This window comes from Pelodiscus sinensis, chromosome 19 (genome assembly GCF_052426305.1).
Source record: "Pelodiscus sinensis isolate ZL-2025 chromosome 19, ASM5242630v1, whole genome shotgun sequence".
Classification (NCBI taxonomy): domain Eukaryota; kingdom Metazoa; phylum Chordata; order Testudines; family Trionychidae; genus Pelodiscus; species Pelodiscus sinensis.
In genome coordinates this window covers 28,992,641-29,119,181 of record NC_143070.1, presented here as the reverse complement: position 1 = coordinate 29,119,181, position 126,541 = coordinate 28,992,641, and the positions used below count along the sequence as shown (strand labels likewise).

Below are 126,541 nucleotides of genomic sequence, written 5' to 3'. Positions count from 1 at the left end.
AGTTAATTCGAACTAAGCTAGTTCGAACTAGCGCATCTAGAACTAAAAACTAGTTCGAACTAGCGCATCTAGAACTAAAAACTAGTTCGAACTAGCGTTTTGCTAGTTCGAACTAGCGCGTCCACACTGATTGGACACAGGGGGGCATTTAAGGGCAGCTGAAACCGGTTCTGGCAGGGCATCAGGTCAGCAGTTGCTTTGTGTGGCTGCTGTCTGAGGCTATCTGAGGCTCGTGCTTAAAGGGACCCCCCCTGGACAGCCGGTTCTCAGCTTTTCCTGCTTGCTTGCCAACCTCGCCGAGGGACAGCAAAGCGTCGGTCTCTGTGCCCGTCTGTGTCGGTGCTTCCCTTCGGGGGGGACCGCCGCAGGTGGCAACATGGAGCCACGGCTCGCCCTGCACCTTCTGGTGCACGTTCTGGACTTGCTGCTGCAAGCCTGCCAGCAATGGCTCGAGGCTGCCTGGCACCACCTGGGGAACGTCAGCCCCCTGCCTCTCCGCCTGGCCGCCCTGGGGGCCGTGGAGGAGCCGCGGCGGCGCCCCGGCACCGGCGTGCCCCGCCGCATCTGGCGTCTGGACACCAGCAGCGACTGGTGGGACTGCATCGTCCTGGAGCGCTGGGACGACCGACAGTGGACCCAGAACTTTAGGATGAGGAGGGACACCTTCCTGGAGCTCTGCGAGTGGCTCGCCCCTGCCCTGCAAAGAAGGGACACTCGCATGAGGCCCGCCATCCCCCTCCAGAAGCGGGTGGCCATCGCCCTCTGGAAGCTCTCCACGCCGGACAGCTACCAATCCGTCGGGAACCAGTTCGGCGTGGGGAGATCCACTGTTGGAGCAGTGCTCATGCAGGTACGGCGCTCGTCGGCCACCGAGCCGGGGGGGAGGGGGGCTGCGAGGAGGGGATGGGCCGCCCCAGGGACAAAGGGGGGGGCGGGAGGAGGCGAAAGCGCCCCGCACCGGAGGGGTCGGGCTGTCCCGGCCGTACTACACGCCGCCAGGGGGGTTGCTTCCGGGAGTGGGGCGCGGGGCACTGCCAGGGCACGCACGCTCCCAGCCACCCGGGCGCCCCACTGATTGACGCTTTGCTGTGTCTCTCTCTGCAGGTGGTCAAGGCCATCAACCGGGTGCTGCTCCGCAGGGTGGTCCGCCTCGCCGACCCGGATGCCGTCATCCGGGGATTCGGCGCCCTTGGCTTCCCCAACTGCGGGGGGGCCATCGACGGGACGCACATCCCCATCCGTGCCCCGGAACACCAGGCGTCCCGGTACGTGAACCGCAAGGGGTACTTCTCCGTCATCCTGCAGGCCGTGTGTGACCACCGGGGACAGTTCACGGACATAAATGTGGGCTGGTCCGGCAAAGCACACGACGCACGGGTGTACCGGAACTCCTCCGTGTGCCAGCGGCTGCAGGACGGGACCTTCTTCCCCGACCGCCACATCAGGGTCGGGGACGTGGACATGCCCATTTGCCTGGTGGGGGATGCCGCCTACCCACTGCAGCCGTGGCTCATGAAGCCCTACACGGGGCACCTCAATCCCTCCCGCCAGGCCTTCAATGCCAGGCTGACCAGGGCCCGCATCGTGGTGGAGGGGGCCTTCGGGCGACTGAAAGCCCGCTTTCGATGCCTCCTCACCCGCCTGGACCTGGCCGAGCACAACATCCCTCCCGTGGTGGCGGCATGTTGTGTGCTCCACAATTTGTGTGAGCGGAAGGGGGAGGCTTTCCTGCCAGCCTGGATGGCTGAGGCTGACCGCATGGCTGGACACTACGGTCAGCCCCGCACCGCCGCTGTCCGGGAAGCCCAGCGGGGGGCCATCCGGATCCGGGAAGCCCTGCGGGAGAGCTTCCTGGTGGAGGAGGAGGAGGACTGACCTCTCCCTGCATGCCCCACCGGGGCCTTCTTCCACCCTACCCCCCCCCTTCCCCTTTCCCCTCCCTACCTACTGTCAAATAAAGACACCTGTTTTTCCAACAAAAACGTCTGTTTATTTCACAGAACTGGGGTGGGGGAGGGAGGAATGAAGGTGGGAGAAGGGAGGGGGAAACCTGGGACGAGGGAGCTGGAAGGGGAGGGGAGGGAAGGGAGGAAGGGAAAGGAAAGCTCAGGGGTGGGAGTCCGGCTGCTTCTCCCGTCTCGCCACACTGCGGGTCCGGGGGCGTCGGTGGGGAATGGTTGTGGAGGGGGGGGCAGAGAGGACAGGGGGTGTGGAGGAAGCAGGAGCGGAAGCAGGAGGAGCAGGGGGAGCAAGAGGGGGAGCAAGAGGGGGAGCAGGGGGAGCAAGAGGGGGAGCAGGGGGAGCAAGAGGAGGAGTAAGAGGGGGAGCAGGGGGAGGAGGAAATGGAAAGCGGTCCAGCAGGCTCTGGAGGTGGCCTCACAGGGCACGGCCCTGCTCCTCCAGGGCCTCCAGACTCCTCTGGCGCAGCCTGAGGTCCTCCTGGACCCAGTGGTCCTGGAGACGGAGCTGTCGGTCCAGGAACCGGAGATGCCGCCTCTGGTAGTCCTCCTGGTTCCTGGCTGTCCTGCTTGCCCGGGCGCGGGCGGCTGCTGCAGGCGGTGTGGTGCGCCCTGCAGGCCCCGGTGCTGCAGCTGTGGTGCAAGAAGACCAGCGGTCAATTACCCCAGGGGCCCAGGTGTGTGAAACCCAGCTCCCCTCTGCAAGGCCAGGGCCCCTGCAGGATCCCCAGCTGCTGCTCCGTGGTGGGCAAGGCCCAGGCGCACGGTCCCGGGGCTCCCTCTCGCCCCAGCCTCCCGTACACATAAGGGGAACACGAGGGTACTCACAGGTGGACGCCTCCCCGGCCTCTGATGATGCAGGCGAGCGGCTCTGTGGGGTGCCTCGGGGGTCCTGGGTCCTGGGAAGGCTGGCGGCAGGCTCCTGGCTCTCAGAGCCCTCCTCCTCCTCCTCCGTCTCCAGGAGCGGTCCCTCTGCCCCGGGGTCAATCACGTCCCGGGGGGCAGGGACGGCATGAGGCCCCAGGATGCGGTCCAGGGCATGGAAGTGGGGGCAGGCCTCCGGGTCAGCCCCTGGCAGGCAGGCCCGGGAGTAGGACTGCCGCAAGTCTTTAATCTTGCAGCGCACCTGCTCCCGGCTGCGCTGGTGGCCCCGGCGGCCAGGCTGGCAGCCATGCGTCCGTAGACGGCCGCGTTCCGGTGGCTAGTGCGGAGATCGTGGACATTTGAGGCTTCCCCCCAAACCTCGATGAGGTCCACGATCTCCGCACTTGACCAGGCGGGCGCCCGCCTTTTGCGCCCCTGGGCAGGCTCCCGGGAGCCGCCAGGCTGGTCGTGGGGAGCAGTGGAGGGCTGGGAGCCCTCGGATGGCTGGCTCATGGTGTGGCAGGTGCAGGCTGTGCAGGCACGGGTGCTTGCAGCCTTGCAACTGGCACAAAGTGAGTAGCCAGCCCGTGGCCCTTTAAGGGCTCCGGGGCCGGGAGGGGGGCAATAGAGTTTCCCTGGTGTTGGCCAGAGTGGCCACCAGGGAAACCTGGGAAGCCTTAGCCTCCCACTAGTTTGAACTAAAGGGCTACACAGCCCTTAGTTCGAACTAGCTAGTTCGAACTAGGCGTTAGTCCTCGTAAAATGAGGTTTACCTAGTTCGAACTAAGCGCTCCGTTAGTTCGAATTAAGTTCGAACTAACGGAGCGCTAGTGTAGCGCCTAGGAAAGTTAGTTCGAACTAACGGACGTTAGTTCGAACTAACTTTCTAGTGTAGACATACCCTCTGGAGTTATATAGCTGCCAAAACACAGGCCTTGCTGTGAGAAGGATTTGAACTGCACAGGGAAACCATATTGGATTCCTAAACCAACACATTACCCAGTCAGCCATCAGCAGAGAGCTGCTGAGAGCAGCCTCTCTCCATCCTCTTTGGACCCTCCCTTCAGGGAGTTGCAGGCTGCTCTCAAATCCCCTGTCACTCTTCTCTTCTGCAGACTGAACAAGCCCAAATCCCTCATCCTCTCCTGATAGGCCATGCGCTCCAGCCCCGCCCCCCCATCATTTTGGTTGCCCTCCGCTGGACCCTCTTCAATGAGTCTCACATCCTTTCCCTTTGCTTCCATGCCAGCAAACACAGGGGCCAGGAAGCTCCCTGGCCAGCCGCAGCTCAACCACTTCCTGCTTCATGGCCCAGGCCCTGGCGGCCCGTCGGGGTCTCTGTGTGGCCCCCAAACCTTTTTTTTGCCGTTGCCCAGGTGCAGGGAGCCAGATTCTGCAAACCTGAATTCAAAGAGCAAACCTGGCTCCCAGAGCACAAGGGGGCTATGTCTATACTGCACCCTTTTTGCGCAAGAACTATGCAAATGAGGCTGCGTGGAATAGTGCCAAGCCCCATTTGCACAATTAATGAGCACCTGTTTTTTACACAAGAGGCTTTTGCACAAAAAGGAACCATCTACATGGCTCCTTTTTGTGCAAAAACGTCTTGCACAAAAGCAGCTGCTAATTAATTATGCAGATGAATCACAGCAATATTCCATGCCATGCTTCATTTGCATATGCTTTTCCGGAAGAAGGCCACAGTGTAGCCGTAGCTCTTGTATTGACCTCTTTGTGAACGTTGCTGCCAGGTTGAGCCCAAACACAGGCAGTGAAAAACAGTCACATGATGTTTCTGGTTCCTCCCCCTAGAACCCCAAGAGAAACAAATGTAACCCCCAAGGAGATGACTTAGATTCCCGGGGCTTTGTCTGCTGGCAGCTCAGGGAGAGGCTCTGAGTTTGCCTTGGCTTCCCCTCCCTACCAGGGCCAGAGTCTGCCCGGTAACCCATGGGGAGTGAGATGCCCCTCCCAGGGGGAAGGAGAGACCATTGTGGAGGGGAGTCTGGAGCCAGCCAGGAAAAGGGGAGGACTGGCTGTGTGGGAGCTAGTAAGCCCCAGGCCTGCATGCAGGGTTCCCCCTGAGAACTAGCCTCTAGGGATCTGAAGGCAGGATCCCTCAGCTGGGTTTATGTCTCCACTGTTGATTCCCAGTTGTGGAGTTTGCTGGGAGGCTTCCCCAGCCAGGCTGAGTTGGCTCCTGCTCCCTGGGTGAGACCAGTCACCGCATGATCAGCTCAGCTCTAGCGGCGAGTTCAGGGCTGCTGCCTGCTGGGTGGGTTTGAATGCTGGGCTGGGAGGTTATAGTTTGAACTTTGGTGCAGTTGTGTGGCCTGCACCTTGAGCCCTGCACCCCTTCGCGGTGAGGGGAAATCCTGGACCAAAGCAGCCTGATTCCTGCCTGAAGAGGATCCCTGCAAGAAGAGAGCAGCCCCTTTGCAGTGACTGAGTCATCCCTCAACCTGAGGTCATCCATGGAGTGTGTGAGTGCACCAATTTTTAGTTAGTAAGTCAGGGAATTTGTTTGGGGATTTTATTACCTGCTGCATATTAAACCTGTGGAGGGATTTACTGCCTTCTCCCATGTGTGAGTCCTTTGGGCTGTACTGGACCCAGTCAGCTTCATTGCTAAACCACTGCAGAGAAGAATTTGTGGTCAAAAGTCATCAAGGGCCCCAACAAAGTACGCGTACCAACGGGACCCTGATCTTACAGTTGCTGGGCACCAGTGACCCTAAAAATAGTGTTTTACCTTGTTCTGTTATATTTGTCTCCTGTTTAATATAATTGTGTTTATTATAGTGTATGTGTTTGTGCTATTTTCTGGGAGTCTCCAACTATCTGGCAAATACATGGGTATTATCCTGGGTTAGAATTTTCCTCCCAAGCTGCCCTGGTGACCCTGCCAGGAAGGAGTGAGGGGTGTGGAGGCACCGCCAAATAAATCCATCTGAAAAAATAAAGTTGAGTGGGAGAACCCAGACCTATGCATCAAAACCTGTAAGGAGATTGGCTTTAAAGAAGGTAACCAGGTGGAGAGGGGGCGCTACATAAAGAAATCCCAAGACGAGCAACTAGGCCCTGCTTTGCTCACCCCCCTCACTCCCCTTTCCTTCTCCTGCCTGCCCAGAGCCTCTGCCGGGGGAAAACCATCCAGCTGCCAGTGTTTCTGGCTAGGAAATGGGGGGGGGGGGGGTGGTTGATGTTGCTGCTGCAGGAGAAACCCAAAACCCAGACTCTGCTCCTGTCCCTGGAGAGACTGACATGAGGTCAAGTGTCACAAGGACGATGGGAAAAGTGTTATTGGGAAATGGGACGGTGCCCCAGAAGGCACAGAGCAGCCTCATAAGGCAGCTGGACTTTCTATTTCCCGCATGAGCCCCAGAACCAGCCCTGAGTGACAGGGGCAGAGGGGGAGCAGCTCACACATGCCAAGGGGCTGGCCAGGGCAGGACATGAGCCTGCAAGGCAGCAGTGACATCACAAGGAACTTTTACAGCACCTCAGCTCATTGGTTGGGAGGCAGTGATCTCACAGAGGGGCCATGGCAACAGCCAGGTGGGACAGGCTGCAGGGCTGGGGCATCTCAGAGACCCCCATGGCCTGGCTGCCTGGAATCTCCTTTGTGAGGTTTCCCCTTGAGGGCAGAAGGGATTGAGGGTCCCAGCTGGGAGTGTCACTGTGGAGATTTCCCCTTTCCCCAGGCTGCAGTGGGAGGGGCTGGCGCAGGCAGGGTTACAGGAGGGGCTGGTGCTGAGCTGAAGCAAGAGGGAGGGCTACAAACACCCAATGAGGATGGGAGTCAAACCTTGACATGCAGAGCACAATGGATTAGCAGTCCATTGCCTTAACCACTGGACCACCTCATCTGAGCCGTAAAGACTTGTTTCAAACCACCCCAAACCAGCACTGCCGGGACCCTTTGTGCCACTCGCTGGGACACCCAGGGTAGGAAGGTTTTGGCTTTTCACAGTGTTCCCTGGGCTACTGTACAAAGCTCAGTGCTAGTAACAAACCCAGACATCCCCTGGGTGCCCAGAGAGGGGCTGGCCAGTCACAGCCTGGGTCGGGGCACTCTGCAGTGGGGAGATGCCCATGGAGCAGTTACACAGCAGCAGCACAAGGCTCAGGTGGGGCAGGGGGGAGGCCCAGCATCTGGAAGAGCGTTTCCGAGAGGAGCCTTTACTGACAGTGTCTGTCTCTGGTCTGATTTCACCATGTGGTGAGACACTGGCACCCACAGCAGCATGGCCAGGGGAGGGGCCAGATTGGGAGCCAGGTGGGACAGTTTGGAACCTGGGTACTGGAGATGCTCAGCCCTCCGGTTAACACCCCGGAGGGGGGGGAGGGACTCCCTCCAGTTCTCCTCAGCTTGGTTTCCTTTGCCCTGCAGACACTCCCTTGGGGACATTGTTAGAGGGCTGCTGCCTCCCCCCTCCCTGGTCCTCACCTCCAGCCCCCTCCTGTGGGCCTGTAACTGTTGCTGTCTTTGCTACAAAGACAAGGCCCAGGTGCAGGGAGTCAGGTCACATTCTCCTGCCTGACAGCCTTAGCCCTGGCTACTGAGAAAAGAGGCCAATGCAAAAGTCCCCCTGGCAGCGAGGGAGTCAGCACGTTGGTGGGTGGGGCAGAGAGCTGGGGACAGAGCTGGGCTCTAACTCGCTGGGTGACCTTGGCCAATGCAGTGAACCTCTCCATGTCCCTGTCTGTAGAGCAGGGACAGCAACACTCACAGGCCCCACAGGAGGGGGCTGGTTTGATGCTTCACCCCACAGCCCAGCAATGAGCCCCCAAAGTCCCCCTGTGCTCTGGGAGCCAGGTTTGCTGTGTGAATTCTGTGGGGCAGGTGAGGTCAGGCCTGGGCACTGGGATTAGTTACCAGTTTCCCTGGCCCTGGAACACTGTTGTGCTCGCAGTTGTGATGGCTGAATGGTTAAGGAGTTGGACTAAAACCCTAACAGGGTTTTTCTGTGCTGGTTCAAATCCTGCAACAAGCTACACAACTCCTGAGACCCACCCCTGTCAATCTCCTTCTGTTCCTTTCAGAGAGACACCTGTCCCTGGCTCTGCTTTTCCATAACAACTTCATATATGAGCAACTGCAGCCATTTAGATGCAAAGTCACACTGTTAGCCCCACAATCAGTATCAGAGGTGTCATAAAAATGTTTAACTTTACATCTGTCAGCATTTTGGTCTGTGTCCTCAGTGCTAAGAAAATGTCTATTTTACGAGTGACGTGTGAGCACTAGCTATTCTCCTGTAGAAACAAATGGGGAAAAGAGAGAGAGGGCCAGGTCAGCACTAGGCCAGACACCCAGCCAATGCAGAGAAGGATGATTGGTTTCAAAATCTTGGATTCTGGCAACACAGCAGTGTAGGCTTGTCAGAAGGAAGAGCACCAAGCAAATGTATCATAACTGTAGATGTAACCTATATGAAAATCTGTGACATTAAAACATGCAATCAGAGGTACGGATAAATGTGGAAAAACCCCAACATTTATACTCGCAACACATAAAGTAAGAGGAGAGTAAAGCGTGCACTTCTGTGTTTGCAGGACAGGGAATTGCTTACAGAAAGACGTCTCACGGAGGAGCTGTACGAGTGTGGAACTTTAAAAAGGATGAATGGTCCTGTAGTACCTCAGTGACTAAGAAAAGTCTATAGATAGTATCCTGAGCTTTCATGAGCACAACCCACTGCCATAGGACCACTGCTCCTCTGAGGAAGTGGGCTGTGCCCTTGAAAGCTCATGCTACTACCTATTTTTTTCTCTGTCTCTAAGGTGCTACAGTAACACTGGTTTTAATACATTGTCAGTGGGTCTGGCCCACGAAAGCCCATCATCTAATAAACCATCTTGCTAGTCTTTAAAGTGCTACATAGTCCTGCATTTTGCTTCAGCTACACCAGACTAACACAGCTACATCTCTATTACTAAAGTATCCGGGCACTTTCACATTTACAAATCTGGCCCATAGTGAGTATTTGGGATCCAAGATCTACCCAAGTGGTGACCTGTGACAAAGCCCTAAAGTGTTGGGTGGAGAAGCAAAACAGCAGCAAAACAAAGCCACCTCCATTGGAGGATGAAAGGAAAGGGAAGGAGTTTTGACACCGACCCAGGAAAGCTGTCAGCCTGGACATCACATGGGCCCAATGAGCAAAGATCTGAAGCTGCAGCACAGACGGAAGCACTGGCCCAGGGCACTGCTGAAACTGTCAGAAACAAAGTGCGGTCCATGATTTCCTGGTATTAAACACACACGCGGCTTGTTTTCTGGCAATCCCAGGGAGTTGCTATCCGTAACTGAGGGGCAGAAATAACATGGGCTGGAGGAGACTGAGAAAGGGGCTGGAGGAGACCGAGAAAGGAAAAGCCATGAGCCCCAGACAGACACAGATCGGGGCTCTGTGGGAAACGCCAAACGAGGGTCCGCGCTGCCAGTGGAAACACGCTCCAGCATTAACAGCAGCTCCTGCGCTGGGGGCCCGGAGGGGAACCCAGGACCCTGCGCTAGGGCCAAGGGGCGCTGCAGATGATGAGCCACGCGCGGACCCACCTGCTCCCTGCCGCGCTGCGAATGGGCTGCAGGTCCCCCCACGGACCCACCCGGGCAGAGAGGATCGCGTGGTGCTGGAGGAGAGGGGGGAAGAAGCGGGGGCAAAGGAAAGTGCCTGCAAAGGGAACTTGTATCCCCCTGCCCTGCTCCAACCCCGCCCCCTCAGCCCCATGATCCCCCTCCCCCCGCAGCCTTGTCCCCTGCGCCCCCCCACCGTCTTCCCCCCATCCCTGTGCCCCCCAAAACTCTCTAGCTCCAAGCCCCCCGCCCCGTATGCACCAGGCTGCAGTGGCACCAGCAGCTGGTCTCAAAATTCGCTCCTTAGGGCGCCCTGCGCAGGCGCCCCCGGGCGGAGCATGCGCAGTAGTCACGGCTGAGGCCGCTGCCCTCACTCTATCGTGTGTAGCAGCCCCTGGTCTCCCGCAGCCCCAAGGTCTCTGGCCACTGGGCGCTGCTGGCGCGGGTCAGTTCGTGCTGCTCCGCCTGGCTGCTCCAGCAAACAGCTCCGCGGACAGCGCTGGCCAAACGCACGTTCCCATGTCTCTGCTCAGCCCACTCCCAAGTCGGGGGGCTCTGCTCATTTGGGGCACCCCCCGGCTCCGGGCACATCCCAGCCCCTGTGTTGCATAAATTGCAAGGTTCGTCCCCTGGAGGCTAGTCTAATTTGCCCACAGAAGAGAGTCACACTTTTAGGCTGGGTCCAACTCAATTTTATTGCTTGCAAGCAAGGTACGGCTAAGAAGCTCAGTGCTCAAAGCAAAGCCGACCCCCAGCATTGGGTAAGCAAGGGGTCTTATAGGGTTAACATCCTTCCTGGTTTATGTGCCTTAACATGATTGGTTACCTTATTTTGCTCCTAATATCCTTGGAAGTCAGGTTCATCTCCAAATAAGGTTAGCTGCACTATGCAAACCTGCTGACTCTGTGGTTACAGTTGTTTGTTACATTTATTCGCTTGCTTAACAATAGACGGGTTACGCTTCCTACTTGCCTGCTTGAGCCTGTCACAAGTGAAATATATATCTACATTCTTACTCAAGCAGGAAACTGGTTTCATTTCCTGCTACACCTGTGCGGGGGTCACTGGTGTTTTACAGGGACATCTGCCTCCTCCTGCCCTATTGCGCTTGCAGTGGGTCTGTGGCCTCAGAAGTCACCTGCTGCAGGACAGACCCAACCCACAAAGCAAGGGAAGGCCCCTGCCGGATCGCTGCAGACCCTCTTCAGCACCTCAGCACTCTCTCCTAGGTGACAATTGTAGGGCCAGAGCCCTAGGGGGACATTTTTCCCCAAAGCCTCCAGGGCTGAACTGTTTCCATTGGATCCTTTCCAATGCAGCAAACAGCTTGAGTCAGTTCCAGGAGGGGAAACGCCCCGTTGCTGGCATGGGCGGGGCACAGTGTGAGCTCAGGAAAATGAAACTAACCTTGTTCCACTGCCCAGAGGGAGCCATGGCTGCAGACAGCCCCGTGGAAAGTCTCCGGGAGGAAGCGACGTGTCCCCTCTGCTTGGAGTATTTCACAGCCCCTGTCACTCTGGAGTGTGGGCACAATTTCTGCCAGGCCTGCATCAGCCAATGCTGGGAGGGACCAGGCTCAGCTGCCTCCTGCCCGCAGTGCCGAGAAACCGTGCAGCAGGGCCCCCTCCGGCCCAACAGGCAGCTGGCAAACATAGTAGAAATAGCCAAGCGTCTGAGTCTGCAGGCACCAAAGGGAGCAGGAGGGGACGGGGTGTGCGGGGAGCACCAGGAGGTTCTCAAGCTGTTCTGCGACGAGGATCAGAGTTTGATCTGTGTGATTTGCCATCTGTCCCAGGCTCACCATGCTCACAGGGTGCTGCCCATACAGGAAGCGGCCCAGGAGTACCAGGTAGGGAATTGCTGCCACCTTGAATCTACTGTCTATTTGACAGTGTTTATCTGCCTGTGTCTGTGTGTTCGCCTGTTAGTTCAAGCACTGAGCAGTGAGAGCCAGGGCTGTGGCATTCAGCATGCGGCTTCCTCTGATCGTAACTTAAAGCCACACACGGGTTTGGCTTTGCCAGGACAATGGGAGGAGCCTGGGATGGGAGTTTGCTTCTCATCAAACCATACAGAAAAGAGACAGACTCGGTGGGGATGTGAAACGGGCTGGCTGGGGGCACCCACCTCTGTCTGGGACTGCCCCCATCCCGAGCTTCTCCTCACCCCAGGGGCCCACAGGGAGTGTGGGCTGGAGCCCCCTGCGCCCTCCCCCCAATTCATGTGGAGACATTGGAGGCTGCTCCCCTTCATTGGGGCGTGAGAGGACAGTGCCCAGTTTGCTGCATTCCTCACTCTGGCTGGGGAGTGCAGGGGACAGACAAGCCTGGATCTGCTTGAGCCAGGGGGCACGTACCCCTCCCCCTGCTGGGCCCGCTGGAGCTGCAGCGGCCATGGAGAGGCTCCTCACCTGGCCCCAAGCTGCTGCGGTGACTGAGGTCTGGGGTAATGCTCTCTCCCTAGGGCAGCCTGCACCCTGACCCCCTCCTGCCCAGCCCCACCCCAGAGCAATGGCTGCATTGAAGCTCGGACATTCTCATGTTATTCTCCAAACCATACAAATTGGCTGCGTCTAGACTGGCATGATTTTCCGCAAATGCTTTTAACGGAAAAGTTTGATAAAGGCCCAGCAGGATTCCCACTGGGATGCTGAACTCCTGGGCTACTCCAGGAGGGGTTCAACTCAGATGCTACAGCTGGCACTAAAGGAGGACACAGGGCTGGATGGTGTGTGGGACCCTGAGCGCTTTGAATCCACACACAACAGAGCTCCAGGCAGCGCAGGCTGTGCCAGGCACCACTGGGATCAGACTGGGTTGGACCAAAACTACCCCCAGGCCGGAGCTGCCCCGTGCCGGTCTGACCTGTGCCAGTGGGTACCTGGGCATGGACCAGCCAACAAGGTTCTGTTAGTCCCACCAGGCAGCCTATGGGAATCTCCCAGAATGCACAGCTGCCAGAGGGCGTTGCCGCTGCAGGGCAGCTCTGGGGCAAACTCCAAGCATCCTGAACAGAAATCAGCCTTTTAATTAGGGAGTCACTGACCCATCCCCAGAGCACAGGACATGCCCACACCTGCCTGTTGGGCCTTCCCTCAACTCTTGGTCGGCCTCTGTGGGCCTGTCCCTGCCTCTGTCAGATCATCCCCACCTACATCATTCTGCATGGAGGTGCCGCCCCCTCCTGCCCCCACCCTCACAGGTGTCCTGCTGCAGCCTCAGTCTCCTCAGCTACGGCTACACTGGCAGGTTCTTGCACAAGAACTCTCGAGTGAGAACACATCCACACGGCCATGTGCTTTTACGCAAGAGCATCCATGGCAGTGTGGGTGCTCTCTTGCACAAGAAAGTTCTGATGGCTATTTTAGCAAAAGGACTTTCTTGCAAAAGAAGTGCCTGCTACGCGTCCACACTGCCCTCCTGCACAAGAGGGCTTACACCTGTTAGAAAACAGCGTAGCTCTTGCGCAAGAAGCCCTCTCTTACCATGCCGTACTGTAAATCTTGTGCAAGAACAGGCGAACAGTGTGGACGCTCTGCAGGTTCTTGCGCAAGAACAGACGTTCTTGTTCAAGAACCTGCCAGTGTAGACATAGCCCTCCTGTCCCTCTCTCACCAGACAAAGCCACGGCCAGGACTGAGTTCCCACCGGGCAGGGACAGAGCCCCACGGAACTGGGATGGTGCAGACAAATGGCCTCCCCAGCCCCTCAAATGAGGAGCAGGGGGAGAGAAAGAGGCAACTGCCCTGGGGCCTGGTGACTCATAAGGGCCCAGGGCTCTGGCTGCAGCTGCCAAGCTCCCCAAACCCCTTAACTCACTGCTGCAGCACACTGGGTGGCTGAGGGCTGCAGGGAGAGGGGAACACAGTTCAGGGCGCTGGGTGGCTGTGAGGGCTGTGGGGAGAGGGGAACACAGTTCAGGGCGCTGGGTGGCTATGGGGGCTGTGGGGAGAGGGGAACACGGTTCAGGGCGCTGGGTGGCTGTGAGGGCTGTGGGGAGAGGGTAACACGGTTCAGGGTGCTGGGTGGCTGTGAGGGCTGTGGGGAGAGGGGAACACGGTTCAGCGCGCTGGGTGGGTGTGAGGGCTGTGGGGAGAGGGGAACACGGTTCAGGGCGCTGGGTGGCTGTGAGGGCTGTGGGGAGAGGGGAACACGGTTCAGGGCGCTGGGTGGCTATGGGGGCTGTGGGGAGAGGGGAACACGGTTCAGTGCGCTGGGTGGCTGTGAGGGCTGTGGGGAGAGGGGAACACGGTTCAGGGTGCTGGGTGGCTGTGAGGGCTGTGGGGAGAGCGGAACACGGTTCAGCGCGCTAGGTGGCTGTGAGGGCTGTGGGGAGAGGGTAACATGGTTCAGGGCGCTGGGTGGCTGTGGGGAGAGGGGAACACGGTTCAGGGCGCTGGGTGGCTGTGAGGGCTGTGGGGAGAGGGTAACACGGTTCAGGGCGCTGGGTGGCTGTGAGGGCTGTGGGGAGAGGGGAACACGGTTCAGGGCGCTGGGTGGCTGTGAGGACTGTGGGGAGAGGGGAACACGGTTCAGGGCGCTGGGTGGCTGTGAGGGCTGTGGGGAGAGGGGAACACGGTTCAGGGCGCTGGGTGGCTGTGAGGGCTGTGGGGAGAGGGGAACATGGTTCAGCGCGCTGGGTGGCTGTGAGGGCTGTGGGGAGAGGGGAACACGGTTCAGCACGCTAGGTGGCTGTGGGGAGAGGGGAACACGGTTCAGCGCGCTGGGTGGCTGTGAGGACTGTGGGGAGAGGGGAACACGGTTCAGGGCGCTGGGTGGCTGTGAGGGCTGTGGGGAGAGGGGAACATGGTTCAGCGCGCTGGGTGGCTGTGAGGGCTGTGGGGAGAGGGGAACACGGTTCAGCACGCTAGGTGGCTGTGGGGAGAGGGGAACACGGTTCAGCGCACTGGGTGGCTGTGAGGGCTGTGGGGAGAGGGGAACACGGTTCAGCGCGATGGGTGGTGTGGTTTAAAGTAAAAGGTTCGGAAATGTGGCTGTCCCAGGAAGGTGCAGAAACAGGCAAACTATTACTAAATATCTTTTAAACTTTTATTAAAGGGCTTCTACATATAAATTATGATTTTATCAATTTCTTACATATGTAGGCACTAAATAATTATTAGAATGTCCAATAAGCAAAATGCAATACAGTGAAGAAAATTCCTTGAGGTTTCTCTAAATCCCAATAGTTGTTAACAAGGGACTAGGGTTTAACAACACTTACATTTACATCAGTCTTACTTATAAGACTAATCATTTACCTAAAACTTTTAACACTACTACTTAACAATACCTCTAAACAATTTCAGATAACAATACTTACATTTAACAGACACACAAACTACAACAACAACATATTTGGTATTCGTTATGTTTGGTATACGTTACACTCTACAGGAACTCGTTTGGTTCAGTGAGCAGGTGGTGGCCCTCGGGTGATCAGTCCTCGGACCTGGCTCATATTCCGCCATCCAATGTTTATTTAGGATTCCTCAATTTGATACAGGAGAGGAAGCTGTTTTATAGAGAGAGCTTTTGAGTGCTTTTTGTGATAGGCTAGCAGACCCTATCTGCTAAGTGACGGGGGTGAGATGGTTTCCTGTTTTTCCTTTTCTGTCTTATCGGGCATGGCACAGTCAGCACAACCAGCATGAACTTTACATGAACTTTTTAGGTCTGGTTTTGGTTCCTGTTCGTCGCTGACCTTTAAGTTACATAGTGTAAGGGTTTTCATCAAGGGGAAGTTGACCTTTTGCTTGGATGGCAATACGAGCGAGAGGCCTGGCCAGCAAAGAGCCTGCTTCCACAGGTGGCTGTGGGGATTGCGGGGAGAGGGGAACACAGTTCAGTGCGTTGAGTGGCTGTGAGGGCTGCGGGGAGAGAGGAACACAGTTGTGACGGACCGGGCCGTGTCTGGGCACAGCTGAGGGCATCCGCTCAGGGCGAATTGCTCAAATCCGGGGCTCCTTACAGCCCCCAGACTGGTGACCTCTCCATACAGGCCATAAACCAGTCCCACAGAGCGCTTCAGCAGCCTGCCTGAAGCCTCATAAGCAAAACCCCTCCAACACCCCAGCAATATCCATGTCTCAGATGGCCCCAGGCCTCATACACAGTTGGGGGGTCCTAGAACCCAATCCCACCTACCCCAAACAAGTTCTGTCCGGTTCCAAGAAACCAGCCACAGATCCCTGGTCAATTTACCCGCTGGATCTTACCCACAAATCACGCTGGGCCAATCCTTTAGAATCTATATCTAAAGGTTTAAAGAAAAGCCTGAGAGTGAGGTTGTTAAAGAATAGTACATTACATGCACCAAATCTCCCAGTTCTCGATGCAGGCTCTAACAGAGATGTTATAGCTGCTGGTTTAACAGTTCTTGTTGCACATCCTAGGATCAGGATGGGTTCACAGGTCTTCCGGGCTCTTCGATCCCTGCACTGCTGCCTCTGGGATGAAGTGCTGAGCTGAGAACAAAATGGCATCGACCACATGGCCTCTTTATACCTCCTTCCTGGTCTCTTTTTGTATGCAGCAGGTCACCTAGTCCACAGCCTCTCTCTGCTGGCAGCTCTTAGGTGTCCGCCCTCATGCTTTAGGTGTGTCCTTGGCCCATTGAGAGCCATTGTCCCACAGGGCCTTGCTAATTAGCATGTCCACAGGCCTGGGCTCTGCCCAATGGTTAACCACATGCAGAGAAATATTCAGTATCCACATAGACTACAGATTCCTAACTACACACACAGACATTATACAACCACATAAATAGCTTAGGGTATGTCTACACTACAAAGTTAGTTCAAACTAACAGATTTTAGTTTGAACTAACTTTAATAGGCGCTACACTAGCGCTCCGCTAGTTTGAATTTAATTCGAACTAGCAGAGCGCTTAGTTCGAACTAGGAAAACCTCATTTTACAAGGATTAAGCCTAGTTCGAACTAGCTAGTTCGAATTAAGGGGTGTGTAGCCCTTTAATTCGAACTAGTGGGAGGCTAGCCCTCCCCAGGTTTCCCTGGTGGCCACTCTGGCCAACACCAGCGAAATTCGTTAGCCCCCCTCCCAGCCCTGGACCCCTTAAAGGGGCACAGGCTGGCTACGGTGCCCGTGCCAGGTGCAAGCCTGCCAGCACCCAGCTAGCAGACCCTGCACCTGGCACAGCTCAAGCCAGCCACCCGATGCCACCCAGCCCTCCCCCTCTTCCCGGGACCAGGCTGGCGGCTCCCAGGAGCTTGCCTGGGACCGCAAGAGGCGGGCACCCGCCTGGGCTAGTGTCACGTTGCTGAATTGGAGGGAAGCAGCCAGATCGCTGCTGCACCCCTAGGTGGGGGTGTTGGCCCCAGAAATTGGTATGGGGGGAGCCATGTGGGGTATTGAATGGGAGATTATTGTTTGTTAATCTTATGTACACTATTTATGTGAGTATATAATGTCTATGTGTGTAGGTAGGAATCTGTAATCTGTGTGGAAGCTGAATATTTCTGTGAATGTGGTTAAGCATGGCTATGGACAGGCTGAGTAGCAAAGCCCTGTGGAACAATGACTCTCAATAGGCTATGGACACACCCAAAGAATGGATTTGTCACCTGAGGGCAGCCAGCAGGAAATATAGAGATTGGCCTCTGACCAGGTGACTGGCTGCATACAAGAAGAGGCCAGGAAGGAGTATAAAGAGGCCATGTGGTCGATGCCATTTTGTTCTCAGCTCAGCACTTCATCCCAGAGGCAGCACTGCAGGGATTGAAGAGCCCGGAAGACCTGTGAACCCATCCTGATCGTAGGATGTGCAATAAGAACTTTTAAACCAGCAGCTGCAACATCTCTGCTAGAGCCTGCATCGAGAACTGGGAGATTCGGTGCATGTAATGTACTGTACTTTAATAACCTTACTCTCAGGCTTTTCTTTCTTGTAATAATAAACCTTTAGATATAGATTCTAAAGGATTGGCCCAGCGTGATTTGTGGTAAGGTCCAAAGGGTAAATTGACCACGGATCTGTGGCTGGTTTCTTGGAACCGGACAGAACTTGTACGGGGTAGGTGGGATTGGGTGCTAGGACCCCCCACCTGTGTATAGGCCCAGGGCCATCTGGGGCACGGATATTGCTGGGGTGTCGGAGGGGTTTTGCTCGGGAGGCTTCAGGCAGGCTGCTGAAGCGCTCTGTGGGACTGGTTTGTGGCCTGTTTGGAGAGGTCGCCAGTCAGGGGGACTGTAAGGAGCCCCAGATTTGAGCAATTTGCCCTGAGCGGACGCATTCAGCTGTGCCCAGACACGGCCCGGTCTGTCACAGCTAGTGCAGACATCGTGGACCTCGTCCACGATCTCCGCAGTAGGCACAGGAAAGTGGCCGTCTAGGGCAGGAGAGCTGCCAGCCTGGCCACCCAGGAGCAGGTGTGCATGAAAATCAAGGTGGTCCACTGAGACCCCCGACCCTGAGCCCTGAGCTTACAATGGCCGTCCTGGGTCAGACCAAAGGTCCATCTAGCCCAGTAGCCTGTCTGCCGACAGCGGCCAACCCTAGGGACTCTGGAGGGGATGGACTGAAGACAGTGACCAAGCCATTTGTCTCGTGCCATTCCTCTCCAGCCTTCCACAAACCTTGGGCAGGGACACCACTTCTACCCCCTGGCTAATAGCACTCAATGGACCCAGCCTCCATGACTTGATCTCACTTCCCTTTAAACTCTGTTCTAGTTGTAGCCTTCACAGCCTCCTGCAGCAAGGAGTTCCACAGGTTGACTCTTTGCTTTGTGAAGAACAACTTTCTGTTACTAGTTTGAAGCCTGCTACCCATTCCTTTCCTTTGGTGTCCTCTAGTCCTTCTTTATGGGAACTAATGAAGAACTTTTCTGTATGCACCCTCTCCACCCAACTCCTGCTTTTAGAGACCTCTATCCTGTCCCTCCTCCGTCTCCTCTTTTCTAAGCTGAAAAGTCCCAGTCTCTTTAGCCTCTCTTCATATGGGACCTGTTCCCAACCCCTGATCATTTTAGTTGCCCTCCCCTCTCCCACCCTCTCTCTTCCCCTCTCCCACCTCCTTTTCCCAGTCTCCCCCAGTTTTGTTCAATAAAGACAGATTCCATTTTTGAACACAATTGTCCTTTATTTTGTACATCAAGAAGAGGGGCTAGGGAAGGGTAAGTGGAAGGAGGTGAGGAAGGAATGGGGTACGCGCCCCCGATGGGGAGGACTGGGCTGGCTCTGTGGGCTTCTGAGGGTGGAAGCTCTCCTGAAGCCCCCCAATTACCCCATCTCCCCAGATGGCAGCCTGCGGCAAGTGCAGCCGGTCTGATGGCTGAGTGCTGTGATGTGCCCAGTGTGGGCACTCAGGGCACTCCAAGCCAGGACTGCTTTGCAAGCGGGGCACCCCTGAGAACTGTCTGCCCGAGGTGGGGGTTGGGACCCTTTAAGCACAGCCCTTGGCTAGCCTGAGACAGCATCTCCACGCTCTAAGTCCTCCTCTGATGCCTTGCCGGCACTACTTCCGGCCATCCTTAAGCCTGGTTAAGGGTCCACTTAATGTGGACATGCTAGTTTGAATTAGAAAAATGCTAATTCAAACTAGTTTTTTAGTCTGGATGCATTAGTTCGAATTAGCTTAGTTCAAATTAACTAATTCGAACAAAGTTAGTTCGAATTAACGTTGTAGTGTAGACGTACCCTTACATAGGATTATCAGATAATAAGCTTCTATTCAGCACCTCACATGGCCTCCTTCTATACCATTTTTGGGGCCAACACCCCCACCTATGGGTGCATCAGTGATCTGGCTGCTCCCCTCAAGATTCAGTAACGTGACAATGGTTCAGCGCGTTGGGTGGCTGTGGGAAGAGGGGAACACGATTCAGTGCGTTGGGTGGCTGCGGGGAGAGGGGAACACGGTTCATCATGCTGGGTGGCTGTGAGGGCTGTGGGGAGAGGGGAACACGGTTCAGGGCGCTGGGTGGCTGTGAGGGCTGTGGGGAGAGGGGAACACGGTTCAGGGCGCTGGGTGGCTGTGAGGGCTGTGGGGAGAGGGGAACACGGTTCAGCATGCTGGGTGGCTGTGAGGGCTGTGGGGAGAGGGGAACACGGTTCAGCATGCTGGGTGGCTGTGAGGGCTGTGGGGAGAGGGGAACACGGTTCAGGGCGCTGGGTGGCTGTGAGGGCTGTGGGGAGAGGGGAACACGGTTCAGCATGCTGGGTGGCTGTGAGGGCTGTGGGGAGAGGGGAACACGGTTCAGGGCGCTGGGTGGCTGTGAGGGCTGTGGGGAGAGGGGGACACGGTTCAGCATGCTGGGTGGCTGTGAGGGCTGTGGGGAGAGGGGAACACGGTTCAGCACGCTGGGTGGCTGTGAGGGCTGTGGGGAGAGGGGAACACGGTTCAGCGCGCTGGGTGGCTGAGGGCTGCGGGGAGAGGGGAACACGGTTCAGGGTGCTGGGTGGCTGTGAGGGCTGTGGGGAGAGGGGAACACGGTTCAGCGCGCTGGGTGGCTGTGGGGGCTGCGGGGAGAGGGGAACACGGTTCAGTGCGCTGGGTGGCTGTGAGGGCTGCGGGGAGAGGGGAACACGGTTCAGGGTGCTGGGTGGCTGTGAGGGCTGTGGGGAGAGGGGAACACGGTTCAGCGTGCTGGGTGGCTGTGAGGGCTGAGGGGAGAGGGGAACACGGTTCAGCGCGCTGGGTGGCTGTGAGGGCTGCGGGGAGAGGGGAACACGGTTGTGATGGCGCGTTGGGGTTCCCCAGTCTCCTGCACCCCCGAAATAGCATGAACAGACTCCACCAGCCAGTAGAATACAGGTGGTTTATTGCTTCTCCACGATACAGCACAGAACAGATGTAATCTAGTTACAGGAACTGGGGCTAAAGGCCTCAGTGCCCCCCTTGAGATTGGGGGATCCCAGCTCCCTCCCCAGTTCCTTCTCCTCTGCTTTCCAGCCAGGAACTAACCAACTCTCTTCCAGCCCTGCCCCCCAGCCAGGGCAGAATTCCACCTTCCTTTGTTCCTCTCCATGGGGGGTGTCTGGCCATACCGGTTGAGAGAGCCCTTTGCATAGTGACTCATCCTGTTTTGCTGGGTCGTGGTACCCACGGCAGCCAGGGCGGGTTACCTCAGAGCCAGCAGCATAGAAACCAGCCAGGTATCCCCACTCTGTCACAGCGGTTCAGCACGCTGGGTGGCTGTGACGGCTGCGGGGAGAGGGGAACACGGTTCAGTGCGCTGGGTGGCTGCGGGGAGAGGGGAACACGGTTCAGTGCGCTGGGTGGCTGCGGGGAGAGGGGAACACGGTTCAGGGCGCTGGGTGTCTGTGAGGGCTGCGGGGAGAGGGGAACACGGTTCAGGGCGCTGGGTGGCTGTGAGGGCTGTGGGGAGAGGGGAACACAGTTCAGGGCGCTGGGTGTCTGTGAGGGCTGCGGGGAGAGGGGAACACGGTTCAGGGCGCTGGGTGGCTGTGAGGGCTGTGGGGAGAGGGGAACATGGTTCAGGGCACTGGGTGGGTGTGAGGGCTGTGGGGAGAGGGAAACACGGTTCAGGGCGCTGGGTGGCTGTGGGGAGAGGGGAACACGGTTCAGGGCGCTGGGTGGCTGTGGGGAGAGGGGAACACGGTTCAGGGTGCTGGGTGGCTGTGAGGGCTGTGGGGAGAGGAGAACACGGTTCAGGGCGCTGGGTGGCTGTGGGGAGAGGGGAACACGGTTCAGGGTGCTGGGTGGCTGTGAGGGCTGTGGGGAGAGGGGAACACGGTTCAGGGCGCTGGGTGGCTGTGGGGAGAGGGGAACACGGTTCAGGGTGCTGGGTGGCTGTGAGGGCTGTGGGGAGAGGGGAACACGGTTCAGGGCGCTGGGTGGCTGTGGGGAGAGGGGAACACGGTTCAGGGCGCTGGGTGGCTGTGAGGGCTGTGGGGAGAGGGGAACACGGTTCAGGGCGCTGGGTGGCTGTGGGGAGAGGGGAACACGGTTCAGGGCGCTGGGTGGCTGTGGGGAGAGGGGAACACGGTTCAGGGCGCTGGGTGGCTGTGGGGAGAGGGGAACACGGTTCAGGGCGCTGGGTGGCTGTGAGGGCTGTGGGGAGAGGGGAACACGGTTCAGCGTGCTGGGTGGCTGTGAGGAGAGGGGAACACGGTTCAGGGCGCTGGGTGGCTGTGAGGGCTGCAGGGGGCGGTGCTGGGGGCTGACTTTCCTCAACGCTGCTCCTTCCAGCTGAGGCCCTGCCCTTCCAGGGCGTGCGGAGACACCCCCACTCCTACTCCCACTCCCACCCAGTGACACTCTTGTTCCTCTGAGGCTACACCTAGACTACCGGCTTCTTTGGGAAAAACAGCACAGCAAAAGCACAACAAAAAATCCATTTCCTTTTCAAAGGTAGCATCCACATTGATTGGAGACAATCTTGCATTTCAGTTGCGATTACTGTGGACTGAGTGGCCACCAGGGCACCTGTGCTATTTCCTGGAGGTCTCTCTTTTCGAAAGAACATACTCTTCTGCATCCACACACCCCTTTTTCTGACAAAGGCAACTTCATTGTAGAAGGAGGTTCATCACTCTCGGAAAACCCCCTCTGTTCTTTCAACTTTCTGTCCAAAGAATGCAATAGCCCTGTGGACATAAGTGTAGTCTTTCCAGGAAAACCCTGCAGTGTAGACAGACCCTGAGCCTCTCTGTAACTGATGGGTTTGCCCTGGTGCTTAGCCCAGCTCTGTCCAACCAGCGCAGTCCTCAGGGCCTCAGGGCTGACCTCCTAGCCCCTCTTTAAACCCTCGTCACTTCTGGGATTGGTATCACATAGGGTATGTCTACACTTCAAAGTTAATTCGAACTAACAGCCATTAGTTCGAATTAACTTTGATAGGCGCTACACAGGCAAACTGCTAGTTCAAACTTAATTCAAACTAGCGGAGCGCTTAATTCGAACTAGGTAAACCTCATTCTACGAGGACTAATGCCTAATTCGAATTAAGTAGTTCGAATTAAGGGCTGTTTAGCCACTTTAATTCAAACTAGTGGGTGGCTAGTCCTTTCCAGCTTGCCCTGGTGGCCACTCTGGGCACCACCAGGGAAACTTGTCTGCCCCCCTCCCGGCCCCGGAGCCCCTAAAGGGGCACCGTCTGGCTACGGTGCCCGTGCCAGGTGCAAGCCTGCCAGCACCCAGCCAGCAGACCCTGCACCTAGCACGGCATGAGCCAGCCACCAGCTGCCACCCAGCCCTCCGCCTCTTCCCGGGACCAGACTGGCGGCTCCCAGGAGCCTTCCCGGAGCCGCAAGAGGCGGGCGCCTGGTTGGTCTAGTGCGGAGATCGTGGACCTCATCCAGGTTTGGGAGGAGGCGTCCGGCATCCAACGTCCACGACCTCCGCACTAGGCACAAGAAAGTGGCCGTCTAGGGCAGGATAGCTGCCAGCCTGGCCATCCAGGAGCAGGTTTGCACGAAAATCAAGGTGGTCCCCTGACCCTGAGCTGAGAACATAAGAATTTCCGTACTGGGTCAGACCAAAGGTCCATCAAGCCCAGTAGGCTGTCTGCCGACAGCAGCCAACGCTAGGTACCCTGGAGGGGAAGAACTGAAGACAATGACCAAGCCATTTGTCTTGTGCCATCCATCTCCAGCCTTCCACAAACAGAGGCCAGGGACACCATTTCTACCTACTGGCTAATACCACTCCATGGACCCAACCTCCATGACTTTATCTAACTTCTCTTTAAACTCTGTTCTAGTTCTAGCCTTCACAGCCTCCTGTGGCAAGGAGTTCCACAGGTTGACTATTTGCTTTGTGAAGAAGAACTGTCTGTTATTAGTTTGAAGCCTGCTACCCATTCATTTCATTTGGTGTCCTCTAGGCCTTCTATTATAGGAACTAATGAAGAACTTTTCTTTATGCACCCTCTCCACACCACTCTTGCTTTTATAGACCTCTATCATATCCCCCCTCAGTCTCCTCTTTTGTAAGCTGAAAAGTCCCAGTCTCTTTAGCCTCTCTTCATATGAGACCTGTTCCAAACCCCTGATCATTTTAGTTGCCCTTTTCTGAACCCTTTCCAAGGCCAAAATATCTTTTCTGGGGTGAGGAGACCACATCTGTACACAGTACTGAAGATATGGCATACCGTAGTTTGATACGTCTCTCCTCCTTGTTTCCCTGGCTTCCCCCTTCCAGCTCCCTCCTCCCAGGTTCCCCCTCCCCTCTCTCTTCTGCTTTTCCACCTCCTTTTCCCAGTCTCTCCCAGTTTTGTTAAATAAAGAGAGTTTCTATTTTTGAACACAATTGTCCTTTATTTTGTACATCAGGAAGGGGGGCTAGGGACGTGTAAGTGGAAGGATGTGAGGGAGGAATGGGGTACGAGCCCCCGATGAGGAGGACTGGGATGGCTCTGCGGGCTCCTCGGGATAGAAACTCTCCTGCAGCCCCCCGATTGACCTCCTGGATGGCAGCCTGCGGCAAGTGCAGCCGGGCTGATGGCTGAGTGCTGTGATATGCTGAGTGTGGGCACTCAGGGCACTCCAAGCCAGGACTGCTTTGCTGTCCCTCATCGAGATAGACAAGCAAGCAGGGAACCCTGAGAACTGTCTGTCTGGGGTGGGGGTCGGGTCCCTTTAAAAACAGCCCTCGGCTAGCCTGAGAAAGCAGCTCCATGCTCTAAGTCCTAACCTGATGCCCTGCCAGCACTGCTTCCGGCCAGCCTTAACCTCCGTTCAGGGTCCACTCAATGTGGACATGCTAATTCGAACTAGTTTTTAGGTCTAGATGCACTAGTTCGAATTAGCTTAGTTCGAATTAACTAATTCGAATTAAGTTAGTTCGAATTAGTGCTGTAGTGTAGACACACCCTTAGTTATTTAAATCTTCCCAAACAGAGACGTATTGATTCCCCGCAGTGTGCATCATGGCCATTTCTGGGCTGTGCCTAATAACTGAGATCTCTTTCTAATTACTAAACGGACTCAACCTGCCTTGGAAACGGTCAGATTGTGAGACACTTTCATGCTGTATTAATAAAATTTCCTTGGGGGCCCTGATGTCACACAGCGACTGGGACCGTCAGTCACTGGGGCTATGGGTGGGAAACGCCCCGTTCCCCACCCCTCTCAGCCTCACAGTGAAACCTCCCAACTCATTTCTGTCTCCTCAGGGGAAAATCCAGGTTCATTTGAAGACCCTGAGGGAAGAGAGAGAAAAGCTGCTGAGATGGAAAGCGACGGGAGAGGAGAGAAGCCAGGAGTATCTGGTAGGTGCCTGTGGCTATGGACCAGCAGGGACTGGCAGGGGGAGGGGCTGTTTAGAGGCAGGCTCCTGTGTGGCCTTTGGAAGATGGGATGGCGAGTTGCTCCATGACCATGGATTGCTGGGTTAGATCCATGTGCAGACAGGCCCTGAGCTGTCATGTCAGGGGATGAGTTTATGTCCAGCCCTTGTGGCTTTTCCAGAAATCCTCCCCCACTGACCTGCATGTCCCTGGGAAGGGCTGTCTGCTGGGTCTGCTCTTTCGCTGCACTAACAGGTTTGCTTCTGTTCTCTCCCTAGGTATCTGTGTCAGTGTGGGGTGAGCAGTGTTCCCAGGACACTGAGTGCTTGGGTGGCAGAGCAGGAGAAATTGAGATGCTGCCCAGCTAAATTAGCAGAATGTCCACAGCTAGGTGGTGCACATTCGCACATGCCTCAGTGCATATAGAAAATCTTTCCACACCTGGATAGAGACGATTAAAGAAAACCTTTGTGCTGAGTCCTGCCCCCTGCTGCTCTGGGTCTGAATTCCCAGAGCCCATGAATAACAGAACATGCTGCAGGGAATTGTCCCTTCCTGAGGGACACAGGGGCCAAAGGGGAACCTGAGGGACGCCTCAGCCTAGTACCCAGAGCTGGTATTACAGGTTCTCAGGCTCTGCCCACACCCCTGACCAGCCCTTTCCCTGTTTTCACAGAAACAGACACAAGCCAAGAGGCAGAAGATTGTGGCCGAGTTTCAGCAGCTGCGGCAGTTCCTGGAGGAACAAGAGCGACTCCTGCTGGCCCAGCTGGAGAAGCTGGACGAGGCGATTGGGAGGCTCCAGACTGACACTATCAGGAAACTCTCCGCTCAGATTTCCCACTTCAGCGAGCGAATCAGTGAGCTGGAGGGGACGTGTCAGAAGCCAGCGAGTGAATTCCTGCAGGTGAGACTGAGGGAGAAACATCCCAGCTCCCCACACAGGGAAGGGAGGCTCCTGAATCACAAGCGCTGGGGTCCAGCCATCAGATCTGGGTGTAACTTGGCGTGTGCATTGCTGCCATGTGAGTGACTGTTGTGCTTTGCAGAGTCACAGGCACAGACCTGTTAGAGATGGCAAAGCCCCATTCGCTCAGGGGATCCATGGCCCTGGGGCCTCTCTTCTGCATGTATCCAAAATCCCTTCCCTGGATCCCATGTGTATGGGGACTGAGATTCTTTTCTCTCTCTCCCCTCTAGGACGTCAGAAGCACCCTGAGCAGGTACGTGGATTTCTCTCTCGCTCCCCTCACACTGCCCAGCGCAGGGGAAGAGGTTGGAGCTGATGTTGGCACCACATCTCCCCAGGGCCCTGCAGCCAGATGTGAGGGGAAGGTCACAGGCTGGGCACAAATCTCTGATCAGCGTCAGCCTGCGGCTCTCCCCTGGCCCAGCAGACTCTGGAATTCCCCATTCAGGGCACAGTCTGAGCTCAAGTGTTTCCTGGAGCTGTCACCTCCCTGGGGACTGGCTGCCTCAGGGCTGTGGGGTGGGACATGGGCCTGTCACTGCCAGGCACTGGGCACATTCAGCCCAGGGCAGCAGGGACCCAGAGTCTGTCCCACCCGAGGGCTGTTTGGAGACCTGTGGGAATGGGCTGGGGAGGGGGGAGTTGGTGTCTCAGTCGAGTCCCTAGTGGGCAGATTTCTCCAGCCCTTCCCCTGGGAACCTCCTGCTCCTCAGCGCCTGGGGGCCAAGGGGTGAGTTGGCCGTGGAGACTCAATTCCCCTTTTGTCCCCCAGCTGGTCTCCCCAGGCCAGAGCTGCAGACTGTTCATGGGACCTTGGAGGGGACATTGCAGGGCCAAGGGCTGCGCTGCCCCTGCTCTGGGGCTGGGAGAACTGGAGGGATTTGAACTCCAGGCCCAGCAGAGCAGCGACTCACTGGCCAGAGCTGGAGAACTGAGTCACTCGGTGCAGTGTCCCCATGTGACGTTGTCTCTCCCCAGATGTGAGACGGGGCCGTTCCAGCCGCCAGAGGAGATTTCCCCTGAACTGGGCGAGCGAGTCAGGGGTTTCTCCCGGCAAACGACTGCGCTGTCGGAGACGCTGAGGCAGTTCACAGGTACAGAGAAGGGATGGGGGAGGGGAGAGCGAGTGAAGCACCAGGGCCTATGGAAAGAGACCGATGCTGGTCATTAGGTTCCTCATTAGATGAAACTTCTGTTGATTGTGAGGTGAGAATGGTGCCCACTTGCCGTCCCAGACACTCAGGTGTTTCATTGAACCTTATTTATTCCAAAAGCTGCTTTGTAATTACAGCGACTCTTGGAGCACAAAATGGCCGACACACAGACAGACACACGCCCAGCTCCGTGCTGCTCTCTGTGGAGATGCTGAGTACACAGGTCCCACGGCTCACAAGCAGAGCCAGGAGTTCACAAACTCTGAACCTCCCGTTCGTGTCAAAGGGACCCAAGTGGATGAAACTGCTTTGAGGCCAATGTCTTGGCAGGATCTGGGCCTCGGCTGTGACAAATGTCAGGAAGTGAATGGGCCAAATCCAGTGGAGTCTGTAGTGGGGGAAGGGATGTTGAGGAGAAAACAAATCTCTTCACAAATTGTCCTGGGCTGGCTGTGATGCTGCAGGGACGTTGGTTCCTTTGCTGGGAAAGGCCTGAGTGAGAGAGGAAGTAGGAGGCTTCAAACCTTTTTATATTCAAACCTGAGGATACATCGACACTGTGGGATAAAGTTGAATCAAACTGTGCAACTTCAGTTGTGTTCATTGCGTAGCTGCAGTCAAAGTAGCGGAACTCAGTTGTTGGCGCTGTCTACCTAGCAGGCAGTGGCGGGAACAGCTCTCTGCCTCTGACTTCCCTTACTCCTCGTGCACTGAGAGCTACCGGCACCGACAGAAGCTACGCCTCAGTATGATTAGTTGTTTTCACTCAACTGCTAATTCAAACCTGGAAAATTGAAAGCAGCAGCCTCAATCTTCTCTACAGTGTAGACGTACCCCAACTGCATCTCTGCTATAATGAAAACCCGGGACTGGACTGTGTGTTCAGATTAGGGATGTCGTGGGCAATATGGACTCCTGAAGTCTCACCTCTCTGCTCCTTTCCCCCATCAGACACGCTGCCCTCTGCACTGGAGAGAGCAAAACGACCTTTCAAACACGGTGAGGTTTCAAGTGGAGACTGAAAACACCTTCCTGAGCTTGTAGCTCAAGTCACCAACCAAACCCCCAGCGACCACGACAGGCAGTGCCCCAAACCTGCCCACTGAGCGGTGAGGCGCCCCAGGGACACTGGATCAGAAGGACGAGGAGCCGTGTCCTGCTCCTTAAGCAATGGGATGGTCGGACCCCCCCACTTCTCACTATGGGCACAGTTTGCAGGCAGGGAGCTTTGCAGGAAGGGGCTGCGCTTTGTGTCGGGGCAGCTGATCAGCGCAGCCCCTCCTTGGGCACCAGCCTCTGTCCTGTGCTGGCCCCTCCCAGTGACCCCACCCCAGATCCCTTCCCCAGGGCCCTGCCCCTGGCCAGGCCAGAAGCCAGAGCTAGGCTCCCCCCATTGAGCCCGGCTGCCCTGAGGAGCCCTGGACCCTCCACTGCCCTGGGGGTGACTAATGCCCAGGCTCTGCTCTCTGGGGTGAGGCGGCTCTTCCCCCGCGCTGCCCCCTCCCCTCTGTGCCCTGGGCGGGGGGGTGGAGGCTGCAGCGGGGAGGGAGTTTCCCTCTGGGGGTTAAAGCTGGAACCTGCCTCCTCTGCTCCCCCCTCCCCCACTGAACCCTCCTGCTCTAGGCCTGGCCCTGGGGATGGAGCAGCCCGAGCTGGGGGCAGGAGGCTGCAGCCTCTGCACACAAATGAGAAGCGGATGAAGCGGGTCCCATTGCCCAGGCTGAGGCGCTGCAGTGACAGCTCGGCTCAGTCTCAGGGCCCAGGGCAGAGGCAGCTCCCGGGGGCCCAGGCCTGTCCCAGCCACAACAGGGCTGCTGGGGAGGGTGAGAAATGGCCCCAGCCGCCCCCAGGGCTGAGCTCTGCCCCTCACGCCCTGATTCTCTCTCCCCAGCGACTGTGACTCTGGATCCAGACACGGCTCATCCCAACCTCGTCCTGTCTGAGGATCAGAATCATGTGAGATGTGGATTCACGCAGCAGCCACTGCCCGACAACCCGGAGAGATTTGACACTCAGCCCTGTGTGCTGGGCTGTGAGGGATTCACTGCGGGGAAACATTGCTGGGAGGTGGAGGTGAGGGGTAGGCAATGGGCCGTGGGGGTGGCCAGAGAGTCTGTGAGCAGGAAGGGAGGGAACAGCCGTAGCCCTGAGGGGGGGATCTGGGCTGTGCAGCGGTGGGGGGTTCATTTCCGGGCTCTCACCTCCCCTGTAACTCCCCTGCACCTGAGCCTCCCCCGCAGGATCCGGGTTTGTCTGGACTGTGACCGGGGGCAGGTGATGTTTATCGACGCTGGTGCTGAGGCCCCGATCTTCACTTTACCGCCAGGCTCCCTCCCTGAGGAGAGAATCCGACCCTGGCTCTGCGTGGGGCTGGGATCCTCGCTCAGCCTGCGCCCCTGAAATCAGCCTCTCTGGCCTCACCCACCCCCCAGTCTTTGTGACCTCACAGGACTCCCCTCTACCCAGCCCCTGGCTCCTCATCTCTATGATGCTGAAAGCTCCTCCTCCCTCCCTGCAGCCCCAGGGATGGGAGGGGGAAGAACCCCTGGGGCTGCAGGAGGAGCAAGTGGGCAGAGGCTGGGGCTGGGCAGGGGCAGAACTAACAGCCGGGGTGGGGACAAGCCCAGGTCCTGGCTGGGCAGGGGCAGAAGTAACAGCTGGGCTGGGGACAGGCAGAGTTGGGCGTGGCAGGGTGTGCGTGGGTGGAGATAAGCTGGAAGCTGCCCAGCAGCAGGGGGGTGATTTATACCAGTCTGTGTTCTCAGATCTCATTGGGGTCTCCAGACGGAGTGCTGGCTGCAGGAGCCAAAGTCACCTTCCCCTGTGACTGTGGAGCAGCCAGCAACACTCGGAACCAGTGTTTCTCTAAGATTTTCCATCCCTGAGTGGAGGGAGTTTGGTCTTGTGCACCAACACTGAGGTCATGGGCGCTTGTTGGGACGTGCGCCATGAAGATTCATATTTAAACATGAGTCTTGTCACTTCAGTACAAATAACTTTTGAATAAATGTTATTCGATTCTATTGCGTATGAAACACGACTTTCAGCCTGAGTCCATGTGCATATTTCCCTTAATATGCATGTTTTCATTCCTTTGAAGAATACTGCTGTTAGGATATATCTAGACTACATGCGTCCTTTGAAAGAGACTTTTTTGAAACGATCTTTCGAGAAAGCTTCTTTTGAAAGACAGCATCCAAACTACATAAGGTGGATTGAAAAAAGGGCACCCAAAACCACTTTGGCAGCTCATGGAGGCAGCGTTTAATTCCGGGTTCTGCTGCATGCCCTTTGCAAAGACACGTGCTTAAAGGGACCCCCGGGGACAGCTGTTTCTCTGCTGCTGCAGCTGGCTTGTATACCTCTGAGGGACAGCAAAGCTTCTGCAGTGTGTGCTCTGATTGCCCTGCTTTCTTGAACATCACAGCAGTTTTGGTTTTTTTGGTTTTTCTGGTTTTGAAACTTTTTTTTTTGCCATGGAGCTGGAGCTGTCCCTGGGCAGGTGATGGCCCCACACTCCCACACTTCAAATTCTGCTGCATCTCCATGACACTGTCATGATGCTCCTGCGCCATCTGGTCTCAGAACCCAGCCTTGAGACCCTCGCCCAGGGTGCAGCACCAATGGCCTTCCTACCAAACTTCCTTGTGGAGAAGCTCTTTTGGAGGCTGGACACTAATTCTGACTGGTGGGACCATCTCATCATGGAGTGGTGGGACGACCAACATTGGATTCAAAACTTCTGTATGCAGAAGGCCACATTCCAGGATCTGTGTGCCTGGCTTGCCCTTGCCCTACAACACTAGGACACTCACTTGCGGCCCATCACTCCCCTGGAGAAGCGGGTCGCTATTGCCCTGTGGAAGCTGGCCACCCCTCAACAGCTACCGCTTGGTGGGACACCAGTTTGTCATGGGGAGGTCTACTGTCGGGGGCATCTTGATGGAGGTAAGTCACTCTTGGGGGACAGTCCAAGGGAGGGGGCGGAAAAGGGGGACTATCAGGAAAGGGCAGAGGGAGTGGGGGATGGGTGGGAGTGGGAGGAGCCCTCCACACCTCACCCTGCCCTGGTGTGTGTGTATGTGTGTGTGTGTGGGGGGGGTGCCTGAGGTGAGGCTCCTGGAGTCTTGGACGGGAGGGATAGAGGAGTATCTGTCAGGGGCTCAGGCACCCCCTCTAATTTCTTGTTTTGTGTCTTTCTATTAGTCTCTTTCTGCAGGTGGTGAGGGCCATCAACTCAGAGCTGCTGCATAGGATTGTCCACCTCAGACACCTGAACACCATCACGGCCGAGTTAGCAGGGCTGGAATTCCTGAACTGTGGAGGAGCGCTCAATGGGACTCACATCCCGATCTGTGCACCAGCCCATCAAACAGTGCAGTACATAAACAGAAAGGGCTACTTCTCCATGGTGCTTCAGGCCCTGGCCAACCACCAGGGACAGTTTACAGACATTTGTGTTGGGTGGTTGGTCTGGGCACATGATACCTGCATCTTTGTAACTCCTAACTGTACCACAGGCTGCAGTCTGGAACGTTCTTCCTGCAGCGGTACTTTGCGGTCAGGGACGTACAGAGGCCGATGTGTATCGTGGACAACGCGGCCTACCCCCTTATGCCCTGGCTCATGAAGCCTTAAACTGGCCTCCTAGACATGAGCAGGGAACAATTTAACTCGCACCTGATCCGGTCTCACTTGCAAGTAGAATGCACCTTCAGGCGTCTGAAGGAGAGGTTTAGGTGCCTGCTCACTCGCCTCGACATGGAGGAATGCAACATCCCTGAGGTGGTGGCTGTGTGTTGCGTGCTCCAGAGTCTGTTGGAGAAGTAAGGGGGAGGCCTTCCTTGTAGTGTGGGGGAGGGAGAGGGTGGGACATGAGCTGATGCCGAGGGGAGGCAGTTCAAGCAGCCCTGGACAGCTGCCATCCACCAGGCCGGAATGCGCATCCTGGAGGCCCTGAGGGAGAGATTCTCAAAAGGAGCCCAATGAATGTCCCCAGGGCCCTCCCAATGGGGGCTTGGCCCTAGCCCCCCAATATCTTTCCCCCCACAACCCGTCCCTGCCCTAGTCATTAAAGACACATATCAGGTTGCTTGCGGGGGGGGGGGGGTTGAAAAATAAACTGTGTATTACATAGCAAGCAATGTAAATAACAAAAGCACAGTGATAGTTTCAAAAGTAAACTTTGTTTTAAATATAAAAGCATTTCTTTAACTGCGGAGGAGGGAGGCTGTAAACCTGCAGGGGGGAAGGAGGCTCAGGGGAGAGGGTGTTACCTGGACTGCCAAGTCCTGCCATTTCGGGTCCGTGGACCTAGTCCTGATGGGGGACCTGAGGGTCCCATCTGGGAGTGTCTCTGTGGAGATTTCCCCTTTCCCCAGGCTGCAGTGGGAGGGGCTGGGGCAGGCAGGGGTACAGGAGGAGCTGGCACTGAACTGAAGAGAGATCTGGGAGAAGCAAGAGGAAGGGCTGTAAACATCCGATGAGGATGGGATACAAACCCTCTAAGCCAGCCTCAGACCAGAGCACCCAGGACCCCTCTGCATGACTGTTGAAATGGTTTGCTGTGTGAATTCTGTGGGTCAGGTGACGTCAGGCCTGGGCGCTGAGATTATTTACCAGTTTCCCTGGCCTGCTGTTTCCCTGGCCGAGTGGTTAAGGTGTTGGACTTGAAATCCAATAGGGTTTCCCTGTGCAGGTTCAAATCCTGCTCACAGTGAGGCCTGTGTTTTGGCCACAAGCCTTTCTAGGGCAACATGGTACCCAGACCCTGAGAAGAACATGCCTGTCCCATCAGAAAGGACACCTGCAGAAGGCAACAGAGGCTACAAAAGCAGGAGAGAACATGGATTGTGGGGTCCTGCCTAACAATAGGAAAACCAGTCTGGCTTTCAGCAGAGCCACCTCCCCATGGACACAGCCAGGGGACCAAGCAGCTCCAGTGGCCCCTCCCTCTCCCCAAAAGCCAGCCCTGGTTGGGTAAAAAGATGCTGGGCCCAGCAGCCTCCCTTCACCTGGCAGAGGCAGAAGCGATGGAGACAGGCCCAGGGGTGTGTGGGCTACAAAAGCCTCTTGTTCCCTTCTCAACTCCTAACAGTGCAAACATCAGGGAGAGTAGCTCAGTGATAGACTACAAATTATATGAGCGTTACTTCAAATCCAAGGGTACGTCTAGACTACATGCCTCTGTCTCCAGAGGCATGTAGATTAGGCTACCAGACATAGGAAAATGAAGCGGCGATTTAAATAATCGCTGCTTCATTTAAATTTACATGGCTGCCGTGCTGAGCTGTTTGTAACAGGCTCCTGCCCATATCCGGTATGACCAGCTGTTTGTCGGCTCAGCGCGATAGTCTGGACGCGCAGGTATTGATATCAAAGGTATTTGTCGACCACCCAGGTATGCCTCCTGGGATGAGGTTTACCTGGGTGGTCGACAAATACCTTTGATGTCGACACCCGTGCGTCCAGACTATCGCGCTGAGCCGACAAACAGCTGATCATACCGGATATGGGCAGGAGCCTGTTACAGACATACAGTAAACACCATTATCAGACTGCCCGGTGCACATTTCTACCTTCCTTTGTGCACACAACATACACGAGGCTCTAATTACTGGCCACCTGCCTTTCACACAGATCACTGATCCTTGTGACTTAAAGGTACATTCATATGGCAGCTGTTTAAACATAATGGCTACATCTACACTGGCCACTTATTCCAGAATCTCAGCCACTTTTCCTGAATAACTTGCCAGCTGTCTACACTGGTCCCTTGAATTTCCAGAAAAGCACTGACGATCTACTGTAAGAAATCAGCCGCTTTTCTGGAAATACTATGCTGCTCCAGTTTGGGCAAAAGTCCTTTTTCCGGAAAACTGTTCCGGAAAAGGACCAGTGTAGACAGCACAGTAGTGTTTTCCGCAAAAAAGCCCCGCGCTGCCCCCCCTCCCCATCCGCATCCAGATGTGACTCTCGGCCCACAGGTAGAATGGAAGGCCTATTCCTTCAGAGGCGTACAGCGTCGAACGGACATGATGGCACGGGAAAGAGAAACGCAAAACGAGTAGCCATGGTATCGGCTTACACGGCAGGACTGCATTTTGCAGACCATAGGCCGACCTTCCTGGTCCGGTTGGGCGCGTCTACGCCACAGCTGCGGCTCGAAATAAGCTACGCCATTTGAACCGTGCCAATGGCGCTGCTTCTGTCGAGCATCTTTCGAAAGCTTATTTTGTCTGCACCGTGGAACGTGTTCGTCAGTGTTCTGGGGAAAGGGTGAGGCGGCAAACGTTGCGGACAGTGCAAAAAGGACGCCTGATACTTTTGTCCGAAGCGGGCAGCGAAGAGCTACGAAGGGAACTCACAACACTCTGAGGGGCAGGAGGGGACAGGGCGAGCTAGTTGTCACAGGGTGCTTAAACACCCAGGCTATGTCTACACTGGCACCCTTTTCCGGAAATGCTTAAAACGGAACAGTTTTCCGTTATAAGTATTTCCGGAAAAAGCGCGTCAACATAGGCAGGATGCTTTTCCGGATAAGCACTTTTTCCGGAAAAGCGTCCGTGCCAATGTAGACGCGCTTTTCCGCAAAAAAGCCCCGATCGTCATTTTCACGATCGGGGCTTTTTTGCGGAAAAGAAATATGTGCTGTCTACACTTGCCCTTTTCTGGAACAATTTTCCGGAAAAGGACATTTGCCCGAACGGGAGCAGCATAGTTTTTCCGGAAAAGCGGCTGATTTCTTAAAATAGATCATCAGTGCTTTTCCGGAAATTCAAGGGGCCAGTGTAGACAGCTGGCAAGTTATTCCAGAAAAGCGGCTGATTTTCCGCAATAAGTGGCCAGTGTAAACACAGCCCCAGGCTACGTCTAGACTGGCATGATTTTCCAGAAATGCTTTTAACGGAAAAGTTTTCTGTTAAAAGCATTTTCGGAAAAGCGTGTCTAGATTGGCAGGATGCTTTTCTGCAAAAGCACTTTTTGCAGAAAAGCGTCTGTGGCCAATCTAGACGCGCTTTTCCGCAAAAAAGTCCCGATCGCCATTTTCACGATCAGGGCTTTTTTGCGGAAAAAAATCTCTGCTGTCTACACTGGCCCTTTTGCGCAAAAGTTTTTTGGAAAAAGACTTTTGCCCGAAAGGGAGCAGCATAGTATTTCCGCAAAAACACTGACAATCTTACATGAGATCATCAGTGCTTTTCTGAAAATTCAAGCGGACAGTGTAGACAGCTGGCAAGTTTTTCCGGAAAAGTGGCTGATTTTCCGGAAAAACTGGCCAGTCTAGACACAGCCCCAGGCTGGCTACGTTTACACTGGCCCCAAATTCCGGAAAAGGGATGCAAAGCAGGTAAGTCAGAATAGGGAAATCCGCGGGGGATTTAAATATCCCCCGCGGGATTTAAATAAACATGTCCACCGCTTTTTTCCGGCTTGGGGAAAAGCCGGAAAAAAGCGTCTAGACTGGTGCGATCCTCCAACATAAAGCCTACTTTCAAGTAGGAATAAGAGATCCTCCGGAAAAGGGCTTTATTTCGGAGGATCGCACCAGTCTAGACGCTTTTTTCTGGCTTTTCCCCAAGCCGGAAAAAAGCGGTGGACATGTTTATTTAAATCCCGCGGGGGATATTTAAATCCCCCGCGGATTTCCCTATTCTGACTTACCTGCTTTGCATCCCTTTTCCGGAATTTGGGGCCAGTGTAGACGTAGCCACTGGCTACGTCTACACTGGTCCCTTTTCCGGAAGGGGCATGGTAATTTTTGAGATCGTAATAGAGAAATCCGCACGGGATTTAAATATCCCCCGCGGCATTTAAATAAAAATGTCCGCCGCTTTTTTCCGGCTTTTAGAAAAGCCGGAAAAGAGCGTCTACACTGGCCCTGATCCTCCGGAAAAAGTGCCCTTTTCTGGAGGATCTTATTCCTACTTTGAAGGGTTTGAAGTAGGAATAAGATCCTCCAGAAAAGGGCGCTTTTCCCAGAGGATCGGGGCCAGTGTAGACGCTCTTTTCCGGCTTTTCTAAAAGCCGGAAAAAAGCGGCGGACATTTTTATTTAAATGCCGCGGGGGATATTTAAATCCCCCGCGGATTTCCCTATTATGACTTGTGAAATTAACATGCCCCTTCCGGAAAAGGGGCCAATGTAGACGAGCCCACTGTGTCTACACTGGCCACTTATTCCAGAAAAGCACTCACTTTTCCAGAATAACATGCCAGCTGTCTACACTGGCCGCTTGCTTTTCCAGAAAAGTAATGATGATCTAATGTAAAATCGTCAGTGTTTTTCCGGAAAAACTATGCTGCTCCCGTTCCGGCAAAAGTCGTTTTTCCAGAAAAACTGCTCTGGAAAAGGGCCAGTGTAGACAGCCCAGTAGTCTTTTCCGCAAAAAAGCCCTGATCGCGAAAATGACGATCAGGTCTTTTTTGCGGAAAAGCGCATCTACATTGGCCACGGACGCTTTTTCGGAAAAAGTGCTTATCCGGAAAAGCATCCTGTCTATGTAGACGCGCTTTTTCCGGAAATACTTATAATGGAAAACTGTTCCGTTTTAAGCATTTCCGGAAAAGGGTGCCAGTGTAGACGTAGCCCCAGTAATCTGTTTCCCGGTAGCCGCTGAGTTGAGGCCTAGGCCGGAGGATGTTGCGAAGGCCGAGATACCGAGGCAGTGTGATGAAATGCATCCCCCCCTCCCGTACTCAAGGAGCTGACTGGGGTGACATCTGAGACATGGAGGATTAGTTCAGAAAACTCGCGGCAGGCGGGAGAGATTCCCGAAGAGGGGGAAGGGGCAACCTATCAAAAGGGTATATCTGCTGTCTTCAGGAAAGCTGTGGATACCATCTCACTTGACTTGCGCACGAACGCACTCGCTAGCCAAACACAAACTAGACGGAGCTACCGTCAGGGGGCTTCTAAAGGGTCAGAGATACCATTCCTGGGGTATAGTTATCGCCATAGTGCCCAGCCTCACTGGAAGTGCCCCCCTCGAGCGGGGGTCCAGCAGGGATTCCTTGTGGGCCTGGTTCCCTTCCTCGGCCATTCGGATGGGCGGTGTAGAGAGTACGCTTATCAAGACTGCGGAGGACCCCGAGCTGGGAGGGGTTGCAGGTGCTGTGGAGGACGGGATCCTCGCAATTCGAAATGATCTGGACAAAGCGGAGAAATGGTTTGGAGAGACTACGATGAAGTTCAATAAGGCCAAATGCAAAGTACTCCGCTTACGAATGATCGATCTGTTGCTTGTGCCCACGTGCACGGTGGCAGAGAGAGAGAGAGAGAGAGAGAGAGAGAATGGGAAATGGCTGTCTAAGAAGGAATACTGTGGACAAGAATCGGTGCAGCAGGGGAGAGGGCCAGGGAGAGGCTGGCTGTCACAGTGGACCACGAGGTAAACGGGAGTTGAGAGCGGTAAACGGGTTGCCAGAGCAGCGAACATCGTTCTGGGGCGCGTTAGCGGAAGCAGCAGTGTCGTGCGCAAGACAGGAAAAGCAATTCTTCCACTCTCCACGGTGAGGATTAGGCCTAGCTGGAGCATTGTGCCCTGTGGGCAGGAAGGGAGGCAGACTCATACAAATCGGAGACAGGGAATGCAGAAAAATGCAAGAGAAACTGACTGTGTGGGGTGTAGAAGATTGGAAGGGAGTCTGCTAGAGGGGAGCTGCTAAGAGTTTTCAGGGTCATAAAAGACTGCTAGGCAGAGAAGGGAGAACTTCTGGTTCTTCTGAAGCTCGGGGGTGGGGGTGGGGGGGGAGGAGGCCAGGACGAGAAGCAAGGGGCTGGGGCTGCAGCGAGGACTAGCAGGCCGTTAGGGGAAACTTCCTTTAAGGCAAGCAGGGTTGCTGAAAAGGGGCATCAGTGGCCTAGGAAAACAATGGGCTCCCCAGAAGATGGCAGAAGAAGCAGAAAAAAGAGCCCCCCCCAGGAGCCAGCCAGGCCAAAGCACGGAACAGGGACCGAGCAGAAAAAAATGCAGAAAACTAACAACGCTCACCACAGAGAGAAAAAAGAGCAAGAACAGAAGCAGCAATGCCTGTTGACTTGGTCACTTGTCAGTCTATTGTTCACAGCGAGCGCCAGGGGAAAGCACGAACGCAGTCCCCCACTACCACAAATTATGCAGTTGAGTTTCCCACATTTGGGGAAATCACAGGGGTCAGCACACCCGCAGTGCAATGGATGAGCCTCACCCTGGGAAAACCACCTTCATGATCATGGTATTTCCCCTGCCAGGTAAGTATGAGTTCCACTTGCACAACCACCGCCTGCCCCCCACCGCCCAAAGCCTCTCACATCATGGTGGACGCCGCCTCACGCACCCACACCGTGGCACCCCAAACGCTCCCCTACTGCCCGCACCCGCCCCCAAGCCGCCCCCGACACCCACACCGAGGCCTGCTTGCCCAAGGCAGGCCCCACTCACCAGCCCGCGCCCGTTCCCACAAGCCTCCGCTCGCGCCCACATCTGCATACGTGCTCATGCCGCTCCAGCTCTCCGCCCCGGACACGACACGCCCGCCTGTCTGCCCGGGCCCGGCACTCTCTCCCCTCTCTGGCCTGAGCCCCGCTTCGGCGGCGAGGAGCCCAGCGGCGCTGCTGCACCCTCACTCCCAACCCCGCTGGTGTTCTCCCCAGCTGCAGCCCGCACACCCAGCAGGGGCTGGCTCGGGCAGGAACTGCCACTCGGGAGGCTCCGGGTCCGTGCGGCTTCCACTCTCGCCCCGACACCCCCGGCCCAGCCGGGCCTGTCGCCCTCCGTAGCTGGGCGCATCCGGGCTGTGTCTACACTGGCCACTTATTCCGGAAAATCAGCCGCTTTTCCGGAATAACTTGCCAGCTGTCTACACTGGCCCCTTGAATTTCCGGAAAAGCACTGACGATCTACTGTACGAAATCAGCCGCTTTTCTGGAAATACTATGCTGCTCCTGTTCGGGCAAAAGTCCTTTCTCTGGAAAACTGGGGCCAGTGTAGACAGCACAGCAGTGTTTTCTTCAAAAAAGCCCTATCGCGAAAATGACGATCGGGGCTTTTTTGCAGAAAAGCGCGTCTAGATTGGCACGGACGCTTTTCTGGAAAAAGTGCTTTTGGGGAAAAGTGTCCGTGCCAATCTAGATGCTCTGTTCCAAAAATGCTTTTAAAGGAAAACTTTTCCATTAAAAGCATTTACGGAAAATCACGCTAGTCTAGACGTAGCCCCTCTTGTTAGCCCTACATAGCTCTATTTTTTGTTTTAGCTAGACTAGACTAACACAACTACTACTATTAAAAAGATGGGCAGCTGCTGCCGGTCTGTGATGGCGCGTTGGGGGTCCCCCGTCTCCTGCAGCCAGTGGAATTGAGGGTGGTTTATTGCTTCTCCACGATACAGCATAGCACAGATGTTATCTGGTTACAGGAACTGGGGGCTAAGAGGCCTCAGTGCCCCCTTCAGATGGGGAGATCCCAGCCCCCTCTCCAGTTCCTTCTTCCCTGCTTTCCCGACAGGAACTAACTCCCCCTCTCCAAGCCCTGCCCCCAGCCAGGGCAGCATTCCACCTCCCTTTGTTTCTCCCCATGGGGGGTTGGCTGGTTCAACCAGTATGGTACCTTTGCATAATAAGGTTTTCCCTGCTGGGTCTTGCTCCAGGCAGCAGAGGTCACCACAGCCCAGCAAGTACCCCCACTATGTCACACGGTCCCACCGCTGTTCCGGGCGCAGGCCGTGCGCTGGTTCCCCGCGGGCCCTTGGGCCGGTAGCTTGGGGGTGCCGGGCTCCGCGCTTCCCTCGGGAGGGGCAGGCGGGCTTGGGGCTCTGGTCGCTGCCACGTGTAAGGGCCGGGGCACGAGCCGCTGAACTGCCCCGGGGGAGGGTGGGTCAGCCACGGAGCCTACAGAGGATCCAGCCCGCCCCGCGGCAGCAAAGTCCCCAGCCTCCAACGCTGCAGCCTGCACCTGTGGCCCTTCTCAGTAGCCCACCCGCTGTGATTGAGCCAGACCCCGGGGCACCCGAGTGCGATTCTCTCCCGCCTGGGCGGGCTGGTGCTGCCCCCGGTTTGCTCGCGCTGTTTAAACACCTCAGTCTCCGCCCCTAGGAGCTTCCGCTCCCTAAAGGAGCCGGGTTGGTTCCAACCTTCTCAGGAACGTTCACAGCGCGGAACAGAACAGGAACAGCCGCGCTGGTGACGAAACCCTGGCATGGGGTCTAGCGCGGGGTTTGTAACCCCCTCGTCTGGGAGTGTCACTGGAACAATTCTCTGACACGCTGTGCTTCTATTGCATTATCTACACGACGAGTTTTCTCAGCAAAAAAAGGTGCTAATTAGGGTCTCATTTGCATGAGTCATGATCTTATTTGCATATTTTCTGGCAAACTGATTTTGCGCTGGGGCTGTTGTGCAAAAACAAGCAGTATGGAAGTTTTCTTTTTGCACAAAACCCCCTTTTTCTGAAAGATCAATATACCTCTTTTGGGGGGGCATAAGAATCTTTTGGGAAAAGGGGGTTTTGTGCCAAAAAAGTGTTCTCACTGCTTGTTTTTGCACAAAAATCCCATTGGCAGAAAATATGCAAATGAGATTGTAACACATGCAATTGAGTCCCTCATTAACATATTTTTTAAGGAGAAAACTTCTAGGCTACGTCTACATTGGCCCCTTTTCCGGAAGGGGCATGTTAATTTCAGCCATCGTAATAGGGAAATGCGCGGGGGATTTAAATATCCCCCGTGGCATTTAAATAAAAATGTCCGCCGCTTTTTTCCGGCTTTTAGAAAAGCCGGAAAAGAGCATCTACACTGGCCCGGATCCTCCGGAAAAAGCGCCCTTTTCCGGAGGATCTTGTTCCTACTTCAAAGTAGGAATAAGATCCTCCGGAAAAGGGCGCTTTTTCCGGAGGATTGGGGCCAGTGTAGACGCGCTTTTCCGGCTTTTCTAAAAGCCGGAAAAAAGCGGCGGACATTTTTATTTAAATGCCGCGGGGAATATTTAAATCCCCCGCGCATTTCTCTATTACGATCACTGAAATTAACATGCCCCTTCCGGAAAAGGGGCCAATGTAGACAAGCCCCTAGTGTAGATGTAGCCTCTGTGGCTACGTCTAGATTGGCATGTTTTTCTGCAAATGATTTAAACGGAAAAGTTTTTCCGTTAAAAGCATTTGCGGAAAAGAGCATCTAGATTGGCACGGACGCTTTTGCGCAAAAGCACTCTTTGCAGAAAAGCGTCCGTGCCAGACTAGACACGGTTTTGCGCAAGAAAATCCCAATCACCATTTTTGCCATCGGGGCTTTTTTGCACAAAACAGTCCTGAGCTGTCTACACTGGCCCTCTTGCGCAAATACATTTGTGCAAGAGGGCTTTTTCCCGAATGGGAGCAGCATAGTATTTGCGCAAGAATACTGACAATCTTACATTAGAGCGTCAGTGTTCCTGCGCAAATTCAAGCAGACAGTATAGACAGCGGGCAAGTTTTTCCACAAAAGTGGCCAGTTTTGCGGAAAAACTTGCCAGTCTAGACGTAGCCAGTGAGTTACCAGCAGTGGGGCTGTTAGTGTTGGCATCTAACTAATTGCATCATTAGGCCATGTCTTGTGGGGCTGGAGGCCTTTGCCCTGGAGTCTCAGAGCTCCCCAGTGTCGGCTGCCGCTGGCCTGAATGGTGCTGGATGCTCCTGCTCCCCTCCCAGCAGGCTGGCCCTGCGCAGGCTCTGTGCTCGCTGGAGCCGCCTCCTGCCAGGTCCCCGGCCTGCTCCCTGCAAAGCCTCAGCCTGGCTCCTTTCCTGCTTGTGGGGCCTCCGGGGCCAGCTCCGAGCAGATCCCCTGAGCCCCAGCATTGGGTGCAGCACTGCTGGGTCCCTGGAGCCCGGTCTGCAGCCAGGAGGGGGAATCTCCCGCAGGGCTGGTGGGATGCAAAAAGCTGCTACCTGGGAACCTTTCCCATGGCAGCACCCCCAGCCTGGACAGCCCCTGCCTGGCCCAGCCCCCACCCCAGGATGGGCAGCATTTGTGGGGGCAGGTAAGAGAGACCTCCCCCTCCTCTTCCCAGAGAGCAGACCCCCCAGGGCTGCAGTGGGAGGATCTGGCCCAGGGCTGCTCTCAGCAGAGGGGGCTGTGATCCCAGCCTGGGGCCAGGGAAGCTGCTACCAGCTCGTGCGGGGTGGGGGGAGCCATCCCAGAGAGGGTGGGGAGGGGTTCAAGAGGGGTGGGGCAGATAAGAGAGGCGAAGGGGAACAGAGACGTGTGAGGTGGGGCAGGAAGGGGAGGCAGGAGGTGATGAAGGGAGGTTGGGGGGATCATGCTAGACTTGGGGTGGCTGGGAGCAGGGGTGCAATGGAGGGAAACTCGGGGGGGGGTCACAGGAAGGGAAAGGGGGCAGGGGAGGTTGGGAGGAGACTGACGGAGCAAGAGCAGCCTGGCTGGGGAAGGGGAGACACAGGGCAGGACTTGTACAGAATGAGAGGGGGGAGATACAATGGCAGCTCCCCCACCCCCATGGGGCAGGAGGGGGGGCAGAGGTGACTGGTGGTGGCACTTGGGGGCACCAACTCCTCTGCCCCTGACAAAATTTCTGAAGTTCATAACCAGGGTGTCCCAAATGCCCCCTGCCCCTGTGGGTGCCTCTCCCTGTGCCCCTCCCTCTGCAGGCTCCAGTCCCCCGGGGGAGGAGCTGCCCCCTCCAGCAGCCAGAGGGGAATTGTTTCTGTGAATTTTTTTAAGTGTAGATACCTGCAAACACTGATCTGTAGGGACCGGCAACAGTTTATTTCCATATTTGCAGATTTGTTATTTGCATAATGCACATGCAGATATGTAAATGTAATGTTACCGGTCTGGCAAAAGTTTGTGAATGGGTTTGGATGTCCATGGTATAAAAAAAACGATTTGGAAACACTGGCCTGATCCATGGGGGGTGGCCAAATGCAAGGCAGGGAAAACACTAGGGCTCTGTCTACACTCACAGATTCTTGCGTGAGAAAAATGCAAATGAGGCTAAGCGTCGAATATCGCCGAGCCTCATTTGCATACCTAATGAGCGACCTTTTTTGCAGAAGAGGCTCTTGCTCCAGAGGGAGCTGTCTACACTGCCCCTTCTTGCGCAACAAAAACCCTCTCGTGCAATGCCGCTACGACGATTATTTTCAGGAATTTTCTCTTGTTTGGTTTCCCTTTTCCCTGCTTCCCTCCTCATGGCGGGGGAGGGGGCGGCTCTCTCACCCTTTCAGTGGGAAGCCCTGGCACAGAGATGGGATGGGAAGATGCTCTGAGAGCGAATCCCTGGGCTATTTGGGGAGAGAACTTGCACACGTCTAGCCTTCTACCTATCACCAGGATGGCCGAGTGGTTAAGGCGTTGGACTTAAGATCCAATAGATGTTTGTCTGCGTGGGTTCAAACCCCACTCCTGGTAGCTTCCTGTTTTGGACAGACATCCATCTGGATGGTGATTTGCCCTGCTATGGACTGGACTTCATCTCTGAAGGTCCCTTTGGCTATGTCTGGTGGCATGTGTAAGATGTGATTTTGTGCAAGAGGATCTATACTCTCCTGTGCAAGAAAGCTCTGATGGCCATTTTAGCTATAGGGCTTTCTTGCACAAGAAACCCTTGTCCCGCATCCACACTGCCCTCTTGCGCAAGAGGACTTACACCTGTTTGAAAAGAGCGTACTTTGAAGTAAGAATAAGAGCCTCCGGAAAAGGGCACTTTTTCCGGAGGATCGGGGCCAGTCTAGACGCTCTTTTCCGGCTTTTTTAAAAGCCGGAAAAAAGCGGCGGACATTTTTATTTAAATGCCGCGGGGGATATTTAAATCCCCCGCGGATTTCCCTACGACGACTGCTGAAATTTACATGCCCCTTCCGGAAGAGGGGCCAGTGTAGACGTAGCCCAGGGCTGTGTCTACTCTGGCACCCTTTTCTGGAAAAGGGATGCAGATGAGCCAAGTCAGAATTGCAAATGCAGCGGGGATTTAAATTTTCCTGATTTTAAGAGGAATAAGGGATCTTCTGGAAAAGGCTTTATTTTCCGAAAGATCCCGTCTAGACTGGCGCTTTTTTCCAGCAAAGCCCCAAGCCGGAGAAAAGCAGCAGCCATGTTCATACAAATGCAGCGGGGAAAATTTAAATCCCTGCTTCATTTGCAATTCTGACTTGGCTCATCTGCATCCCTTTTCCAGAAAAGGGTGCCAGTGTAGACGTAGCCCAGGAGATTTTGATTGGCTGCCAGGTGCTCCACATGCTAATCAGGAGGCGTGTTTCTGTAAACAGGGACATGGAGCATATTCTAATATACAGATTTCTAAACCTGGTGAAGTATGTTTGAATGGGATTGGCAGAGATTATTTCTGTTCTTTAGTTTTCTAAGTGTTGTGTGAAAACATTCCTCATGAGGAGAAAGTGAATGCACATGAGTGTGGGTGTGTAAGGAAGCAGGTGCTAATAAGACTGTACTTTCAGGGATCATTTCTATAGTTGGTAACTAGAGAAATACAGCTGAAAGTGGTTGGTCTTGCTATCCATGAGAATGAGTGACAGTGTTCTCTTCTGAACATGAAACAAGCAGACAGTGTTGCTTTAATGTGATTGTTGTCTGCTGTTGATGATTGTTCTTTCTTTCCTGTTGGGAAATAGGAGGAAGAGTACACAGGCTGAGTGGTTGGCTATTGTCAAAAAGCTCAAAATCAGTTTTGCATTAGAGAGGAAAGGGGTTTTCATTTTATCGTTTTGTCTTGGTTTTTGTTTAATTCCTGGATTTACTTGTAGGCTACATCTCCACTGGTATGACTTTGTGCAAATACTTTTAACGCAAGAATTTTTGCATTAAAGCATTTGTACAGGAGAGCACCTACACTGGCATGTGCTTTTAGGCAAAAGCATTCGTACCAGTGTAGATGCTCTCTTGTTTAAGAAAGGCTTGATGGCCATTTTAGCCATTGGGCTTTGTTGCACAAGAAATTAACGTTGCTGTCTACACTGGGCCTCTTGCGCAAGAATACTTGACAAGAGGGCTTATCCGTGAGTGGGCGCGTCAGAGTATTTGTGCAAGAACCACTGATATTGTATGTTACAAACTCAGTGTTCTTGCATAAATACTCGTGGCCAGTGTAGACAGGCGGCAAGATTTTGCACAAAATCTTGCCAATGTAGACATAGCCAAACTGCTCTGGTCCTGATCCTGATGCTTTCATGCTGTTCTCTCACCTGCTGCTGGGTCTTTTTCATGTGCTTCTCACACTGGATTTAGCCAGCCCCTTGGATCTGCCTCATGCCTTGTCTCCCATCTGTTCCCTAGTGGCCCTGCGGGAGGCAGAGATTAGTCGCAGCCCAGTGTTAATTATCCCTTGGGTTAGTGTCTTTCTCCCATAACGTGTAGCTAAGATATTTGTTAGTAAGTGGCAGGTGCTGTGGGGGCTCACCCCCGAACAGAGACACACGACCTCAATATTGGTGCACAAGACAAAACTCACCTGCTCCTGGAACAGAAACACTGACGAGCAGTGAGGCCCCTCCCTGGCAGCACCGAGCAGTGAGAGCTGAGTGAAGGGGAAGGGGGAGGCAGGCCCAGGGGGAGAAGGCTCCATGACTGTGTGAGAGGGAGGCTCTGCCCTGGCCAGTGGGGAATCATTGCCTCTCCGAGGGGCCCAGGCCTGGTGGGTCATTTCCCCAGGTTACTGAGTGGGGGCTGGAGCCAGTTCTGGGTTGTCTCCTCCAACAACCAAACTGAACCAATGGATCTTGTGCCAACCTGCCAGTTTGCTGGGCTAATGCTGTGTGTGCCACGAAGTCCTGCAGGGCTGCTAACATGGGAGAGGGAAGGGGCAATTTGAGTGACCCAGCTCTGCCCCTTCTGAAAATGGCAAGTGTTGTCTTAGCAGTGCCAGAGAGGTGGGAAGGAGCCTGAAGTAACTTCTTGGGTCACAGCTGCTGTCACATAGGTGAGAAAAGAGACTAGGCAGCTGTTACATGAAACTGCAGGCTGGTTTCCCTGACTGGGAATCGAACCCAGGCCACAGCAGTGAGAGTGCTGGATCCTAACCACTAGACCATCAGGGACACATAAAACACGTTTCCTTGCTCACCTACACTAGCCTTTCACAGGCCATTTTCTGTCCACTTCAGGATGGGGGGGCAGGTCCATTCTCCCTTGCCCAGAGGCGACAAGAACAGAAACCAAACAGAACATCAAAGCAGCCAGACCGAGTCATGTGAGTTGTCCAACTAGCCCAGGATCCTGTCTCATGACAGCAGCCAATTTCATTGTCCCGAGGGAATCCTCAGGACAGACAATTGTCAAGTGATCCCTCCTGTTGCCCATTTCCAGCTTCTGGTATACACCAGCTAGGGACACCTGCCCTGTCCACCCTGGTTCAATGCCATTGATTGACCTTCCCTGCATTAAATGATCCAGTTCTGTTTTGGACCTTCTTGTAGATTTCACCTCCACAACATCCTCTGGCAAGGAGTTCCACTGGGCGCAAAAATGTTTCCTTTTGGTTCATTTTTAACTTGGTTTCTGGGCTCTCTGAGGCCCTTTCACACACAAGGGCTTTCTCTGCAGCATGCTGGGGGGAGAAACCCCTGAGCCAGTGACACGGACTGACCTAGGCGCAGGCCAACAAGGGGGGGTTTCAGTGAAGCTACATGTAAATGGATCCATCTAGTAACCCCTGCCAGCCACACATACACGGGGAGGGGACTTTAGCCAAGAAAGCAAGGACTCTGAGGAAGGGTTGGAAGTGAAGGGGATTAATCAGATGGACAGGAGTTTCCAGTGCTGGGCTGTGGCTAAGATAGACGAGGGGATGTCACAGGGCACTAACACAGCAAGGAGACCCGAGAGGGCCCTGCTGCACTGAGAGACATGGCAAAGCCTGGGATTGAAAAATATTTTATCTTAGGCGCCCCACACTGAGCTACCAATAAACCCCTCTAGTTGGTTATTAACTGTCCGGGATGTCTGGCAGCCGTGTCACTAACATGATGCCGTCGTGCCTGGCCCAGGAAGGCGAGACTGGTGTTTCCTGCCACCTGCAGTTTGACTGGCTCCTTCCCCCCATTCCTGCCTTAGCTCCCGGGCTGACCTGGCAGCTGAAGTGGTCGGGGACCCAGCAGCCTGGGCAGGGAATGGACTCCCCAAGGGGTGCACGGTGAGAGACAGGGGGCTGGCGGCTCAGGGAGGGGCAGTCCCAGGAGGCAGAGGGCACCTGTGACTCTTGGCTGGCAGCTGACACTCTGCTCCTTGCTTCCCTCCCGCTGCTTCACCTCCCAGGGCTTCTTTCTCCTTCCCTGTCCATAGCAGGCAGCTACACAAAGGCAAGTCACTAAACCAGACACCCCTGTGGCCAGCATGGGGCTTGAACCCACGACCTGGGCGTTATCAGCATCAAGCTCTAAACAGCTGAGCCAGCAGCCCACGAGGGGCCCTTTGGGAAAGACCCCACAGGCAGCTGCAGGGACGTCTCTGCCGCAGCCACGAGCTCGTCTCTGATGGGGCCACGGGCGACTCACTGAGATGTGGGCTGGCTAGTGCAGAAGTCAGAGGAGCAGGAGCCTGGGTGGCTTCAGGGGGGCCTTGAGCAGGAGCAGGTTTTGGGGGAGGGGCTGCTGGGCCACTGAAGCAGGTGACCAGGTGGTTGGCAGCAGCTCTGTGGGCTGGGCACATGGTCCCATCACCTGGACATATGGAGCCTCCCTCTGTGGCTTGGGCCTGAGGAGCCTTGGGCCAGTCACTGCAGCAGCAGGAATTTGGGATCAGGTCACCCCACTGGGGACAATGGAGGGAAGAGAAGAGTTTTCCCTGCCATTAGGGGAAAGCTGGCCAGACCCTTTTAGCCTCTGGGTCTGTGCAAGCTGGATCCTCCTCCTTCCAGTTCTCTGGCCTCAGTCCTGCAAAGCTAAAGTGTGTGTGTCTGGGGGGGGGGGGGGGGAGCGGCAGAAGAGTAGTCACTGCAGTCAACAACCATGTGGCCGACATGGGGCTTGAACCCATGACCTTGGTGTTATTAGCACCACGCTCTAACCAACTGAGCTAGCGGGCCTTCAGGAGCTGAGCTCACAAATGGCCCTTTCAGAAAGGCGCCTCTTCTCTGACAGGGCCACTAGCAACTCACTGTGATGTGGGCTCACTAGTCCAGATGCTTTGAGGTTTGGTCAAGGTGGCTTGCGGCCGGCAGACCCAGGGCAAAGAGGCAGCCGGAATCTCTTGCTGCCAGCACCTTGCCTCCCAGCTTCTTCCCTGTCGGCAGCAGCCACAGCCCCTTTCGGCCACTGGGAAGAGAGGCAGGAATGGGGCCAAGTAGCGAGTCAGGCTGAGGGGGGCAGGCAAAGCTCATCTTGTCTTGCAGGGCCACTGGCAACAGTTTCTCTCTTGTGCGCTGCTGCTGAGGAGAAAAACACCCTGGGAGGGACCAGAAAGACCAATTTAAAAGATTGTTTGGGGGGGGGGCACCTGCTAGCGCCAGGGGGGCAAGAGTCAGAGCCTGGTAGCTCCTGGGGACCACAAAAGAGACCACAAGGGTAAGCAGCAAGCTCCAGGCAGGTTAAGTTTTAGGGCCCAGCCCATCTCAGCCAGGCAGACCATAGCATCAGACTGAGCTCCAGGGGGCATCAGACACCCAGCAGGAGGCACAGAACTCTCTCTCTGGGGAGCCTGCAGATAAGGAGCCCAAAGCTCATAAAGTTGGAGGGTTTTGCAGCAACCAGCCCAACCCCAGCAAATCCCACAGAGATTTGAACTTGGATCACATGATTCAGAGTTCTGAGTGCTGCCTCTTACACCATGGCTACATCTAGACTACCGCGTTTTGTCGACAAAGAGCGTCCAGACACATTGAGTTCTGTCGACAAAGCAAGCTGCTTTGTCGACAGAACTCCATAGTCTGGACGCAGTGTTACAGGCAATAACACCTTCTGTCGACAGAGCTCTGTTGACAAAAGGCGTTATGCCTCGTAAAATGAGGTTTACCAGCGTCGACAAAACTGATGAGTTCTGTCGACGTTATGTCGACAGAACTCAGCGGTAGTGTAGATGCTGGTATAGTTTTGTCGACAAAAGTCCTCTTTTGTCAACAAAACTAGGTAGTCTAGACACACCCCTAGACTGCCATGTTTTTCCAGCAATGCTTTTAACGGAAAAGTTTTCCGTTAAAAGCATTTTCAGAAAAGAGTGTCTAGATTGGCAGGACACTTTTCTGCAAAAGCACTAGATGCGCTTTTCTGCAAAAAAGCCCCGATCGCCATTTTCGCGATCAGGGCATTTTTGCAGAAAAGAAATCTCTGCTGTCTACACTGGCCCTTTTGCGCAAAAGTCTTTTGGAAAAAGCCTGGACTCAGAAGCTGGGAATGGGTGACGGGAGGGATCACTTAATAACTGTCTGTCCTGAGGATTCCCTCGGGACAAAGAAATTGGCTGCTGTTGTGAGACAGGATCCCGGGCTAGCTAGACAACTGGCATGACCCAGTCTGGCTGCTTTGATGTTCTGTTTGGTTTCTGTTCTTGTCACCTCTGGGCAAGGGAGAATGGACCTGCCACCCCATCCTGAAGTGGACTGAAAATGGCCTGTGAAAGGCTAGTGTAGGTGAGCAAAAAGGCATATTTTGTGTGTCTCTGGTGGTCTAGTGGTTAGGATCCAGCACTCTCACTGTTGTGGCCTGGGTTCAATTTACAGTCAGAGAAACCAGCCTGCAGTTTCATGTGACAGCTGCCTAGTCTCTTTTCTCACCTATGTGACAGCAGCTGTGACTCAAGGCAGTATGGACACAGTATGGACACAGGACAGGGGTTTCTTGCACAAGAGAGTATCAACACTGCCATGGATGCTCTTGCTCAGAAGTACAGCTCATACATGGCAGCATGGATGTTTCTTGCACAAGAAGCTGCCACTGCAGACATAGCCAAAGGGACCTTTGGAGCTGAAATCCAGTCCCCCTCCTAACAGCAGGACAAAACCCCGCCCACATTACTGTTTCTCCAAAACAAGTATCTACCAGGAGCAGGGTTTGAACCCACACAGACAAATGTCTATTGGATTTTAAGTCCAACACCTTAACCACTCGGCCATCCTAGTGGAACGAAGTAATCCAGAAGGGGGAAAGTTCTCTCTCCAAACAGCCCAGGGACTGCCTCTCAGAGCATCTGCCCATCCCATCTCTGTGCCAGGGCTTCCCACTGAGAGGCTGAGAGAGCCGCCCCCTCCCCACCAGTGAGGAGGGAAGCAGGGAAAAGGGAAACCAAACAAGACAAAACCCAATGTCCGTGGGGATTCCGAGGGACAAAGTCCTGGTGGGAAAATCCCCCCCCCCCCACACACACACAGACCTTCACCCAGTATTTTCCCCACCTTGCATTGGGCCAGCCCCCCATGGATCAAGCCAATATTTCCAGCCTTTGTTTTTACAGCATGGACAGCCAAACCCATTCACAAACTTTTGCCAGACCAGTAGCATTACAGTTCCATGTCTGCAGGGCTTGCCAAGGGGCTGCGAACCCCGCTCACCAGCCGTGCAGAATCGCACACTGTGCATGCACAGACTGCACTGAGCACCGCACCGGGCTAAAGTCTACTCACCATGGGCGGGTAGATTGCCCTAAGTGCCGAGCCCTGCAGATCTGCATACGCATTATACAAATAAGTGTAGATATCTGCAAACACTGATCTGCTCGCTCCCCCAACCTCGCACGTGCTGGGAGCAGTTTCCCTGGACCCAGGCTGGGATCAAACCCCCTCTGCTGGGAACAGCCCTGGGCCAGATTCTCCTCCTACAGCCCCGGGGCGACTGCTCTCTGGAGAAGGGGGGGGTCTCTCTTACCTGCCCCCGCAGGGACTGGGCTGGGGGCACTGCCCTGGGAGAGGTTCCTGAGGAGAAGCTTTCCCCCTCCTGGCAGCCGACACTGGGGGAGCTCTGAGACTCCAGGGCAAAGGCCTCCAGCCCGCCAGGTCCTGGGATTAGTAGGCCCTGGAACCAGGCCCCCTGGAGTAGCATTGTGGCCGGGGGGCTCTGACCCACAGAGGGGCTGGCCCCAGAGCCCAGTGCCCGGGAGGCTGGTCAGCAAGTGAGACTCACACGTCAGTCCAAGCTACTTTCTCCCCAGCTGCCGTTCCTGCCTGTCCTGTGCCAGCGCCGCACGCAGGCCAGTGGGGCAGGACGGGGGGTGTCAATGGGGCCCTGCTCTCAGTCTGTCCCTCACAGGCCCTGTGGCTGCTCGAGGGCTGAGCCCGTCGCCCAGGCCTGGCGCGGGGATGGAACATGGGGCACGTTTCCCCCTGTGAGCGTGTGCGGGGGCAGGAGGGAGACACACGGCCTGAGTGAAGGTTTTATGCTGGGGCTGGAGGCTTGAGCCCGAGCTGTCGGCCTCAGCGGGACTTGCTCCTCCCCCCTCTCCTGCCTTGCTGCCTCCTTTGGCCAGCAGCGCTCAGGGGCAGCCCCCATCACTTCAAGGACAGGAGAAGGGCTCTGGCCTGTTCTCTGCAAAATGCTCAGCCTGTTTCATTTTCTGCAGGAACGAGTGGGATCCATGCGCCCTGTTCCCCAGTCAGAGGTGTGTGTCCTCTTCCCCCTTTCCACGGACACAGCAGGCCAGGGGGTTGTGCACCTGCAGTGGCCCCTTCCTACGTGGCCGGGAAGAAAGCAGCTTGGACTGACAGGCAAGTCTCACTTGCTGATCAGACACCCAGGGCCTGAGCTCTGGGGCCAGCCCGGGGCAGGAGGGAGAGGGGGTGTGAAGAAATTCCAGGGGAGGGGGAAGAGGTGACCCAGTCCGCCCCCAATCAATTTTTTTTCTTTTTTGCTAAAACAAGTTTTGCTTCTATTTTCTTGGGGGGGGGGCATGAGGGTTTTTCAAAAATCAAATCAAAAAGGGGCGGAGTGATGCTGAGAATTTTGGGAACCATTGCAAGGGGACAACCCAGCAGGGACTCAAAAGGAGTGCTCCAGGTGAGGCTTGAACTCACAACCTCAGCATGTCTTCTACAAGTACTGCCTTATAAGTACTGTACGCTGACCCATTGCGCCACTGGAGCAGATATTTGAAGTGCTTCTTCAAAGTCCTTAGATTGAAAAAGTCAAGACGCACAACGTGGAGTTGAAGTTTCTGCCTGTGCCCTTGTTCTTTCTTTTCACAGGCAGAGCCGGGGGGCTCCGCACATCCAGAGACCCCTCCCTCTTCCTCTCTGGTCTCTGAAATAACCCACCCTAGTGGGGCACAAAGCTGCTGGAGGCCAGAGCACTAGAGATGAGTTGCACGTGGGTTAGTGCTCCCTTTGCACGTGAGAGGTAGCAGGATTCACTCCCATCTTCTCCCACCTGCTCAATGGGGCTCAGGGGTTGGCCCCTTTCCTGCTGCCCCAACTCTCATTCCCACAATGCACTTTGTGCAGGGACCGATGGTCATGGTCAAGGCGTGTGGCTGGGAGCCAGGACCCTTCCCAAAGTATACAAGTCCCCCGCCCCCGTTCTGCTCACACTCTCTGAGCTCAGGGGTCAGATGGGCGACCTGCCCTGCAGCTGTGACGGCATCAGGCACCTGACCACAAGTCTGCTCACGAAGCTCTAATGGGCCTCAGACAAGCAAAACCCCCCTTAGTGAACCTCAGGGCAAGGAAGCGGAAAAGCCTGGAGCACAAGGACCTCCCAGCAACCGCCCCAGCCCGTCCCACTGAGATTTAAACTCAGATTGGAGGATTCAGAGTCATTAGTGCTGCCCCTTACACCTGGGACCTAGACAGAAGGCCTGGGGTAGACATCTGGGACACTCAGCTCTCAGACTGGCCTCTGCTCTCCTGGCTTCCCTCCAGCTGCTTCATCTCTCAGGACTCTCTGGCTACATCTACACGGCACATTTATTTTGGAATAAGCTATTCTGGAACAGTTTATTTGAAAATAGCACGTCTACACTGCAGGGAAACCTCAAAATGAGTCCGAGGAGGCTTCCCTAATGTAGACGTGTTACCTTGATTTAGAGCCCCAGGAGGAATAACTTAGAATGGCCCTGGGGAGGGGATATTTTGAAATAGCAGAAGTGGAGCATGTACACGCGCCTCTTTTTGAAATAGCTATTTCAGAATAGGCATTTTTCTGCGTACAGTGAGGTCTACGGAAGTTGGAATTAGCCGTCCGTTATTTCAGAGTTACTTCAAAATAACAGAATTGGTGTGTAGACTCTTGCCTTGTTATTTTGGAATAACGGCCATTGTTTCAAAAGAACTTTTCTGTGTGGACAGAACCTCTGTCCTGCCCCAGTTCTGATGCTTTCTGGACAAACTCCATGTTAGGACCAGTCACAATCTGGGGTCAGTGAGGGTCCGTCCCACCTGAGATGTGTGTTCTACAAAAGCCTCCTGTTCCCCACCCACTTCTCAATACTGGCTGCAGACACTTTTTTTCATATGGGGGTGTAGTTCAGTGGCAGAGTGTTTGACTGCAGATCACATGGTCCTTGGTTCAAATCCAAGTACCCCCTGCAAGAGTGTCTATTCAATACAGACATTTCCTTTGTATGTGAACTCTTTGAATGAATACAAACCTGTAGCCTACATCTACATGGCAGGGTTTTTGCTCAATGTTCTTGCACAAAAACGTGCAGAGCACAGCACGAGTGTTCTTGCATAAGTAAATTTGCACTACAGCGTTGGAAAACAGGGCTTCTTCCAGAAGAGTTATTCCTCTCCCCACGAGGAATAAGCCCTCTTGCACAAGAGCTCTTCCAAAAGAGGGCAGTGTAGACAGGCAACATGAATTTCTTGTGCAATAAACCCATACGGCTAAAATGCCCATCAGAGTTTTCTTGCACAAGAGAGCAACCACACTGCCATGGACGCTCTTGCACAAAAGCACATCTCTTGTGCAAAGCACTTGGCAGTGTGGACGTGTTCTTGTGGAAGACCTTTTGCACAAGAACGCTTGCGCAAAACAGTTCTTACACAAGAAGGCTGCAGTGTAGACGTAGATGTCGTGTTATGATGGTGTTTAGGTCAGTAACTGGGGCCACTAAATGGTGCTTGTGACTGTAACCTAGGGATCCATGTTGGATCCCCTCAGGCACCGGCCACTCATAGACTGGTCAGAACTGGATTTTTCTGCCAACTGGCACGAGGATTCCTGAAAATAAGCGGTGGAACAGCTCTGCACAAGAGGGTTTTTTTGTGCAAGAAGGAGCAGTGTAGACAGCTTCTTCTTGCACAAAAGTCTCTGCTGCAAAAATGATGGCTCATTAGGTATGCAAATGAGGTGTGGCAATATTCATCCCCACACCTCATTTGTGTATCTTATTGCACAACAATGTGCGGTGCAGACATAGCCAAGGAAGCCAAATACTGGCATTACCAAGGATTTGCAGCAAACCAACATCTCCCCAGCGGGTCCCACTGAGGTCGTGGTGCAGAATCCAGACTCACTTGCCAAGGAAGGCTCTAGAATCTTCCTGCTTTGCACAAAATTTTTTAAGCTTAGACAGAAAGCACAGGGGCCATGTTTACACTGACGGGTTCTTGAGCAAGCAATATGCCAATGAGGTTAAGTGTGGAAAATCACACTGCTCCTTCATGCACAAGAAACCCCCGTGACAATAAGCAGCAGAACGGCTGTGCACACGAAGGCTCTGTCTGTACTGGTGGCTTCTTGGGTAGGTGAGGACAATCACCACAACAAACATCTCAGGGGGTCAGCATAGGGCTTGAACCCATGACATTGGCATTATTAGCACCACACTCTAACCAACTGAGCTAGCCAGCCTGCCAAGACTAAGCCCACAAATGGCCCTTTCAGAAAGGCACCTCCGGCAGTTGCCGGGATGACTGGAGCTGCCAATGGCTCTTCTCTGACAGCGCCACTAGTGACTCACTGTGACGTGGGCTGGCTAGTCCAGCTGGTTTGAGGTGTCATGGAAATCCAGACGCAGGGTTGGAAGGAGAGAAACACTTTTATTAAGAGCTGTGGGAAGTTTCAAAAGAAAGACTTCCAAAATCAAATGTCCGTGGTAACCTTATATACATTCATGGTTGCACACAAAATAGAATAGACATCACATAAGCTAGTGACAGCGTTACGATTGGCTTAATGCTTAAAGCTACTTTTATCTCAATATGCAGAGATAAACTTAGTTACATGGGTGTTAGTCTCATCCTTGCAGCAGAAAAGCTAGATCAGGCTGGTTTTAGTAGGTTCACTATCTCTCACACACAACGCAAGCTCACGTTCAGTCAGTTGCATACACACTTCACATTGTTCCTTTTAACAAAATACATTTTCCTTCTCAGAGGCTTGGTCACAGTGGCTGGCGGTCAGCATGGCATGTCACCCTCCTGTCACACTTTGTGCCAGAAGAACAAAGCTCGCAAAGGAGTTTGAATTCCCTCCATCTCCCCATGCTGCAGCGGTAAAAGAAATCCTGAAACCGTCCCCTTCTCCTGTCGCTAGAGTGTTGGAAATGGAGCCGTTCCTTGTGGGGAAAGAAGTGGGTGTGTCAGGAGGGGGATTTGTGCTCAAACCTCCCCACAGACCAGAGCCCCCCATTAGGGCAAGAAAGAGCCTTGAGTCAGGCACTTGAGAACTCTCGGTTCCTGCTACCCTATGATGGCATATTAGGAAAGCTATTGTACTAGCCTGGCTAGCTCAGTTGGTAGAGCATAAGACTCTTAATTTCAGCACTATGGGTTCAAGCCTCATGCTGGGCGATGCCCTTCTTTAACTCACATTCTCAGCCTACAAGCAATTCACTCTCAGCTTTCACCAGGGTTTTAGAAAGAAAAAGTCTAGTCCTGGGGTCCAGCTTTAGTAGAACCAGAGAGAAAACAAGCTGCAAGTTCCATCTTCTGAGGAGAAGGGAAGAGGATTTTCTTCTCCACATCAGCCTAGGGAGGAGAAAAAATAACCTTTGGCCTGCTGATTTTCCCCTGTCAGCTTCTGTAGCTTCACCTCCTTCCACAGCAGCTCCAGCTTTGAGCTACAAATCTCAAGGGGCTGGTGAGGAAATGAGGAGCTGGCAGCTCGGGTTAGTGGCTTCCCTGAGAACAAGAGGTGGAGTGTTCACAAGGTGCATCCCCTCCCCCACAGAGCAGGGTTTTAGAAGGACTGAGTAACAGAACAGTCAGACAAGTTCCCCCAAAGCCAAAGTGTGTTTCTGTGGGGTAGTGATTTTCGCTGTTGACTAACATGCAAAAGGTCCCTGGTTGAAAGACAGGCTCTGCTCTTATTGCTGCTCCCCTGGGTGCCCAGGTAAGTGCAGCGGCTGCTTACTAGCCTGTTCATGAGCCCAACACCCACGTGACAGGGGAGTGACATCAGCTGAAAATGCCCCTTGCTGCCAGCCTGGGGAAGGGAGATGAATCAGGCCAGGCAGCAACTGGAGGCTTGTGACTTGGCCTCCCCTGCCCTGGAAGGCTGGTGCACTGGGCAGGTTCTGCCTGCTGCCTCCCTTGTGTGACTTGCCCAGTGTAACAGGCCAAATGTCAGAAAAGCTTCTTCCAAAAAAAGCAGAAGAAAAAGCTGCACAAATTGGGTTTTGAAATTTGCGTAGGTTTTTCCCAAAGAGCCGTGCAGTGTAGACACAGCCTGAGTGTTGCTCAGCACTGGTAGGAGACAGGGAGGGACAAAACGGTCTAATGGCCCCTGCAGCCTTTCAGAACAACCCCCAGCCCCTACCCCAAGAACCAGCCCTTCCCTCCATCCTTACTGGGGTCTGCTGGGAACTGGGGTCTGCCTGGTCTGTAAAAGGTGCCCTGGAAATGAGAAAGCAGCTAAAGTGACTCTGGTGGGACTTGAACACACAACCTTTGAATGTCTTGTTGTTGCCACTACAGCATAGAAGTCCAACATGCTTTCCATTGCACCACAGAGCCTGCTTGTTGGCTGGTTGGCTGAGTCTGAAATCTCCACTCTCTGCTTTGCAGCATGGCAATTGCTGGGGGGAAAGAAAGGGGGAGCCACGTCTGTCTCTTTTGGGAGAGCAGGTAGGAAGAGAGAGGGGGCCACTGAGCCCCTGATCCTTAAAGTAAGGGATAAGAATTGAGCTGTGGTTGGAGAATGTGGGCATCGATCCCACTGCCTCTCGCATGCTAAGCGAGCGCTCTACCACTTGAGCTAATTCTGCTGCTGGCACAAACAGAAAGCTCTCCTGCCCCACGCACATTGTTCCAGAGCCCACAAGGTTCCTGCAGATGCCCAAGGCTTCTTTCGGAAAGGGCCACTTGTGATTTATTTCGAAGTAAGTGCTGTGTAGCCAGCCCCAAATTACAAAATAAGCTATTTCAAAATAGGCGCATTGATTATTTTGAACTATGGGACACACACCTAGTAAGTTAAAGCTGAGCTCTGCCCCCATCTCACCGCTTCACCCACCCACGTACTGACTCCGCTGTTTGCATTGGCCTCTTCTCTCTGTAGCCAGGCTTCAGCCAGGACTGAGGCTCAGGGGAAACCTCACAAAGGAGATTCCAGGCAGCCAGGCCATGGGGGTCTCTGAGATGCCCGAGCCCTGCAGCCTGTCCCACCTGGCTGTTGCCAAGGTTGCTCTGTGAGGTCACTGCCTCCTGGCCAATGAGCTGAGGTGCTGCACAAGGCCCTTGTGATGTCACTGCTGCCTCCCAGGGCTCATGTTCTGCCCTTGGCCAGCCCCTTGGCATGTGTGAGCTGCTCCCCCTCTGCCCCCGTCACTCAGGGCTGGTTCTGGGGCTCAAGCAGGGAACATCAGAGGCTGCTCAGGGGGACATATTGGGGCCTGTGAGTGTTGCTGTCCCTGCTGTACAGACACGGCCATAGAGCCTCAGGAGGCTGTAGCTGTGGGAGACACTTCCCTGGTTTCGGGAGGGAGATGAGATGTCAAGGCCCATGACTTGGAGCCAGCTACCGATACCCATGGAAAGCTGATTTTCAGAGGGGTGTGATCAGCCCTTCCAGTGTATCTGGCTTCTTCAAAGGGGCTCAATCAGGAGCTAAAAGTTTAAGAAGGGCCATTTAGAAGGGTGAATTTCTTTCCCTGGCAGTTTTTTCTGTGTGCTGCATGGGCCTAATGGCCAAGGCACTGGCTTCCTGAGTCAGGGATTGTGGGTTCAAGTTCCAGCTGGGGTGACAGTTTCCTTTCACTGACAAACAGTTCCTCTGCTCTCTGAAGTAGTTGGCAAGGGTGATGGGCAGTTGCTGTCTCCTTCTCTACAGAAACTGTTCAGACCCCTCACTAGCAAGTGCTGGTGTTAGGTGCAGATCTGGTTGCTAAAAGCCCAGGTATCCAAAGTCTGAATACAGGGGCACATTTTGCTCTAGAAGGCCCAGGAGTGACAGCCAGAGGGAGGTGGCTGTAGCAGAGCAGGGTCTGTCTGGAGACAAAGCGGAGCCTGAGGATGAGAAGGCCCATGAGAGGCAGAGACTCCAGAGCAGTGGGGGGCTAGTTATTTGGTCTGGCAAACGGACAGAAAATCCCCAGGCCCTGAGCATGGTGCAGGTGAGGCCCATGGGGCAGTTTGCCTGGTGGGGTTTGGGGGGTGGAGAAGCTGTGAAGCTCTGTGAGTGGATAAGGTCCCTGGCTGAGCTGCGCCACCTGCCGTGTGTGTGACTCAAACTGTCCCTCGTCCCCTTTTGTGTGTCTGTTGCACTTCCAGCTTCTTTCCTCAGGCACGTTCATCCAGCAAAGACCCCCCCCCAGCAATCTTGTATCTTCCTTTGTGCCGCTCAGTCGCAGACACTGCCAGGGCTGGAAGGAAATTGCTGCACTTTGGGAGTCAAAGGTGTTGTCTGGGACCATAAAGCAGTTTCACCCACAAACCTGAAAAGGGCACCATGGCTCAGCTGGCTAAAATGTTTGTTTCATAAACAGAAGATCCTGGGTTCAATGCCTAGTGGTGCCTTATTCCAGCCCATTTTCCTATGTCCTTCTGGGGCACAGAAGAGGCCTCACCTGGCCACCCATAGAACTGCTGTTTCAGGAAAAGGCTGATGGGGGAGGAGTATTGGGGTGTGTCTAGACTACCTAGTTTTGTCGACAAAACTATACCAGTGTCTACACTACCGCTGAGTTCTGTCGACATAACATCGACAGAACTCAGCAGTTTTGTCGACGCTGGTATACCTCATTTTACGAGGCATAACACCTTCTGTCGACAGAATTCTGTTGACAGAAGGTGTTATTGCCTGTAACATTGCGTCCAGACTACGGAGTTCTGTCGACAAAGCAGCTTCCTTTGTCGACAGAACTCAATGTGTCTGGACGCTCTTTGTCGACGGAAGTTTTGTCGACAGTATCCGTCGACAAAACGTGGTAGTCCAGACGTACCCTTGGGAAGAAGGAAACCACAAGTGAGAAGCACCTGATGCCCATGTACCCTCACTCTCCATGGCTGCAGGAGCTGTAGAAGTTGCACCCTCAGGCTCTCTGAGCATGGACACCCCCAGGGAATCACAAGGGCGTGTGGCGCTGGCTCTCCTGTCCCAGCAATTGCAGTCAGAGCCCTGCCTTGCCAGTGCCAGTCACAGCAGCCTCTGCACCTGCTCCAGGCTTATGGTTTCCTTCTTCCCAACACTCCTTCCCAATCAGCCTTTTCCTGAACCAGCAGTTCCATGGGTGGCCAGGGGAGACCTCTCCTGTGTCCCAGAAGCTGCCAGGCTCTGACTCTTGCCCCCTTGGTGCCCCCCTCTAAATTCTCTTTTAAATTGGTCTTTATGGTCCTGCTCAGGGTATTTTTCTCCTCAGCAGCGCACAAGAGAGAAGCTGTTGTCAGTGGCCCTGGAAGGCAAGATGAGTTTTGCCTGCCCCCCTCAGCCTGACTCCCTACTTGGCCCCATTCCTGCCTCCCTTCCTGGGCTGACCCAGTGACTGAAAGGGGCTGTGGCTGCTGCTGGCAGGGAAGAAGCTGGGAGGCAAGGTGCTGGCAGCAAGAGATTCCAGCTGCCTCTTTGCCCTGGGTCTCAATGCACCGTGCCAGCCACCAGCCACATTGACCAACCCTCAAACCAGCTGGACGAGCCAGCCCACATCACAGTGAGTCACTAGTGGCCCTGTCAGAGAGGAGCCATTGGCAGCTGCAGAGACATCCCTTCAGCTGCCGGACGTGCCTTTCTGAAAGGGCTATTTGGAAGCTGTGTTTCAGTTGGCTGACTAGCTCAGTTGGTTAGTGCATCGTGCTAGTAATGCCAAGATCAGGGGTTCAATCCTTGTGCTGGCCACAGATATATTTGCTGGGGTGACTGTTCTACCCCTGCCCCTCTACTTTAGCTGCCTGCTATGCACAGGGAAGCAGAAACAGGCAAAAGGCTGAGAGCTCTTCAGGAAACAGTCCAGAAAATTGGTAGGAGGAGGCTCCAGACTGAGTGGCTGAAAGGCCTTTGACCTGGCCGGCTTTCCCCAATAGCAGGGAAAACTCTTCTCTTCCCTCTATTGTGGGGCCACTCATGGGCCTGCTGGCTCAGCTGTTTAGAGCTTGATGCTAATAATGCCCATGTCACGGGTACAAGCCCCATGCAGACCCCACAACAGCTGAATTAGTTTTGTTTGAGCTGCTCCCCATGAAAAGGGGTGAGAGGGAGCCCTTGGCTGTGGGACCCACTTGTGCCTGTTGTTCAGGGTTAAATAAGATCTCCCCCAGGAGGCTGCCTGTTCCCTTCCCACCTTCCATTGGCTGGGAATCAAATCAAGCAAGGGGCAGCAAACGCCAGGCACTGTCATTGTCTGGGACACAGATAAAGACCCTCTTGAAGCTGTGGTCCCAGGAGGAGTCTCTGCAGGCCCTGCAGTCCATGCGGAGGAATGTGGACATTTATGGCCGAATGGCCAATGGTCTAGCAAAGAAAGGCCACCTCCCTCCTACCCCCGCATCCTAGACCAAGTCAGAGCCAAGGTCAAGGAATTGCCGCAGGGGTATGTGAGCGAGGAACTGCATTGTTGTGCATGCGCTTGGAGAGGATGAAGAGCTGTAAGAGGCAGCTGGCAGCTGCAGGACCCATTTGTGCCTGTTTTTTCAGGGTTGAAGTATAAGCTCAGCAAGAAGCTTTGATGCTCCCTATTTACATTGCATTGGCTGAGAATAGAACCCAGGTCAACTGCTTGGAAGGCAGCTATGCTCACCACTATACCACCAATGCCTGCCTGTAAAGACATGGCAAAATTAGTGAGGGAAACCCACGTCTGCCATGAGGTTAGCCGGGGGTGAGAGGGTGCCTGTGTGATTTGGGTAAAGCAGAACTTCTTGGCCATTAGACAAAGATCAGGAGTGGAGATGCTGGGGTAGTGGCTGCCCTGCACTCTCCGTGGTGTGAGGAGCTGGGCAGGAGAGGAGTCCCAGAGGTGGTTGGGTGGGAGAGTAGAGTTTATCAGACTTTGGGCTAAGCTCTAGAGCAGCCAAGGGAGAGGTGGGGAAGTGGCTTCTGGATACTCTGTGTGGCCCGGGGATGAGGACCAAGAGCCGTCCTTGTGTTTGTTGCTGTAAAGTGTTGTTTCTGGGTCCTTTGCCTAAGATGGAGCACTTCTGCCTTCCGGAGAGCCATGTCACAGGCACAAGCCCCCAGAGACCCCTCCAGGGACACTTCACAGGCAGGGCCGGACCGAGCCATTCCGGTGCCCCAGGCTGACAGTTCAATTGCGCCCTGGGTTGGAGGAGGGCGCATGCGCGGAGCTGGTGGCAGCAGGATGCACGTGCCTTACCCAGCCCGGCTACCGTCGCTGGTGCGCAGCCCGAGGCCACCCGGAACAGACTGAGCTTGGCCATGCAGGGCCCCGCAGCCATTGGGGGGAAGGGCATTGGTGGCTGGCGCTGTGGGGGTTAACGTGGCCCCCGCCCTGGGCAGCCACTGCAGGGTGGCTGCTGGGAGCTACTGCAGCCCGCAATCCGGGAGCCGGGCACGCGGCGCCTGATGGCAGCTATAAAGGGCGCTGCCCGGCTAGCCCAGGCCTTAATCCGGCCCTAGTCACAGGACCAAGCAAGGGACAGAAACACTGGGCACTGTCAGTGTCTGGGCCAGAGATAAAGACCCTCTTGGAGCTGTGATCCGAGGGGGAGTCTCTGCAGGCCCGGCAGTCCAGGTGGAGGAATGCAACATTTATAAACATAAAAACATCAGAACGGCCGTACTGGGTCAGACCAAAGGTCCGTCTAGCCCAGTGTCCTGTCTGCCGACCGTGGCCAGCACCAGGTGCCCCGGAGGGGGTGGACCGAAGACAATGATCAAGCGATTTGTCTCCTGCCATCCCTCTCCAGCCTCTGACAAACAGAGGCCGGGGCACCATTTTATCCCCTGGCTAATAGCCTTTTATGGACCTAACCTCCATGAAATTATCTAACATATGGCCCAATGGCTGATGGCCTTGCAGAGAAAGGCCACCTCCCCGCTCCAGCATCCTAGCCCAAGTCAGACCCAAGGTCAATGAATTGCGGGAGGGGTATGTGAGGGCCCGTGAGGGCAGGTCCCACTCTGGGGAAGCACTGCAGCACTGTGCATACTGTGAGGAACTGGACTGAATCCCGGGGTGTGGGGAGCCCCTGTCTCCAGGGATAGTTGTGGAGTCTGGGATGGAGACACCTGGGCAACAGCAGCTGCAGCTCCAGGATGACAACGCTGATGATCTGCAGCGCCAGGACGAGGAGGAGAATTCCAGACAGCGGGGAGGGAACATCAGGTGAGTGCTGGGAGGTTGCAACACACTGGACATGTCGACACTTGCACCCTCTTTCAAGAGAAGGATGCAAATGGAGACATTCGAAATTGTAAATGAAACCGGGATTTAAATATCCTGCGTTACATTTGCATAATCGTGTCCGGGTGCTGTTTCAAAATACTTTATTTTGAAATAAAAAACACCGTTTAGATGCAGTTATTTGGGGAGGAAACCCTTCTTCTGAAATAACCCTTAAACACTCCCCTCTGGTCTGGACCTAACAGCAGTGTCAGCGTTTGCTAGTCGGGGCTCTGGACAGCACCTGCACAGAGGGAGATGGCAACTGTGGGACGCCCTGGCCAACTGTCCCAATGTCTCCCAGCAGAAAAGAAAACAAAAGAGGCCAATGCAAACAGCCCCCTGGCAGTGAGGGAGTCAGCACGTCGGTGGGTGGGGCAGGGAGCTGGGGGCAGATTTTGACTCTAACAAGCTGGGTGACCTTGGCCCATTCAGTGAACCTCTCCCTGTCTCCATGGCCCTGTCTGTACAGCAGGGACAGCAACACTCACAGGCCCCACAGGAGGGGGCTGGTTTAATGCTTCACCCCAGGGCCCAGCAATGAGCCCCCAAGCTTGCCCTGTTCTGGAGCCAGGTTTGCTGTGTGAATTGTGTGGGGCAGGTGAGGTCAGGCCTGGGCACTGGGATTATTTACCAGTTTCCCTGATCCTAGGCCGCTGCTGAGTTCACAGCTGTGGTGGCTGAGTGGTTAAGGCATTGGACTAGAAATCCAATAGGGTTTCCTTGTGCAGGTTCAAATCCTGCTCCCAGCGAGGCCTGTGTTTTGGCCACGCCCTAACCTGGACAACAAGCTTCACAACCCTTGAGCCACTCTCCCCGTCCCCAGTCAATCCCTTTCTGCGCCTTCTGAGAGAGACACAGAGCATGGTGCCTTGTTATTAGTCCCTGGGCTCTAGGGAAACGCTCAGCTCCTGCAGCCTCTGCCCCTTGACCAGCACCCCTTGGCTCAGCCCTACCCTTGGGGGCTGCCCTGCTCCAGTGTGTGATAGGAGTTGAGTGAGAGGATGGAGCGTCTGGGCCTCCCCCAAAGGTCCATCCATGAAGGGCAGAAATGCTGGGGATATGATGTGGGTCACTCCTCCCGAGGCGCACAGCCCCCCCCCCCATGTTGGGAGCAAAGGGTCTAGAGAAGTATTGGGGGGGGGGGTCTTGTTCCCTGCTCTTGCTCTGCCTTGGGCAAAGAATTAGTAACAGAATATTTGTCCAAGTTTATGTACTGAAAAAAACTGACAAGCATGTTTCTGTGGGGTGGTGGTTATCGTGTTTGCTTAATGTGCAAAAGGCTCCTGGTTCAAAGCTGAGCAAAAAGTGGGAAAGGGGGTTCTGCTGCTATTTGTGTCTCCCCAGGTAAACACAGCCCCTGCTGCTTGGGGATAAGCCCAACTCCCAGGTTGAGTAAAGCAAGGAACAACAGGAGCCCTGCCTGAGAAAGGGAGGGGCCAGTGTGTGTGAGTGCATGGCCCAGACAGACAGCCCCAGGGTGCAAGGACAGAGCTGCTGGACATCTCTAGTGGCCCTGAGGGGGGGAGACATGGGTGCTAGCAACATGCTCATGTGGTGCCATGTTCCAGCACTGCCAACAGGGAGTGTTTTTTGTGGTGTCACCTGATTCCCCCCAACTGTAGCCCTTGTACCTGCCCTGTGGCAGGATAGAGACCCAGGGACAAGAGACCCAGGGACAAGAGAAAGCAGAAAGAGCCCCAGGATGCAGCTCATCTCCCCTTTTCTCCTGCAGTGCAGGTTGTGATAACAGCTCTAAGCAAAACCATCAACTTGCAGCAATTAGCCCCTATTGGAGCATACCAAAGCCAGGAATTGAACCAGGGACCTAGACCTTCAGTCTAATACTCTCCCCACTAAGCTACTTTGGCTGCTGGATGCAGACCATTCTGGCCTGTGTGGCCTGTAATTCTCTGTGCTTGGCTGCTGGGAGTGTCTCCCAGTCAGGGTATGTCTACACTACCCCCCTACTTCGAACTAGGGGGGTAATGTATGCATACCGAACTTGCTAATGAAGCCCGGGATTTGAATTTCCCGGGCTTCATTAGCATAAAGCCGGCTCCGCCATTTTTAAAAGCCGGCTTGTTCGAACCCCGTGCCGCGCGGCAATTCCATTGCCCAGTGGGAATCCTCAGGACAGACAATTGTTAAGTGACCCCTCCTGTCACCCATTCCCAGTTTCTAGAATATACCAGCTAGGGACACCTGCCCTGTCCATCCTGGTTAAATGCCATTGATTGACCTTTCCTGCATTAAATGATCCAGTTCTGTTTTGGATCAAATGTCTTGGGCTGCGCAGGCCTTGAGTCATGGCAAGAGCTGGAGGGGAATGGGGAACGGCTGCACTTTGGAATGGGAAGGGGGTGTCTGGCACCATAAAGTAGAACAGTTTCAAACCCCTTTTCAAGGAGGGCACCATGGCTTAGCTGGCTAAAACACCTGCCTTATAAACAGGAGATCCTGGGTTCAAGTCCCAGTGGTGCCTTGTTGTAACCTTTGCTCACATTTACTTATGCTCTTCTGGGACACAGAAGAGGCCTCCCCTGGCCATCCATGGAACTGCTGGTTCAGGAAATTGCTTTAAAATTGCTTTAAAATGGCTCTTTATGTTTCCAGACAACACTTCTGACTCCCAAAGTGCAGCCGTTCCCCACTTCCCTCCAGCCATCGAGCCCAGGCGGTGTCTGACCCCTGGGCACAGACAGCTACAGCTCTGTGGGGAGGGGACTTTGGCTTCCTTGCCCATGGGATGCTGTTGCAGGAAGGGCTGCTCAGCAGGGCTGGGGTTCACCTTTTGAGGAAGGGAAGAGTATTTGGGTGCAGACTGGCTCACCTAGTGAGGAGGCTTTAAACTAGGTTTGATGGGGGCAGGTGCCCAAAGCCCACAGGTAAGTGAACAACATGGACACCTGGGGGACGGGCCAGAAATGGGAGCGAGCAGGGGCTGTAACCGCAGAGATAAATGAGGGACGAGGGACCACTGGGAAGCAAAATCTAATCTGTGTCTTAGATGCTCGTATAGACACATGGAAATGATGGGTAATGAGCAGGAAGAAGTTGGTATCACAGGGACGTGGTGGGATAATACACTTTATTGGAATTTTGGCACAGAAGGGTAGAGCTTGCTCGGGAAGGACTGGCAGGGAAAAAGGGAGGAGGAGTTTCCTTCGATATGAAACATGCAAACACTTGGCCTGAGGCAGAGTTGGACACAGCAGATAGACTTCTCAGGAGTCTCTGGGTGAGGTTAAAGGGTAACAGCAGAGATAAAGGAGGGACGCGGGACCACTGGGAAGCAAAATCTATTCTGTGTCTTAGGGTGTGTCTAGACTACAGGGTTTTGTCGACAAAAGTGGACTTTTGTCGACAAAACTATACCTGCGTCCACACTACCACTGAGTTCTGTCGACATAATGTCAACAGAACTCAGCAATTTTGTCGACGCTGGTAAACCTCATTTTAGGAGGCATAACGCCTTCTATTGACAGAGTTTCTGTCGACAGAAGGTGTTATTGCATGTAAACTGTCCTTTGCGTCTACACTACCATGTCGACAAAGCAGCTTGCTTTGTCGACAGAACTCAATGTAGTCTAGACACTCTTTGTCGACAGAAGCCTGTAGTCTAGACGTACCCAAAAGGGCGTCACAAGGAGGAAGGGGGGAAATTGTTCTCCTTGGCCTCTGAGGGCAGGACAAGCAGCAAGGGGCTTAAACTGCAGCAAGGGAGGTTGAGGCTGGACATGAGGAAAAACTTCCCACCTGTCCGGGTGGTGAGACACTGGAATAAGTTGCCTAGGAGGGTTGTGGAATCTCCATCCCTGGAGATATTGAAGAGCGGGTTGGACACACATCTGTCAGGGATGGTCTGGATGGTGCTTGGCCCTGCTGTGAGGGCTGGGGACTGGACTCGATGACTCTTGAGGTCCCTGCCAGTTCTGTGGTTCTGATGGAAGTGAAGGCAGAGAGGTGACCAGAGGGGCTCGTACCAGAGACTAGTGGGGGTGTGCGGTGCAGGATGAGGGAGGCAGAGGGAAGGGGCAGGGGAGAACTAAGGGGAAGGTGGAAGGAGTGTGAGGGGAGGGGGAAGGCAGCTGGGGTGAGGGTGGGAAAAGGAAAGGGGCTTGTGCTGCAGGGGGAAGGGTGGGGCAGGAGGAGAAAGGGGAAGCACCTAGGGGTGGGGGAGGGAGACATATACTGGGGGACAGGGATGGGGAAGGCACCAGAGCAGATGAGGGGGAGGGAATATTTGATCCTCAGTGGGTGGGGAGGTGAGGGAAGGGTGGGTTCCAGGGGGCTAGAGAGGTACCAGGGGAGAGGTTAAAGGCAGGGGGCAGAGGAGGAGCAGATGGGCTGGCAGCAATGGGGCAGGGGGAGGGGCAGGCACCGGAGCTAACAGGGGCCAAGGGCAGACAATTAGGGGGAAAAGCAGGAGATGCAAGGGAGGGGAGGGAAGACGACAGTGGGTGTGGGAAGGATGGGACAGACTGATGCTGGGAGAGGTAGCGGGAGGGGAAGAAGGGGATTATTGCGGGGGGGAGCAAGAGGAGCAGGTACCATGAGGACAGAGGGGGGTGAAGGGAGGGGCAGGTTCCAGCCAGGATTTCCCTAGGACCCCCGGGGGGGAGGTGTACACCAGTGCTCCCTCCAACTGTCTCTCTCCGTGTGTGGAATACATTTTGTGACGTGCACTGCGGTGCGCCCAGGAGACACACGGGCTGTGGCCATGTGAACGCTCTGCTGATCCGCTGGGAGGCTCCTGAATCTCCTCTGAGCGCGCAGGGCGGGTGAGACAGCAGGGCCTGGATGAGCTTTCATGGCTGGTGTCTATGGTGGTGCTGGTGGGGCTCCTCTAGCTGACCCACTAGTTTGTCAGCAGGGTCTGAGGGAGCACCCCCACTCCCGACAGCTCATGAGGAGCCGGGTGTGGGAGGCGCCAGGCCTAGCTTGTATTGCCAGGGACACGCCTGCTCTGCCTGGGGCCCGGCCCACAGAGCTGGGCTGCCTGGGATCTGTTCTGCCTGGGGCTGGGCACAAACCACTGAGGTGCCATGTGGGGTCAGGAAATGTTGGGACCCTTTTAGTGTCTGAGTGACGGGCAGCAGCAGGGCTGGGCTGGGCCTGCCTGGGGGAGGGACCCTCAGCACCGAATCTGTGTCCATTCCCAGCCCTGGCACCTCTCGGCTCACAAAGTCCTGCAGCTCCACAGACTAACAATACATTTGTTGTTGGTCTCTCAGGCGCTATAGGAACACTTGTTGGTTTTTTTAAGATACAACTGCACGTGGTGCCCTCTGGAACCTCTGGGCCCGGCGATTCCCAGCCCCAGGACCTCCAGCCTATCTGGGCTCGGCCCATCAGCTGGGAAAGTAACAAACGTGCTGGAGTCCGGCACCTCTCCCGTGACACGCCCTGCACTGGGGAGGAGGGGTGGGGCTGCCAGGTGCTGGTGAAGAGAGGGTGGGTGGCCCAGGGGTTTGCTAGCCCCACAGACCCCGTTTGCTGGCCCCTCTCTCCCGTGCAGCGTCAGAGCTGCCTGGGCCAGACATATCCTTTGGCTTGGGTCAGTGACGGCTGGAGCTGCAGTCACGGAGCTCTCAGGGCTGAGCCCTGCTGGGGACAGGGTGTGTGTGTGTGGGGGGGGAGGCAGCCCGGCCTGCACTAGCTGTGAGGTTCCCCACTCGGAGCTGCCTTTGCCCAGAGCTGGTGGGACCTGGAGGGACAGGCCGAGGGCACCGGGGCAGGGGCAGCAGAAGTTTCTGGTGCCAGGTCCTTGGGGATGGAGCAGTAGAAGGAATGGCTGCACAGCAGACAGCAGCAGCCAGAACACGGGTCTGGGACTGTGTTTCAAAGACTTCACTCCAGCACCCTGCTTTGTGCCTGGGAACCGGATACAAAAACATGTTTCCTAGGAGACCAAGACTTTTAAAATCCATCATTTCCCAAGGTCGTTGTGTGACAACATCACCAGCATGACAGGCCAGTGTCTGGGGGAGTTTCTGTTTTAACTGTGTTGAAGCAAAAGCTTCACTCAGTTTACGTGGCTAAACAGACGGTTTGATTGGACAATAAAAGCAAAGTGAGCCAAACGTGATCCCAGCAGAGCTGGGCCCAGCGAGGCTGCTAATACAATCGATCTTAGTATCTTTATACCATTAACCAAACAGTCTGACTTTGGGGCATCCAATTACAGAAATCATCAATTAAACTAGGAAAAGCAAAGCCTTAGCAGCAGAAGATGGAGGCAGGTAGCAGGGAGTAAGGCTTCCCTTGAAACTGCCCAATGAACACATTCCAATAGCACATCTGTCTTGGCCTGGCACATGGGGTGATAGAAAGTTCACTCTGGTCTACGTGCCAAAGCAAAAACCTGAAATGGTTTCTGTTATACAAGATGGCTTCTAGCTAAATATGAAATGGTTTCTACAGTTTTTACAACTGTGTTGTTATTATTATAACTAATATTTATGCAAAATCAGCCATATTGGGTCAGACCCCTGGTCCCTCTGCCCAGTGTCCTGCCTCCTGCCACTGCAGCGCCTGGAGCAGCCAGAGGGAATGAGCAGAGGAGGGAATCGTCTAGTGATCATAGAATTATAGAATCCTAGGGTGGGAAGAGACCTCAGGAGGCATCGTGTCCAGCCCCCGGCCCAAAGCAGGACCCACCCAACTCAATCATCCCAGCCAGGGCTTGGTCCAGGTGGGACTGAAACACCTCTAGGGATGGAGATTCCACCCTCTCCCTAGGGAACCCAGCCCAGCGCTTCCCTACCCACCTAGGGAAATTGTTTTTCCTCATCTCCAACCCCGACCTCCCCCACTATCCAACCTGTGACCCACTCCCAGCGTCCAGTGCACGGAGGTCGGGGACACTCAGATCAGGCTGGCGCATCCCTGCCCGTCCTGGCTCAGAGCCACTGACGGAGCGACCCTCCGTGAACGGATCTTGCCCTTTCTGAGCCATGCTGTGACTTTGGCCTTCAGCCCCCCCCCCCCCCCCGGCAGAGCCCCGCCGGCCGACTGCGCTGCCTGAGGAAACGCTGCCTTGTGCGTGGGTCAGTCTTGCTGCCTGGTCACGTCACTGGGTGCCCCTGGCTCCTGTGTGCAGTGAAGGGGAAATGACACTTCCTGACTCACGTTCCCACAGCTGCCCACATTCTCCAGGCCTCGCGTGACACCAGGGGCAAGGAGGGGGTGGGAGACGGGGCAGGTGACAAGGGAAAGAGAGAGGTGAGAGGGGGATGGGGGGCAGACCCCAGGGAGCAAAAGGGCAGAAAGGGGAGGGTGATTATCAAGGGGGGAGGGGCATGAGGGGTGGGTGCCTGGAGAACAGAGATGGGCACGGCAAGGAGCAGTCCCTAGGGAAGGATGGGGTCAGAGGCAAGCAGGGCAGAGAGCAGAGGGGCAGGCGCCAGGGGGCAGAGTGGAGACAAGGGAACAGGGGAGCACAGGAGGGGGCAGACAGTTGGGTGTGGAGAAGGGAGGGCATAAGGGAGGCAGAGGAAAGGTGAGTGGAGGGGCAGGACCCAGAGGGGAGGAGAGGGCACCAGTGGGCTAGAGGAGGGGGGACGGGAAGGGGCAAACATCAGGGGGCCGAAAGGGGGCCAAGAGGGGAGACTTGCATTGGGCAGGTAGCTGGGAGAAATGGGCCTAGGGGGCAGAGGAGGGGAGCTCAAAGGAGCTGGCACCAGTGGTTTGGGGAGGGGTGCAGGTGACAGGGAGGCAGAGGAGAGGGGAGGGGCAGAACTAAGGGGAAGGTGGCAGGGGGAGGGAGTGAGGGAAGGGGCAGGCACAGGCAGGGGGCAAGGGAAGGGCTCATGCTGAGGCCTAGGTGGGACCCAGGGCAAGAGAAGGAAGGGGAAGGCAGTGGCTGGTGGTGGGGGGCTCAGAGTGGGGGAGAGAGAAATGCCAGCAGGACAGTGGTGGGGTGTGGGATTGGACAGGCACAAGGGACAAATTGGGCTGAGGGGGGTGGGCATCAGGGGGTGGGAGGACAAGGGAAGGGGTGGATGCCGGGGGCTAGAGGGCACAAGGGGTGGGAGAAGAGGCAAGTGCCAGGGGCAGACAAAAGGGAGGGGGAGGGGAGGGAGCAGTGGTTGCCGGGGCAGAAGGGATTAAAGGGGGGGGCATAAGGAAGGTGGGGGGGTAAGTCACATGTGGGGGCACAGACAGGCATGAGGAGAACTGAGGCAGAGGGCAGTGAGGAGGTGGGCACAGAGAAGGAGGCAGGGGGCAGGCCTTGAGAAGGCAGTGAGGGAAGGGGGGGTGGCACCAGGAGGTGTGGGGAGGGGAGGAAAAAGGGCAGGTGCCAGGGAGATTGAGAGGGTGGAGTGTAAGGACAGACAGAGGGAAGGGACAGGCCTCCACTTCCCCAGCCCAGCCCCTCCCCCAGGGCTCCCTAGGAGGGGGCAGGGCAGTGGAGGGTGGAAGGGAAGTGGGGGCAAGGATGGGGCCTGAGGCAGCCCTAGGAACAGGAGCCCGTGTGGGATGCAAACACAGAGCCCGGGGGGGGGCGGGGGGCAGGCAGGTGCCTGGAGCAGTCAGATTTTTTTCCCTCTCTAAGGTGGTGACCCTCACAGGCCCCCCGCTGGTGTTTGTGAACTGCCCTGGTGCCGGTCTCTGGGCAGTAAGATACCCCGGAGAGCACGGACCCTGGGCGGGTGGTGCTGCAACGTGTGTGCATGGCCCCTGGGCTCTCTGATCCCTGCTGGAGTGGGCCAGGCCCCCCCAGCATGCCCCAGGGCTCTCACAGCTGCCAGCAGGCTGGGAGCGAACACTCACACGGCTCCGCCAGCGCTGTGAGGGGGAAAAGCTGCTGCTTTGCAGTGCAGGTTGCTGTAGGTAGGACAGGGCAGTGTCACAGCTGGTTATACAACCTGCCAGCCCATCTGTGGGGACAGGGCCTGCCTCTCGCAGAGCCACAGGGACACTGAACCGCTCCTCTCTGGGCATGGTACGCTAGGGCTAAAGCCCAATCGGAGCCTGGCTCTGCTGCTGCAGGGAGGAGAGAGCTGGGCCATCAGTGCCAATGAGGCACAGCTGAGACGGTCCCTCCTGCAGGGCTCAGGTACCAGGCGGCAGCATTTCCTCACCAAGGAGAGCACGTCCCTGCTCTGCAATAAACCTGTCGCCCTCCCCTGCATTTCTATGATTAACTGCTCTACAGAACATCAGAATGGCAAGGCTGGGTTAGGCCAAAGGCCCCTCCAGCCCAGTGTCCTGTCTGCCCACAGTGGCCAATTTGGGTGCCCCAGAGGGAATGAACAGAACAGGGAATCCCCAAGTGACCCACCCCCTGTGGCCCATTCCCAGCCCCAGACAAACAGAGGCCAAGACACCCTCCCTGCCCATCCTGGCTAATAGTCATTCCTGGGTCTAACCTCCAAGAATCTATTAAGCTCTTTCTTGAACCATGTTAAAATCCTGGTCTTCACAACATCCTCCGGCGAGGAGTTCCACATGTTGACTGTGCTGCATGAAGAAAAACTTCCTTTGGTTTGTTTTAAACCTGCTACTTATTAATTTCATTTGGTGACTCCTAGTTCTTACATTATGGGGCAGAGCGGTGTTAATTGATGCAGGAGCAGGCAGGGAGGGGTCATATCTTGATTACCAACGATATGTGGTAGAAAGTTGAAAATTGCAAAGGATGTATACAAATGTCCATATTGACGTGAGGGAAGAATAAAGGTCAATCATTCCATTTCTAAAAATAGATTTTTAATAAAAAGCTGTTGAAACATAAAGGAAAAGTTGTTGGGCCGCCACCTGGTTACAACAACAACAGTTTTTAAATTAGAAGACTTCTTTTTCTTTCATATTTGACATTGAGATGTCACAGTGTTAGAAAACTCTGACAGGTGTGAAAGTCCCCTTCTCCCTCCCCCACCATCTGCTCCCCCTGGGGCAGGAGATGAGGGAAGGTGAGAGCAGCAAACCTCACCCACTGTCTGGCCGTGTTTCGTACCAGCATCACCCTGTGCTGGGGTGGAGCAAACCTGGGGTGGGGGGAAAGGCAGCCTGGGTTCTTTCCAGCCAGGGGGTCCCATTCACCCGGCCTGGGCTGGGCTGCCAGGTGTCCGGTTTTCCACTGGAGAATCCATTTGCAAAGGGAAAGGGGCAGTGACCGGTTGGCACAAAACATCCAGGTACCTGCAGTAACCGGCCCCACCCCGGGAGAAGAGCCGCAGCGCTGGGAGGGGCCAGTCGGTGCCGCGGGGTCATTGTTAGGGGCAGGGATTCCCTCCCGGCTGGGCCGGCACCGGGCAGATGGTCAGGGGAGCCGCGTTGGTGCCCCCGGCGTTGAGACCGGGACAGAAGAAAGGGCGCAGCGTCCCGGAGAAGGTGCCGGTGAAGGTGAAGAGATGGGACCCGTCAGTCACATTGTAAAACGAGACCTCGCCCGCCTCGTAGTCCAGGAAAACCCCCACCCGGCTGGGCCTGGCGCTCACGGGGAGGGGGGTGGAGGGGTAGGTGAGGGCCTCGTATCCCCCGTCCCTCAGCCACACGGCCCAGTATCCATTCCCAGGTGAGAGTAAAACCTTCCCCTTCCTGCTCACAGATTCCCTGCAGACCCCCAGGTCCCAGGCAGTCTTGTCTCCCACCTCCACCTCCCAGTAACGCCTCCCGCCCGCGAACCCCTCGGCGCCCAGCACAGAGACACAAGGGTCAAATCTCTCCGGATTGTTGGGCAGATCCTGGCTCGTGTCTCCGTATCTCACGCTTTTCCGATCCTCAGACAGGACGAGGTTGGGATGAGCCGAGTCTGGATCCAGCGTCACGTCCACTGGGGAGAGAGTCACAGAGTCAGGGCCGGGGGCAGGGGCGGGTCCCTGGGCTAAGGGGGGAATTAACCTCCCCCCCCGTTAATCGCTGTGCGGGGGGGGGGGGCTTATTACCTGAGGGGAGTCAGGCCCCTCTGCCGGTGAGGAGACACAGAGCAGGAAAAGGGCAGGAGGAGCGGGGGAGGGGTGGCAAGCTGACTGTGGGGGGAGGGGCAGGGTAATGCTGGGAGAGGAAGGGGGAGGGGCAGATGATGGGGCAGATGATGGGGCAGAGGGGGAGGGGTGGAGCAGAGTGAGCAACCGTAGGGCCAATGTGGGGCAAGAGGAGCAGGCACAAGGCCACAGAGGGGCGAGGGATGGGGCAGTCCCCAGGGGGGCTGTGTGGAGGGGCAGATGCAAGGAGGGCAGAGGGAGGGGTGGACACCAGGGGGCAGAGGGGGAGGAAGGGGGCAGAGGGGCAGACAGAGGGGTGTGGGGAAGGGCAGGCCCTAGGGAGGCAGAGGGGGGAAGGAGATGTGGGCACCAGTGCAGCAGAGATGATGGGGTGGGGCCTACACCACAGGACCCAAAGGGGGGCCCAGGGAGCGAGACACGAGGAGTCGTCCTTCTGCCCTGCCCTGCGCTGATCAGGCCTCAGCTGGAGTCTTGTGTCCAGTTCTGGGCCCCACATTTCAGGAGAGAGGTGGAGAAATTGGAGAAGGTCCAGAGAAGAGCAACAAGAACGATGCAAGGTCGAGAGAACATGAGCTAGGAGGGGAGGCTGACGGAATTGGGCTTGTTTGGTTTGGAAAGGAGCAGACTGAGAGGGGACATGAGAGCAGTTTTCAAGTATCTAAAAGGGTGTCACAAGGAGGAAGGAGAAAACTTGTTCCCCTTGGCCTCTGAGCACAGGACAAGCAGCAATGGGGTTTAAACTGCAGCAAGGGAGGTTGAGGTTGGACACCAGGAAAAACTTCCTGGCTGTCCGGGTGGTGAGACACTGGAATAAATTGCCTGGGGGGTGTTGTGGAGTCTCCATCCCTGGAGATATTGAAGAGCGGGCTGGACACACACCTGTCAGGGATGGTCTGGATGGTGCTTGGCCCTGCCGTGAGGGCCGGGGACTGGACTCGATGACTCTCGAGGTCCCTGCCAGTTCTGTGATTCCGACGGAGGTGAAGGCAGAGAGGGGCCTCAGGGAGGCAGAGGAGCAGTGACCAGAGGGGCTGGTACCAGGAGCTAGAGGGGGATGAGGGATGCAGGGTCGGGCGCGGGGGGGGGGCAGAGGGCGAGGGGCAGGGGAGAACTAAGGGGAAGGTGGAGGAAATGTGAGAGGAGGGGGCAGGTAGCAGGATGGGGGTGGGGGAGAGGAAAGGGGCTTGTGCTGAGGGGAGGGGGCAGGGCGGGAGGAGAAAGGGGAAGCAAGAAGGGGCAGAGTGGGGGAGAGACAAATGCCGGGGGACAGGGATGGGGAAGGCACCAGGGCAGATGGGGGGAGAGGGAAGGTTTTATTCTCAGTGGGTGGGAAGGGAAGGGTGGGTGCCAGGGGGCTAGAGAGGTACTTGGGGAGGGGTTAAAGGCAGAGGGCAGAGGAGGAGCAGGCGGGCTGGCAGCAATGGGGCAGGAGGAGGGGCAGGCACTAGGGCTATCAGGGGCCAAGGGGGAGACAGTGAAGGGAAAGGGCAGGAGGAGCGGGGGAGGGGTGGGAAGGTGTCAGTGGGGCGGGGTTGGGGGGAGGGGACAGGCTGATGCTGGGAGAGGGAAGGGGAGGCACAGATGAGGGGGCAGAAGGGGGGCAATGGGGGCAAGAGGAACAGGCACTATGAGCACAGAGGAGGGTGAAGGGAGGGGCAGGTTCCAGCCAGAGTGTCCCTAGAATCCCCGAGGGGTGTACACCAGTGCTCCCTCCAACTGTCCCTAGCCGTGTGCGGAATACATTTTATGACGTGCACTGAGGTGCGCCCAGGAGACACACGGGCTGTGGCCATGTGAACGCTCTGCTGATCCACTGGGCAGCTCCTGACTCTCCCCTGAGTGCGCAGGGCGGGTGTGTCAGCAGGGCCCGGACGAGCTCTCCTGGCTGCTGTCTGTGCTGGTGGGGCTGGTCCGGCTGCCCTGGCCAACCCGCTGGTGTGTAAGCAGGGTCTGAGGGAGCCTCCCCAACAGCTCGTGAGGAGCCGGACTGGGATGATGCCAGGCCCAGCCTGTATTGCCAGGGACACGCCTGCCCTGCCTGGGGCCCGGCCCACAGAGCCGGGCTGCCCGGGGATCCATTCTGCCTGGGGCTGGGCACAAACCACTGAGGTGCCATGTGGGGTCAGGAAATGCCGGGACCCTTTTAGTGTCTGAGTGACGGGCAGCAGCAGAGCTGGGCCGGGCCTGCCTGGGGGAGGGACCCTCAGCACCGAATCTGTGCGAGGACTGGCCCAGGGCTCAGCTCCGGCCCCACGGCACTCGTCAGTTCCCAGCCCTGGCCCCTCTGGGCTTACAGCCTAACAGAGAGATGACTGGATTGGTTGTTGGTTTCTCAGCTGCTACAGGAGCACTTGTTGGTTTTTGAGGCTTTTTAAAGATACAGACGCACTTGGCCCCTTTGAGACCTCAGTTCTCAGCCCTGGCACCTCTGGGCTCAGCAATTCAGTTGGGAAAATAACAAACATGCTGGAGCCCGGCCCCTCTCTGGTGACAGGTTAAGCCCTGGCCACCCCCACACGCCCTGCGCTGGGGAGCAGGGTGGTGCTGCCGGGGGCCGGTGAAGAGAGGGCGGGTGGCCCAGGGGTTTGCCGGCTCCTCTCTCCCATGCAGACGGAGCCTTTGGGTGTGTTCAGTGATGGCTGGAGCTGCAGTCACAGAGCTCTCAGGGATGAGCCCTGCTGGGGTCAGTGTGTGGGGAGAGGTTCCCCACTCAGAACTGCCATCACCCAGAGCTGGTGGGACCTTGAGGGAATGGGCTGAGGGCATATGTGTGCGGGGGGGGGGGGGGGGGGGGAGTGGGGCAGCAGAAGGGGCCGGGGCCGGGCCATTGGAGATGGAGCAGTAGCGGGAACGGTGGTGCAGCAAACAAGCAGCAGCCAGAACATGGTTCTGTGGGACTGTGTGTCAGTGACCTTGCTCCAGCGCCCTGCTTTGTGCCTGGGAATCAGATAGAAAAACAGGTTTCCTAGGAGGCCAAGACTTTTAAAATCCATCATTTTCCAAGGTCGTTGTGTCACAACATCACTAGCGCGACAGGCCAGTGTTCGGGGGAGTTTCTGTATTAACTGTGTTGTTATTTTAATTAATATTTATGCAAAATCAGCCATATTGGGCCAGACCCCTGGTCCCTCTGCCCAGTGTCCTGCCTCCTGCCACTGCAGTGCCTGGAGCAGCCAGAGGGAATGAGCAGAGGAGGGAATCGTCTAGTGATCCCTGCCCTGTCGCCCACTCCCAGCGTCCGGCGCACAGAGGTTGGGGACACTCAGATCAGGCTGGCGCATCCCTGCCCGTCCTGGCTCAGAGCCACTGGCGGAGCGACCCTCCGTGAACGGATCTTGCCCTTTCTGACCATGCTGTGACTTTGGCCTTCACCCCACCCCCGGCAGAGCCCCGCCGGCCGACTGCGCTGCATGAGGAAACGCTGCCTTGTGTGTGGGTCAGTCTCACTGCCTGGTCACGTCACTGGGTGCCCCTGGCTCCTGTGTGCAGTGAAGGGGAAATGACACTTCCTGACTCACGTTCTCCTCACCTGCCCACATTCTCCAGGCCTCACGTGGCCCCAGGGGCAAGGAGGGGGTGGGAGACTGGCCGGCCAGGTGATGAGGGAAAATAGAGAGGTGGGACATGGGGGGCAGACCCCAGGGGGCAAAAGGGCAGCATGGGGAGGGTGGTTATCAAGGGGGGAGGGGCATGCAGGGCAGGTGCCAGGAGAACAGAGATGGGCAAAGGAAGGAGCAGTACCAGAGGTTGGGGGGGGGGGCAGAGCAGAGGGGCAGAGACAAGCAGGGCAGAGAGGAGCAGGGCAGGCACCAGGGGGCAGAGTGGGGACAAGGGAACAGGGGAGCAGAGGAGGGTGGAGAGTTGGGTGAGGAGAAGGGAGGGCACAAGGGGACAGAGGAAAGGTGAGTGGAGGGGCAGGACCCAGAAGTTAGGGGAAGGTGAGTGGAGGGGCAGGACCCAGAGGGGAGTGTAGGGCACCAATGGGCTAGAGGAGGAGGGAGGGGAAGGAACAAACTTCAGGGGGCCCAAAGGGGGCCAAAGGCAGGGACTTGCGCTGGGAAAGCAGCGGGGAGAGATGGGCCCAGGGGGCCAGGGGAGGGGAGCACAAAGGGGCTGGCACCAGTGGTTTGGGGTGTGGGAAGGTGCAGGTATCGGGAAGCAGAGGGGAGGGGAGGGGCAGGCACAGGGGGTGAGGGAAGGGCTCATGCTGAGGCCTACGTGGGGCAGATGCCAGGGGCTAGAGGGCACAAAGTGTGGGAGGAGGGGCAGGTGCCAGGGGGTGGGAGGGCAAGGGAATGGGGGGGGGATGTCAGGGGCTACAAGGTACAAGCAGCAGGTGCCAGGGCACAGGGGTGCAGCCTGGAGTGCGACAGGCACCAGGGCCAAGAAGGGGCCAGGTGTGAAGCAGCTATTGGAGGCTGAAGGGGGCGAGGGAAGGGAGGGCACCAGAGGGCAGGGGGAGGGGCAGGTGCCAGGGGAGAGAAGGGGGAAGGGAGGGGCAGACAAAAGGAAGGGGGAGGGGAGGGAGCAGTGGGTGCCGGGGCAGAGGGGGTGAAAGGAGGGGGCATGAGGAAGATGGGGGGTGGGGCAAGTCACATGTGAGGGTGCAGAGGGGCGTGAGGAGAACCAGGGGCAGAGGGCGGTGAGGGGGTGGGCACAGAGAAGGAGGAGGCAGGGGGCAGGCGTTGGGGGGGCAGTGAGGGAAGGAGGCAGCACCAGGAGGCTGTGGGGAGGGGAAGGGGAAGGGCAGGTGCCAGGGGGATTGAGGGGTGGAGCGTAAGGACGGATATAGGAAGGGGAGGGGACAGGCCTCCACCACCCCAGCCCAGCCCCCCCCCCCCACCAGGGCTCCTAGGAGGGGCAGGGCAGTGGAGGATGGGCGGGGGTGCAACTGCAAACCAATGGGCTGTTGCTAATGAGGGCAGTGGGGAGGGGAAGGGGCAATTCCCCATTTCCTGCCCCTCCACCTGGGAGAAGCTGCACTGGGGCCAGTCCCAGTTCACACCCACGTGGCTGCACTGGGGGTTTGCACGGGGGCAGCTGCATCGGTGCAAGGGAACCCGGCTCCCACGGCCTCGGACGCTGCTGTGCCGGGGCCGTGCCCCTCCCCTCACTGAGTTATGGGTCAGTAATTGCAGGTCACTGGGGCTGGACTCTGGGTTCCCAGGCGGGGCCGCCCCACTGTGCTGCAGAGCCAGGCTCACCCCCACACTCTGCCCAGGGCCCAGGGCCGTGTTTACACCCAGGGGAGCATCTGCAGCAGCAGAGACTGAGGGGACTGCACGTCAGACCCCCGGAGCCCAGCGGTTCCAGCCCCCACCTGAGGGGGGACCCACATTCCCATCTCTGCCCCGCCCCACACAGGGAAGGGACCTGGGGCTCCCAGCTGGGTCCCCGCCCCTGGGCTACAGGCTGGAAGGGAAGCGGCGGCACCTGGCTCTGTCCATGGACACTCGCCAGCAAACTCAGCCTGGGGCCAGGAGCAGTTTCACTGGACCCCAAATCGAATTGTTCTGCCGATGAACCATTAGCACCCGATTGCCCAGCCCCTCTGCAAACCTGCCTGAGCAGCTGAGGCGCCCAGGCCCCAGTGACCGGCAGGGACGGACTGTCCCCAACCCCAGCCCCACACGGTGACGGGCCGGCCGGGCTCAGGGCACCAACTGGGACACTCCAGAGCGGTTGTGAAATGTGCCCTGGCCAGGAAAATCCCCCCAGCCCTGATCTCAGCCCACAGACCCGGCTGCCAGTGGAGACTTGGCTCCAGCCTGAACTCTCTGCCCAGAGCAACGTGTCCCCTGGGCCCTGCAAGCGGCACAGACCCTCTGCCACTGCCCCGGCATCCCCCAGCACCGGCACTGGCCACAGAGCCCCCCTCATAGAGCACAGGGGGGCAGCTAGCAACTGCCCCAGACACCCTCCTGGCTCCCCTCGTCCAGCCTGGGGGTCTCATACCGGGGGTCTGCAGACATGGCAGGTTTGGCTACACAGGTGGGCAGCGCGTCCCAGAGCCGGGAGGGGCAGACTCTGGTTGTGGGGTTCATGCCCCAGCACTAAATAGCCCTGAAGAGCTTGGGGGGCTGTCACTGCCGATCTCACACGACCTTCTCTGCTGAGCCCCCCCAGGTATCAGGGCCTGCACCTGGCCTGTGCTGACCCAGCCACCCCCCTGTTGTGTGCTCCCCGCGGCTTGGAGACTCACTGCCCTGGGCCAAGCAGACAGACCCCTTGGCTACTGCGCTGTTTTGTGCAAGAAATATGCAAATGAGGCAAAGCGTGGAATACCACCACACCTCATTTGCATAATTTACGAGCGGCCGCTTTTTGCACAAGAGACTGTTGCACAAAAAGGAGCGGTGTAGACAGTGCCTTTTTGTGCAAAAACCTCGTGTGCAAAAATGAAGCTGAATTAATTATGCAAATGAGGCATAGCAATATTCCATGCTTTGCCTCATTTGCATATTTCTTGCACAAAACAGTTCAGTATAGACATAGCCCGTTTGTTTAAACAGGAGACGGGGCCCAGAACCAGACACTGCCAGACACTGGTTTGCCCTGGGCCCAGCCCCACTGGCTGGACACGCCCGGAGTTTTCTCCCCAGGCTGCAGAGCACCGAGGGGACCCTGCCAGGAAGCGGTTTCCTGCCCCAGGCCGAAGGGGGATGAGCAGGGTTCAGGTGGGAAGCGGGTCCTGGCCTTAGCTCTGGAGTCACAACCTGGCTCCCCAACACCCCCAGCCCCTCACCAGGATCCAGCTTTGCCAGCAGGGTGTGTGAGGCCCCCCGACTCCCAGCCCCTGCCTGTGGGGTCCCTGCACAGGGGTGGGCCCAAGGGTCTGGTGTTATTGCTCCCCAAGGGCCGGGCGGGTGGGGGGGCTTCTGGGAGCCAGTCTCTCCCAAGGGTGGGAGATGGCGTCACCGACACCAGTGCAAGGCCAGTTACCTGCGAATCCTCGGGCTCGCCTGAGTCCTGGAACAAGCAGAGAGAGAGAGGTGAGAATTCCCACCGCAGAGTAGGGATGTTCTGGCTCCTTCCACCACCCTCGGATCTGCCCTGGCTCCCCACAGCCTCTGTCTCCCCTCGGCTGCTCTGTCCCACACTCTCCAGCTGGACTCCCCCCTGCACCAATCCCCTCGTGCCCGCCCAACCATGGAGCTGCTCTGGGTGGGGGGAATAGGCTCCCAGCAGCTGCCTTGCCCAGCCCTAAGGCAGCACCCGGGATCCTCACCTCTCTCCGCAGCCAGCGCCCCTGGAAGGGAAGAGAAAAACCCGTCAGTGGGGAGGCAGTGCCCAGGGCTCACAGCCCAGCTCTGCCCAGCGCTGCCAGTGGGTCCCTGGGGAGCAAGGCCCCGGAGCCAGCTTCTCTCAAGTGTTTCCATCCCCAGCCACGCAGCCCCTGGGATTTCACACGCACAAGAACAGGAGAGGTGCCCAACTCCTATGGCCACCAGAGGGAGTTAGGGGCCCAGCTGCTCTGGGGATTCTGAAACTCCCGCCAGGCCCCTGTGTGACTCACCAGGCACCTGCCTAGCTCTGAGCGTCTGGCCCAAGGGGTTCAGACACCGGGCCCAGGCGCGCGGCTGGGACTCGAGCCCTGAGTCTGTGACGTCTCCCACGGTAACCAGCTCCCAGCATCCCCAGAAACCTCCCCCTGCCCCTCGGCCCGTGCAGGCTGGGCTGGGGGACTCTCTGCTCGGCAGCAGGAGGGGGCGGCCATAGGGACAGCAGGGGAGGCACCTTCACTCCCCGCGCCTGTTCTCTGCCATTCACATCCCGCTGGGATCCTGCCGTTCTGCTCAGAGCAGCTCGCCGCCGCCGCCCCCCCCTTCCAGGGCTCAGGAACCTGCCAGCCCTCCAGGAGCAGACCCTGGAGTCTCAGGAACCGGCTGGGCCTTTCCACGCCCCTCCCCACACCCCCAGACAGTGAGAGAGGAGCCCCCAGCAGCGCCGCCCCGTACCCAGGAATCCCGTCACGGCCCCCTGGAGACTGTTCTCTCCTGGGAAGTCCCGGATTCTCCGCTCCAGCTCCGGGCACTTGGGCGCAGGATGCGGCGACGTCGCCTCCTCACCCCTGCAGAGACACGAGGGTGTTATTGGCCTCCTGACTCACCCTCCTGCCCCAGCCACACAGGGGAGCGGGTGGGGGCTGGGCCACAGGCAGAGCTCACAGGGCCTGGACCTCGGCTGCCCAGGGAGTTTTTCCTGCGGACACAGCCTGGGGGCCTCTCTCCAGCCAGAGGGAAAGCAGCCCAGGCAGCACCAGGCCCAACTCCCGCACACCCAGCCTGGCCAATGTGCCCCCCTAGGACCTCGCTGGGCCGCTCCCTGGGCTGAGAGAAGGGCCCGTTCTCCAGGCCCAGCCGCTCCTCAGCTTCTCCGCTCAGCCCCCAGGGGCCGGGTCACTCGCCATGGGGTGAGGACTGTGGGATGGGGACACTCCCCCCAAGGCCTGGCCTGGGACACTTGGCTCTTTCCCCAGAGGCCCCCTCATGGGCCAAGCCAAAGCTGGGGCCGGGTCCCAGCTGGGCCCTTGGGGTGACAGGCCTCAGCCCTATTAATATTCCCCTGAGCTAGCCCAGCCCCCGGGGAGGGTTCCCCATCCCAGAGCTGTGGGGCAGTCCCCTCCCAGGGTGCCTCACACCCCCACAGCGGCAGTGGCCCCAGGGCAGTGGGTACGGAGGAGGCAGGGTTCAGAGGGTACGGCAGTCCCATGGTTGGTGGCTGGGGCTGGATTCACAGCCCGGGCTCTGAGCCTGCTCCCAGCATGATGAGGGTGGGGGGCAGATGGAGCCCGGACGTACCTGCTCACGGCGCTTCTCACACCCTAGAGTGGAAGGAGACAGAGCAGAGAGTCAGTGCCCATGGCCCAGCTCAGCCCCTGCCCCAAATGGCTCCCCTGCCCCACAGGTTGCTCCCCCAGGTGGCAGACCCACTGAAGGGCTGTGCTAGGGGGAGCCGAGCCCCTTTTACATCAGCTGCTTTGCAGGGGGCCAGGCCCACTTTTTCACCAGCCTTCCCAATGGGCCAAACTCCTGCCTCTCTGCAGCCCTGGGGCCCCAGCCCTGCAGCCACCCCGGGCCCTGCTCTCTGCGCTGAGTTACCCTATGAGCCCCCAGTGACTCAGGGGGTCCCCTCCCCACACTGGGCTCCGGGCACATCTGACCCCATCTCACCTGCAGCAATTCCAGCGCCGGCTGCCGACACGTCTCCTCCAGCTCCAAGATCAGGGCGCTGAGCCGGGAAATCTCCTCGCCCAGGCGAGCGGCGTGTTCCTCCCTCCTCCTCCCAATCTCCTCGTCCAGCTCCCCCAGCCGGGCCAGCAGGAGGCGCTCTCGCTCCGCCAGGAACTGCCGCAGCCGCTCGCACTCCCAGCGCACCAGCTGTCGCTCCACGTCCGTCTGCCTCTGGGGGCGCAGAGCGGGCAGGGCCGGGACACCAGTGAGAGGGGCCGTGGGAAGTGGCAGGGCCTTGTCCGGGCTGCGCAGAGCGTTTCACTCGGTGTCTTTGCCAGGCCAGCTGGGTCTGGCCCAGGACTTGTCCCAGGGCAAAAGTGTCACCGAAAATCACCCCAACCTCTGTCACGACACCAACAGACTGAGGTGCAGCCCAGGCCGTGGGAAATGGGGCCCAAACCAGCCACTGGCATCCCTGGGGTGTCTGACACTCACACCCGGGGGTCAGCACAGATCTCCCCTCAGCCTGACCCTGCCACAGCTGGGCACATGCAGCACTTTGACAGGCCTCACCCCTGACCTCCGCAGGAGAGAGGCAGAGCCAGAGGCTGCTCCCAGCTACCCGGGGGTGAACCCACTGACCCCAGTGGGAACTAACACCAGGGTAACAGAGGAGCCTGACCCAAACCCCAGTGGGGTCACTCTCCAGATTTACACCAGGTAGCTGCGAGTGGAGGCTAGGGTTGCCACGTGTCCGGTTTTTGCCTGACCCGTCTGTTATTCGGGTCTCCCACTTGGTAAAAAAACTCCTAAAATACCAGACATGTGAAATGTCCAGTATTTCCTATTTCTCTTGGACGGAAGCCAGGCAGGGACAATTTTCCCCTGTCGTGTCAGGCGTAAGTGGGGGAGTGAGGAGTACGGGGCCATTTAAAGGTGAAGCGCCTTCCCCCCCCCCCTTTTTTTTTTTTGCTTAATAACTTTGGTCTCCCCCCTTTTTTTTCCTCAACATAATTTTTTCCCAGTGTTTTGTTTTTGGAGGGAGAAGGGGGCTGTTTGGTATTTTTTGTTAAACCATCTGGCAACCCTAGTGGAGGCTGCCCCCCATGGGTTCAGGTGACTCTGAGCTGTGTCCCTGCACCGACCCTGAAACTCTTTAACCTTCTGAATGACCCAGACACCAGCCAGCACAGAGACATACCCCCCCCCCGCTGTCACTGCTTCCCCCTCCCCCCCCCCCCCCCCCCGCCCCAATGCAAAGCGGCTGGGCAGGGCAGGGCACCTACCAGGAGCCTCTCGCTCTCCTTGGCCCAGTCGGATTTCAGGCCCCGGAGCGCGTCTCTCTCCTCCCGCAGACGCTGCAGGCGGCTCAGGATTTGCTCCTGCAAACACAGACAGCGGCGCTGGGGGCTGCTTGCGGCCACTGGCTCGTGCCCAGCGAGAACAGCGCCACGGAGCAGTGAGGCTGGGGGAGCAGGTCCCCCCCTCTCCAGCCCACGGTAACTGCCCAGCAGCGCTGCTGGGCCTGGCCCAGCTCCATGTGACTGGGTGCAGTTCCCAGGCAGGCCCCTGGCTTTACCCAGGGCAGGTCAGACACACACAGGAGGCTCCGTTGCTGCAGAGAAACTGCTCCTGTAACTCCCCACCCTGCAGAGCCTGGTCCCTACCTTGTACTCCTGGGCAGCCTCCTCGATGGGCACTGCCGTGTGTGCGCGGTGCTCCCGGGACTCTCTGCAGATCACGCAGATGGGGGCTTGATCCTCCTGGCAGAAAAGCTTCAGGGCCTCCTGGTGCCTCTCGCACCCTGGCTGCCCCTTGGGCACTGGCCCTGCCGGGAGCCGCAGGCGTTTCACCAGCTCCACCAGGTTCCCCAGCTGGTAGCTGGGCCGCAGGTGTCTCTGCAGGATGGTCTCTCTGCACTGGGGGCAGGAGAAGTTCGGCTCCAACTCCCCCCAGCACTGGCTGAGGCAGGCCCGGCAGAAGTTGTGCCCACACTCAATGGTCACCGGGTCTGTGAAATATTCCAGGCAGATGGGACAGGTCACCTCGTCCTGGAAGCTCCCGGCCAGGTCCCCGGCAGCCATGGCCACTCTGCAACCTGGCCCTGCAGGTTAGTTTCGTTTCCTGAGAGTAAGGAAGCAGCATAGCCTGTTCAAGCTGTCTTCTTTTTTTAAAAGCAGGTTGCACAACTGGGAGCCAATCACACTCGCCGGACGGAAATGAAGAAAAAAAAAACCACCACAGAAGTCAGAGCCCCAGAAATGCCCCAAACAAGCACCAAGCTACCTAAGAAAACTCCCAGGCAGTTACAGACACACAGACCCTTGCCTGGTTAAAAGTCTCAGGGGGAGCCATGTTAGTCTGTAACTAAAAGAAGCTTAAAACCCAACAAGCTTTTATGGGCACCTCCCCCTGCTCCGTGTTTGTTGTCTGAGGCAGTGGGTTGTGCCACAAAACCACATGACACTCTCCAGATTTTTTGCTAATCTCTCAGATGCTACAGGGCCGGGGGTTTCTTAAGGCATCCAGAAGCTGGTGGTGCTCCTGTTTATAGGCGTAGGCAGGAGCTGAAGGACTGTGTCCCTTATTGTGAGCTGGGACTGGGGAGCTGGGATTGGGGTGTCTATGTAGATAGTTTGCTCCTACTTTCTTGGGTGTGTTCACTGTCTGGTGGATGCATTGGGGTTTTGCTCAGTGTCATCAACAGGCTGGTCCCACGTTACTGAGAGAAAATCCTCATGTCTGGGGGTTTTCCTCAGAGCTTCTAATTGCAGCGTAGTCCCCTTCCTGGAGGGAAGCTACTGCCCTGAGTCATTCTCCTTGAGGGGGGGGGGCTGAAGGGGCAAAGGGATTAATCCCCCCATTTATCCCTCATGTTTCACAATCAAATTCTGTTCCCCTTTGCACCCAATAAAAGCAACATGCTGCTGAGGCACGTGATTCACCCCATCATTAAGATCATCAGAGCCAGGACCCATTTGGGGACCAGTGTCCCCCAGCTGCTAAGGCAGGGCTGGACACCCCCAACAGGCTTTTTACTGCCCCAGGTGGGGTGGAGAATGGGGGTGATAAGAGATGCTACCCTCCTCCCCCCCCCCCAGGGGGCTGCTCTCTGCTTTGTTGCCCCATTTCCTTGGGCAGCACCCAGAGTGGTCACAGATGCCTGCTCCAGCCCCTTGCGTTCCCCTCTCCTCAGGCCCCACAAGCTCAGGCCCTGTGGTCCCAGGGGGTGGCTGCCCCCATTGCTCAGACACAGCCAAGGCCTAGGCGGGTAGGTGGCTGTTCTGTGCCGACAAGGCACAACTGGGTCAACTGGGATAGAGGGTAGAGTCACCCCCCCCCACTGAGACTCAGCCCCACTCTGCCCCTCCCAGCTGCTGTTCCCCCAACTGGCTCCATCCCCTCCACCGCCGCCCCCGCCCCTGTGACTCTGTCCCCCCAGGGCGCCCTGCTGCCTGGGTCAGAGGCTGGGCCAGGCATGGGGAGGGGGGGGGTCTGTGTGCACAGGCTGCCCAGGGATTCACTGCGTTTTGATCCGACTAACCCCCCTCCCCAGTTTGCCCTTTTCTGTCCGACCAGTGTTCCTGCCCCCCCGGGCAGCTGCTCCCTGCTGGGGGGGGGGGGTTTGATCCCTCGGCCCCAGAGCCCGCACTTCGCCCCCCCCATTACTAAGGGCAGAAACCCCCTGGGGGCGGGGCCGCTGCGTGTCTCTGCCGCAGCAGCCGCAGCAGGAGGGGGGGGGGGGGGCGGGGCGGGGCGGGGCGGACACAAACCCCCCCCCCCGCTCCGCTCTCCCGCCCGGGGCTCAGCGCAGGGAAAGGCCCCGTCGGGCCGAACACGCAGCAGCACAAGCCCCGCCCCCGGCAACCCCTCTGGCTCCGCCCCCTCCCCGGCCCGTGGGGACCCGCCCCCGTGTTGTGACACGCGGTGCCCGGCCCCGCCCCCAGCCACTGCTGCCCGACCTGGAGCGTCCAACCCCGCGGGGCGGGGGCGCGGCCAGGCAGCTCCGGGTCTGAGCTAAGCCCCGGCGCTGATCCGGGAGCGGAGTCACGGATGCGCTGCGCACGCGCGGTCTGACCCCGCCCACCCCCTTCCTCAACTCCCCGGCCGGGTTTTCAATGCGTCTCTCCCCGCCCGTCGCTCCCGGCCCCTGCCCAGGCCCCGCTGCGATTGGCCCCTGGGCGGAGCCCGCAGCAGCGTCTGACTCCGCCCGCGGGTAGAGAGGCGGCCGCCACTGCGCATGCGCCGCGCACTGCCCGGGGCGAGTTCTGGGGGAGCCGTTGGGGCCGTTACTCGCCGCGCTGCTGGGTCATCTCACACCCAGCCTGGCCAGCTCAGTGGGTGGAGCATGAGACTCTTGCTCTCAGGGTCACGGGTTCAAGCCCCAGGCTGGGCGGTGACCTACTCAGCCTACAAACAATTCACTCACACAGGGCTGGCTCTTGACAGACCTCGCTGCTCCGATCATTCCTCATGGAGTGAGGTTTTAGGGGATGTCAGGATAGTGAGGGCGCAGGGTCGCTACTGTGGAGCACTCCAGTGTCTCCAAGGCGCTTTGCAGTGCAGACAGAGCCTGCCACCCAGGCAGTTAGGCTGGGCTCAGTTCCCAGCTTCTTCCCTTTCTCCTCTACCTGCAGTTGCTGTGCTGCAAAGCAGGGAGCAGGACTGTCAGACGGGGCAGCGCATGGGGCTCTGCAGTGCAATGGAAGCGTGTTGCACTTCTAAGCTGTGGTGCTCAGGGTGAGGCAGATGAGTCAATCAAAGGTTGTGGGTTCACAGCCCACCAGAGTCACTTTAGCTGCTCCCTGATTCCCAGGGCAGCTTTCACTGTATAGGCCACTCCTTGAAGGTGGCCAAACAGGTCTAGAAGAAGGGAAGAGAAACACGAAACGTGGCTGCCCACCAGAAGCTATAATGCTCCACACAACAGGCAGCTGTGCTTGCACCTCCCCGCCCTACCACCAAACAGACAAGGCAGTGAAAAGTGAGAGGAGAAAGGGAAACCGAGCTGCCTCCTGGGGCTGCTCCTTTCCAGAAGTGTTATGGTGGAAAATGCTGCTGCCACTTTGCCACCTCTGCCTCTCCCTCATATTCATGGATGCCCTTTCTCTGTCTCGCCCCCTTCCTGTCCCCTGGTCCAGAGGGAGCCAATTCTGTGTATTTCCAGTCCAGCCCAATTTCCTGCTCCCAACCAGATGATGACACAGGTGAGCGGTGGCACAAAGAGCTGCCCCCCATCACAATTTGGTACCACTTAGTTTTTCTCACCCTCTGCCCAGAGCTCACTGGCTGGGCAGTGCTGGGTTCCTCCTCTCACCCCTTGCTGAGCTTCAGGAAGCTCCGTGTGAAATGGGGCCACAAGGACACCAATAGGATACAACATTTGAAAGTGTCTAATTCAGGGGTTGGCAACCCCTGGCACATGTGCCAAACGTGGCCAATTTTTCTTGGCATGTGAGGCAGGTGTTCAGCCCCGCCCCTCCTCTCCTGGCAGCCAGGGGCCAGGAGGGGGCGGGTGTTGCAGCTGCGGGAGTGCGAGTTGTTACCCCGTCAGGAGTTGAATCCATGGGCTGGTTGAGAACCAGAGGGTGGTGTCAAAACTGTGGGCATGTTGGGGACTGGAGGGTGTGTGTGTGTGTTGCAGCTGCAGGCAACCTGGTGACCAGAGGGGAGGGATGTTGCAGCCAAGGGTGGGCAAGTTGCTGCCCCATCAGAGGTTAAAGCCGGGGACTGGATATGTGTTGCATATCCTGAAAAAAACTATTTGGTCTTTGCACATGCATAGTACTGACTGGAAAAAACTATTGATCTTTGACTGTCTCCTGCTTTTCCCACGTGCACTAGCCTCGTGTTACTCTGAGGCCGCTGAAGCCGGAGGGAGAGAAGAAGCGAAGCCATCCAAAGAGATCCTGACAGCAGGAAGAATCGATTCTCAGCAACTTATAGTGGTTCCTAAGAAAGCAAAGTGAGTTGTTCACTCATTTCAGCCTTCTTGGACTGATGAATACGGGTTTGTTCGACATACAAACCGTGCTGTTTGTGCTCTGCGTTGTGAGAGCGTTGCTTGCCGCACATCATGTGTCCTACGCATTTTCAGACCGAGCATGAGAAACACGTCAAGGATGAGGCAGACAAGGCTGAGTCAATGGAACAGGCCATCGCGAGGTATGAAAAGCAAAGCAGCATCTTCACTAACTTCTCTGTCAGTAAAAATCAAGCCAGGGAGAGAAGTTACAGCTCACACTTTGTGTTGTAAAACATGGAGAGTCATTTACAGATGGAGATTATATAAAACAGGCTTTGCTCAGTGGTTTGGATGCTTTGTTCAATGGCTTGCCCCACAGAGACACAATCATCTCCAGAATAAAAGACTTGCCTTTGTCTGCCAGGCTCTGGTGAGGCACAAAGGCGAAACGGCAGGAAACACTAACAAACAGCAGGCAGTAGCATTAAAAGATGCAGCGGTATCAGTGTCGTGCTTGAGGAGCTACCACAGCTAGCAGTTCTTGCAAGATACTGGGCCTCAGACAAAGTCCGAGAAGAGCTGTGCTGCCTACAACCCATGCACGGCACTGCGACGGGACAATACAGTGAAGATGTTTGCTATTCATTTTGAGGAAAGAGGAACTGACATCACAAAAATATTTTCTGTGACACCTGACGGTGCCCTGCTATGGCGGGAAAATGGAAGGAATTTCTAAGTGTCATTGAGGAGCCCACTGGCCACCCGATGGTAAATTTTCATTATATTATTCACCAAGAATAATTGTATTTGTACCAAGATTTCTGACTCTGAGCTTAACAGTGGTACAGCTACAGCAGTGAAGACCCTGAATTTTCTTGTTGCTCGATCTGCCTTGATGCATTGGCAGTTCCAAGCCCTGCTTGAGGAGACGGAGAGTGCATAAAAGGACATTCCGCATCCCAGCGGTGTTCGTGGATTATGCCGTGGGAAGGTTTGGACTCGCTTTATGGACTTTCTCAATGCAATCAAGAACTTTTTGCCAGAGAAAGGACAAAACTACCCCAAACTGGATGATGACAAATGGCTCGCGCGACTGATGTTTCTAGCTGACATCACCGCACATCTAAACAAACTCAACCTTGGTCTGCAGGGCACAGGCCAGACAGTTCTGAGTCTTTTTGAAACTGGGAAGGCGTTCGTTGCAAAACTTGCCATTTTTTCTTGGGACATTGGCACCTCGAGTTGCTGCTATTTCCAACATCTGAAAGAACTATTGAAACATCGCCCTGTCAGCGTTGCTGAGATTAGAATGAACACGCAAGAACTCGCCTCAGAATTTTCTGTCAGATTTCAAGTTTTCTAACGTTTGGCCCAATGTTTTCCTTTCTAATCAAACCAGACAACTTTGTGGCCAGCAACATGGATTCAACAGTGCTTCAGTGGATGGTGCTGAGGATTTCGAAATGCAGCACATTGAATTACAATGCTTAGACTTAAGGGCCTTGAAGTTTATGGATCTGTGGTGCACACTTGAGACTACCGAAACAGATCATGGGGTCACTATCACGGCTGTTGGAATGCCCTGCCTGTGAAATGTGACTGTTTGAAGAAAGTGGCATTTTCACAGCTCTCAGCCTTTGGATCTACACACCTCTGTGAACAGACATTTTCACATATGTCCATCCCAGAGCCAGTTAACGACTGAACACTCAGAGGCTTGTGTGCTGCTTAAAGTATTGTAGTAAAATTTAGTAAAGACTGTGTGCTTCTTCCCCCTTCCATTACTTAAGCTTGAAACAGCACATATAATTTAGCTAATTGCGCATGTTTTAGAAGCTGTAGTAAAAAGGGGAACTAGCCGTTTAGACCCATTTCTCAAGGACTGGATTACACGTATTACTTGAGTTAGGGAAATTTGCTAATTGCTATTGCTTAAATAAGCTATACTGGTGGTTGTTACTGAGTGGAATAAAGTTGAAGTATGCTAACCAATAACGCTGCAACACGAAGCTAAGGTAACAAATCAAGACATGCCAAGTTAGATAAGAAAGTTAAAGAAAGTATAAAAAAGGATGCTTAGCCAACGCTCAGGGTCGGTTCTGCTTTGAACATTGAGTTCCTTAGCCGTACCTTGGTTGCAACCAATAAACTTGAGTTGGACTCTCTTCTTGGGGTAAATCAGACTAGCCTCCAAGGGAATGAAACCAGCAAGTTATGCAACAGTATCAAACCATGAGCCCGAGACTGGAGAACTCAGCAAGGCCGAGGCTCACACTGAAAGGTAAGATTTGCATCTGAATTTATTTATTAATGACGCTGCTGTAAGCAGGACTTTAAAAGCATCACGGGCACTTGGACCCGTCCATACAGTTGAATAAGTCAAAGCTCTGCACTCCACCTCGGAAAGGTTGCTGACCCTGGTCTAGTTTGTAGCAAGGTACAGAAGCAAGAAGAGCTTCCTTTGCATTGCAAACTGGTTTTTCTTTTCTTTTTTTAAAATCAGAAAATAATCCCTGGGGATCTGTGACCTGGCCACACAAACATCACTTTTCCCTTTTCAAATCACAGTTTTTCCATCCCACTTTGTCACACGGAACCTCTTGTTTTTCTCCCAGCGCTGTGCACACAAGCTCTGAGCTCCTCGTTCCCGTACTGCTCCCTGCGGAGGTTTTGCACAGTAAGTGGATGTGAAGGAGAAAGAGAAAACCCCTCCTAGGACAAGGAGCCGCTCCCTTCTCTGACTCTCCTGGGGCTCCCTGGGCTTCCATGGAATGAAACTCCTGGGGGCTCAGGTGAGGGGGTGTCCCAGACATGCCCTTGGCTGCTAGCAGAGAATTCCTGCCGGCTCCATGTGTCCTGCTGGAAAACCCCCTAGAGGGGCAGGAGAAACAGCACAGACACTTGCTGTGGGGTAAATGAAAGCAGAGGATGATGGCTACTCCCAGGGGGTTGTTTGGGTTGGTCTTGTGACCCTGGTGGATGAATCTGGAGGTTAATTGGAGTTTGTGTCAGTGGGTTTGGTTGGGCTCAGGCCCTTCCACTGGTCACCTCTTCGACCCAGACCTCTCTGAGCAGAGGGGGGATCCCTCACTCCCTGTTCTGACCCCTGCGGAAGTGGAGAATGGACCCGGCTTCATCAGGTTCTCCTGAGTTTCTAGTGAAGGGTAAAAGCCGGGATGGTCCCAGGAGTTTCCAGATACATGGGCCAGACTTTTCAAAACCCTCACTCCACCACGAGAGCCAGATTTTGTCCTTGCCTGGCAATGACAATGTTTCCCCTTGAGCCCAGGGACAGGTCACAACCTCAGTTCCCTCTAGGGGGGCGCACAAAGAATTTGAATCCCACCCCCCTCCTCAGCAGAACCACTGTGCAGCACCCCCCTCCCTTGGAAAGTAAGTTGGAGGTGGTGGGCTGGCTGGGAGCGTGGGGGCCAGGCCCACGTGGCGGCTGCTCCTGGGGCCAGGGCTGAGGCTTATTGTGCCTAACACACTTTCAAGTGATGGCTGGACAAGGGCTCTCATCTGTGTGTGTTTCACTGGCTTGGTTTTGTCCAAAGTACACGTAATCGGTTTGGTTTTGCTGCTCAACATCATTGCTTATTATAGATCTTCTCACACAACCGTAGCCACTGGCGTGTTCTCATGAGAGACGTAGGAGGAAAAGGGGCGGCCCACACCCAGGGACCATTGATGGTGTATTCACCGTTCAGTCTGGGCTCAGTACGAGACGTGTTCTAGCTGAGGAGAGTAAAAACCCCTCGTGGATGGAGGACGTGGCTCAGCTGATTCTCAGGCATCTAGGAACAGGCTGTTTTTCTAACTCAGCATTTTTCTACTGTGTTGAAACAAACAAAAAACAGTTTCCCTCCAGCTCTACCTCAAAGAACATTCTGAAGAAATGACCTCAGGCCCTGTAAATACCTTGCAAAACAAGCCAAGCTCCAGCAAGATGACCAGGCCACACCAGGTAACCAGCATAATGGGCCCATCAGGATTTCCCTGTGGTGGAGTGTGGCCGTGCCCTCCTGCTACAGGAATCCAGTGGCGACATGCTACATTTCAGCCTTCAGCAAGTGTCACTTGTATAGTGCAACATTAACAGCATGTTGCTCTGCTCTCACCATGTATTGGAGGAGTTTTTGGATCACCATGAAGGGGTGGGGCGGTGCTGTTATATTTGTATGATAGAACTGTATTATGTAAAATTAAAAGTACTATTTTAAAGACACATTTCTGGACCACATTATAATCTCCTGTAAATATTTAGGGTGTGTCTATACAGGCAGTCCCCAGGTTACATGGATCCGACTTGCATAGGATCCCTACTTACAAACGAGGTGAGGCAACCCCGCACTAGCTGCTTCCCCCCAGCAGACCAGGGAGACGTGAAGCAGCTTTTCTCAGCAGACACTTCAGCTTGGGAATAAAGGACTGAGGGAAGTGAGGTGTGGGAGAATAAAACTGAGCTCTGGAGAAATGTTTGGCTAGAGTTTCCCCTACAATATGTACCAGTTCCGACTTACATACAAATTCAACTTAAGAACAAACCTATAGTCCCTATCTTGTATGTAACCCGGGGACTGCCTGTATAGCATCCTTAGCTTGAAATAAGCTATGCAATATGTGCTAAGCAAATTGTGTAGCTTATTTCAATGCTATTTCAGAATAGCTCATTTCATAATTTGGTGCTATCTACACAGCACCAAATTTCGAAAGAACTCATTATTCCGAAATGCCCCTTAATCCTTGTGGAACGAGGGTTACCGGGACATCAGAATAAGCCACCCCTTACTTGAAAATCTATTTAGAAATAACAGGCTGCTTCAATATACGCGGAATAGCTATTGTGGAATAGCTTTTTCAGGATACTTCCGATATCCCGCAAGAGCTCCACAGTGTAAACGTACCCTTAGATAGTGGCAAGAATTAAAGTCAGCCCTCAACAGGAGAGAGGAAACTGAGATGTGCACTTTGTGGTATATGTGGAGCTTGGTCAAAAGTGATTTGTTTTGTTTTGGAACATGCAATCGCTAATAGCAGTATTCTTCAAAGGAATGAAAACGCCCATATTAAGGGAAATATCCAGATGGACTCAGGTAGACAGGCTGAAAGAATTTTTCATATGCAATAGAATCAAATAACATTTATTCAAGTTATCTGTACAGAAGTAAGAAGTCTTATATTTAAATATGAATCTTCCTGGCACATGCCCAACAATCCCTACGGACCTCAGTGTTGGTGCACGAGATCAAACTCACTCCGCTCAGGGAGGGAAAATCTTAGGGGGACATAGGTTACAAGTGTTGCCGGCTGCCCCACAGTCACAGAGGAAGGTGACTTTGGCTCCTGTGGCTGGAGCTCTGGCTGGAGACCCCAGTGAGATCTCAGGACACAGACTGGTACAAATCGCTCCCTGCTGCTGCGCAGCTTCCAGCTTCCCCCCACCCTCCGAACCCTGATTGGTTAATTCTGTGTCCTGCCACCCCCACCTCTGCCTGTCCCCAGCCCGGCTGTTAGTTCTGCCCCTGCCCAGCCCCAGCCTCTGCCCATTTGTTCCTCCTGCAGTCCCAGGGGTTCTTCCCCCTCCCATCCCGGGGGCTGCAGGGAGGGAGGGGAGGAGCTTTCAGGCATCATAGAGATGAGGGGCCAGGGGCTGCGTAGAGGGGAGTCCTCCAGGCTCACACAGACTGGGCTGTGTGAGGCCAGAGAGGCTGATCTCAGGGATACAGGCTGAGCTGGGATTCTGGCCACACCCTCAGCCAGGGTCGGATTCTCTCCCCAGGGAGGGTGCCCGGCGGGAAAGTGAAGATCAGGGCCTCAGAACCAGCATCAATAAATGTCACCTGCCCCCGGTCACAGTCCAGAGAAATCCGGATCCTTCTGGGGGGGCTCAGAAGGAGGGGGGTTTCAGGGGAGGTCAGAGCATGGAACTGACCCCGACCCCTCTGCTGCAAAGCCCAGATCTCCCCCTCAAGGCTGATCCCTCCCTTCCTACTCACAGACTCTCTGGCCACTCCCACGGCCCAGTACTGCCCATCCACCACCTCCACCTCCCAGCAATGTCTCCCCGAGGTGAATCCTTCATGGCCCAGCACACAGGGATCAGAGTCAAATCTCTCTGGGTTTTCAGGCAGTCGCCGCCGTGTGTATTCCCATCTCACACGTTTCCCATCCCCAGACAAGCCGAGGTCGGGATGAGCCGTGTCTGGATCCAGAGTCACCGTCACTGGGGAGAGAGAATCAGGACGTGAGGGGCAGAGCTCAGCCCTGGGGGCAGCTGGGGCCATTTCTCACCCTCCCCTGAAGCCCTGTTGTGGCTGGGACAGGCCTGGGCCCCAGGGAGCTGCCTCTGCCCTGGGCCCTGAGACTGAGCCGAGCTGTCACTGCAGCGCCTCAGCCTGGGCAATGGGACCCGCTTCATCAGCTTCTCATTTGTGTGCAGAGGCTGCAGCCTCCTGCCCCCAGCTCGGGCTGCTCCACCCCCAGGGTCAGGCCCAGAGCAGGAGGATTCAGTGGGGGGGCAGAGGAGGCAGGTACCAGCTTTAACCCCCAGAGGGAAACTCCCTCCCCTGCTGCAGCCTCCACCCCCCACCCAGGGCACAAAGGGGAGGGGGCAGTGCGGGGGAAGAGCTGCCTCACCCCAGAGAGCAGGGCCTGGGCATCAGTTGCCCCCCTGGGCAGATGGAGGGTCAAGGCCTCTTCAGAGCAGCCGGGCTCAATGGGGGAGCCCAGCTCTGGCTTCTGGCCTGGCCGGGGGCAGGGCCTGTGGGGAAGGGGATCTAGGGTGGGGCCACTGGAAGGGGCAGCACAGGGCAGAGGCTGGTGCCCAAGGAGGGGCTGCGCTGATCAGCTGCCCCGACACAAAGCGCAGCCCCTGCCTGCAAATCCCCCTGCCCACAAACTGCACCCATAGTGAGAAGTGGGGGGGGGGGTCCGACCATCCCATTCCTTAAAGGGGGCAGGACACGGCCCCTCGTCCTTCTGATCCAGTGTCCCTGGGGCGCCTTACCACTCGGGGCAGGTTTGGGGCTCTGCCTGTCGTGGTCACTGGGGGTTTGGTTGGTGACTTGAGCTACACACTCAGGAAGGTGTTTTCAGTCTCCACGTGAAACCTCACCCTGTCTGAAAGCTCCCAGGGACTTTCCTCTTGCTCTGTCCAGTGCAGAGGGCACCATGACTGGTGGGGGAAGGGAGAAGAAAGGTGAGATTTCAGGAGTCCATATTGCCCACGACATCCCCAATCCTAACACACAGACCTGGGTTTTCATTATAGCAGAGACACACTTGGGTGCATCTACACTACAAAGAAGATCGAGGCTCCTGCTGTCAATCTCCCAGGGTTCGAATTAGCAGTCAAGTAAAGACAGCTAATCCAACTGAGGGGTGTTTCTGTCAGTGCTGGTAGCTCTCATTGCATGAGGAATAAGGGAAGTGGGAGGGAGAGTGCTTTTCCCTCCACTGCCTGCTGCGTGGACAGCGCCAACAGACAAGTTCAGCTACTTCAACTTCAACTATGGAATTAACACAATTAAAAAGGTTTGAAGCTCCTACTTTCTTTCTCACTCAGGCCTCTCCCAGCAATAGAACCCACATCCCTGCAGCTTCACAGCCACCCCAGGGCAATCTGTGAAGAGATTCGCTTTCTCCTCAACAACCCCTCCCACCCTGCAGACTCCGCTGGGTTTGATTCATTCACTTCCTGACATTTGTCACAACCCAGGCCCAGATTCTGCAAAGACTTTGGCCTCAAAGTAACTTCACCCACTTGGGTTCCTTTGACACAAGTGGGAGGTTCAGAGTTTGCAAACTCCTGGCTCTGCCTGTGAGCCGTGGGGTCTGTGTACTCAGCGTCTCTGCAGAGAGCAGCACGGAGCTGGGCGTGTTTCTGTCTGTGTGTCGGCCATTTTGTGCTCTAACATCACTGTCATTACAAAGCGGCTTTTGGAACAAATAAGGTTCAATGAATCACCCTGAGTGTCTGGGATGGCAAGTGGGCGCCATTCTCACCTCACAATTCAACCAAAGCTTCATCTATCGAGGAAGCAAATGACCAGCATCGGTCTCTTTCCATGGCCTCAGATGCTTCGCTCACTCTCCCCTCCCCCGTCCCTTCTGGGTACCTGTGAATTCCCTCAGCGTCTCCGACAGCGCAGTCGTTTGCTGGGAGAAACCCCTGACTCGCTTGCCCAGTTCAGGAGAAATCTCCTCTGGTGGCTGGAACGGCCCCGTCTCACACCTGGGGAGAGACAATGTCACATGGGGACACTGCACCGAGTGACTCAGTTCCCCAGCTCTGGCCAGTGAGTCGCTGCTCTGCTGGGCCTGGAGTTCGAATCCTTCAGTTCTCCCAGCCCGAGAGCAGGGGCAGCACAGCCCTTGGCCCTGCAACGTCCCCTCAAAGGTCCCATGAACAGTCTGCAGCTCTGGCCTGGGGAGACCAGCTGGGGGACGAAAGGGGAATTGAGTCTCCACGGCCAACTCACCCATTGGCCCCCAGGCGCTGAGGGGCAGGAGGTTCCCAGGGGAAGGGCTGTAGGAATCTGCCCACTAGGGACTAGACTGAGACACCAGCTCCCCCCTCCCCAGCCCTTTCCCACAGGTCTCCAAACAGCCCTCGGGTGGGTCAGACTCTGGGTCCCTGCTGCCCTGGGCTGAATGTGCCCAGTGCCCAGCAGTGACAGGCCCATGTCCCACCCCACAGCCCTGAGGCAGCCAGTCCCCAGGGAGGTGACAGCTCCAGGAAACACTTGAGCTCAGACTGTGCCCTGAATGGGGAATTCCAGAGTCTGCTGGGCCAGGGGAGAGCCGCAGGCTGACGCTGATCAGAGATTTGTGCCCAGCCTGTGACCTTCCCCTCACATCTGGCTGCAGGGGAGATGTGGTGCCAACATCAGCTCCAAGCTCTTGCCCTGAGCTGGGCAGTGAGGGGAGTGAGAGACACCTACCTGCTCAAGATGCTTCTCACGTCCTATAGAGGAAAGAGAAAAGAATCTCAACCCCATCACACACACACAGGACCCAGGGAAGGGATTTTGCAAACATGGGAAGAGAGGCCCTGCCCTGGCCCCAGGAACATGGATCCCCTCAGCGAATGGGGCTTTGCCATCTCTAATAGCTCTGTGCCTGTGACTCTGCAAAGCACAATAGTCACTCACATGGCAGCAATGCACCCGCCGAGTTACACCCAGATCTGACAGCTGGACCCCAGCGCTTGTGATTCAGGAGCCTCCCTTCCCTGTGTGGGGAGCTGGGATGTTTCTCCCTCAGTCTCACCTGCAGGAATTCACTCGCTGGCTTCTGACACGTCCCCTCCAGCTCACTGATCCGCTCGCTGAGACGGGAAATCTGCGCAGAGAGTTTCCCGACAGTGTCAGTCTGGAGCCTCCCAATCTCCTCATCTAACTTCTCCAGCGGGGCCAGCAGGAGTCGCTCTTGTTCCTCCAGGAACTGCCGCAGCTGCTGAAACTCGGCCACAATCTTCTGCCTCTCGACTTGTGTCTGTTTCTGTGTGAAAACAGGGAAAGGGCTGGTCAGGGGCATGAATGGAGCCCGGGTCCCTTTCATGGGGAGCTGAGTGTGCAGCAGAGAGAACCCTCAGATTTCTGGCATTCGACTCTGCTCTGTGGGTACTAGGCAGAGGCGTCTCTCCCAGCATCTCCTTTGGCCCCTGTGTCTCTCTTGAAGGAGCGGTTCCATGTCTGTCATGAGCACCATGTTCTGTTATTGATGGGCTCTGGGAATTCAGACCCCAAGCAGCAGGAGGCAGGACTTAGCCCCACCCTGACAGAGACACCATGGGAGAAAAAAGGAACAAAGATGTTAATGCAGGAAATGAGCAGACACTGATGTTCCCTTTAATCTTCTCCACCCTCGTGTGGAATACATTTCTCTGTGTGCACCAAGGTATGCGCATATGTGCACGACCAATAGAAACAAAATCTAAATCTGGGCATTCTGCTAATCAGCTGGGCATCATCTGAATCTCTCCCAGGCTCTCAGTTTACTGGAAATACTGCTCAGCCCCACCCTGACAGAGATACCAGGGGAGAAAAAAGAAACAAACAAGATAATGCAAACAATGACCAAACCCAACAGCCAGGTCACTGGGGGAGGATTTCTGGGAAAGCCACAAGGGCTGGACATTAACTCATCCCCTGACATGGAAGCTCAGGGCCTGTCTGCACATGGATCTAACCCAGCAAGCCATGGTCATGGAGCAACTCGCCATCCCACCCTCCAAAGGCCACACAGGAGCCTGCCTCCAAACAGCCCCTCCCCCTGCCAGTCCCTGCTGGTCCATAGCCACAGGCACCTACCAGATACTCCTGGCTTCTCCCCTCTCCTGTCGCTTTCCATCCCAGCAGCTTTTCTCTCTTTCCTCTCAGAGTCTTCAAATGGGCCTGGATTTTTCCCTGAGGAAACAGAAATGAGCTGAGAGGTTTCATTGTGAGGCTTTTTCCCACCCACAGCCCCAGTGACTGTTGGTCCCAGTCGCTGTGTGACATCAGGGCCCCCAAAGAGAGATCTCAGTTATCACCCTGTGGTACTGGGATTTATGCACCATGTGTAACAGGCCGGGACTCACGGGGCAGGGGTGTGTGTGTGTGCGAATCAGCACATCTCTGTGTGAGAGTGTAGTAAAATATAGTCAAAACTATGTGTGCTTCTTCCCCCTTCCATTACTTAAGCTTGAAACAGCACATATCATTTAGCTAATTGCGCATGTTTTAGAAGCTGTAGTGAAAAGGGGAACTAGCCGTTTAGACCCATTTCTCAAGGACTGGATTACACGTATTACTTGAGTTAGGGAAATTTGCTAATTGCTATTGCTTAAGTAAGCTATACTGGTGGTTGTTACTGAGTGGAATAAAGTTGAAGTATGCTAACCAATAACGCTGCAACACGAAGCTAAGGTAACAAATCAAGACATGCCAAGTTAGATAAGAAAGTTAAAGAAAGTATAAAAAAGGATGCTTAGCCTACGCCCGAGGTCGGCTCTGCTTTGAACATTGAGTTCCTTAGCCATACCTTGGTTGCAACCAATAAACTTGAGTTGGACCCAGCCTGAAAGTGTGACTTTCTTCTTGGGGTAAATCAGACTAGCCTCCAAGGGGACGAAACCAGCAATTTATGCAACAAGAGGATTTAAATAACAGAGTGATACCAACCCCAGAATTCATCAGGGCCTAAACAGGGGCTGGGAGTTCAGCCCTGAGGCCTGGGGGCTGCGCTGGTAGGACAGAGCTGGGCTAAGCACCAGCCCAAACCCCACTAGATAGAGGGAGGCTCAGAGGAGCAAGAGTGTCACTGGGCCGCCACTGGGCAAAGTGGTTGGGGTTCAGGGGCTCCGCACTCCCTGGAGGGGCAGGGCCTCAAGTGGAAGGAGCAATTGAGGACAGTCGGCCCTCAACACTGCCTAGAGTGTGATTTGCCGTGTCCCCACAGCCCTCACTGCCACCCAGCACACTGCAGCAGTGAGTTAAAGGGCCGGGAGTGATGGCTGCCTTGGCTGCTTCAGTAACAGCTGCAGCCAGAACCTTGGGCCCTTATGAATCACTAGGTCCCGGGGCAGTTGCCCTTTTGTCTGTCCCCTCCCCCGTCTGAGGGCCTGCGGGGGGCTTTACGCTGCGCAGTCCCAGTTCTGTGGGGCTCTGTCCCTGCCTGGTGGGGACTCAGCCCTGGCCGTGGCTTTGTCCAGTGAGAAAGGGACAGGAGGAGACTGAGGCTGCAGCAGGGCACCTGTGAGGGTGGGGGCGGCACCTCCACGCAGAATGACGTAGGCAGGGATGGTCTGACAAGGCAGGGACAGGCCCACAGAGGCCGACCAAGCGTTGAGGGAGGGCCCAGCAAGCAGGCGTGGGCGTGTCCTGTGCTCTGGGGATGGGTCAGTGACTCCCTTAACTAAAAGGCTGATTTCTGTTCAGGACGGTTGGGGTTTGCCCCAGTCCCTGGTACAGCTCCCGGCAGCAGTGCATTCTGGGAGATTCCCACAGGCTGCCTGGTGGGACTAACAGAACCTCGCTGGCTGGTCCGTGCCCAGGTACCCACCGGCACAGGTCAGACCAGCACTGGGCAGCGCCAGCCTGGGGGGAATTTTGCTCCAGCCCAGTCTGATCCCAGTGGTACCCAGCATGGCCCTCCACTGCGTGGAGCCCTGTTGTGGGTGGACTCAAGGCGCTCGGGACCCCACACGGCATCCAGCCTAGTGATCTCTAGTGCCAACTGTGGCATCTGAGTTTATCCCCTCGTGGAGCAGCCCAGGAGTTCAGCAGCCCAGTGGGAAACCTGCTGAGTCTTTATCAACATGTTTTTCCCTCCTAAGGGCCATAATTCATCACTGTGGGGCTGATGCTGAGGTAGCACCATGGCATATCAGGTAGGGATCTGGACTGACTTTAGGAAAACCTCAGTTTTAATCCCATTTTTACCAATGACCTACTGACTGACCCCGAGCAACTCTCTGTGCCTCAGTTTCCCTCCTCACCCTTTTTTGTCTTATTTAGGCTGTACCCTGCTCAGGACAAGACTTGTCCCTCGCTGTGTTTTGTGCAGGGCCCAGATCTCCTCTGGGGTCTCCAAGGCTACTGTGATGCAAATCAAGGCAACAACAACACATTCTGTTAGACAAATCCATAATGGCAACAAGAGCCTGGAACTTCCTCTTTCCCTATCTGAGGGCATCTGGCTCAGAGATGTCAGTCTCAGCTCTTCTGAGCCAAGCCTCCCTGAGAACGACCCAGCCTCCACTGGGAAAAAAGAGCTTTTAAACTAAGCTGAGTCCCAGAAGGACTCAGCATCTCTGGGCAAAGTTTCCCAAAGTCGGTAGCTTTAAAGAGTTGAGATTTTGCCTCTGTTGCCAGGGCGCTGATTTTATTATTAGAAGATTTACCCAACATTGCTGGGGTCCTTAATTCAATTTGTATAGTTTGGAGAATAAAATGAGACTCTCCAGGCTTCATTTCATTGCTCTGGGGTGGGGCTGAGGAAGAAGGGAAGCCTGCCCTGGGGAGAGAGCCCTACCCCAGCCCTCAGTCACTGCAGCAGCTTGGGCCAGATAAGCAGCCTCTCCATGGCCGCTGCAGCTCCAGCGGGCCCAGCTGGGCGAGGGGTACATGCCCCCTGGCTCAGGCAGGTCCAGGTTCATCTGCCCCCTTCGCCCCCCAGCCAGAGTGAGGAATGCAGCAAACTGAGCACTTTCCCCTCACGCCCTGATGAAAGGGAGCAGCCACCAATGCCTACACATGAATGTTGGGGGGGGGGGGGGGGCTTCAGCCCACGCTCCCTAAAGGGCCCCTGAGATGGGGAGAGGCTCGGGACGGGGGCAGTCCCAGACAGAGGTGGGTGCCCCCAACCAGCCCCTTTCACATCCCCACTGAGTCTGTCTCTTTTCTGTATGGTTTGATGAGAAGCAAACTCCCATCCCAGGTTCCTCCCATTGTCCTGGCAAAGCCAAACCCGTGTGTGGCTTTAAGTTATGATCAGAGGAAACCGCATGCTGAATGCCACGGCCCTGGCTCTCACTGCTCAGTGCTTGAACGAACAGGCGAACACACAGACACAGGCAGGCAAACTCTCAAATAGACAGTAGATTAAACGTGGCAGCAATTTCCTACCTGATATTCCTGGGCCGCTTCCTGTATGGGCACCACCCTGTGAGAGCGGTGAGCCTGAGACAGATGGCAAATCACACAGATCGGAGTCTGATCCTCATCGCAGAACAGCTTGAGAACCTCCTGGTGCTCCCCGCACACCCCGTCTCCTCCTGCTCCTTTTGGTGCCTGCAAACTCAGCCGCTTGGCTATTTCCACCACGTTTGCCAGCTGCCTGTTGGGCCGGAGGGGGCCCTGCTGCACCGGGGCCCTGCACTGCGGGCAGGAGGAGGCTGGGCCGGGTCCCTCCAAGCACCGGCTGATGCAGGCCCGGCAGAAATTGTGCCCGCACTCCAGAGTGACAGGGGCTGTGAAATACTCCAGGCAGACGGGACATGTCGCTTCTTCCTGGAGACTTTCCAAGGTGCTCTCTGCAGCCATGGCTCCCTCTGGGCAGTGGAGCAAGATCAGTTTCACTTTCCTGAGCTCACACTGTGTGCCCCGCCCACAGCAGCAATGGGGCGTTTCCCTTCCTGGAACTGACTCAGGCTGTTTCCTGAGTTTTTTTTTTTTTTTTTTTACCTTTAAGAAATATAATTTACTTTCAACCCTGTACTGACCCAAAATGATCGGAAAGGCCTCAAAGGAAACAATTCAGGCCGGGAGGCTTTGGTGGAAAAGGTCCCACTAGGGCTCTGGTCCTAAAATTATCACCTAGAAGAGGTTGCAGAGCCTTGCTGATGTGCTGGAAAGGTTCTAGATGAGGACTGTAGGTATCGGCCAGGGGCCTTCTCTTGCTTTCTTGGTTGGGTCTGTCCTGTAGCAGGTAACTTCTGAGGTGCATAGACCCACTGCAAGCTCACTAGGGCAGGAGGATGCTGATGTCCCTGTAAAACCCAGTGACCCTTCCCCCCTCACTCCCCTGAGCACAGGGGTTCGAATGTTCCCCAGAGTCAGGTGCTGGGCAAGCAGCAAATGAGCAGAGCCCCCCGGACTTGGGAGTGAGCTGAGCAGAGACATGAGAACGTGTGTTTGTTCAGTTCTGTCCATGGAGCCGTTTGCTGGAGCAGCCAGGCTGAAAAGCACGAACTGATCAGCATCAGGCAGCACTGGCAACACCCCGTCATCAGAGACCTTGAGGCTGGCTGCAGGAGAGACGCTTTTGTTCTGCACGTGACAGCCTGGGGGGTTCATTTCTTTCCAGGTGCACAGGAGTCACTGTGGTCACATTCCCAACCTGCCCTGCACAGCCAGGAGAACAAGAGAATGGCCGGGGTTAAGGCAGGCACTGAGATTGTCACGGAACCACAGGAGCCAGGCGCTGGGGTGTTAGGAGAAACACCAGCTGGTGACAGAGCACGTGTGAAACTTGCCAAGTCTGGGACCGCCCCAGGGGGATGCTTTGGGGATAGGAAACAGCTTCACTGTTAGGGACTGCTGGTCTTTATCTGGCCCCATCCCTGCCTGAGCCTCTCCCACCCACCAGTGAGCTCAGCCTCCCCATGCATCGGGGGAAAGCTTCCCCTCCCGCCAGCTTAGAAGCAGAGGGAGTCAGGCCCAGGTGGAATAAGCAACTTGTGTGAGTTCAGCCAGAGCAGGGACCTGAACCTGGCTCTGCTCAGGATAACTTAGCACTTTTCCCTCTCGCCCTCCCCCACAATCTCTGCTGGCTCCTATTCCCTGCCTGGTGGGAAACTAAGATAAAAACCAGCCCACGGGGCTGTGAGCAGGTAAATCTCCCCCTTCCCCAGAGCAATGACCCAGTGCCTCCCCCCCCCCCACACACACACAGACAGAACCTGACAGTCCATCTGGGGGCAGCTCCAGGGCTTGTGTGGAATGTGCCCGGATGTCAGCCTGGGCCTGAGAGGGGGAGGTGACCTCACTTCACCCAGCCCCACCCAGCTAGGCCTGCATTAATTTTCTTTTGTCAGTCCCAGCAGAGAGCAGGGCTCCATGGTGCAGGGACCAAGCTCCTGTCCCCAGGAGAGGGCTGGACCCAAAGGCAGCGGGTGGGAGGGGAGCTGGCAGTAGGGGCCTGCAGGTACCTGGTGTGGGACAAACACAGAGCTCTGAGGCCACTGGCAGAGGGTCTCACTGCTGGGGGGGAGGGGTTCACTGGGGAACATGTTGCCTGAGAATTGCAGTCACGCTAGTTAGACACACACAGCAGGTAGTGATTTGTGGCCAGAGGAAGTGGCCCCTGGGAGCTGTGAGGGGGTGGCTGGAGAGATGGATCCCTGAGCTCAGACCCCTTGCAGCTGCCCTGCACTCACCCCCACTGAGACCATTTGTATCTGCAGGCCCTTCCCAGCCCTGTAAGTGCCCCTGACTTCACAATCCCAGCCCTAGAGACAATCCAGTATTGGGCCCCTATGCAGCTGTTTACTCATAAATGAAGGGATGTTGCACAAGGGCACTGGGGGGACTAGACCCAGGGTCTCCAGCACAGACACCCCAGGCCTTAGCTGCTCAGCCCCACTGCCTTGGGGGGGGGGGGGGGGAAGGAAGCACCAAACCCCTGCTCATTGGTGCTTCTGTCCGTAACAGTCCCACCCCAGCAGAGCAGCCCTGGGCACAGATGTTCTACTGGTGCCTGGCAAAGCTACGTGGGGTGCCCTGGAGTGCGGGGGTTGAAGAGACGGATTCAAACCCTGCAGCAGGGCCAGGCAGTTCTGTGTGTTTTGTGTTTGTATTTCAGGTTGGTGATTGGGCTCCCCAAAACCTCTGCCAGTTGGTGGGAGGCGGGCACAGGCTGGGGGATGCTGTGGGCTCTCTGGTCCCCCTGCCTAGGGCAGGTGGAGAGTTTGGGGTTCCCATGGCAGGCTGGGCTGCCTGGGCAGCTCTTCCCACAGCCCAGCTCTAGCTTCCAACCTCGCTCCCCCTAGCCCCATGATCCCTCCCATCGCAGCCTGATCCCCTTGCAACGCCCCCCCCCCAGTGCAACTCCTGCCCCCTCCCATCCATGCGCCCTCAGTGCACACAGCGGCAGAGCAGCAGTCTCGCCCCCTCCCAGAGCAGGAGACGCAGCCTGGGGAGCGGATTAACCCTTTAACTCCCGCAACCGCAAGCCCAGACCGGGGGAGGGGCAGCCCCAGGGACGCGGGGGCCAGCCCTGGAGAGCGGGGCGGGGGCAGGAAGCAGTGACTTCCCACGCCAGCCGCTGCTGGGGGTGGGGCTGGAGGCTCGGTCTCTCCGCCCGCACCCTGGGGCGGGGCTACCGCCTCTGTGGGGCGCCGGGCCCCGCCCAGCAACAGCCGGACCGAGCCCGGGGCAGCAGCGCGCGGAGCCGCGTGTGCAGGGCCAGCTGCCCCCAGCGATCCAGCCCCTGCGCGCAGAGTGAGGGCAGCAGCCTCAGCCGCGGCTACTGCGCATGCTCCGCTCGGGGGCGCATGCTTAGGGCACCCTAAGGAATGAATTTTAACACCAGGTGCTTCTGCCACTGCAGCCCAATGCGTCACCAGTCACCTGCCCCTCCTAGCTCACATGTGCCCCGCACGCTGGTAACCGGCGCTGTCGCTTCCGCCTCCCTCAGCAAAGAAACCCAAAGACGCCCACGCCAGTGCAAACAGACAATTGTCAGTGCTGCCTGCCTGTCCCCTTCAATACACGTGTTGTCATCACAGGCACTCGCAGCTTCCTGCTGCCTCAGGCCTGGATTTAGCCCCTTGTTTGCCTTCCCGGGTAACCGAGCTCTTCCTGAGCAGGGAGATGGGTTACTTGGGGTTTCCAAAACAGCTAAGGGAGTTGGGAGCACAAATCTCACCAGAAGCCCAGGGAGCTGCTTATGCCCCCAAGACACTGGGGCTATGTCTACACTGGCACGATCTTGCACCAGAAATATGCAAATGAGGATAAGGGTGGAATATCGCCGAGCCTCATTTGCATATCTAATGAGACGCCATTTTTTTCAGAAGAGGCTCTTGCGCAATAAGGAGCGTCTACACTGCCCCTTCTTGTGCAAGAAAAACCCTCTTGTGCAATGCCGTTCTTCCTGAAAAGTAATAGGTGTAAAGGCATTGCACAAGAGGGTTTTTCTTGCGCAAGAAGGGGCAGTGTAGACGCTCCTTCTTGCGCAAGAGCCTCTTCTGAAATAAATGGCGGCTCATTAGATATGCAAATGAGGCTCGGCGATATTCCACGCTTACCCTCATTTGCATATTTCTGGCGCAAGATCGCGCCAGTGTAGACATAGCCTGAGATGTTGATACACGACAGTTGCAAGGAAGCCAGATGGCATCAGTTCAGCTGGAGCCAGGGAACGGTGTGGTCATTGCAGCCTGGGCTCTCAAGTCCTCCAGAGCCCCAGGGTTGGCACTGGGTAGCTGGGGTCTCTGCCACGATGTTCAGTGCTGAATTTTAACAAGGAGCCTCTTTCTCCCAAGTGTTCATTTGGCACCAGAGTTTAATGTGCAGCCTACTCTGCACTGCTGCATGAGGGACACTGCTACAACCCAGGGCCTGCAGCAGTGGGAGAATTTGCTGGAGGCAAAGGGCTGCCTAGACCAGTGGGTTTCAAACTACAGGTCACAACCCACCCAGTACAGGGTCGCAGAATGTCAGGCATTGGGACTTGTTGCTTCAGGGTGATCAGTGGGGGAATAAGCCAGTTTCCTGCCTCTCCTGGCACTACAGCAGCGCTGCGCCCCAGATGTGCCCAGCAGCAGGCCCATCTTCTAGGTAAGTGCAGAGGGCGGCTGCAGGGAATCTGCCTGGCTCTTAGTTCTGTCCGTACCCAGCCCCCACCTCTGCCTGTCCCCACCCTGACGGGGGGAGGAGCTTTCAGGCATCATAGAGATGAGGAGCCAGGGGCTGGGTACAGGAGAGGTCTCCAGGGTCACTGAGACTGGGGTGGGTGAGGCTAGAGAGGCTGATTTCAGAGATACAGGTGGAGCTGAGTTTTTGTGCCCCCTACCCAGAGCCAGGGTCGGATTCTCTCCCCAGGGAGGGAGCCCGGCGGGAAAGTGAAGATCGGGGCCTTGGCACCAGCATCGATAAATGTCACCTGCCCCCGGTCACAGTCCAGACAAACCCAGATCCTGCGGGGGGGGACTCAAGGGTAGGGGGGGTCTCAGGGGAGGTGAGAGCCCGGAACTGATGCCCCCACCACCCCACAGCCCAGATCCCCCCCTCAGGGCTAGAGCTCATCCCTCCCTTCCTGCTCACAGACTCTCTGGCCACCCCCACAGTCCAGTATCGCCCATCCACCACCTCCACCTCCCAGCAATGTCTCCCCGAGGTGAACCCCTCACGGCCCAGCACACAGGGCACAGAGTCAAATCTCTCTGGGTTGCTTGGCACTTGCTGCCGTGGTTCTTCCCATCTCACATGTTTCCCGTCCTCAGACAGGACGAGCTGGGGATGCGCCGTCTCTGGATCCAGAGTCACAGTCGCTGGGGAGAGAGAATCAGGGTGTGAGGGGCAGAGCTCAGCCCTGGGGGCGGCTGGGGCCATTTCTCACCCTCCCCAGCAGCCCTGTTGTGGCTGGGACAGGCCTGGGCCCCAGGGAGCTGCCTCTGCCCTGGGCCCTGAGACTGAGCCGAGCTGTCACTGCAGCTTGTCAGCCTGGGCAATGGGACCCGCTTCATCAGCTTCTCATTTGTGTGCAGAGGCTGCAGCCTCCTGCCCCCCAGCTTGGGCTGCTCCATCCCCAGGGCCAGGCCTAGAGCAGGAGGGTTCAGTGGCAGGGAGGGGACAGAGGAGGCAGGTTCCAGCTTTAACCCCCAGATGGAAACTCCCTCCCCTGCTGCAGCCTCCACCCCCCGCCCAGGGCTCAGAGGGGAGGGGGCAGCGCGGGGGAAGAGCCACCTCACCCCAGAGAGCAGGGCCTGGGCATTAGTCACCCCCAGGGCAATGGAGGGTCCAGGGCTCTTCAGGGCAACCAGGCTCAATGGGGGGAGCCCAGCTCTGGCTTCTGGCCTGGCCGGGGGCAGGGCTCTGGGGAAGGGGATCTGGGGTGGGGTCACTGGGAGGGGCCAGCACAGGGCAGAGGCTGGTGCCCAAGGAGGGGCTGTGCTGATCAGCTGCCCCGACACAAAGTGCAGCCCCTGCCTGCAAAGCCCCCTGCCTGCAAACTGCACCCATTGTAAGAAGTGGAGGGGTCCGACCATCCCATTTCTTAAAGGGGCAGGACACGGCCCCTCGTCCTTCTGATCCAGTGCCCCTGGGGCACCTCACCACTCAGTGGGCAGGTTTGGGCTCTGCCTGTCGTGGTCGCTGGGGGTTTGGTTGGTGACTTGAGCTACACGCTCAGGAAGGTGTTTTCAGTCTCCACTTGAAACCTCACCCTGTCTGAAAGCTCCCGGGGACTTTCCTCCTGCTCCTTCCAGGACAGAGGGCAGCATGTCTGGTGGGGGAAGGGAGAAGAGAGGTGAGATTTCAGGAGTCCATATTGCCCACGACATCCCCAATCCTAACACACAGACCTGGGTTTCCATTACAGCAGACACACACTCCAGGTGTGTTTACACTGCAGGGAAGATCGAGGCTGCTGCTGTTGATTTCCCAGCTCACTCTCCCCTCCCCCATCCCTTCTAGGTACCTGTGAACTCCCTCAGAGTCTCTGACAGCGCAGTGGTTTTCCGGGAGAAACCCCTGACTTGTTCTTCCAGTTCAGTGTCAGTCTGGAGCCTCCCAGTCTCCTCGTCCAGCTTCTCCAGCTGGGCCAGCAGGAGTCGCTCTTGTTCCCCCAGGAACTGCCGCAGCTGCTGAAACTCGGCCACAATCTTCTGCCTCTCGGCTTGTGTCTGTTGCTGAATGAAAACCGGGAAAGGGCTGGTCGGGGACATGGATGGAGCCCGGGGCCCTTTCATGGGGAGCTGAGTGCGCAGCAGGGAGAACTTGGCAAACCCACAGATTTCTGACATGTGGCTCCATCCTATGGGTACTAGGCTGAGGCATCTGTTTCCCCTTTGGGCCCTGTGTCCATCTGAAAGGGATGTTTCCATGTCTGTCATGGGCAGCGTGTTCTGTTATTCATGGGCTCTGGGAATAGCAGGAGGCAGGACTCAGCAGCCAGGTTCTCTTCAATGTGTTGAATTAATTTTTCTATGTGCACTGAGTCATGTGTAAATGTGCACCACCAGCTGAAACAACACCTAGCTGTGGACAGCTGGGCAGCATCTGGATCACTCCTGAGCTGCTGCCCAAGCACTCAGTGTACTGGGAACACTGCTCAGCCCCACACTGGTGCAGGTACCCAGGGGCTACATCTAGACTGGCATGATTTTCCAGAAATGCTTTTAACGGAAAAGTTTTCTGTTAAAAGCATTTTCTGAAAAGAGCGTCTAGATTGGTACGGACGCTTTTCCGCAAAAGAAGTTTTTGCGGAAAAGCGTCTGTGGCCAATCTAGACGCGCTTTTGCACAAAAAGAAATCTCAGCTGGCCCTTTTGCGCAAAAGGGACTTTTGCCCGAACGGGAGCAGCATAGTATTTCCACAAAAAGCACTGATTTCTTACAGTAGGAAGTCAGTGCTTTTGCAGAAATTCAAGCGGCCAGTGTAGACAGCTGGCAAGTTTTTCTGGAAAAGCGGCTGATTTTCCGGAAAAACTGGCCAGTCTAGACACAGCCAGGGAGTACACAGAAGCAAACCCGTTAGTGCAGGAAATGACAGACCCAGCAGACAGCCCTTGCCGGGGACATGCAGGTCACTGGGGGAGGATTTCTGGGAAAGCCACCAGGGCTGGACATTAACTCATCCCCTGACATGGAAGTTCAGGGCCTGTCCACACCCAAGATCATGGAGAAACTCAGGATGCTAACTAGTGGTTGTCAAGTCGAGTAGTCGATGGAATTTCCATTGACCACTCGATTAGTCGATAGGCACTTCTGCATTCCTCCTGTTAAATGTAAAAGAGCTCCCGCTGGGGTTCTAATACGTTTCAAAGGAGGAATGCCGAACTCCGCGTGCAGCCCAAGGCAGGTGGGAAGTCCTGCTGACTCTGAGCTGCAGGTGGGTGCCTGCTTTGAAATGCACAAGAGTCCCCAGTGGGAGTCAGAGTCCCCTGCTGACCCCGGGCTCCATGCTGCGCTGCTGCTTTAAAATGCCACATGGAACTTGAGACCAGCTGTGGAGTCCCTAGCTGACCCCTGGCTCCACACGCGCAGCAATGCTCAGCTGAGCCTGGAATCAGCTGTGCAGCGCTGCCACTTTGAAACACCAAGACAGGGGTCAGCTCAGCAGTGCTGCCCCTTTGAACGCTGCCTTGGCGTTTCAAAGCAGCAGCGTCACACAGCTGATCCCAGGCCTAGCTGTGCATCACTGCCGCTTTCAAGTATCCCCTTTTCCACTTTTCCTTTTCCACTTTGCTGCCTCTATCTGCTGTCTACACAGCTCCTTTTTGCGCAAAAGCCTCTTGCATAAAAGGGGATGCTAATTAATTATTCAAATGAAGCATGACGATATACCACACTGTGCTTCATTTGCATAAGCTTTTCCGGAAGAAGGCTACAGCGTAGCCATAGCTCAGGAGACTGAGGCTGAGGATGGGGGCAGGAGAGGGCGGCACCTCCACACAGAATGACATAGGTGGGGATGGTCTGACAGAGGCAGGGACAGGCCCACAGAGGCCGACCAATGCAGGTGGGTGAGGCCCGGCAGGCAGGAGTGGGCATGTCCTGTGCTCTGGGGATGGGTCTGTGACTCCCTTAATTAAACAGGTTGATTTCTGTTCAGGGTGGCTGGGGTTTGCCCTAGCGCTACCCTGCAGTGGAAATGCCCTTGGGGCAGGTACCCACTGCCCCAGTGCCTGGTACAGCTGCTGGCAGCAGTGCACTCTGGGAGATTCCCAAGGACTGCCTGTCACAGGTCAGACTCACACCAGGCTGCTCCAACCTGGGGGTAGTTTTGGTCCAACCCAGTCTGATCCCAGTGGTGCCTGGCATGGCCCTGCGCTGCCTGGAGCCCTGTGGTGGGTGGACTCGAGGTTCTTGGGTCCCACACAGTATTCAGCCCAGCGATCTTCTCTAGTGCCTGTCACAGCATCTGAGTTTAACCCCTCATGGAGCAGCCCAGGAGTTCAGCATCCCAGTGGGAAACTGCCGCTCTCTGTTGGGCATCTTTCTCACCTAACCAACATGTTTCAACCCTGAGGCCAAGGTGGCAGCATGGCTTAATGGTTAGGATTGCAAACTGCATTTAGAGAAACTGGGGTTCTAAACTGCCTGTAGTCACTAACCACCTAGCTGATTCACCCTCCTTTCTCTGCCCTTTGTGCCTCAGTTTTCTTCCCAACTTTTGTCTCTCTAGACTGTAAAGTGCTCAGGGCAGGGATTGTCCCTGGCTGGGTTTTGTGCAGAGCCTGGATCTCATGTGGGGTTCGTGAGGGTTACTGTGAAACAAATACAAGTAATAACATTAAATTCTAGTCATCAAATCTGTAACAACAACAGCTTCTAACCTCCCTTCTCCAGGCTGACGGCAGCATGTTCCCATAGGTCAGCCTGCCACTGATCCATACCCCTCCCATTCGGTAATGGGTCCTCATTTCCCCCATGGGGGGCTGAGTACAGAAGGATTCCGCTGAGCATCTCAGAGAAGTTTCTCACATCCGGTGTCTGTTTCCAACATGCCAGAGGCTGTTCACCTTGGAGACCTGCTGCGGATATGGGCCGGTGTACAGGCAAAAAGTGAAACCGCTCCGTTTTTGTGACGGTCACAGTTTCTGTCAAACAAACATGACATTCGGTATAACTGCTCAGGAATTGCTACCTTTGCTGGCTGGTTGCAAATTCAGAGGAACTTTGTTTTTGGTAGAAAAATCTCTCAATTTGCTACCTCCTGTCTAACGGACTCAGGGGATGCTGGTGTTTTGCCTTGGGCGGGGGCCTTTTGCTCCTGGTCCATGGGTCACAAATTCAGAGGAACTGTGTTTTTTGGTAGAAAAATCTCTCAATTTGCTACACCGGGCTGTACCCATATCCGCAAACAGAGCCCAGGGGCAGGGGCAGGGGCGGGGGCGGGGGTGGGGGTGGGGGAGGGGCGGGAGCTGCCTGCCCAGGGCGAGGACCCGGCGCCCCCCCCCCCGCAGGTGACACGTTCTGGGGCCCGAGCCCGGCCGAGTCCGCGCGCTCCCGCCCCAGTGGCCCGAGAGGCGGGTCCGTGTCTCGCGCCGGAGGGGGGGGGGGCAGGCGGCAGCGTGTCACTGGGCTCCGCGCTCTCATTGGTTCGTGGAGCCCCGGCCCCGCCCCCTTTCAAGTCCCTGCCCCGCCCTCTGTGTCTCTGGGCGGCCCCGTCACTCCCGGCCGGACAGCGGGGCCAGGGGAATCCCCGTCAGAGCAAGGGGCGGGGCAATTCATGTCACTGATGATGCGGCCACGGGGGCGGGCAATTGTGCGTCACTGGGGCGTGACAGCCCGGGGAACCCCTGTCAATCGGAGCGAGAGCAAGGGGCGGAGCAAGCAACGTCACAGTGGGGGGCGGGGTCCGTTGGGCACCAGCTGCGGCCAGGGGCTGCCACGGGGAGCGCTGGGGGCGCCGGGATGCAGAGACAGTGGAGGGGCGGGGGGAGGGGCAGGGGTTGCACCGCGGCGGGGGAGGGGGGCGCTGCCGGGTGTCAGGCTGCGAGGGGGCGCATGGGGCTCGGGGGAGATCGGACCCGTGCGAAAGGGCAGCGCATCGCCCCGGCCCGGCGCCCAGCAGCGGAAGCAGCATCTGCCCGGGGCCTGGGGGCGGGGCCAGGCATGTCTCGGTCTGAGCTAAGCCCGGGCGCTGGATTCTGATCGGAATCACTGACCCGTTGCGCATGCGCGGTCTGACCGGGCCCGCCCCATTCCGAACCCCGCGGCCGGGTTTTCAGCGCGTTCCCGACCGTGCTCAGGCTCCGCCCACCTCGCAGCGGTCTGCAGCAGCGTCACGCGCCGCGCGCCCTGAGGTGGGAGCCGTTGTGAGGGGCCGTTGGCGCCGTTACTCGCCGCAGCCTAATGGGGGGGGATTGGCGCGTCAGGAACAGTCCGCCCGGCGCGTGTCCCCCTCCCTTCCCCGCTCCCTGATGCTCCCGCAGGGCTCGGGGTGTCTGCGGGGCGCACAGCGGGGCTGTGAGGGGGCTGCAGAGTGTGCGGGGGGGGGGGATTTAAACACATGGTGGGGAGGGGCGCAGAGACGGGGGGGTCTGGCTGGGCAGGGGGGTGCATCACGCACCCGCCCACCAGACCTGCCCCCCCCCCATTGCTGAGCTCAGGACAGTGACCCGGCCCCGGTCCCCCAGCCCAGAGGCAGCCATGGCTGCAGAGAGCCCCGTGGAAAGTGTCCGGGAGGAAGCGCCGCGTCCCGTCTGTCTGGAGGATTTCACAGCCCCTGTCGCTCTGGAGTGTGGGCACAATTCCTGCCAGGCCCCCCTCAGCCCTCAGGGCAGAGACACTGAGCAGCAGGGACCCCTCCGGCCCAACCGGCAGCTGGGAAACGTGGTGGAACTAGCCAAGCCGCTGAGTTTCCAGGCAGCACAGAGAGCAAGATGGGACGGGGTGTGCGGGGAGCACCAGGAGGCTCTGACGCTGTTCTGTGAAGAGGATCAAACTCCCATCTGTGTGGTGTGTGACAGATCCCAGGCTCACATGGTGGTGCCCATACAGGAAGCTGCCCAGGAGTACAAGGTACAGAGTGGCTGTCCAGTGTGTTTTAATTACAGTGTTATGTCACTGACAGTTACCAGGCACAGTTGTGACACAGCTCTGTAAAGCCTACAAGAGATGCTGTAAAAAGTAAATGTTCTGGCTTTGTGGCAACTTACATAAGATACCTGATGTGGGAAATGTTTCTCTGAGGCTCTGAATCCTGAAACCCAGCCCTCACTGGTGAGGGGGGGGGGGGGTGTTTGCACAAGGGACGGTGTTAACAATCAGGGTATGTCTACACTACAGCACTAATTCGAACTAACTTAATTCGAATTAGTTAATTTGAACTAAGCTAATTCGAACTAGTATGTCCACATTGAGTGGACCCTGAACCAAAGTTAAGGCTGGCCGGAAGCAGTGCCGGCGGGGCATCAGGTTAGGACTTAAGAGTATGGAGCTGCTTCCTCAGGCTAGCCGAGGGCTGTGCTTCAAGGGACCCGAACCCCACCCCGGACAGACAGTTCAGGGTTCCCCGCTTGCTTGTCTACCTCGATGAGGTCCTGGCTTGGAGTGCCCTGAGTGCCCACACTCGGCACATCACAGCACTCGGCCATCAGCCCGTCTGCACTTGCCGCAGGCTGCCAATCGGGGGGCTACAGGAGAGTTTCCATCCCGAGGAGCCCGCAGAGCCACCCCAGTCCTCATCGGGGGCTCATACCCCATTCATCGCTCACATCCTTCCACTTACCCATCCCTCGCCCCCCTTCCTGATGTACAAAATAAAGGACACGTGTGGTCAAAAATAGAAACTCTCTTTATTTAACAAAACTGGGGGAGACTGGGAAAAGGAGGTGGAAGAGGGGAAGAGAGAGGGTGAGAGAGGGGAGGAGGGAGCTGGAAGGGGGAAGCCAGGGGAACAAGGAGGAGGGGAATACAGATGTGATCTCCTCACCCCAGAAAAGAGATTTTGGCCTTGGAAAGGGTTCAGAAAAGGGCAACTAAAACGATCAGGGGTTTGGAACAGGTCCCATATGAAGAGAGGCTAAAGAGACTGGGACTTTTCAGCTTAGAAAAGAGAAGACTGAGGGGGGATATGATAGAGATCTATAAAAGCATGAGTGGTGTAGAGAGGGTGCATAAAGAAAAGTTCTTCATTAGTTCCTATAATAGAAGGCCTAGAGGACACCAAATGAAATGAATAGGTAGCAGGCTTCAAACTAATAACAGACAGTTCTTCTTCACAAAGCAAATAGTCAACCTGTGGAACTCCTTGCCGCAGGCTAGAACTATAACAGAGTTTAAAGAGAAGTTAGATAAAGTCATGGAGATTAGGTCCATGGAGTGGTATTAGCCAGGGGATAGAAATGGTGTCCCTGGCCTCTGTTTGTGGAAGGCTGGAGATGCATGGTATGAGACAAATGGCTTGGTCATTGTCTTGGGTCCATCCCTTCCAGGGTACCTAGTGTTGGCCACTGTCAGCAGACAGGGTACTGAGCTAGATGGACCTTTGGTCTGACCCAGTACGGCCATTCTTATGTTCTAAGCTCAGGGTCGGGGGTCTCACTGGACCACCTTGATTTTCATGCAAACCTGCTCCTAGGTGGCCAGGCTGGCAGCTGTCCTGCCCTAGATGGCCACTTTCCTGTGCCTAGTGCGGAGGTCGTGGACGTTGGACGCCTCCCCCCAAACCTGGATGAAGTCCACAATCTCCGCACTAGACCAGGCGGGCGCCCACTTTTGCAGCCCCGGGCAGACTCCTGGGAGCCACCAGCCTGGTCCCGGGAAGAGGCGGAGGGTTGGGTGGCAGCGGGTGGCTGGCTCATGCCATGCCAGGTGCAGGGTCTGCTGGCTGGGTGCTGGGAGGCTTGCACCTGGCATGGGCACCATAGCCAGACCGTGCCCCTTTAAGGGCTTCGGGGCCGGGAGGGGGGCAGATGAGTTTCCCTGGTGGTGCCCAGAGTGGCCACCAGGGCAAGCTGGGAAGGGCTAGCCTCCCACTAGTTCGAATTAAGTGGCTACACAGCCCTTAATTCGAACTAGGCGTTAATCCTCGTAGAATGAGGTTTACCTAGTTCGAATTAAGCGCTCTGCTGGTTCGAATTAAGTTCGAACTAGCGGTTTGCCTGTCTAGCGCCTATGAAAGTTAATGCGAACTAACAGATGTTAGCAAGATTGTAGCAAGAGTTCAAACTGGTTAACTGAAGAGCTAATGCTTATCGGTGCCAGTTACTGGTTAAACTCCCCACTGCCCCAGCAGTGCCTGGTTCCCTCTGGCAGCTAACATCAGTCTGCAGCTGCTGGGAGTTCCTATCAGCCAGCTGTCCTTGTGGCCACCCCCGGCAGACCTCGCGAGAGATCCCCGGCCCAGGAGAGCCCATTTCCGCTACCAGCCCTACCTGTCAGCAGGTTAAAAAACTCCTGCCTCTGATAAAATTGTGATCAGTTACATAATTAGTATTGTTAAGCATTTTTACCTCCCTAATCCCCACCTGCTTCATTCTTTATAAAGGTGCCACCACTGATCCTTCCCCCACCCTTGTAGGTGTCCTGCTGCATCCTCAGTATCTTCTTGTGTCTTTTTCTATGGACACAATCATGTCCAGGGCAGAGTCCCTGCTGAAGAGGGGCAGAGCTCCACAAAACTGGGACTCTCTTAAAGGCAGACAAATGGGCTCCCGACATCTGATGGGGTTTGCCCCTGTGCTTATCTGTTTCTTCAGGAAAAATTGGAGGCTCATTTGAAGACTCTGAGGGAAGAGAGAGAAAAGGTGCTGGGAAGGAAAACAACAGCAGAAGGGACACGCCAGGAGTATCTGGTAGGTGCCTGTGGTTTGAAACAGCAGAGACTGGCAGTGGGAGGACTGTTAGGAGGCAGACTCATGTGACATTGGGCTTGTTTGTGTTTCTCCTGGATTGTGGATTGCAGGGTGAGATCCATGTGTAGACAGGCCCTGAGCATCCATGTCAGCGCATGAGTTAATGTCCAGCCTTTGTAGCTTTCCCAGAAATCCTCCTCAAGGGAGCTGAGTGTCCCCCTAAAGGGCTGTCTGCTCACTTGGTGTATTAACATGTTTCTCCTTTTTCCTCCTGGGTATCTCTGTCAGGCTAGTGCTGAGTCTTGCCTCGTGCTGCTCAGGGTCTGAATTTCCAGAGCCCATGAATATCAAAAGATGCTGCCCATGACAGACATGGGAACATCCCTTTCAGAGGGACACAGGGCCCAAAGGAGATGCTGGGAGAGCCACCTCTGCCTACTAACCACAAAGTACAGTCAAATGTGACACATTTTAGGGTTTTCTAAGAAATTCTCCCTGCTGCGCACTCAGCTCTCCATGAAAGGGCCCTGGGCTCCATACATGCCCTTGACCAACCCTTTCCCTGTTTCCATACAGAAATGGACCCAAGCCGAGAGGCAGATGATTGTGGCCGAGTTTCAGCAGCTCCGGCAGTTCCTGGAGGAACAAGAGCGACTCCTGCTGGCCCAGCTGGAGAAGCTGGACGAGGCGATTGAGAGGCTCCAAACTGACACTGTCGGGAAACTCTCTGCGCAGATTTCCCATCTCAGCAAGGGGAAGTGTCAGAAGCCAGCGAGTGAATTCCTGCAGGTGAGACTGAGGGAGAAACGTCCCAGCTCCCCACTCAGGGAAGGGAGGCTCCTGAATCACAAGTGCTGAGGTCCAGCTATTAGATCTTGGTGTAACTCCATGTGCATTGCTGCCATGTGAGTAACTGCCATGCTTTGTAAAGTTACAGGCACAGAGCTACTAGAGATCGTAAAGCCCCATTTGCTCAGGGGATCCATGTTCCTGGGGTCAGGGCAGAGACTCTCTTCCCATGTTTGCAAAATCCCGTCCCTGAGGTCCCCTGTGTGTGTCCAATGGGGCTGAGAGTCTTTTCTCTGTCTTTTTTCTAGGACGTCAGGAGCACCCTGCGTAGGTACGTGGCTCTCACTCCCCTCACGCTGCACAGCCCAGGGAAAGAGCTTGGAGCTGATGTTAGCACCACATCTCCACAGGGTGCTAAGAGGCAGATGTTAGAGATGAATATCTCTGACTCATTTAATTCTGCGGGTCTCACCCTCACACAGCAGACTCTGGAATTCCCCATTCAGGGCACAGTCTGACTTCAAGTGTTTCCTGGAGCTGTCACCTCCCTCTGTACTGTGGGGTGGAACATGGGCCTGTCACTGCTGTGCACTGGGCACATTCAGCCCAGGGCAGCAAGGACCAAGAGTCTGTCCCACCTGAGGGCTGTTCGGAGACCTGTGTGGAAGGAGCTGGTGTCTCAGTCTAGTCCCTACTAGACAGATTCCTTCAGCCTTTCACCTGGGAACCTCCTGTCCCTCAACGCCTAGAGGCCAAGGAGTGAGTTGGTCATGAAGACTCAATTCCCCTTTTGTCCCCCAGCTAGTCTCCCCAGGACAGAAGTGAAGAACAGCAATGGGACCTTTCAGGGGAAGGTTGCATGGCCATGGACTGTGTTGCTGGGAAAATTGGAGGAATTATGACTCCAGGCCTGTTAGAGCTGAGACTCACTAACCAGAACTTATCAGCAGTAAATGAAATACAATCACATGGAATTGTTTCTGTCCAGGTGTGAGACGGGGCAGTTCCAGGTTCCGGAAGAGATTTCTCTTGAACTAGAAGAACAAGTCAGAGGTTTCTCCCAGAAAACGATTGCTCTGTCGGAGACTCTGAGGGAGTTCAAAGGTACCTAGAAGGGATGGCGGAGGGGAAAGTAGTTCAAGTATCTGAGACCACTGAATCTGGCCTATGAAGCCAACCTTCCCCTGCCTCAATTCCCACATGGAGAATGATGGTCCCATCACACTGCTCTCCTTAGAGACACTGAGCGAACAGATCCAACTGCTTGCAGTTAGCCAGGGGTTTGCAAACTCTGAACCTCCCATTCAGAGATCAAAATGGCTAAAGTTACTGTGATGGCCACGTGTTCGCCACCACAGCTCCACGTTATAATAAGAGGCAGTAAGTGAATGAGAAACCAAGTGGGAGAGGGTGAGGAGGGAAGAGTAAATCTCACTTACAGCTTCTCTCCTGGGACAGGTTGCGGGGATGTTGGTTCCATTGCTGGGAGGTGCCCGAGTGAGAGAGAGAATGAAAGTTTCAGACTTTCATACTCAATTCCTGAGTGTGTCTCTGTCTGGTCTCTGATACAATTAAAATGCAGAGTTCAGAGTGGGACATTGTTATAAATAGGAGAGCCTGGAATCTCACCTCTCTTATCCCTTCCCCCACCAGACACTCTGCCCTCTGCACTGGAGAGAGCAAGAGGAAAATCCTTGGGAGCTTTCAGACAAGGTGAGTTTGCAGGTGGAGATTCTTTAAATGATGAGAAAATTCCAGTGAAAACATCGTCATGGGATTGTCATTGAAGTTACCAACCAAACCCAGCGACCATGGTGCACACAGCCCTATACCTCACCCACTGATCTGTGAGAAGCCCCAGGGGCGCTGCATGGAGACCTGCAAACACTTTGAGAAACTGTGATCTATGAGGTATGATGCTAAATGGGTGAAGTTAAAGCACACAATGGACAGCACCTTCAAGCTCAGATTACACTGCTCAGTCAGTTTCAGTATGGGGTTGATTTCCAGCAATAAATAGTCTGTGAGCTGCCTTGCTTCCACTATATCAGTTCGTTCAAGGCAAGAAACTGCTGGATCCCCAAGGGCTGTTACGTCTAGTGCAGGCCTGGGTAAAATACAGCCCATGGGTTGGATCCACCCTGCCAAGCCATTGGATCCAGCCCACAGATGCCACTCCCCATCTCAAGTCACTCAGAAAGCTACTGTGAGCCTGGAGGGGAGGAGGGAAGGCTTCAGGTGCTGCTTCCACCCCCAGGACAATCTCATTGGCCAGTTTCTGGACAGAAACAAAGCACCGTGCCCCCTTCCCTCTGGGTCATAATTATTCACACACCCACATGGCCCTGCAGCCTGTGAGAGGGTTGGGAAGGCTCCCTGCCTTCCTGAGGTGCTTGGCCTCTGGCCAGGAGTCACTCAGATAAGTCTCCTGTCCAGAGCTTGCCTCTGCCACCCCAACCTCTCCCTTCCCCTCCTAATCTCTGCTCCCCACTCCTGTCCCGCACTCTGCATACCCAAACTCTGTCCTCCTCCTGCAGCTATATATGCAAGAGCTCTCGCTGGTCAGAAACCCACAGTCCCTTATTTGTCCACAAATGAACAAAGAACTGGTGGATTCTCCATCTCTTGATGTCTTCAAGTTACTGGGGGACTTTCTAGAAAATACACCGTGGGAAAACAGAGCTTTGTGCCTGGGTAACTGGACTACGTGTAATGGCTTGTGCCACTGAGGGGGTCAGACTGCATGACTGAGGATATCTTCTGATCCCATTAATTCATGAATTTTAAGATCTCACCCTGGAAACACTCAGCACACGTGTTTAATAATAAGCATCTGAATGGTGGTGTTACCTTCACTGACTCTGTGTTGTGGAAAGGGTTTATAACGTCTCTGTCAGATGAGAGAGCAAAGTTTGTGCTGCAAATCCATGAATGAAGACTAAGGGTTTCAAATACAACAGTCTACATTTAGCCTATGTCCATATTCAAGCAGATGAATATGTGGCTTGTTATCAGAAACACAGGGTGCTGAGAACTAAATCCCATTGTTGCAGAGGCAGTAATGTTGTAACTCACGCCAGGTACAGACAGAAATAAATATGTATTTGGGATCTAACTCCTGTGTGCTGTTTATGGCATATCTAGACTAAAACTTTTGCCCACAATGGCAGAGTCTGGGCAGAATGGGGATGTAGAAAGGATTAAAGCCCCTTTTGAAATGTCTCCCTCTTCTCCCCCTGCCAGGCTGCAGAACACCCATGTTTGTCTCCAGCTCAGCCCCCGGCCTGCAGAGCCAGGGACAGGAAATGGCCGTGGCGGAGCCTGTGAGCTTCAAGGAGGTGGCTGTGTGTTTCTCTGAGGAGGAATGGGCTCTGCTGGACCCAGGCCAGAGAGCCCTCTACAGGGGTGTGATGCAGGAGAATTATGAGGCTGTGAACTGGCTGAGTAAGGATTCCTGTCCCTTTGGGTAACAGCAGCTGGGTGGGGTCTGGAGCATCTGGGTTGGGTTTGGTTCAGGGTTATTCATTGCCTCTGCCTCCAACGTCAGGAGTATCTGCCCCAATAATCCTGGCTCTTGTGTGAAAGACTGTCCCCTCCGTTCTCCATCCCAGGGAAAGCAGGTTCAGGTCTCATTCCACTTCCCCCCTATCTTGCCCATCTTGTGCTTTGACCAGAGGTGTGAGTGGAAGGGCTCAGGCAGGAACAGCAGGTACCAGAGGTTTGGGTCTGGGTCTGTCTGCTGTTAGTGGCTGCAGGGTCCCCTTGTGGCAGTGTGCTCAGGCACTGGAAGGAGAGTGCGGTTGCCAGAGTCCTTCCCTGCCTGTAGCTAATCTCTGTGACATGCTGGTACTTGTCAGTGAGAGGGGCTGGATGCTGGCGCTGAGGGAGGGTGGATGAGGCAGTTCACGCTCTGTGAGTATTTTGTCCGAGGTAGCTCTGTAGTAGAGAAAAGTGAGCAGAGCTCTCGATGCATTTCAGGCACAGGCTGGGTCTCCTTTCAAAAGTTCAGCTTCATTCTCTCTGGGGCTCACTTGTCTCTCTGTGCAGCGGAGATAAATCATGTCACCTGTCTTGTATTTTTATATCATCAGGTAGGAACTTTTTCTTCCTGTGTGAATGTCTGGGTTCATGCTCAGGAGACCTGTGTTCAGTTTTCTGCCTGTCAAAGTCCTCCTGTGTGACCTTGATCAAGTCCCTTAGACTCTCTGTGTGCGGTCAGCTCTCTCTTTACTAGCTTTTATAGAGTGTCCCTGTTTCTCAGGGCTGGGCAGGATACTTACACTAAAGAGGGGTGATGCTTAGCTCCATATGAGCACTGCAATAGCACAGTGTGGTCCTGATTTAAACCAGAGTTCCCAGGTGCTGCTGTGATTGATAATTTTGCTTCCTGCAGTGACTGCAGTGCCATAGGAGTTGCTACTAGCGCCACAGAGCGTTGATACGGCTGTTCAGGGCGGATCTTTCTGGAGCTTTGATGCCAGCGGCACTGGCAGAACGTGAAGTTTATCCATTGAGCACACCACAGGGTTGCCGCTAAGAAAGACCCAGGCTCCATTCGGAGGCTAAGGCACTCGGCCAGGTTTATTGTGAAAAGAGCAGGGTGCTAGTGTCCCAGCACCTCAGGCACAGGTATAGTGAGACTTGTCCCTACCCAATAATGGTACCAGCTCAGTCAGCAGCTAGAACACTGCCCCTCAGCCAGTATCAACATGCCCCTCCTGTGGCTTCCTCTCTCATATTGACCAAAATAAAATGCATGTTGCGTTCTACGTGTTGCTACCCCACTTGGCCTTCTGCCTGTTTGTTTGAACAAAACATCCATATCCATTATCCCCTCATCCCGCTCTTGTGCACAAGAGTCAGTGAGCTATCTGTTAGGACTGTGTGTTTGCAGTTCCTGCAGAGAGCGGTGTGTTGATTGCCCTCCTCCTGCTCAGGAATGTGATTTCTTGGTTAGTTGATAGCAGTGCTCCACCATTCTGCCAAAGCCTGGCTTGTTTTAGTTCCAAAATAATGGAGATAAACAAGATAATCCTAGTCATCAGATCAGAATTTTCCCATTGACTCGTCACACAGCACACTTTGCACAAGGTTTCTGTGATTGTGTGACAGTGGTAGCACAATGATCTCCATGGTCACATCACAGGTGGCTCTTCCGAACACTAAATGCAGGTCTGAGAAGGGGTGGAGGCAAAGCTGAGGGGAAGGCGCTCACAAGGTGCAAATGTGGTAGATTCTGTGCCTCCCTGGAGTGACCCCAAATCAAAGGCCAGGCTCACTAGAAGAGGCAGACTGGGAAACCACACAAAAGCTGCTGCTGGCAGAATAGAACTAAGGCTACAGACGGGGAGCTGAGTAACAGCCACAAGCACCAGAGAAGCAGCACGGCCCAGCTCCACCCTGGCTGGTCGCTGGAGAAGCCTAGTGCCACCCTGGGCAGCTGCGGGAAAGGCAACTGTTGTAGGCAGTTAGCAAGGCCCACCCAGACACAGGTAGTCGGGAGCATAGGCAGGGCCTGAAGCAGCCTGCCAAGGATTCACTTAGCTGCTCAGACAACTTCCTCTGCCTCCTTCTGGCCCAAGTAGAACATCTGAGCCAAAGAGCAGGGGGAGCCCAGCCCACCAGCCAGGAGCTTTGTGGACAGAGCCTTGGGGAGCTAGAGCTAGTCCTTCTCCCAAGTCCTAGTGACCTGGCATGTGGCCACTATAGTCTGAGCCCTGTCTGGGGGTCTTGGTGTCAGACCTGCCAGCACTCCCTAGAGCTCCCCTTGTGAGCAGTGTGTTCCTGTCCTGCCCTGAGATACTGGGGATGAGGGGGATGGAATGGGCTTTGAGGGGGACTGAGTTGTACCCTAGAGAGTGCAGCAGAGTGCTCAGCTCCCCTGGGGAAAGAGCTGGGCCATTCTCAAGGTGCGGGGAGGGGATGCGCCTTTACTGCAGGTGTGTGTGTGTCCTGGGCTCTTGGAAAGGAGCCTCTCTGGATGGGTGACTCAGGCTGTGTCTACACTGCACCCCTTTTCCGGAAAAGGGATGCAGATTAGATACTTTGGAATAGCAAAATCCGCGGGGGATTTAAATATCCCCCGTGGTATTTGCATTAACATGGCTGCCACTTTTTTCCGGCTTGGGGATAAGCCGGAGAAAAGCGGCAGTCTAGACGTGATTCTCTGGAAAACAAACCCTTTTCCGGAGGATCTTTTATTCCTACTTTCAAGATTCCTACTTTGGATCTTGCTATTCCGAAGTGTCTAATCTGCATCCCTTTTCCGGAAAAGGGGTGCAGTGTAGACACACCCTCAGATCCTGACTCTGGAAGCAGTAATGGCACAGACCTTAATGAACAAGATCAGCACTTGATTAATTGCTCTCCAAACAGGATTTCCAGTCTCTGAAGTTCATGTGATCTCCTGTGTGGAGCGAGAGGAGGAGTTGCAGGTCCCAGATCACCAGAGCTGTGAGGAAGGGGAGATCATCAGTGGCATCCACACAGGTGAGCAGTCAGTTAAATAGCCTCAGAAACCAACTTATAGCAGGTGTTACTTGTGTGTTTTCATGAAGTCTGTCTGATTCTTTAGCCTGTCTTCAACTTGAGCCAGAGCATGGTGGATGAGGAAAGGCTGGGTTTTCTCTTCTGTGGAAGAGTTGTGAAGAAGGAGGGTGAACTCATCTCATGATAATTCAATCATTATTTGAGCGTGTGTCCCCTTTTCTATTCCTCTTTTAGAGTTTTCTTTCAGCTCATCATAGACAATAACTCCTGTCTGGATTATTTCTCTATCCCAACAGGTGATGGGATGCTGACTGAGAACTATGATCTTGTGCAGCAGGAGGGATTGGAGCAAGTGTCTCCATGTGGGATGTTACTGGGAAGACCTGAAGGGCATGTTTCCCAGATACGTGAGCAGGGAGAGACTTGCGAGAGTCAGCATAGCCCAGAAATGCAGCATGGAAATCATCCAGGAGGGGGACAGGATAAATCCAGTCACAGGAGCCGATGGGAGAAAAGAAACACAGAAACCATTCAACAGAAAATCCCCTATCAACAGTCACCCTGCACTTCTAGTGACTGTGAAACTCCTATTGAACATCAAAGAGCCCACACAGGAGAGAAGCCCTTCAAGTGCTCTGACTCTGGGAAAAGCTTCAGTCAGCACTTGCACTTTACGAACCATCAGATACTACATATAAGAGAGACACGCCATAACTGCTCTGACTGTGGGAAAAGCTTCAGTAGAAGCGATCACCTTGTAAGACATAGGAGGACCCACACAGGAGACAAACCTTTCAATTGCTCTGACTGTGGGAAAAGCTTTCTGAGGAGCTCACACCTTGTTACACATAGGAGAGCCCATACAGGGGAGAAACCCTTCAACTGCTCTGACTGTGGGAAAAGCTTCCGTCAGAACTCACACCTTGTTAACCATAGGAAGACCCACTCAGGAGACAAACCTTTCAATTGCTCTGAGTGTGGGAAAAGCTTCAGTAGAAGCGAACACCTTGTAAGACATAGGAGGAGCCACACAGGGGAGAAACCTTTCAATTGCTTTGACTGCGGGAAAAGCTTCAATGAGAAGTCACACCTTGTTATACATAGGAGAACCCACACAGGAGAGAAACCTTTCAATTGCTCTGACTGTGGGAAAAGCTTCAGGAAGAGGTCAAACCTTGTTAGACATAGGAGGAGACACACAAGAGAGAAACCTTTCAATTGCTCTGACTGTGGGAAAAGCTTCAGTAGACGTTCACACCTTATTAGACATAGGAGAACCCACACGTGAGAGCTACCCTTTACCTGCTCTGACTGCATAGTCAGTGATTACACACACACACACACACACACAGTCCCAGCCCCAAGCCTCCCCCATATCCCAGATCCTGTGCCCTGACTTCTGACAATAACTCCAAGATCTCTTTCCTGATTAGTTGTAGCTAAATTAGCCCCCATCATATTGTATGTATACTTAGGTTTATTTTTTCCAATGTGCATAATTTTACACTTATCCACATTAAATTTCATTTGCCATTTTATTGTCCAGTCACTCAGTTTGGTGAGATCTTTTTTTGAAGTTCTTCATAGCCTGCTTTGGTTTTGACTATCTTGAACAGTTTAGTAACGTCCGCAAACTTGGCTACCTCACTGCTCACCCATTTCTCTAAATCATTTATTAAGCTGAATAGGATTGGTTGTAGGACTGACTCTGGGGTAACACCACTGGTTACACCTCTCCATTCTGAAAATTTACCATTTATTCCTACCCTTTGTTTCCTGTCTTTTAACCATTTCTCAATCCATGGAAGGATCTTCCTGGTTATCCCATGATAACTTAATTTACACAAGAGCCTTTTGTGATGGACCTTGTTAAAGGCTTTTTTGGAAATCTAAGTACACTGTATGTACTCGATTTCCCCCTTGTTCACGTGTGTGTTAAACATAAGACAATCTACAGATGAGAGAGAACTATTCAGCTGCTTTGACTGTGGGGAAAGCTTCAGTCAGAGCTCAACTCTTGTTAGCCATTGGAGAACCTACAGTGGGAAGAAACCTAGAACCTGAGTTCCTTGTAAGCTATGTGGCCAGGTGGCTGTGCCTCAGCCTATTAAATGCCATATGAGCTTATAGGGCTTTGGTGGGGAGAGAGACCTCTATCCACTGGTCTCAACCCCAGTCCTGCTGTGGCCAGAGGACAGTTGGCCATCCCATGGCCCCAGGGCCAGAGTTACCATGGCAGGGAGAGGTGGGTCTCCCTCCTCCCCCTTCACAGTAACACGTGTGCTGGGGCAGCGAGAGCTCGTGGGAGTCTTTTCTCCTTGATGTCTCCTTTCAGTGGCCTACATGTCAGTCCCCTCCATCTTTAAGATCACAGGCCCAGCTAGAGCTTTCAACCAGTAGTCCTAAGATTTTCCATCCATGAGTAGAGTGAGTTTTTTCTTGTGCACAAAGAGTGACATCCTGTGTGCTTGTTCAGATGTGTGCCTATGTGGCACCCACGAGTTATTGAGAGTTTTACACACACACATGCAATTTAAATTATGGAAGAAATATACTAAACCAAAGGATAATTAACAAGGTGCGTGACCCTGCACACATGCACCCTGAAAATGTACCAGCTTGGCACGCAGTCTCATTCCCACCCAGCCTTGCTCTACTGTTCCTGCATCCATGAGCTCCCCATCTCCTGCACCCCCACCCTGTGCACCCTTTGCCACCAGCCCTGCATTGTGCCCCTAACTTCTGCAGTGTCCCCTTCATCCCAACCCCTGCACTTTCCTCCCAGTCTAATCTAGTCATAGGCTGTGTCTAGACTGGCCAGTTTTTCCGGAAAATCAGCCGCTTTT

At 55.6% G+C, this 126,541-nt stretch overlaps 4 protein-coding genes, 1 long non-coding RNA gene and 11 other non-coding genes across 22 annotated transcripts in view; 8 read left to right on the top strand and 8 right to left on the bottom strand.

The window, feature by feature from the left end:
* Positions 1-10,415: 10,415 nt before the first annotated feature.
* On the top strand, positions 10,416-32,718 carry LOC149522762 (zinc finger protein RFP-like). 2 transcript variants are annotated; one of them, XM_089771096.1, is made up of 8 exons: positions 10,416-11,255; positions 24,506-24,601; positions 25,296-25,526; positions 25,820-25,842; positions 26,568-26,683; positions 27,695-27,742; positions 28,635-30,691; positions 30,963-32,716. In XM_089771096.1, exons 1-7 carry the CDS (start codon positions 10,773-10,775, stop codon positions 29,141-29,143), a joined length of 1,506 nt encoding a protein of 501 aa, XP_089627222.1. In that variant the 5' UTR covers positions 10,416-10,772; the 3' UTR covers positions 29,144-30,691; positions 30,963-32,716. The 2 variants fall into 2 exon arrangements, with proteins under 2 accessions (XP_089627222.1, XP_089627221.1); XM_089771095.1 differs by having other exon boundaries at positions 10,623-11,255; positions 30,950-32,718.
* TRNAS-UGA (transfer RNA serine (anticodon UGA)) lies at positions 32,378-32,467 on the top strand. The gene has a single exon. It is a non-coding gene; the product is annotated as a tRNA-Ser (tRNA).
* Positions 32,719-37,819: 5,101 nt separating the features above from the next.
* On the bottom strand, positions 37,820-37,983 carry LOC149522761 (U1 spliceosomal RNA). Its single transcript, XR_016347486.1, has one exon. It is a non-coding gene; the product is annotated as a U1 spliceosomal RNA (small nuclear RNA).
* Positions 37,984-43,042: 5,059 nt separating this feature from the next.
* On the top strand, positions 43,043-43,125 carry TRNAL-UAA (transfer RNA leucine (anticodon UAA)). Its single transcript has one exon. It is a non-coding gene; the product is annotated as a tRNA-Leu (tRNA).
* A 1,030-nt stretch (positions 43,126-44,155) lies between these two features.
* Positions 44,156-44,371, top strand: LOC149522759 (small nucleolar RNA U3). The gene has a single exon (XR_016347488.1). It is a non-coding gene; the product is annotated as a small nucleolar RNA U3 (small nucleolar RNA).
* A 1,324-nt stretch (positions 44,372-45,695) lies between these two features.
* Positions 45,696-45,767, bottom strand: TRNAE-CUC (transfer RNA glutamic acid (anticodon CUC)). Its single transcript has one exon. It is a non-coding gene; the product is annotated as a tRNA-Glu (tRNA).
* A 3,930-nt stretch (positions 45,768-49,697) lies between these two features.
* Positions 49,698-49,780, bottom strand: TRNAL-UAA (transfer RNA leucine (anticodon UAA)). The gene has a single exon. It is a non-coding gene; the product is annotated as a tRNA-Leu (tRNA).
* A 1,859-nt stretch (positions 49,781-51,639) lies between these two features.
* Positions 51,640-51,733, bottom strand: TRNAI-UAU (transfer RNA isoleucine (anticodon UAU)). The gene is made up of 2 exons: positions 51,696-51,733; positions 51,640-51,675 (listed from the first exon to the last, which is right to left on the bottom strand). It is a non-coding gene; the product is annotated as a tRNA-Ile (tRNA).
* Positions 51,734-53,100: 1,367 nt separating this feature from the next.
* TRNAC-GCA (transfer RNA cysteine (anticodon GCA)) lies at positions 53,101-53,172 on the top strand. The gene has a single exon. It is a non-coding gene; the product is annotated as a tRNA-Cys (tRNA).
* A 3,280-nt stretch (positions 53,173-56,452) lies between these two features.
* Positions 56,453-56,548, bottom strand: TRNAR-UCU (transfer RNA arginine (anticodon UCU)). The gene is made up of 2 exons: positions 56,512-56,548; positions 56,453-56,488 (listed from the first exon to the last, which is right to left on the bottom strand). It is a non-coding gene; the product is annotated as a tRNA-Arg (tRNA).
* A 4,159-nt stretch (positions 56,549-60,707) lies between these two features.
* On the bottom strand, positions 60,708-60,779 carry TRNAG-UCC (transfer RNA glycine (anticodon UCC)). Its single transcript has one exon. It is a non-coding gene; the product is annotated as a tRNA-Gly (tRNA).
* A 3,999-nt stretch (positions 60,780-64,778) lies between these two features.
* TRNAI-UAU (transfer RNA isoleucine (anticodon UAU)) lies at positions 64,779-64,852 on the top strand. The gene has a single exon. It is a non-coding gene; the product is annotated as a tRNA-Ile (tRNA).
* A 7,586-nt stretch (positions 64,853-72,438) lies between these two features.
* Positions 72,439-85,889, bottom strand: LOC142821476 (zinc finger protein RFP-like). The gene is made up of 8 exons (XM_089771105.1): positions 84,163-85,889; positions 83,782-83,877; positions 82,496-82,726; positions 82,124-82,146; positions 81,281-81,393; positions 80,551-80,571; positions 80,265-80,291; positions 72,439-73,150 (listed from the first exon to the last, which is right to left on the bottom strand). Exons 1-8 carry the CDS (start codon positions 84,577-84,579, stop codon positions 72,591-72,593), a joined length of 1,488 nt encoding a protein of 495 aa, XP_089627231.1. The 5' UTR covers positions 84,580-85,889; the 3' UTR covers positions 72,439-72,590.
* A 522-nt stretch (positions 85,890-86,411) lies between these two features.
* On the top strand, positions 86,412-92,694 carry LOC142821558 (uncharacterized). Its single transcript, XR_012898274.2, has 3 exons — positions 86,412-87,702; positions 88,340-90,741; positions 91,076-92,694. It is a non-coding gene; the product is annotated as an uncharacterized LOC142821558 (long non-coding RNA).
* Positions 92,695-93,588: 894 nt separating this feature from the next.
* Positions 93,589-102,618, bottom strand: LOC142821553 (zinc finger protein RFP-like). Of its 4 annotated transcripts, XM_089771163.1 has the most exons (9): positions 102,074-102,541; positions 98,777-98,872; positions 97,734-97,964; positions 97,406-97,428; positions 96,581-96,696; positions 96,305-96,313; positions 95,949-95,959; positions 95,578-95,599; positions 93,589-94,686 (listed from the first exon to the last, which is right to left on the bottom strand). In XM_089771163.1, exons 1-9 carry the CDS (start codon positions 102,488-102,490, stop codon positions 94,178-94,180), a joined length of 1,434 nt encoding a protein of 477 aa, XP_089627289.1. In that variant the 5' UTR covers positions 102,491-102,541; the 3' UTR covers positions 93,589-94,177. The 4 variants fall into 4 exon arrangements, with proteins under 4 accessions (XP_089627289.1, XP_089627290.1, XP_075768930.2 ...); XM_089771164.1 differs by lacking the exons at positions 95,949-95,959; positions 96,305-96,313 and adding an exon at positions 97,520-97,591 and having other exon boundaries at positions 95,578-95,637; positions 102,074-102,616; XM_075912815.2 differs by lacking the exons at positions 95,949-95,959; positions 96,305-96,313 and having other exon boundaries at positions 95,578-95,637; positions 102,074-102,618.
* Positions 102,619-113,176: 10,558 nt separating this feature from the next.
* The window catches only part of LOC102448145 (zinc finger protein RFP-like), a 14,052-nt gene continuing 687 nt past the window's right edge, over positions 113,177-126,541 (top strand). Inside the window, exons 1-9 of one of the 3 annotated variants that reach the window (XR_016347346.1) lie at positions 113,177-113,640; positions 116,322-116,417; positions 116,994-117,206; positions 117,515-117,537; positions 118,195-118,310; positions 118,860-118,919; positions 120,450-120,650; positions 121,600-121,835; positions 123,582-123,699. Coding sequence is in view for 2 of the 3 variants with exons in the window: in XM_089771161.1 (XP_089627287.1) it covers positions 113,269-113,640; positions 116,322-116,417; positions 116,994-117,206; positions 117,515-117,537; positions 118,195-118,310; positions 118,860-118,919; positions 120,450-120,650; positions 121,600-121,616 (1,098 nt within the window). In the remaining variant the exon portion in view is untranslated. The other 2 variants (XM_089771161.1, XM_089771162.1) reach the window with 2 other exon arrangements.

Excerpts from the sequence above, each read along its gene's own strand:
- LOC142821553 (XM_089771164.1), bottom strand. The coding sequence starts at position 102,490 with ATGGCTGCAGAGAGCACCTTGGAAAGTCTCCAGGAAGAAGCGACATGT. Across the intron at positions 97,965-98,776 it reads GGAGAAGCCAGGAGTATCTG|AAACAGACACAAGTCGAGAG; the intron begins GTAGGTGCCTGT and ends GTTTTCACACAG. Across the intron at positions 97,592-97,733 it reads CAGCGAGTGAATTCCTGCAG|AGTCACAGGCACAGAGCTAT; the intron begins GTGAGACTGAGG and ends TGTGCTTTGCAG.
- LOC142821476 (XM_089771105.1), bottom strand. The coding sequence starts at position 84,579 with ATGGCTGCCGGGGACCTGGCCGGGAGCTTCCAGGACGAGGTGACCTGT. Across the intron at positions 81,394-82,123 it reads GTGAGAAGCGCCGTGAGCAG|GGGTGAGGAGGCGACGTCGC; the intron begins GTACGTCCGGGC and ends GTGTCTCTGCAG. Across the intron at positions 80,292-80,550 it reads GGCGCTGGCTGCGGAGAGAG|GACTCAGGCGAGCCCGAGGA; the intron begins GTGAGGATCCCG and ends TGCTTGTTCCAG.
- LOC149522762 (XM_089771095.1), top strand. The coding sequence starts at position 10,773 with ATGGGCGGGGCACAGTGTGAGCTCAGGAAAATGAAACTAACCTTGTTC. Across the intron at positions 25,527-25,819 it reads CAGCGAGTGAATTCCTGCAG|GACGTCAGAAGCACCCTGAG; the intron begins GTGAGACTGAGG and ends TCTCCCCTCTAG. Across the intron at positions 27,743-28,634 it reads AAAACGACCTTTCAAACACG|CGACTGTGACTCTGGATCCA; the intron begins GTGAGGTTTCAA and ends CTCTCTCCCCAG.